The sequence below is a fragment of the Onychostruthus taczanowskii genome, unplaced genomic scaffold (genome assembly GCF_017590055.1).
Source record: "Onychostruthus taczanowskii isolate IOZ18803 unplaced genomic scaffold, ASM1759005v1 scaffold8, whole genome shotgun sequence".
Lineage (NCBI taxonomy): Eukaryota > Metazoa > Chordata > Aves > Passeriformes > Passeridae > Onychostruthus > Onychostruthus taczanowskii.
Genome location: NW_024505892.1, coordinates 7,892,747 through 8,035,926, shown reverse-complemented (window position 1 = coordinate 8,035,926; position 143,180 = coordinate 7,892,747). Strand labels below are relative to the sequence as shown.

Below are 143,180 nucleotides of genomic sequence, written 5' to 3'. Positions count from 1 at the left end.
AAAATCAGTCTTTCCTATGTTGCTCCACCGTCAGGTTGAAAGAAGATATTAATTTCTTTAGTTTTGTCTCAGAAGCACAAATTCCATCACTGTGGTATACATCACTACATTTTCCAAAATGTAAGGTAATTAGAATACAAATAATATAACGGAATATCTCTAGTAGTTCATATTTTGTAATGTGAGTAGATAGGTTTCTGTTTGCTAAATATTTATATACATGCAAACAAATCTATAAAATAGAAAATAACTCTAAGTGATTTTGATTACCACAATCTTGTTTTTCTATTCTTCACAAATATAATGAGGATTTAAGCAAAAAGTTGCCTGTCCTGGAGATCGTTAAGTGTGCCAGTCTGCAGGGTGAAGACAACATTCAGTTTGATAGGAGACCTTCACACACCTGCATTATGACAGACTGTACACTGAAATGAAAGCAGATTTCACTTTACTAAGCCCACTTCACTTTTTTTAGCTTTAAAGTTAGAGCTAAACCTAAAGTTAGGTTTGAACTGGAATGTCCAGTCTCCTGGAGCTGTTCTTTTTTCCTGACTGAAAAAGAGGTTTGAAAAAAAACATGTGCAGGAGAAAAGTGGATGGAAAGTGTTTAATTAACAGAAGGCACTGCCTGCAATTAAAAAATTTAAGTGAATATGGTCAACCAGATGTGGAAGTCGTGCAGCTCAGACACTAACATTCCTTGAGCAAAAGACACTTTACTAGGAGTCTTAAGCAAATAAAGAATGCAGTTTTGAATCCAGAATTCATATTATTCCAGATGTGGGTGGGGGAAATACATATTTACTTACTAAACTGAAAAATCTTGATTCTACTCTGCCAGTCTGTTCTGTTTCTTGCTCTCCTCTCTGCTCTTGTTCTTCTGTATGTCTCTCCCTTCAGCCACAAGCTTATTTTTTAGCTCTGGCTTCCTACCTTCTCAAGCTTCAAGTATTGCACAAACACACTGTATTTGTGACCACTATGCCGGCTTTGAGTGTGGCCTTGTATCTATTTCCTTCTCTTATCCGTGGATTTTCTGTCAAGTGAGGATGTCTGTGGAATAAAAGCAGTGTCTTTCCTGCTGTTTGCACAGCTCATTGTCCAATTAAGAAAAAACAAATCTATGTTCCTTATTGCCAGAACATATTAGAATTCTTCCTGACGTTCAGCTCATCATTCTCTCTTCATGCATTTCTGGTGTGTACCTGCTGTTTTTCCTAAGAGGAGCGCAGACATTAGTTCACAAGCACTACCAGAGCTTCTGACAGTTGCTCATTTAGCCTAAGGTGTGAACATACGTGCTTTGGGACTCTTCACCAGTCCATAAAGACAGAGGCTTATGTGAATTGTAATTTGTGCAATAAGTAAGTAGCTGTTCTAGAGATGCTTTACTCCCTCCATGAACAACCAGGATTGTGTCTTGCTTAGACACAACCTCTAACCTGCATGTTAGAAGGCTGATATTGGGTGAAATGGATCAACATTGTCCGTTGATCCATTTGTGATAACAAATTTTGTTATCACCTGGTTTAGAATTAGGAAAATAACTTAATGTTTTTTAATACTTGCTCTGGCAAAGCCTTTTGAAGTCCAGACAATTAAATTCAACATCTGCTCTCTAACTCAAAACACTTGAGTCAAAACAGCCTTTCTTGATAGTTACACTAACCCTCATCACGACGGAAGAACCTGCTACGGCTGTGGCTAATGCTGCAAAGCTCGAGAGCTCAGAAAACTTCATGCAGTGTAGGTTTTGTGATCCTGCCAAGTTAGAGCCTACCTAGGAAGAAATAATTAAGCGGTGTTGTTTTATGTTTCACATGAATTTTGAAATTTATTTGCTCCTGGTATTGCTGGGTGTAACCATGGAAAAAATCCCACCCACTTCTCATATCAGCAGTCTCTTAAGATGTCTGTTTATGTTTAACCTAAAGTCTAAACCAAAAAACCAGTGATGCTCAAAATACCTTTCCTACGAGATATTCAGGGAAACAGTAACTTATTGTTTGTAGAAGAAAAGTGCCCCTGACCTTAACAGAAATGAAAGATCTGAATTCTAACATTGGTTTAGCTACACTCACACTTGGAGCAATGTGATGTGACATCCAGTTTCTGTCACTGAAATCTCTTAGATGTTATTGAATCCATCTGTATGTATGGATCTGAGGCTATTTGCCACCTCTTTGCTGATGATGGAGTTTCCTGATCCTCTTCTTGAGGCTCAAGGTTTTAATTTATAAAATCAAAAGGATGAACTAATTCAAATCTCCCTTATTTACAATCATGATTTTAACCTAGATCAAAGACATTAACTCATGTCCTCATTCTAGTATGACAAAGCATGAAAAAACAACCAAATACAATTAAAGAAACACAGATTCTGACTAATGGGGAAAGAGACACGTTTTAATTCTCCAGATTAGCACACTGCTATGACTTTAATACATTATATCATACAGTTCTTATTCAAAACTCCAGACTTCTGTTGAGCCACTTTCAATTCACATTCACTCTGGCACTAGATGAACTGCAGTAACTGAAAGGGAGGAAAACATTTGCATTTCCTGTAGTACATCTAACTTTAAGTCCAGGCTAGAACAATGTTTTAAAAAGCCCTATTGAAAGAACCATGTTTGGGTCCTTTTGTCAGGCATCCAGTCTGTCTCCATAAGCCAACATGTGACTATTATAACTATTAACTTGTACTCATGCAGGGAAGAAAAGAAAGGCCGTTATTTGGTGTTATTTACTTTCTATATGGTTTTCATTTTAAGAGAGAACCGGATTTGCTTATATGTAAGAGAATCAGTCTACAGCTTAAAAGTCATGAAAGCTTACACATGCTTTGAAACACTGAAAGGAAGGAGCTCAGGCACACATTAAAATGTACTCTATCAAAAACTCTATTTTTGGTGGGCATCCAGAGAATCAATGAATTTTTTTGACACATGACTCATACTCAGTTCAAAATATTCAGTGTGATATATACTTGCATTGCGTTTTGGCCAAATGCTGTAACTCCCCATGTAGCTTAGCATGACAGGGTGACAAAACTGCTCTCTTTCTTTCTAATTTGCACTGATTCCTAAAAACATCATCAAGATTTTGAGCAAACATATAAGCATCAATATTGAAAATAACAGGCAAATTGAAAATAACAGGCAAATTGAAAATAGTAGACAAATAATACTATAGGACTTGTAGGTGTCTTTCTGCTGTGTCTTGGCAAAATGGTATCTACAATCCTAAGAGCTGCCTTCCTCACAGCACAGCTCTGGAAGACAGGTAAGGTGCATGGAGACTTTCAAAAAGGGTGAAATCATACCCAGAAAAAGTTGCTTTATACTCTTGCAACAGTTGGGAAGGCAATAGTAGGATCCCTCACTTAAGGTACGTTCAGTGAAAGAACTAATGCTTTCCTGAAGTGATGTAGTATAGCAAGGATCTGTTCCCTGAACTGGCGAGGAGAAGGACCTGCAGAAAAACAAGGGGGAAAAAAGCAAACTGAATTGCTGAGGATGCGTTGAGCTGCACTTGTATCAAATCTATGTGTGGGTCTACAGCAGGCTTTTCCTATTACATATTATATTTGCAGGACTCCAGAGACTCATGGGCAGTACCACTAATGACAGTTGATTTGTCATATCCATGTAATTAGAATGATAATTAGGGAGATTTTAGAGACGGGAATGTGATTAGGTGGAGCTCACTGAATTCTCATGGGATCTGGCAACCTAAGGGGCCTTTGTGCCTTTAAAAATAACTCTGTATGTACTTGCTTTTGTAAATGTTATGTCTTACCCATTCATCTCCAGCCTCATTCAATATTCTGTGTACATTTGCTGTCTAAGTTCTTCTGAAGCTGCATGTTCTACAGTCCATTGTCTGCCTTACAGTTGAATGTCTTTTCACTAAAGTTTCAAATGACCCAAGGCCTATAATTGTTCTTTGTGGTTAATTGACATCTTTCAAATCAGGGTTAAACTTCTGCCATTGAAACCTTGTCTCACTTGATTTTGATGATAACACTGACTCATTATTATCCCATGTTTATGCATTGCCTTTGGAGGATTTGTTTTATTCCTTGACCCCTTTGTGTGTACCTTTAGTTTCTTACCGTCTTCCATCAAATGAACAAGTTAACATCTTTATCAAATTCACTTTGAGGTTTTTCTGTCCTTCATATTTTTCAAGTTAAGATCTCAGCCTGACTTTGACCATCTGCTTGTGGATGTCTGCCTTTCAGCCTATGTGCAACATCATTAGATGTGGTTTGTCCTCATCCTCACTCTCCATATTCCTTCAGTCACCAGGAGGCACAGCTCCTGCCAGTCAGTTAGTTCTTATCGCATAAGCTTTATGTTTGTCTCAAACCTCTCAAAGCTCTTCTCTCAATCTTTCATGTGTTAGGCAGAAGTTAACTTTTTTACCTAAGATAGAGTCTTGTCAATATAAACTGTAATGCTTACTATGGAAATTCTTGTCCAGATCTTTACCTTATGTCTCAAGTACTAGAACTGTTTTTTTTTTTCCTTTGGCCTTGAAAAATGTAATTTAATTCCCCTGTACAGTAATTTAGAATGTCTTTGGAAAGGTAATTTTTTCTACAATTTCAGCTTGTGCAATATAACCTATCTTAAATTCCTCTTCAGCTTCTGTATTTTAGCACAAAATTTAGATGTGTTTGACTTTTATTCTTTATGGTTAATGCCTGCCTTAATTATCTTGTGCTTAATACTGAGAAGATTGATTTCTTTCTCTGAAAGGTTTGCAACTTAAACAGGAGCTATTACTTGTGCCTGCATAGCTCAAGAGAAGCAGAGTCCAGATCTTAACTGGCCTTGGGTACTGGGACCTGGATGGCCATGCTTCCTGTGGCTGTACATCTGGATGAATATACTGGGCTTCTTAGCCAAGCAAACAGCCCAAAGAGAATACTGCACTAATTAATTTGTTCTGCTCCCAGTGTGAATTTAAGTCGTTCAGAAGCAGCTGTGGACAATGCTATGTTAGTACTGTGCAGACATGGAATCTATGATTTTTCCTGCACTTCTTCTTCTGTTTGGAAAAATATCGCTTTTGGCACCAGCAAAACTACTTTGTTGTTCTCCTTTAAACTGTTGTATACTATGATATTGCCAGAAAAAAAAAATCCCAAACAACAACAGCAATAATCCTTACAACTGCTGAACTAATAATGCACTAAGACAATCTTCTAAGCCGTTTAATGCTTGTCATATGGCTCCCTGGTGTATACGCCAGTCTGTCTGTCTCCGATGGAGCTTCTCTGCTTTACAGCTAAGGAAATGGCCACCACAAAAATCTGTCTAATGAAAACTGGACAAGGTAACTTCCTGTTTGTGTGATAAGTATCAAGCCTTGACAAAAGAACTGGTATCCTTCATAAACCTTCATTTTAAAATCTCATTTTAAACTACTAGTAGATAATTTCAGAAAAAACACATAAGAATTCCAGTAAGTCATATGTTGTAAAAGACATGTCTTCTTGTAAATACCTATTCCTGAATCTTTTAAAGTATTATTACTTGAAAAGTTTACTGTCCCCCAGGTATATTTATAAAGATTTCTAAGTGATTCAGTGCATCCAACACTGTTAAAAATGGTCCAGTTTAATTGCAAGAGATGACATCTATGTTGGTAGAAATCCAGGATGTAAAGCCTTAATAAAAACTGTACTAGAAGGAATAGTCTAGAGAATTATAAAGTGGTTTATATTTTATTTTAATCTGCTTTTTTGAAAGTGGCATTTTCATATTCTTTCTCTAATTTACACCATAAAAAAGGGAATGTGTATATTGCCTCTCTACAATGAGGACAATAGAATATTTAATAAGTCCTTTGCAGACAAAAGAGGATATATGCTTACTGTGATTATGCTGTATAGAGATTTTAGTTACTACAAGACCACTAGCACACTGGAAGGAGACAATAGCTTTTGGAATACCAAGGCAATTTTTGCCAAAAATACTGTCTTCTTAGGATCAGAAAAAAAAAAAAAACACTGTTGCGGTTGTGTTCCTCCTTTCACCCATAGACTGTACATGCCTAACAATGAGTTAAAGTTGAGAATAAATAGATTTAACTGAGTTCGCTTATTACAGTGTCTTGACTACATTGATACTTCCAGGTGTAAACTGAAAACAAAGTATCTAAGTTGTTTGGAAAATACATATTTCCATACCAAAAACTATCTTGTGCTAATTTTCATAGGCCTTGTTATGGAGTGTTCACTGTGTGGGTTGCTCTATGCTCCTTACTCAGGGGAAAGGAATCTTTGTCAGAATTAGGACTTCATGAAAAGGTCCTGTACATTGCAAACCAGACATGGAAGGTTATTAGGAACTGGCTGAACCCTGCACAGAGGCTGACAATTCTTCTCTCTACTTATATATTCTACCAGCACCTGATTATTTTTAGGTATGTGAAACTTGTGTCTTTAGTACTGCCAAACTGTGTGTCCCTGTCTGCCTTGTTAGTGCCAATTTTATGGAAAATGTGTCACAGTCTGTACTAATTGACACTTGCTTTTAAAAAAAAAAAGTACCAGAAAATTTTAAATCCTCTCTTTAAATATTTGCCTAAACTATGGATGCAAACGTAGGCACAGTAGAATTGAAATTTATTTGTATCCTAAATAATTTCTTAAAAGATTGGGGCAGTTAAGTATGGAGCAATTTTAATTTTATCTTTTGGTCCTTTAATAATTCTTTTTCCATAGTTATGATTGTAATTTGTAATGGCAGGGGAGATTCGACTGACAGATAACGTTTCACAGATTTTACAGCTCTCCTAGAACAGAGTTGCAACTATTGGAGTTTATTCAGTGCCACAATGTTGAATTCATGGGATATTTTACTTCTGATGTCAGTAGGGCCTGGATTATTGCCTTGGTGCTGTGGCTGCCCAGGATGGAATTCTATCCACCCTGCAGTAAAAGACAAACTTGCTGTATCTTCAGTCAGAACAGAATTTCACACTTCAGGAATAACTCAAAATTATTCCACTTTGGTAGCAGATCTGCTTTAAGACTCACCTCCCAGCTCCTTTCCCCATGCTAGCAGTGCACATTTGACCCTGCACTACTGAAACAGAAGAAATGAGAATAAGAACATTGAAAAAAATTTGGATTAAAAATACCTTAAAAAATGTAATTCTGTGGAGTTTTTAATGTGTGTCTTTTTAACGATCCACTTTATCCTAGAGTCCAGAGACAGCTCTGTCCACACAACATTTTGTGGATGCAAAGTACAATGTAGATTTTATCAGACTGGGAACAGTAAACAGAGTTCATCAACTTGACTTGAGCTGCCTTTGCTGCCAAAAGTAGTGCTACACAGTTCCACAGACTTCATGTGTATAATAAGTAGCTTGTACACAAAGGGAAAAGGTGCTGTGCTCTTTCCATGATACATGACGAAGAAAGAGAAGTGAAATTTTGGACAAGATGGTGTTTTTTGGGTTTTGTTACTTACTATGCTCCTTGGATATCATGAAGAACATAGCCTAAGGTCAGAGAACTGTGGTCAAAAGTACTGAGAATATCAAATATAAACCCACATATTAGAAGTGATTTGATAGCCTAGTTTCCTTAGGCCCATGTGACTGCTGTGAGCCATTGCCCTTTATCATTTGAAGTCAGTGACCAATTTCAGCCATATGTGCAAGAGGATAGTCGTCTTAATGAATGCCTTACAAGCTTTGTAAAAAAACCCTACAGTTAGCAAGAAGAGAAAGGAAAATTATTCTTTAGCAGAGGGAAAGGTTTTCAGCTCTGCTACTGTGCTTCGTCCCAGTTAGCTGCAGTTCATCCTGTCTTTTGTCTGAGGCAGGTGCCACAGAGAAGGACCTGAGATCACTGCAGTGGAGAAGGAGATTTCAGGACCAAAAGACATAAATCTTTACCAAACCAGACTCTAATAGTTGTGCTGCTCAGCCAAACATGTTGTTTCCTCATAAGCAGCTACAGCACTTTTGAGACATGAGTAGAAAGCCCACTAGCTCAGGATTCTCTGGCAAGGCAAAGAAGCTAATTTTCATTGTGAGATAAAAATAAAACTGCTTAAAAAGAAGTAAAGAAATAACTTCCTAAACAGCTTGAAGGAAACAGGAGAAAAGGCCTCCCTTTTTTTCTTCTTTCCTCTTTGCCGGATACAGGGCTTACAATTCCCTGGAGCATAACACCTACAATTAGTGGAATTTGATAACTCATTTTTAATTACCGCCTTTATCTGCACTTGTATAAAACAAACAAATTAAAAAGCCTAAATCTGGGCTTGCACTCGGAAAACCTAGGTGTTCATAGGACTAAATTCACCACACTTCTCTCTGCACTGTTTCTCTTTTCTTCATTCTGACTTTTGAATCTGCCCTGATGCCCTCATCTGACACAGCAACTACATCAGGGAGAGAAAACAGGATAGGCTTTCACTTTTGTCTGGCAGCACAAGCTTGCATTCTGTGCTTCAGAGGTTTTCAGAGGCTCTTTATTCCATGTAATGTTCCTGGAGTGGAGAAGCGTATCTTTTGTTCTTCCTTATAAAGGGATATTTTTATACACAAAGATATACAGTACACTGAATTACAAGAGTTTTTATGTATTGGATTGTGAGGCTTTAGCACAGAAATTTCTGATGATTCTTTAATTCTGCCTTAACCAAAGCATTTAACTTCAAAACCTTTAAAGCATAGATGAATCAAAGCCTCAGAAACATATCAACTAATTGTAGTGACATCAAAACCAAAAGGAGACTTAAACAGGTTCCACTCCTAGCATGCTAAACATGTAGCCTGCCTATATGTGCTAAGCTGCATTATCTCAGTATACATATGTATGGCTTTATATACTTACAAGTAATTAAAATGAGGGAAGACAGACGTACATTTTCCCTGCAAATAGAAACAATTCTTTTATGTTTAAGCATAGCACTTGTTGTTTTAAATGTAGCTTCCACATTTTTGCTATGACATTGTGTACATCCAAAGTGACGAAGCCTGTATAGGTCTTCTGATTCCTTTAATATCGTTTCCATATTAGATAGCCAGATGGTGGAGAGCGATAATACTCTGTACTAATCACTTAGGAAGTCTACAGAGTGGTGCTTTGAGATTTAGACCCACAGCCACTGCCATCACTCCTTTGATGGAAAGCCGCAGATACTATTCCAACCAATTGAATGTTTTCAAATATATCAACACTGAACAAATTATCTAAACAGGAAAAAGACTGACAAATACCATTCAGTGCTAATGAAGAGAGGGTTTTGTCCAAAGGAAATAATTGCGTTCACAAGGATCAGAGACCAACATGGCATTATGCAATAGTATTTATACACATCTAAAGAAGTATTTTTGCGTTGTTTTATAGCTATCACAAATAGAAGAGATTTACATTGCTAAGTTACTTCCCCCCCAAAAAAGAAAAAAGCCTAGGAGCAGAAATCATTATCTCAATGAGTTCCTCAGTGTTTGATTTTTAATTCCACACTGAATTTAATTCCACACTGAATCTGTTCTGCCAATTGTAGGGTTTTGTAATTCCAACAGATCAATCAGCAGAAACCTTTTTTCCTACAGTAATATTCATTTATGTATAGGAATACCTTTTTGCTTATGTTTCTACCTTGAAAATACTTGGTTTCTCTTCTGAATGATGCATTGTTAGTCTGTGAGTGCATTTTACAAGAATGAAATGTCAGATGTGCCCATTCCTAATGTCATAGACTTTTTTATATGCTTGCTTAGATTTCTACATTATAAAGGGAAAATATTTCTCTGTGAAATTTACTTCTATTGTTAAGCATTTCATAAAAAACCCACACTACAGGCTCTACTCCAGACTGGCAACCAGAGGCTCTGGAACAAGAGACTGAGGCAGCACTGATCAGCACTCAAATATGATAAGCAAGCAGACTAAACATGTAAACAAGTCCTGTGCTGAGTGCTTTGTTTTGGAAGCACCAATTGTCATTTCAGTAGAGGAACAAACAACCCACTTCAGGCTATCTGGTTTATTAATTGTAGAACACTTTAAATAGTAAAAAGAAAACACAAAATAATGTTAAACTAAAAGGTCTGTAAGATACTTCTCAGAACTGGACTGCTCTAGTCACAATTTTCAAACGGCAGCAATGTTTTACTCCAGCCCTAGAGTAAAATAAGCATCTTCACCATCCTGATATTTGTACAGCATTGTATTAATATTGCAAAAATGGTGGGCTTTATAGAAGTTCCCTCTCACCTATCCAGCATTATTTTTTTAGTGCACTGAACAAATATTTACTCAGCATTTCTGAAAATCAGACTTTTTAATACCTGAGAACAGAAGAACGAAGATGTCATTATTTAAAAAACATTTATGTTTCTTCTTAATTCAGTGTGCATTTTTCCTCTTATTATGCTTAGTAAAAGGATGTATTAATGTTTTGGATGACACTATTAAATTGCTAACTTTAATTAGATTTTTCTCTCCTATCCTAAATCCCCTTCTCTGTATTACAGTATGTATCACTGTAGAATCATTAGTTACATTACCATGCAATGTGGCATTTTGCGATGTTGCCCAGTCAGCCTGAAGCCAGAAAGCTTGATTTTAACCTTGGATGACTTCATGGAGTTATTCTTCATGCACACTAATACATTAAAAAACAAACACTGGATCATAAATTATATAAAACCAGCACTCAACACATACTACTGTTACAGCATGCAGTTGTGAAATGTACATGGGAAATAAACAAAGCATTAAGGAATGTCTTTAAAATGAGGATAGAGCAGGCACACAGAGGAAGAACATGTAAACAAGTGGTGGAAAAGAACAGATGTGTGCTGTTTAGACACACAGGCAAATTGCCCGAGGGAAGTTTGGATTATTGAGCTAACATGGCAAAGATACATAGTCTGTTCACATTTAAATAATAAGAGGGTTTGTGCATGTTGTGTGAAGAGTGTTCTGACTACTTCTCTAAAGTAGGTGGTTTCTTAGCACATAAAGCAAATTTGCAGTTCAGTTTACCTAGAAATTTCCTCAGAACTGCTGGTAAATTCTGCATCTAGTATAAAATTCAACAGAGATGCAAGTTACAGAAGCCTCTCCAAGACTGCTGCCTAGAGTACCTAGAAAAGGAATCTATTCTATAGAAAAAGCAGCAATTTGTTCATGGTGAAATTAGTGTTAGAACTAAAGACTACAGCAATAGTCAGTTGTTTGTTGCCACAAAAATTAATTGTCCATGCGACTCAGGCTTGCACATCTTACCAGTGTCAGAATCTCCCCTACGCTTGTTCTTGCCATATTTTATAACTTTGCTGAAGCTTTAGCAGAGTAGGGACAGAATACAGGGTCTTGCAGCAGTCAGACAGGAAAAGGAAGAGAAGGAGGAGGTTGCAGAGAAGAGAGGTGACGTCAAGTGAGGTGTAAGTTTTAAAAGGAAAAGGGGTGCCCCAACTGGGCCCTGAAGGAATGGACAGACATGACTTTCCCAGAAAATCCAGGTATAGTATTTTCTCTTCTTAAAGAAGGACAACTTAGGGAATTTGTAGTGTAAGTGTTTTTGAGCTGCAGAGATGCAGAGCTGTTTGTGTGTGGGAGCTATGCACAGAGAGACAGTGGACTGATGGGGTGGAACGTGGAGGAGAGGGCCTGCCACAACCTTAGGTGCCAGACACCTGGCACAGGAAGACCAGAAGTTGTTTGAAATGCCTAGCAAAGAACTCTTTCAATTTTCCTGATCTTGCTACAGTAACTCATCTGCTGGCTTGCCACAGAAAAGTGAAGGAAAAGAGACAATATAATGGTGATGTGTAGCGAAAAGAGCAAACAAATGGTGAGATTAAAGGAACTCAGTGCATCCTTTAAATTGCTTCTCCTTTTGAATTAGTCACAACTACTTTTGAACTGAGCCATGCTTGGCAGAAGACTACTAGTAGACCTTAAAAACCAGGGTGATTGGAGCCTTCAGGAGCAGGGAGTCTAAGGCTGTCAGACTTCCTGCAGGATAGAGGCTTACAGATTTTATTTGAGAGAGGAAGAATAAGTAACACTGCTAGGCTGGAAGCCAAGCCACTAGAAAAGAGTTGTGGAGTAAAGGGGAATCCAGGCAAAGTCCCTGAACACCACTGCCTCCTGACAGATTTGTGAGAGGCTGCTGTTGTGCAAAGGAATGGCTGAATGTGTCGAGTGATACTCAACCTCCCTTTCCAAGAATGCAAAGGGCTGGCTATAAAGTATACATGCAGTATGTTGTATAAAACTCTCCTGTGAAGTAAGCACAACACTATTTATATCTATATTTTTATACAGGTACTAAACAAGGTTGACAGCACATGAGATTACAGACCTACGCTTGTCATGGGTTAAACTGCACAGGGTTTGTAAACAGTGCGTAAATATGCTATATGATACAGCAGCACGTCACTAATCCACGGTAATGCAGGGAAGCCCCGGTGCAGATTAGTGGGGTTTGTTGGATTACGGGCTGAGAGGGCATTTGAGGGGAAGTCAGTCATGTCTCAGGGCAAACTCCCCACTCCGCTCAGCAGCGCAGTGGAACTCTTGTCACTGGAAGGAGCTGCCAGGGGCACCTCCGCTCTGCTCGGCTCTAAAGGACATTAAGAGTAATGCTGATGCTGTTATTGCTTCTTTTTCAAATGCTGTAGTAAGCCTGCTCCAAACAGAGAATTGCACTCCTAGTCTCCTTTGAATCACTTTAAACACTTAGCACTCACCTGCTGTGCAGACACTTCAAATCAAATTAAAGTGAAAATTATGTAGTGGATCTGGATTTTGTAAGGAATTCTAACCTGCTCTGTGCACATCTTGGATGGGCAGATGTTATTCTGTATGTACAGTGCAAAAGTTAGTTTCTGAGAGTTTCCAGGCTAAACAGTAGTGATGTCAACAAATACATTGTTTCTGATTTTATACATATGATGGCTGTTCCACTCACCCAAAAGAAAATAACACTCCCTAATTAACAATAATTTAGAATTGCATACAGTAAAATAATTTTCCTTTCTAACAATACTACCAGTATACACATACACTTTTAACTGTTAAAGATGCTTTTACTCATATAAAACTGAAATACTGCTAAATGTCATATGGATAATAGCCAAAGTTACTGTCGTGATAAAATATCAGTAAAGCAAACATGCTGATTAAAGATTTTATATTTAATAAAGCAATCATGCAGTATCAAAAAAAAAATTTGAAATTGGATATTTGGGCCTAATATTGATATTCATTGTAATTTCTTCCTTTCAAGAAACAAAATGAATAATCCATATTTTAAAAAAAAAGAATAGTGTGAAGTGTTTGGCTGTGTGTCAGGCAAATTTTATATTATCTGAAAATCAGGATGTTCATTATTTTTTTTATATAGGACATCACAGATGTCTTGGCAATGTCATGGCTATATGTGGTATGCTTTTGTAATGCTAAAAAGTTACCTGAGGCAAAGACTTGAGATAGATGATTTTAAGGAGATCAGCTCTTTGTGAAGCACATTTTCCCCTCAGCAGTCTATAGGCTCAGACAATGAGTTTGTCCACTTTAAGTTTATTGACCTTTGTGAATACAGTATTTGAAACTGCTAACAGATTTCTTTGAAAATCAATGCTAGTTGTGAAGCTGTTTGTTATCTATCCAATGTTTTTTCTTGAGTGTGATTAATAAAAAAGAAAATTACATCAGTGAAATTGAAAAGTCAGATTAATTAAAAAGGAAATATTCATTCCATTCTCCTTTGGAAAAGCAAAACTAAGAAGAGATGGATATTTTATCTGGATCTACATATCTGAACTACATATATAATAATGTAGTTCACCACAGACCAATTAAATTTCTAATAGTTAATCCAGAGAAAAGATTGTGTGGATTCTATGCCCATATTATAGTAGAAAAAAAAATCAAGTTAATTTGCTTCTTTAACTTATTTTGGCCTAAGCTTGCAAAAGTAAAGCAGTTGATTCACAGTGTTGGCCATATTACAATGTAAAACATGCAGGATAAAATAGAGGCCCCCTGTGCTGTCAAGAGAGGTTGATTTATAGTGAGAGGGTGAAGCCAGGATTTGACCTTGCTTTCTTTTGTCACCATTAAGAGTCTTACATGGAATACTGAGAATTAGAAAAATCAACATAAGTACCAGTTTTTCTGTAAAACACGTTTTTCTGACACATTTTCTGACAGCAGCACATAAAGCCTTTTCTCAAGCAGTTTGCTGTAAAGGTAGCTAAGCCTAACCGGCTGCATGGGAAATCTCTTGAGAGCAAAACTAGTTTCCACTTCTGCAAACAGACATAAATATGAACTAGGTACCAAACTGTCTGCAGGACCAATCAATATAAATGTTAACACCCAGTATAGGGTAACTTGTCTGTAGCCAGGTTCCCCGAATCAACTGTGTTTGTAACATAGATGGGGCCCCACAAGCTATTCAAAGAAACCATTGCAAAAGCTGCTTGCCATTTAATGATTGCATTAACACCATTATCTACTATCTAATCGATGCTGTGATTGACAACTTTGCAAATCAGATTAGCTTTCAGTCTGCCTATGAATATAGCATGGCTAGGAATGGAAAATTGTGTGGGCATCAATTTGTGGAAAATGAACAACATTCAAAGGTATGAAACAGAAAATCACTGATATTGAAGATTAGTTGCAACAACTATACCCCAAGATATACTAAAATCGCTCCTGTGATTTTATTCACATCTTGCATCGCATCACTCCAATGTTGCTCACATACAGCGAGGGGAAGTTCCCACCCAATGACATCATAGTTTGTCTTTGGCTACAGCCAGCTACATATTTTTACAGAGGTCCTGTTTGTTCCATAACTGAACTCTTCACCTTTTGATTATATGTTTTGATGGGGGGGTTAAAAGGAAAAAGCCTGCTAGTAAATTTACTTGAACTTGGCATTCACAGTCTCAGACTTGGGTGGGCTGCATTCCCTCCTCCGGTTACACCCTACCTGAAATCCTTGTATGTTAAATCACTTGACTAGTTCAGCCTTAATGATTGGGTCATACCCTGGGAAGCAAGTTCAGAGATACTGGAAATGTGTGCTTACAAAACCACACATAATTGTAGAAAAATATGTGGACAAACTAAGAGAGAAACACTAAGGCTGTGGAAAAAAACCCCTCACAGTTATTTGGAAGAAAAAAAATTATCTCTTAGTTGTGATGAAGTGTCACAAAAACACACATTATTGTTACCCTTCCAGTGACACATTTTTTTGAAGAGAAACGCCTCCCCCTCCCTCCCTCCCTTCCTCCCAATCAGGAAACTTTAAACTATTTTTACATATTAACACCACAAATGTTAATATTCCTATCTTCTTCAGCTGCTACAAATGCATTCCCTATTAAAAATACGTATGAGAAAAAGGTATTTCTGTAAATATCTGGATCTTCATGTCAGTGGAGCGAGCTATTGATAAGCATGAACTATTGGAGAAGTTTTATGTCACAGTCCACTGAAGTGGATTTATTATTACATTTACAGACCCACAACTTTTGTGTTTTCCCTAGCAGCCATCTCAAAGATGGAGTCAGCAGGCAATTTTCTAATGGTCTGTAGATAATTGATAGGCTGCATAGTGCTGCTTTCTTGCTTCCACATATTTGGAGGAGTAGCCAGGAAAAATCAGGAATCTTATTTAAGCACTTGGAATGGGACAGATATAAGTATCTTAACTGCCTCTTGTGTGAACTGTCCTCACAGAGAAAGTGAAGGCCAGAACCTCAGCTGGAACAGTTAGCTGGAACTAAATACTTCTTAACATTAGTTTTCCACTGGAGCAGTTTCTGTGGTTGGCCCTGTTCCACAAATGAAGCCGGAGGTGATCCATGCCACCAGTACACTGGCCTGGGAAAGCCTGCTTTAGAACATCCTCAGCACATATCCTAAAGAAGAGAAGCAGAGTGGATGCTGGATGTTTTTTATTTTGAAAAAATTACTGTTTCAGAAAACAGGTAAATGGTTGGTCATGATATCAAGCATGTGGGTTTCCTCCTTTTCTAGAATTGTGAGAAGAAAGGGCTAAGTAACATTGCTACTGGGGATTTTTGGTGTGGGTTTTTTTTGGGGGGGGGGGGGGGGGGTTGCTGATTTCGTTTTGTACCTATGTTGTGAATTCCTATGTTTTTGCCATTGGAAAGTTCCAAAACTTAGCAACAGTCAGGGAGTGGTAGAAACTTAGAATTTTTGGAAAGTAAAGAAATATTCTGTTCAAAACTCTTGTACAAAATTGACTTTACCCCTTTACAAGTATTCTGATCTATATTCTGATTTGTCTTCATTGAAGTAGTGGTGCCAAGGCTCCCACTCAGTCATGAGGTTAGCATGGAACTCATCTAATTAACCAATGTCCTCTTTTCTCGTTGTGTGGTCTGTCACACTGTGATATGCACTTTCCAAAGCGTTCTTAGTGAATGGTTTGGCTTCCTACCACAGGACAGTGTAATACAAAAACTTTTTTAAATAATCCTGGTGAATCTGTTCCTACAAGGTGTTTAGTGATTAATACTGAGTTACAGTCATGCCCAGTTTCCTCAATCTTTGCTAAGTGGCAAGGTTTCCCACATCTTGATCTCAGGATCTTAAGATGGATGATTCTAGGAATATGTACAATGGACACTATGATGGTGATGTAAATATCCATTTTACCATTGTGGACAATGGGACCAGGGTGGGACCTGAACCTATTTGGCAGAGCTGTCATGAGACTCCAATAAAAATAAAAAACATCCCACCCAGCTTACATTTTCACAATTCTATTTAAAAGCCCCATGAAAATGCCTTTCAAATGTGATAGTTATCTACAGCTTTTTTCAGCTAAGTAAGATCCCTCTCTCACAAAACTTGATGATGACACAAGCTCTCTCCAACTGGAGTCCAGCAGCTTTCACCACTGCTTAGTATATTAGAATCAGAAATATTTTAGACATGTTAACTAAGATTGTATGCAAATTGAGAAGGTACACCTCCTTTGCTTACTGAAGATGCCTCTGGAATGTCTGTTGGTCGGTTTGGTGCAGCTATGAAATAACTAACTCATTTTCTTTCTTAATGGCTTTCATCCTGTACTTTATTACCACACAATCATGTTCCAACTACATTTCTTTAGGCATAACTGATTTTGAGCCCTACTTGGCCTGCCAGGTTGGATCTTTCCATCTGTTGTGGATGTTTGCTCTACAAACAAAATCTAGGTCTTCAGCAACACTTGCCACTTACCCATGCCAATATTTGTTATCCGCTTCACTACCCAGCCGGTAGTGATGCCAAGCAGCAACATCAAGGGAACACAGGCTTCTCACATCAGCAGTCACTTTGAACTGCTAGTTGTTTTTTGCTGTTCAGTGGAATTTATGTCGTGGCTTTGATTTTGACACTTAACAATACTACAGAATCAAACAAATGGGCAATCTAAAGACAAAAGAAAAGTATAACCTATGGGTATTCATTTCCTGACCAACGTGGCATATTTCCTATGTGATTCTCTCCTCCCTTTCCCCTCTTCCCCCAGCCTCTCCCCGACACCCCTTCACTCTAGTTGAATGAAAAGTTTAAATTCACTGTGTTTATCTTACATACTACTCATATTCAGGACTTTTTGTTATTTTATGGTTTTCCTTTAACACTCCAGACTCCACAACTTCTATTGCTTTAAGAGGTGCAAAGCCCTTAAGGTGTGCCTTTTCTTCAGAGATGAAAACAGGCTTCTTTTCTTTAATGGGATGGTCCAACAATGCACATCTACAGAAACATGTCCAAACTTGAGGCCAGCCCTTTAGCCAGTATAGCACTAACCAAGAAGAATCGTAGCAATTCAGAAGATGCAGTCATAGGAATGATTCCTTCAACCAGTAGTGTCTGCAAGATCAGAATCTTACTAATTCCAAACCCCCACAATTACATTTATCAGCTTATAATTACCATACAAGAGCTGTCAGAGTGGGATTGCTGCATTTGTCCTCCCTGTCAGTACCACAGCTGGGGTGTGAGCAAACTCATGCCTTCACACTGCAGCAATACAACTTGTCTCTTGTTTTGGGCTGTATCTTATGTGTCAAATCTGGGGTGAGAGAGAATGCACTGCACTGTTCTACTGCCAGAAGCACAAAGCAGAATCACACATTAAAAAGTACCCAGTCTGGAGGGATATTCCTTGACCAGCAATCAAATGCAGTGGCAGCATCCACTCCTGGGATGCCAAAGGGTACCTTTCACATCACTCATGTGCATAAACTGTGTAACTTTGAGCTCCAGATGCTGCATACAAATGATATTACTGGGCACATGAAGTCTCCTGTGCCAACAGGTTGAAAATATTGTCCATGATAAGTGTCTTCATCAGTTATGCAATTTTATCACACTAAAATTGCAGGTAAAATTATCTTCTTCTCCTACTGTGCATTTTTATGCTGTAGTATACTTTATTCCATAATGAATACATTATGGAAGATATTTTCAGCCATTAATCTAATCCCTTGGAACCTTGCTGAATGCCAGTGGACTTGCCCGCAAACTAACCTCTGAGCAAAAAATACATTTCCTTTCCAGAAAGCAGCCTCCTAGAAGCTTGTTCCCATCTATAAGAAACATTTATGGAAGAAGGAGAGACAATTTTCAGGACCAGCTTCCAGACCACTCATGAATCTACTCATCTTAGGAACCACTCAGGAATCTACTTAGAAACCACAATGATGTTGCTGAGTAACTGAAGTTAGTCACTAAATATAACTAACTAAGTGTAACTAAAGCAGTTATATTATTTTACCAGGAATAGATTAGGCAATTTTCTTGTGTTTACTTCAGCCATTTCTGGAATTCATTTTTCCTTCAAAATCTGTGAAAAGGAGACATCTTTACATAACAGACGGCAGTATTTTTCCTAATGTCTTGTTTTCTGTTAATACAGTTTATAATTAGAAATGGATATTTTCCCCTTATTTTCTTTTGTAACAGACACTGCTCATGGTTGTGCCAACAGATTAATGTGGAGAGTACAGAATGAATATTATAAAAGTGTCATTTAGGTAAAGCCAAGAAGCAAAGTGGCTCAAGAGTTGTGCAAACAGCCATTTTGACTACAGATTTATAATCCATAGGCAGCAGCTCCTACACTGCAGCCTTTCTATCTCTTGAACAGTGTGTAGGTTGTATCAGCACTTTAAAGAAATTTTGCATATTGAGTGCAACAACAGATTGGTAACAGTTCTTATCACTGTGGCACCTACACAAAATTTAGATATAAACTTAGAGAAGTGGAAAGGGGATCAAGGAAAATATCAGAAACTACATTAATGGCTGTTCTCTAGTGCTAGTACAGCAGAGTACATGTCCCAAAAATGTTGCATGTTCCACTTGAATATGAGGAAAAAGTTCTTTACTGTGAGGGTGGTTGTGGAATCTCCTTCAATAGATATTCAAGAAATATCCTGTGCAATGTGCTCTAGGTTTACCCTGCTTGACCAGGGAAGTTGGATCAGACACTGTGTTGAACTTCACCCATTCTGTGAAAATCAGAGCACTATGAAAATCACCACCTGCCATGCTGCATAGAGAATGACACAGACTTTATTTGGACACCCAGATGTTCCATTACTCTGCCTAAGAAATTCTCTACACCCTTCTCCTCTTCAGGACATGCTTGTAACGCAATAAAAATTCAGGAAAACTACACACCAAAACATGTATCACATTTTATGTTGTTTAAAAAAAAGCAACGTAGATTTTTAATTTAATGAAACTGCCAGGCTATTTACTCTTCCAAAACTGTAGATCAGAGAAGCAAAGTTTGTCATAAGACAGTAGACTTCTCCAGAGACAAATGGTCTAAATTCAGTGTGAGAAGAAATAGGAGTGTAAATAAAGCTCTGGGAGGTACCTCAAACTGGGATTCTGAGCAGAAGTCCAAGTCTTGCTGAGGAAAGAGGAAAAAAGAAGCAGTTCCTTTAAAGTCTTCCTGAATTTTCTAATCTAGGGAAAATTCATTGCCAGCATTTCCACCAGTTTTAGCAACATTGGAAACCTTAATGAAAACAAAATTGTAGCAGGGGCAGTTGGTTTTAGTAATGTGTCAATTACATTTGCTCAGGCCAATGGTATTATAAGACTGGCAGCCACACAAGTACTGGAGCAGCTGGGATGGAGCAAACTTAGGAAGCCTCTGAAAGCAGCAGAGACCAAATTTCTCCTGTTGCACCCGTAAGTCTTTTACAGTAGTAGTTACTGGTTTTAGGCATGCATGGGAATCTGCTGTATTATTTTCTTGAGAAACTGGCACATATTCTATCATTTTTCATGCTTAGTGTTATTACAGCATCTGAGGAATGAACCAGAAAAGATTTGAGTTTTAGAGTCTGTTCTGCATATAGAAAGCATCTAGAGGTAAAACCATAACCCAGCAGTGCTGTGGTAATTGTAGCATCTGCTGTATCAAATTAAAAAATGCAGTGACTGGTTTTCATGAAGAAGAAAAATGATACTCCATCTCCTCTTTGAAAGAGTCAAAAGGCTTTTTTAATGCTGTTTTTGAATATGGAGCAAGAGATACTAAAAATAATTCATCAGATTTATTTAAATTATGCAGTGTAATACATAAAACATGAAGATTACAACATCAAGCAATATAGCTGGAACAAATTAAAACTGCTTGTGCATATACATTATAATTCCTTCTTTAATTACTCATCCCTAACCTCTTTCAGTGGATGCAGAATGAACATGTGGAATTAAGCACAGATACGTAATAGTGCCTGCTCTCTATTCATTGCCAACTCATTGCTTCTCTCTGCTTACATTAATTTCCTTTAAGAGATCTCCTATGAGCTGCATGGTTGCTTTTACTTCTGAAGCACTAAGATTAAAGAAAAAATATTAAACAATGTCAAATAGGACTTGATTTCTTGACGCTGCACATAATGAAATATGTAGAATATATAGTGTATTGCCTGTTGACTTAATTTTCATGAGTAGGCTACCCTAAATGAAACCCCAGCATCTTAAGATTGGCATTGTGAAAACACATCCCTCAACCTCTTCATAAAAAATCACATTAAAGCTATGTGTTACATGGCATCACACAGAGATTTTTGAGAAAGAAAATTTGGTGTCTTACAATTTTTTTCAGAATTCTGTAAAGAACAGTCAGCAACCTCAGTCACGATCTTGTTCCCTGCCTTCTAATTTTCCTAGAAATTACACAGGGATTACATATAAAATGCCTCATTTTACTACACAGCTCTGCTCCAAAGTAGAAAAATCTGTTCTGTGTACTACAGAAAAAGGCACGGCCTGGTACGCGTGAAGGCTAGGCAAGAAATTTGTAGTTAACTTTAGGTTATAATGCACAAAAGAGATGAACTTGTACAGACAACATATATTATGTGCTGGATTTTGCAAAATCAGTATGACTGCACACAATGTAAATAATTTTCTGTTTCCATAGCACTCCCGGGGCCTGCAGCCTGTGCAGCACAGCGGTTGCCATGAGTTTTTCATATCCAGGCCTTTTAGCAGTCAGAATCCACACACACATTCAAACACCTCAGGCAAGTGAAAGTCAACCCCCATTAGCAAATGCAGCTTGTAAGAAGGCCTCTCACTTAACCTCCAGCTCAACACAAGGCCGGCTGCGTGGTCAGTCCAGGTTGCTCAGGACTGCATCTGCTTGGGAGTGGAAATCCCTGAGGAACCCACTCCCACGGCCCAGCTGTCTGCAGTATGAGGAACTTTTTCCTTACACCCTGCTTGACGCTCTCCCGTCACCTCACTCCCTTTGTCCCTCAGCAGGACACCGAAGCCCCTGGCTGCCTCTTCTCGACCAGGTCCCCACCAGTGCTGATCCTATCCGCAGGCCGCGGCAGTCCCGACCCTCCACTTCTCCGGCCCCGCCACCGCGGGGATCCCGCCGGGCTCCCGGTGGCGTGTCCCCCCACCGCGTGCGGGGGCCCGGCTGGAGGCGGCACCTGTCGAGGGCTGCGGAGAGCCGGGAGGTGTCACCGCCTCCCCTCCGCGCCCGCGCAGCCCGCGGTGCCGCAGGAGCTCTTTCCATTTGGAGACACCGCGGGACAGCGGCACCGCGCCGCGCGCACGGCCGGCGCCCTGCCCGGACTCGCCCGGGGCCATGTCTCGCCAGCGGCGCTGCCGGACCGTATCTCTCCGGTGCGATGCCCACGCTGCGGCAAGGCTAGCGAAGTCCGTCCCGGCCCTAGGTTAGAAGCGCACCCCCGATGGGCAGCGGCCGCTGAAAACGGCCCAGGAAGAGCGGGCGGGGGCGAAGCGCTGCCCGCGAAGATTGACGACTGCGCCAACCAATGGCGGCGCGGAAAGCGTGGGGGCGTGGCCAAAGCGGCCCGGCAGGGACGGGACGGGGGCGGGGCGCGGATTGGCCGGGGGGCGGGGCCGGCGGGGTTTTCTCCCGGGCTGGGCTGACGGCCGCGGCCGGGAACTTCGGGAGTGTGCAGGCGCCAGCGGCCGTTCGAGCGGCAGGTACCGGCGGGAGCGGTCCCGAGGGAGCGCGACTTACACCGGCAGTGGGGAGCGGGGGATGGCGGCGAGGAGGGGGTCGGGCAACCATAGCGCTGCGGGCGGTGCGCTGGGGGCCGCTTTGCCGCGTATCCGTCGCCGTTTTCAGTGGTCCGCTGCGCTTGCCGCGGGATGCGGAGGCTGCGGGCGGGGCCGGCCCGGCTGATCGGGTAGAGCTGCCCCCTCCCTTCTTCCTTCCCTCCTTCTGTGCCGGCCCCGAGCGGCGGCGGCGGGGCGGGCGGAGGGGGGCTGTCAGCGGCGCGGCCGGCAGGGGGCGGCAGCGGCCCCGAGGACGCGCGTCCGGGGGCGGCGGGGGCGAGCGGCTCCGAGCCGCAGCCCCTCCGCCCCGGGCGGGCAGCGGAGCGGCTGGCGGGGCTGGCTCCTCCCTCCCTCCCTGCTTTTCCCGCAGCCTTGGGCGCTGGTCCCGGCGAGGCGAACCGTGCGGGGCTGCTTCTCGCCGCTCGGTTCCAAGCCTCCCTCGCCGGGCTGCTGGTGCGAGCAGTGCCGCGCCCGCCGCCTCCGGCCGCGGCTCGGGGCACGCCGGCCGGCGCTGCGCGGGCTCCCGCGGTCGCTGCCGTGCCCGCATCTACCGCGCTCTTGGCTCGTCTGCCTCTAGTCTGGGGCCAGAAGAAAAGGGGTGTTTTTCCCCGAAAAAATCCATCCGGATGGCTGTTGGTGCTTTTCCCGCACCCGTCGCGTGAATGCTGTCTGAAGAGAAGCGGTTGGTTTCCTAATTGCCTTCCTCCCGGAGCACCACTCCTCTCCTCCTGATAACTTCATCTATTTGCATCTTGGGCTGTTCTTTTCTTTCGTCTGTAAGTTAGCAACTGCTGAAAAATGAGGTAAATAGGCCCCCGCACTGAGGCTGTTTGCCAAGAATCAGATAGGGGGTGAAATCGAGGAAGACTTTGCATCATTAATTTCTCTTCCCTTCAGGATTAGGGTAAAAATCAGTGTAGAATCCTCTTATATGGTTTGTGTCTCCTGTTTTAAAATAAGGCCCCCTTTCAAGATGTGATGACCTAGCCTCTGAGCATTACGCACTGAGATTTAAAAAAAAAAATATTATTTATAAATTTAGGTCCACAGTTCCTTTCCTATTATTGTTCTTTTGTAAGGCTTTGATTACAGTACTCTGAAGTCTGAATACACTCAAAAGCGCTATTAACACTGTGGTAACATTTCTTCAGTGTGCAGCATTCTTCCACAGGTAAAGATCCCACTGAGTTGAACTTAATCCCTTTTGATGTTAATAGTGTTGTCCACACATGTGTATGGCTGGAAGGATTGATGTGAAGGGAGTTGTTTTGAGGGTTTGTCAGCTTAATGATTATGATTTCCACCTTCCAAAAAAAATCACTGCCAGAGAGCAAGTAATAGCCAGCTAAAGTAAACTTAAGGTGCTTTGATACCAGTAATAACTGGCAAGCAGTTGATCTGGTGTGCTTTTGCTTCTTGTGAAGCTCCACAAGACCAGTTTTTAATTAAAATTATATATTCTATATTTGTTTCAAAGCACATGTATTCATTTTCTTAGCTTTATGGCCTTCTTTTCTGTCCGCTGTCATGGGCGCTTCCAGAGCGTTAGTGGAATGCAACAAGATGGTTCTACAGAACTTCGCCTTCAGCATATTCTCATCAGCTTGTGTGTATCCAGTCCTGCAGAGGTTGAAATGAGAAAATGCCTCTTTGAGAGACTGTCTAGAAGAAAAACTGTGTCCTTTAGCATCATGTTTTGAACAGCAGAAAAACTGAGTCCCTAAGCTACAGCGCCAACCAGTTACAGAACAGAAGCACTTTCGCGGCACTCTGGGTGACGCAGCAGTGGCCTTGGAAGGGCAATCCGCAGAAGCACTCTGCTTCAGCTGCTGCCCTCCTCCCTTACAAGTTTCCAGTTCTGCTGGCCATGCTGCTTTCTGTCTGCTGTTGACCTCTTGGTGGGAAGTTGAGCTGCTCTCTTTTGCCTAAGTTGCAACATTCTGCTGAGTTTCATTACCTTTGGGCTTAGAAAATGACCTTCCCTTCAGTGTTTTCTGAGGTTATTGGTCTCAAAAATTTCTATCAACGGTTTGTACCTGTGGCAGATGAGCTTGCATTATAAAAATATAATTTAAATGGTCTAGACAAGACTTCAAAAAATATGCACATTGGTTGATAGCGGAGAAGAGGGGGAGTTCAAACTTCTTAACATCCGGGGCTTTGTGGAATAAACTTCCAGGTTTTATTCCTGTGGAAATAGACCTTTTGTTCCACTTCTGCTTGGATAGTTTTCCAGTAATTGCAGTTAATTAATGAGGTTTTTTTAGATTCAAGGGCCAACACAGGTAACACTCTGAAGCTGGTTTGGCTTCCTGATGTCTTACTGGGGATTCAGTGACAGCACTGAAGAGCTCTCATTTAGAGAAGGTAACCTGAAGAATAACTGCATTGCTTCTAGTAGCCAATATGATCAGAATCAGTTTGTGACTGTGGATATAGGCAGAACATTCATTTTTCATGGGAGCAGCTCCCAAGTCATGCCTTTAAGGATGAAGAATGTGGGTCATAGGTGGAGAATGGGAAAGTGTTCTGGGAAGCGCAGTCATGTAAAGAAGGCATTGTGGGCTGTGATAAATAATTTGGACATATGTTCTCTTGAAGCTTATGTCAAAAAATCAAACTAGGTTTATAAGTAATGTTTAAAATAGCTGACAAAGTAAAAAAAATTCTGTCATTGGTGGTTGGTTGTGGGGTTCCTTTTTGAACTGGCATTTCCTTTTGGCATGAATCTGGGAAGCATGTTTTAGTGCAAAAGATTGATCTATTTTAGGATTAAAAAGGGAGGGAACAAAATAAAATGATGGTATACCTGTTACATGGATGACAGCTATGAAAGTATTCACTGACAGAAAAAGGATTTAAATGGTTTACATTTTTAATAGTTGTGTCTGTAATGTGTAGCTCTATTCTAATTTTTGAAAGAGGAAGTTTTCTACGTTTTAGTTTACTGTGTGTAAGTTTCAGTAGGTTAAAAGTTGTTTTACTAAAGATTGTAGTGTGTAACATATTTGCCACTAGATATTTCTAAAGCAAGGCTGAATGCTTTCTTGGGGTGGATGTACTAAGTCAAACTGTGGTTTCATTCTGGAATTGGTCTTAAGTAGGTGGGAGTGAGAAGAGGGAAGGTGGGTTGTCTTCCTCATTGCAAGCAAAATTAACCCAAGAAAAGCAGTGTTGGAAAACTGTTCATTGTGTACTCACACAATAACACAGAGCAAGAAAAGGGGATGTGGAAGCATCTGATTGTTGTAATCTGGGCTATACAAGAAGTCAAACTGCATTGTAAGGGGTTATTTCTGGCCTTCTGTTTTGAAAGCAGACTACTTTAAACTTTAAGGGTGCTAGACTTTAAAATAAACTGCCACACTTCTACTTTGTTAAGAGACAGAAATCAAAGTGCAAGTTAAATGATTGTGTGTGCAGTTTCTTTCTCTTCCTCTTTATCAGGGTGTTCACATTTTCAAAATGTTTATCATTTCAGCACTGTTCAATTTCACTTATCTGGTTTTCTGATTTATTTGGTGGGTAATTTTTAGGTTTAATGTGACTCTGAATTATTCCCTTATAGGCAAGCAAGATATTGTGCTGTTATCCAGTTGTCATAGTTGATTTCACTCTACAAATCTTCAAGATTCCTACTGGAGTGAAAGGTAAGTTGTGGTTTATTTTTTTTTAGATCCGAAGATTCATTGTATGAATTTACTAAATAGGCAACCTTTTGTGTTCTGTTTCAACTTCTCATTTATGTTAGCTATTGATGTGATAAATTTACATGGCTTGAGTTGTCAGTTTCGTGGTATTATATAGAAAAGAACTTCTAGATGATACAGCAAATATTTTGACTTCTACTTAAGAACTTTGTGGTGTGCACTCTTCTGTGAAGGTAATTTTACTGATAACTTATTTTCTCCATAGACTTCACCTTGTCTTTGAGAACTTTGTAAAGATTTACAGACTAACTGAAGGTCATATCGGCAGAATATTGATTAATTACTATTGGATAATCCAGAAAGAACTGTTCTGTTTGGCTAGTGAAATGAGGAAAGTATGTTCCATGTATAGTGTGAGATTATAGACTTGCGTGTACTGCAGGTGGGACAGCTCAGCAAGAATGCAGGTTTATTTATTTTAATAGACTTAGGGGGAAAAGGGTGTTTTTTTTCTTTTTGCTGTGTCTGATGTCTTAGAGGCACTACACAAACACTGCATTACAACAACTCTGAGTTGGTGTTGTAAAAGAGAATGTTGGATGCCAACCCTTCGCTGTGCACATCACAGCTGCCTTTGATGGCATAATGTTTCATGACTGCACTAAAGTATGGGGTGCTTTCAAGGCTTGACTTCAGTGAAGTTGGCCTCTTGAGTAAAAAATAATTGTCTCTGCATATTCTCAGAAACAGGTAGTAGTATTTTGCTTATGTGTTTCTTTGATTGGATTTTTTTTTCTAAATGAGATAAGGTACTACTGCAGTTCTTCTCTGTAGTGCTTTTATTAATAGTAGCATGGCTCATCAGAGAGTTCTTGTGAAGAATTGCAGGAAGAGCCTCTTAAAACTGGTGACTTGTCAGTGTCTAGGGGGTTAACTGGGTGTTTTACTTGATATTGTTATCTACCACGGGGCTCATATTTGTCTGTATCTTTGTTTCTCCTCCCTGTATTCTTTCTGAAGGGTGTGATAAAGCCTGTCTTTTATCTTACCTTGCTGTTACTCAGTCATGCAGCCTGCGTGCTCTGTAAGGTCATTGTTGTGCTCTGTAAGGTCATTGTTAGAAGATCTTGCCACTGAGTAGTAAAATAGGGTTAGCTAAGGACAGTTTAAAGAGAACTGTGGATTGCCATGCTCCTCTAGGCTTAAATCTTCCTTTTTACTTCTAACATTGTCTATGTGGTTTTCTGTTTGCTAAGCAGTAGTTCTGGAAAACTGTTTCATAGGAAAAGATGCTCAGTAACCAGAAAATAAAAATAGACTCAAAACCCCCACAGGCTCTCTGAAAGATCAGTTTCATCTTAAATTGCTTGCACTGATGACAAAGCAGAGTTTAACCAAATATTTATTGTTGAAATTACTCTCTAAATAGTAGTGTTGTACAGCTAAATGTAACACCAGATTTTACTGTAATTTGCTGCTATCACCTTACTGTGGGTAGAGAAGTATAGACTATAACTGTGGTATTCTTTATAGTGGCCTGGATAAGAATTTGACTACAACATTTCAAGAACACAGAATGTTATTAAGAGTATGAAAAGCTTCAGTATGTATTTAAAATGCATGATGTGCTCTCCTACCACACTGGAAAATTAGAACAGCTTTTTCTAATTTGAAATACTCAGTTATCCTGTATATGGGATTTAAAATATATATTCTTAATTCAAGTTTTTTAATTCATACTAGGCAGATCTTTGAATTCTATTGGTTCAGCATGTATCCTCCTACTTTTGAAAATCAAACCAAAATTAAAATCTGGTGATAAAAATGTGCTTGGGTTTCACATTTGTTGAAACACTTTTATTGCTTCCAGTTAATCACAAAAGCAGGGATTCATCAATTAAAGTATGTCAGAATATACAAGGTCTGTCCTGCAAACTTCTTTGAACATTTCAGTTTTGGATCTGAAACTTTCAATTTCTAAACACAGTGTTTTGTACTTTGTAGACATTACTTGTAAACAATCTGTTTGCTGTTTCCTCAGCTGAAAGAAGCTGTTTTATCCCATTTGGCATCTCCTTTTGAAGTTGTACTTAAAAGTTGTGTTTAAATAATACTGTAACTGCTGCTGTTTCATCATCAAGCAATTAAAGAAGTATGCCCTGCATATCATTGATCTCCTCATAGAGGACTGAATCCTTTTTCCCTGTATGGCTTTTTTGGTACTTTTCCTGGTAGGGCATTTCATTATGTGACCATGAGTCTGAAATAAACTCAGTGTCTGGGAGGGAAGGAGGTGGAGGGAGGGTGGACAGAGTGGGGAACCCACAACCAGAACCAGAGAAGGCTGTAGCATTAATTTTTAAGTCCATGTGTCATCTTATGGCTGCCTTTTCCCTTCTGTAGACGACATTTGTGAAAGATTATCATATATTGTCGTTAGAGGCAGCTGCTTGAAACAAGGCTGGCTACATATCAGTGTTACTGCTCCTTCTTTACAAATCCCAATTTCAAGTGATTTTAGTATTAAACCTGTTTTGGACCTCTAATTATCTCATTAGTTAACTTAAGCTGTTGGGTATTTGGCCTCACACACTTTCCTAGTGTGCTTTCTTGACTCTGTGTGTGTGCTTGAGAATATATTACAGAGAGCAATTAATGCTTAATGAAATTTATGCACTCAGTTGTTTTTTTTTTTGTTCCCCACCACTCCCTGCTACCTTTGTATTTGCTCACACCAAGACCATTGTATTTCCAAGCATGTTGAGTTTTTTTTTCATTCTGAAAGGTAAGACATGTTTCTGAAGGCTGAATAGTCTCCAGATTTGGTAAGGTGAAACATATAGCATATTAAAACATTATAGGTTTTTGCCACTTCTGGATTTAGTCCCAGAGACATTTCAGAAAGTAAAGATGCTATTTAAGTGTCATGGCATAACTGCAGAATAATGACTTAGTCTTGAGGCTGAATAGTTGAGTGTTTTTTGGGGAAAAGTTTACACTGTTACCATCACATTATTCTTGTACTGTAGAAGAAATTAAACTCTGTAGAAGTGAAGTTAGGAATACTGCAGCCCTATGTTGTAGGTGAGAAAATTCTTGGAGGAAAGGTGCCTTTTCCATAGAAATGCTCAGTTGCAGGAATTCTAGGTTTGAAAACTTAACCCAGATTCAAAATGAAATTGTGCTACAGAACAGTGTTCTGACCTGGGGAGAGTAGGAGGGTGATGTGGTCAGTCTAGTGAATCTAGTAAAAAAAACCACATATAACATTGCTGTCCCCTTCATATTCCCTCCTACGCCCACTGGTTATAGCAAATTTAGTAAAAGGTAAAAGACTTTACATTCTGCTTTCATCCTTAGACCATTACAAAGTCTGTACTGTCTAAAGACCAGTACCATCCAAAGACCATTGCAAAATCCAAACAGATTATTTGCAGTCTTGACTAGAGACCAGGTATTAAATGTGAGACAGTTACCACTGAAGGAGGAATTTGTACAATTTTAGCCCTGTTATGAAAAGATGACTAGAAGCTGCTTTAGTCGTTGTTTCTTCTGTATTCTGGACTTTGTTCCTTTTGTTTCAAAAAGCATAATGAAGCTCTATAAAAACACCCACACATTAGCACATATTTTGCCTGAGCTGGTTTGTTTGAAAAATCTAAGAAATCTAACTCTGTATCTTAAGAAATTGTAAGACTTGATATACTGGGCTAAGAATTAAGAGTTTTATTTACTGCTTGCAATTGGATTTTTAAAGGCTAATGTGAGAAAGGCAAAATATGTTCCCAGTATATTGGGAGCAAGTTTGTTTCAACCATTTTTTCACCTTGATAAAAGTGTGGCTTCTTTGCATTTTTCAGATCTTCTGCTCAGTTTCCCTGATTTTTGATTTTAAAAAAAAATTCTTTTAGTTGTATTCCAAGGCAACACCCAGTATGAAGCTGGTTGGCTTACCATAAAATTACTCAGTGGTGGTACTTGGTGCCTTGGATAAAGGGCAAAGCATGTGCTGTATGTAGCACATTAACACTTTGAAATGGGACCAGATGAAAACAGTGTTCATTGGGTGAACTGTTTAGTCACTGTCATGAGCCCTGATTTTCTGTCTTAAAACATCTTGTCTCCATAAACTGTTGAATGATGTGGGAAGATTAATTTGCCTGGTGGAGTCACTTGCAAAAAAGGAGAGGCAAAAGGGCTAGTGTGTTGTGGTCCATTTTAAGCCTGTTGAAGTCAAAATCAACCTGCTTCATTCTTTTACTGCTGAATGACCTTTGCTTGCTCCTAAATGATGCTCATTTAGAAAAGAGTCTGTGGATCCTTCCTGTTCAGAAGCTCACAGGGGTCTTGTTTTACTCATATTTAAAGTCAGATTTTCTTTAAGGATTTTGGTTAAATGTTTTAAGACTTGAAGTAGTAATGCTACAGAGATTTTTCTGCAAGTGTTATTTTTAAAATTCTGAGTGGGTTTTCATGTTGTATTATTCCCAAGGTTAACATGGTATGTGACTCTTGCTAGAAGACTCTGTATGTAAGCAGTTAAACTAACAGCTCAAGACTCAACAAGTGATTTTATGTTCTGTGTCTATTTTTAGATCTTTGGTTATATCAAGAAGGTGAAAGCATAAGTGCTTATTTTGGGAAAAATGTGTTTTTTCTCTGCTAGTTCATTTTGGGTGTTTGGTGATTTTTTTTTTCTTTTTTTTGCCTGCCTGTCTAATGCTTTGTTTCAGGTAACTCAGGCAATATGTTTATGTGCCCTGGTAAACTGATCATGAAGGTAGCAACTCAAATTAAAGGAAAACAAAGTTAATATTATCAGAGTTCTCATTTAATGTAACTCTATTAATTGATTAATTAAAATTAATTAAAAGTGGTTTCTGTAGCTTGTCAAATCTTACTTGTTCTTTTATCATACCCCAGTTCTTCAGTAAAAAAATGGAATAAAGATGATCCCTCTGTTTTTGAGAAACAAAGTTGTGTGGGTTTTTTTTATGGGTATGGAATTTTTAATTTCTTTCAGAGAAGAGCAGCTTCTGCTGAGTGGTTTCAGGTTATGCCTCCCACCAGTTTGTTGTAACCAGTCACTTAGCTCCAGTTACTGGTGCTATATGTGATTGTGGGCAGACTCTGGTATAGCAGTGAGGCATCCTAAAGGAGGTCTAGGGAGGAAATTCCCCAGTTTAGTGTTCCCATTAGAAAACTCCAAACCATGTGCTGCTCACTTACTTCCCCCCTGCCCGCCCCTTTTCCCCTTTGGTTGGATAGAGAGGGGAATTAGAAGTACAAAAGGTAGAGATTGTGGGTTGAGGTAAGAGCAATTTACTGGAAATAGCAATGAAATAAGAAAAGGAGCAGTAAGAGCAAGAATATTAATAACAGTGTAGGAGGGAGGTGAATTCACATGTGAGTGCTCCCCACGCAGGGCCTGGTGAATACCTAACTGCACTACCACACTGCACAATGCAGAAGGGACTCCTTCCCCTGTCCCCAGAAAATGATGTGAGGTGATGTAGAGTAATCTTTGACTCCTGGCCAGGCCTCCTCTTGGCTACTGTAAAAATGAACCGTGTCTTTGCTTGAACTCTGAACCATTATCCTCCCCGTAGTCTATATCATTCATATCATGCACAAATCCTAGATCTACATGTACATATATATGTACATGTAGATATACATGTACATATATACACACATGTAAGCATAGGTATAATTTCAATAGTCAATGGCTATCCCTCCAAAATGTCCAGTGAGTTAATTTGGCCCATGACTTTGCGCTCTGTACATCCTAGATGTTTTCCAGGGAAGGGAGTGCTGCCACGTGGTTGTGAGCTACATCAGGAGCCTCATGTATCTGGAGCAGACCATATTCATTGCCCATGGTAGTTATGGCATACAGTGGCAGTGCCATTCAGCAGCCAATGTTATGAAATCCACATTACAGAGTGTTCTCACCCAAAAATCAAATCCCTTTGTGGTACTCATTGTGTTTCCCCATCCCTCTGCATTACTCAGCAACTGCTGGAACAAAAACAGTCACATAGACAGGTTTGCCTTTGCTTTAGGCAGGACCAGTCCAAACTGATATTCCTCAAATGCACCACGGAGACTTCATCCCCTTCTACGGTAGGTGAGGGTTTTGATTGGGCAGGACCAGCTTGGTTGCTGGAGCCTCTGGAGTTAACTAAACCAGGCAGCCTTTGCTAAGTGTAAATTCCGGTGTTCGAAGGCCCCATCACCCACTGTTTTCAATGTGGTTTCCAACAGTCCATTGTTCTGTTTAATTTTCCCAGAGGCTGGCACATGATTGGGAATAGGGTACACCCACTCAGTCCTGTGCTCTCTGGCCCAGGTGTCTGTGAGAGCAGCTCTGAAATGAGTCCTGTTGTTGGACTCAGTTCTCTCAGGGGTGCCATGTTGCCACAGGACAAGGCCCAAGATGGTGTTTTGGGCAGTAGGATCAGACACAGGGTGTGTATCCAGCCATCCAGGGGTTGTTTCCACTATTGTAAGCATGTAGTACTTGCCCTGGTGGGTTTTCAGCAGTGTGATGCAGTCCATGTGCAGGGCTTGCCCATATTTCTATTTCAGCCATAGTCTACCACACTACAGAGGCCTTTCCTGCTTGGCCTGCTTGATCACAGCCCATGTTTCACAGTTATGGATAACTTGGGACATAGTGTCTGTGGTCAAGTCCACCCCTCAGTCACAAGCCCCTCTGTGTGTTGCATTGCTTCCCTGATGATGTGAGGCATAATGAGCCCCCCAAGCCAGCAATTACTAACCTTTATGTTGCCAGTCCATATCCACTTGAGACACTTTAATCTTGGCAGCTTCATCTACCTGTCCATTGTCGCAGTGCTGTTTGGTAGCCCAGCTCTTGGGTATGTGTGCATCTATGTGGCATACTTTTATGGCCAACTTCTTCACCTAGGCAGTGATGTCTTGCCACATTTCAGCAGCTCAGATGGGTTTCCCTCTGTGCTGCCAGTTGACCTTTTTCCATCATTTGCTGCCATCCATGAGTCAGTGTAGAGGTACAGCACTGGCCATTTCTCTTTCAGCAGTATCTAAAGCCTGCTGGGTGGCTTTCAGCTCTGCTCTATGGCTTGATCCACCTTGTACCTCAATAGCTTCTACCAGCTCATTGTGTAGGATTTCATATGGCAGCTTTCCATTTTCAGAGTGTGTGGCAGGGACTGTCAGTAAAAAGGGTATTGCTTTTCATTTTGTGGTGGTTGATTATATGATAGGGCCTCTTCAACATGTGGTACCTTCTCCTTTGATGATGGTAGTCTGAAAGTTTTACCTTCATGCCAGTTCTTGCTGACTTCCAAGATCCCTGGGTGATTGGGGTTTCCTTTTTGAGCTTGCTGTGTCTCAACACCTGTTCCCTTTGAACATCCAGCCCAGTATTGGCAGTTGGGGCGCCAGAAGAAGATGTGCTTCAGTGCCAGCCCCTTCTGAGACAGCTCAAGCTCCTTCATAAGCTGCTGGTATAGCAGTTGAGGTGTAACAGGCCTGGGATCCTTTGCATCCCTGACTGCAGAAATCACAGGCTTATCTTTGAGTCTCCCTGGATGCTTTTTGCCAGAGACTTCAGAAAGGACCTTTCTTTCTGGCTGCAGTGTAAAGCACATTTTTCACATCTTGTCCTTTCCTGACTGACCCAAAGGCTACTGCATGAACAGTCTCCTGTTTAATTTGTTCAAAAGCTTCTTGTTATTCAGAGCCCCACTTGAAATCATTCTTTTTCTGAGTCACTTAATTGAGAGGATTTACGATCTGACTGTAATCTGGAATGTGCATCCTCCAAAAACCCACAGTGCCTAGGAAAGCTTGTGTTTCCTTCTTGCTGCTTGGTGGGGACATGGCTGCTATTTTGTTGACCACATCCACTGGAATCTGACAATGCCCATCTATCTCTTTTACTCTTAAAAACTACTTTCTCAGATGCTTCAGGTATAATATTATTTTAGGTAAAGTATTAGTTCAAGTACCTAACAGGTACTTGAAAAGTTGTGTGGAAATTCTCTTACTGAGGTTTTTGGGTGTTGTCAAGGCTTTCTTTCATGACAGGACAGTTAGCTTGGTTTTAATCCAGAAACAAAATTGGAAAGTTTTTGCAGTGTGTATGTCTTTAATAAAACTAGAGAGAAACAAAATCATGGAATAGCGAGTTTGTCATCTGTCAAAGCAAAGCTTCATGAATTTTAAATATTCTTATTAGAACAACAAGATTCTGCTATAATGGGAATTCCACCTGTACCATTTTCCTAGTTGTTTGCTGTTACTGGGGTATTAGCACTTTTTTATAGAAGATAATTCTGCCATTAGATTTTTTACAAGCCTAAAGTTACAATTATTTCCATTTTTCAGTAACATAAAGTAAAATTACAGGATCTTTTCTTTAACATATGTTTGCAGAGCATGATTAGCCTGAAATAATATGTAAATTATGATAGCATAGAGGGAAAATGTACCACTGTGTAGGAGTGAATTGGAATTGGGGATACTTGGGATGTTTCTGACTATGATTCATTATGTCTTTGTCTGGTTTGGAGAGCTTTGAGTGTGGCTTTTGTACCTTTGATCATGTCTATCTTATATGTGCAAACATTTGAACAGCAAATTCAGTCACTAACTAGATAGTAATTCTTTTTTCTTCAGTACTAATTTTGAGCTAATTGAAGTAGTGATGTCAGTGGGCAGCTCTGTGTCCATGGATCATGCTTTTGAACTATTTGCTCCTATTGTGGAACTTATAAAAAGAGGAATGCACTTAGCAGGTTGAGTATCTCTAGTCTGTATGGAGGTTATGTTAAGCGACAAAAGTTGGGTTTTCATTTTCAGCAGTAGATGTACTGTTGCATGTTTATTTCCTGTCTCCTCCAGTTTACGCTCTAAAGGTCTGTTTCACTGTATTCTTTTCCCTTCATTCTTTCAGCTCCAAACAAGCCCTTTGTAACCTCTTTTCCCCACTTGATTTTCTTCTGTTCTTTTTTGCTTTCCCCTTGAATTAAAGTAAACACTGCTGTTTTTTACAAAGTTCTGTGCTGCTGAAGAACTGAAGATGGCTTTCGCTCTGCTAGTCATCACTAAAGAAACATTTTTAGTGAGTTGAGAGTGGTCTGATGGTTACATGCTGTGAAGTTATGCAAAACTTTTTGTCTCTGATATGAGCAGTAAAATGTTACATGATCCACAGCCTGTATTTTTAAAATGCAACACTATTTTAGTATGGAAGGCTTCTTGTTGGTTTATGTGAAAGTGATCACATTCAGGGCTTTAGCTGGAATTGAAACAGTCACCTCAGAATTCTTTCATTAAAAATAGGCAACATAACTATTGCTACAACGAGATAATTTAATACAGGCCTTACATCAACATGATTATGATATAAAGACTCTTAATGTGGAATCAAGCTAAGTCTAATGTGCTCCCATATTCAGCCAGTGCTTCTGACCTTTTCTTCTGAAAACAGCTGTTGATTCTTTCACCCCCCTAGACTAAAGGAGATGCCTGGTAGGCTATTAAGGTGTATCTTCCTTTGCATGGAAAACCTTTCAGTTTTCTGACCTGTCTTTGTACTTGAAAAACTCTGCCATAGGCTACACTTACTTATCAATAGTATGCATCAATTCACATGACAGAACTGTCTTTGCTGATACCCTAAGGCTGGTCATTCTGCAAAGGGCTTGAATAGTCTGCAGGAGTTTTACGAATAACTCAGTGCTTTTCAGCTAGGGGAGTGTACTACTGTATTCAGTTTTGAAGTTTTTTCCACTGATTTGTTTGTTTGGAATTATTTTTACATTTTTACATTTTGTTGTATTGCTGCTCTTCTTCAAAACACACTTGCAAATTTTAGCATGGAAGTTTTGAAGAACTGAACAGAAAGATCAAATTCTTCAAACTTAGCTTGCTGTTACACAGGGAGAAGTGGTAACAAGGGAAAAGTCACTGCATGTAGAGTGCATAGTTACAGGGATCCTGGGCTTTGACTTCTACAAACTTTCCATTTCTGATTGTTGAAGAGGTGGTGAGAACTATGAGAAAAGGAGGAATCTAAAGTAGCCTTTTTTTTTTCCCTTGGGTCACCTACGGTTTTTGTTCTGCAGTCTTTTGTACCCTGGTAGGATAAGTTGTACTTATTTCACTTAATGGGTTAATGCCTGTAGTCTTTTTCTCTCAGAGCTGGTGGGGCTTTGTGGCTGTTTTTCGAGCTTCCTAGTGCAAGTGGTGATACTGAAAGCTCTGACTTGGAGCTACGTACTGAATGGCATCAAGTAGAGAAAGTGAGAAGTAATCAGACTTGCAATCTGAAGTAAAGCAGCATTGCTGCAGTTTTGTGCTCGCAAGACATTTGAGGCAGTGTAGCAATGTGTGATCAGTAAAATATTGATTTGTTTCCTGTAAATAGTTATTTCCTCTTAATATTGTGACATTTTGACTTAAATGTTTAACTTGGTGTATAAAGCCAAAATATTTCTAAAACATATTCACTGATTGTTGTTGATGTTGACTTAGTACTCCTGTTTTTCTTAGACAGTATTTAATTAGAGGAATTAATCTCTTCTGATTTTGATACTGTCATTGCCTACAGTAATACCGTATTTTTAAACTGACTTCTCAGTTGAATAAGTTCTTGCATCAAAATGGTTAGTTATAGTGATTTTCCAGAGTCATTACTAGCAGTTCACACAGGGGAGGATGCTGAAATAAAGCAGTAGGTAGGCATCTGGAAAATAACTTTTTGAGAGGAATTTAATGTGAAGAAAATTATGATTCTTTTATCCTCAAAATGTAGAGAGGGATGCATTAAGAGATTTCTGAATGTTTTATAATTGTTTTCTTTTTGGTGGTCTTATGACTGCATTACCTCTGTTTGCTCTGTAGCTTACATAAGCTCAGGAGACCAGAGTGTTGTTAAGTGTAAGGTATCTCCTTACCTTTCAGAAGAGTTTGAGATTCCACTGAAAGTTCTAAATCAGATCTGGCAAATTCCCATAATAAGATGTTAAAGACCCTTGACTTCTTTCTGTTCCACACAGAGTCTGAAAAATACCATAACTTGATTTATATTTTTATTAAGCCGGCAACCAAACTTGTTTGATGTATTTTGTGTTAGATACTTCTAACATAGCTTACTGAACTTGTTATGTTCTTCAAAAGAATATATATGGAATTTGCTATAGTCAGTTCCCTGGGTGACACCAAAGTGCTTTATATGTTGTTTACATCTGAAGGTATTTCTGTCTAAGCCATCATTGCATTTTGAAACTGTCCATTAGTGTGCAGATTGGAAGTAGATGGACTACCCAGCTGTAAGTAAAGGTTATCATTTAATTTAGGGCATGATACTTCTGTTTCCATGTACAACTGATGTGTTCTTTGCTTCCAGGCTGGAGAGGTGACTATGCCCAGTAAACTGCCACAAATTCTCTGTCTCTGTGACAGGACTATAAAGATGTAGTCCTGTAACTACAGGATGTTATGAGTTATTTGTAATCTGAGGAATTGTTGCTGCCAAAATTTCAGGCTGACTCTCTGAAGTTTTGTGTTAGGGTACATTCATAACTAGTGTAAGCAGACTCAGTTTGAATACTTGCAAAACCAGCATGAATATTTGACCAAAATTGTCAAACTAGCAATTCAGGAGACAGAGTTGGGTTTTTTCAATCTACATCATCTTCTTTGCATTATACACCTGCAGCAGCACAGCTTTGCAGCTCTATCTCTGCTTTTATGGTCACCTAAATATTGATATGTTTGAGTTGCAGATTCTTTGGGTTAAAAGCACAAATTAGTTTGCTTTCTGAACATGTAATGGTGGTGGATGGGGAGGAGATGGAAGAAACCCAGGATGCAAACTCATAAGTCCTGCAAGATGAATAAACTGGATTTAGAGATCCCACCTATCTAATATCCACTGAAATTATCTTACCTTGCTAGATTTTCTTCTGCTAACTTATTTCAAAAGATTTTTAATAATGATAATACTGTGGTAAAAGCAAGAGATGAGCAGTAGAATTTTTAGGTAACAATAAATTTTCATGTATTTGAAATATTGTTCCACTCATGTTCTTTCTCAGTTTTCCTCTTTTCATGCTCTTATGCTCCACTATACAATATTCAGTAATAGTTAGAAGTAGTAATATGGGAATAATGGCTTTAAATTGAAAGAGGACAGGCATAGCTTAGATGTTAGGAAGAAGGTTTTATTGTGGGTATGATGAGGCACTGGAACTGGTGGCTGTTGCGCAAGTATGTTATGCATGTCCCATCCCTAGAAATGTTCAGGGCCAGGCTGGACTGAGGCCCTGAGTGGCCTGGTCTAGTGGGAGGTATCCCTGCCCATGGCAGGGGTTTGAAACTAGCTTTTAGGTCCCTTCCAACCCAAATCTGTGAATACTGGAATACTAGCCTCTCAAAGCTAGTGATAACAAATATGTTATTGACCTTCTTGTAATCATCCTCAGCATTCATTTCAGGTTTACCTGAAACCATCAGATCTTTCAATATTTAAAACTGAGCAGTGGAAGAACTTATGAGGCACGGTCTTCCATGACTTTTTCATGCTCTCCCTTATAACAAAATAACAGCTTTTTTCCCCTGTCACTTATAAATGTTTGTTCTGTCAGTACCTCTTTTCTTTGTTTTCTTATATTATTCCCTGAGTATTCTTGATGCAGAACCATCCAGATTATCACTAGATAAGTATTTATTTTGTGTGGTTGGTAGGTGCTGACAGTAAAGCTAGTAAGGCAAATAAAATAGGTTTACTTATAGATTTATACTAGACACTCTTCACTAATTGGGATTTCTTTCCTACCAAACTGGCTTTACATGTTCTGTATAAATTAAGTATTTTTGAGACCTCTGGACCATTGCTAAATTTAGTTCAAATTGACCATTGAACTTAAACATTACTAAAGAAGAATAACAAACAGATGAACAGGCAGTATGATTGCATAGATCTTATTTCTGTAGGATACCAGGCCAACAACTATAGTGTTTCAAACAGCATTCTTGTTGGACTTCAATATAATCTTTTCCAACCTGTTCCTAACACGTGGTGATGGTTGATATTTCTTGTTCTCAGTTTGATTAAGTTAGTAGCTGGTTTTCTGAAATCTTTAGTCCTTTTGCCTGCTTTTTTACTTTAAAGAATGCTTAATACTTCTGGTAAAAGCGAATGTTTGTAGACTGCCTTTTGCTATCAGGCAAAGTTTTGCTGCTATATAAGCTCTGTTGTTCATTGGGTCTTATAATTGTTCGGGTTGGAAAAGACCTTTCAGATTATTAAATCCAACTGCTAGGTTAACACTGCCAAATCCACCAGTAAATCATGTCCTCAAGCACCACATCTCCAGGTCTTTTAAATACTTCCAGAGATGTTGACAACCACGTCCCTGGGCAGCCTGTTTCAGTGTCTGGCCATCCTTTCAGCGAAGAGATTATCCCTTCTAGCCAATCTAAACCTCCCCTGATGCAACCTGTTTTATTTGTTATTACTTGGGAAGCAGGCACTCATCTTGCTTGCAACCTCTGTTCCAAAAACCATGTCAACTGTTTTCCTATATCCTCTCTAAGTTTTATGTTCTTGCTGTTGAATATAATTTAGCAACTGAAGTCTCTGACAGCTTGTTATGAGTGAAAGGTCTTATTTCCTCCTTTTTTGCAAATAGGAAAAGATGTTAACTAGCAGACGGATGTTGCAAGTTAGGGAAAATACAGTTGTGATTGTTATCTTATTAACACTTAAGTAATTTGCTGGGTATCTTTCGTTACTTGGAAACTCAACTTTGTTAGACCTAAATGACAACTTGTTTCTTCTTTGAAATCCTTATTATGAAAGTAAGAATTTTCTTAAGTGTATTAAGATTATTTTTGACACAGTGTTTTAATGTTTTATCACTATTATCAGTATCTTCTTCACATTGTTTTTGCAACAGATCTATTGAATATATTGTTAGCTACCTTTACTTTTTCCTTAATGAGGAGTCTTTTGAAATTCTAGCCTTGGTTTGTCTAGTATTTTACAAGTATCATTCGTAGTAGTATACTAAATAAATTATTGAACTTTGCCGTGCTACAGTAATGAAGGAAGCTTGAGAGTCTCAGCCCTGTACTGTTGTCTGTTATTTGATTCCCTGATCCATAAATTTCCTTTTCTACTACTTTGGTCTTTTTAAGCAGCAGAAGCTATCCCTTAACTTATATATATCCAGGTTTCTAATTAAACTTTCTGGCTGAAAAGTTGTAGCAAACTTCCCTACTCCTCATTTTAAGCGAGGGCATGCCATGATTCAAGTGTAAAACCTGTAATCCTTCGCAGGTGTTCCCTTGATGTTTCTGCCCAGGAGAGAAGCTACTAGCACAGCACACTGTGGAGTGAGCCCAGCAAGAACTGGGACCATGTCCACCAACAAATCCAGCCTTACAACATGCTTTGAAGTGTCTCATGGGTAACATGAGGCAGAGACTCTCTTAGATTCCAAAACTTGTCCTGGTGATTGTCATCTGAGTTATTAAGAAGGTACAGAATATGCTCAATCAAATGAACTTGAGTATTCCAGTCAGAGAATTAAATGAGCTTCTTTTAAATGTGAAAGGCGTGCTGTTTCTTCTTCTCTGGCCTTAAGCATGTGGGAAAGAAGATCATTTCTAAGCAGAGGGAAAAGGAAATTATCTCATATTTATTAAATCCTTTTCCTATCAGGAAGTATGCATCAGGATTATATGCTTGGCAAGCAAGAGTACATATTTTGGCACATTTTTCTCTTTGTAACTTTAACAGCCTGCCAGCATTGCAGGCAGCACTAGCAGCAGTCTGTGTCCCAGACAGTTTTGATTATAAATCCCAGTCTCTGCAGCGGGGCAGAGAGCTCTGTGGGGATGGGTGCTGTTTGGTCTCCTTGGCTCCTTTTCCTTCCCAAGTGCACTGGGAAAAGAGAGGGTAGGGGATAGGTGGAGAAGGCAAGATGATGGTCATGCTTCTGGTAACTCCCTCTGCATCCTAGTTAAGTATCCTGTGAATAAATACCCTGTGTAAATTTGAGGAGAGTCCAGGCTTGTTGTGATGGAGCCAATGGTCTGCAATCTAATTGTATCTGAAAGATCTCCAGTAAACCCTTGTTTGAGTGCAACAACCCCCAGAATTACAAATGGCATTGCCCACACAGGCATTCCAGAAATTGTGGACACAGTCTTTTCTTGGTTATCGAATGAAAAGTTAAAGGGTAAATATCTTTTAAAGTTCTGTTGGGGCCAAACATAATGTTGTGAACTTTAATCCTCCATCAGTGTTCAGACCTGTATTGCTAATTTTGCCATTTGAGGTGGCAGTGGCTTCCCCATTTACACAAGAATGAAGAAAAAAATAGCTGAGCATCATTATGCTTGCTGTGAAGATTTTCTGTGAGAGTGATGGCCATGCTGCTGAAATAACTTACATTTTTAAAATAAATAAAATAAAATAAATAAAACTGAATTGTGAAGGGAGGCAAATGAGGAAGAGTAGATGTCCTTGTATGGGAAAGATTCTGAGGAAAAGGGTGAATGTCCAACTATCCTTTTGTTCTGAAGAAGAATTTAGTACCTTTAGTGCTTGTTTCTTTCAGAAACTCAAAGTGATTACATAAGCATGCTTAATAAGGTAGCTAAAGTGTTATGATAATACAGTTTGAGTGTTATGTCAACTTCTTGTTCTTCCAAGTCATTTGAGTACAATGCAGTTCTGAAATTTTATGGGAACGTTCCATCTGCAAATCTGTTTTATCATCATTCTGTGGAATGAATATGGAGAGTAGCAAATAATGGAATTTCATATGTCTTTCCAACTTATGCCTTCAAGCAACTTCTATTGCATTTAAAACTTGTTTTAAAATGAGTGAAGCTTACATATTAAAATCTAGGATATTCCCTTTAATATTGAAATGAATGTTTTTAGCAGATGGGAGAGAAATGTATAAGGAATATTTTGATGAATTTTTGGATTGTAAACTGATTTTATGAAGCAATTAAATTACATATTTGGGTTTTGGTTAAGATGGGGTTTTTTCTGGAAATATTTTTTTTAAAGTCAACCAGTTTCTTCTAACACTAAGGAGATTTAAAGTTAGTATTTCAACAAAAAATGGAAGCTTATCTACTGACATTCTTTTTAACCTCCTGTAAGCTATATATTGGGGTCTGTTTTTATGGCATGTAAATTTCCTGTCTATGTATTTGATTGATTAAAATGCCTGACACAAATTGTTGGTGCTCTTAGCTTAGTTTTATTATATCTGTTGGTCTGTGGTTTGATCTCCGATGTAACTTTTTAGGTCTGGAACAAGGAAAGCTGAAGTTACAAAGAGTGAAAGCTTTGGTTACCATGCATATAGAAGCTACTCTTTCTAATGCAAAGGAATTGGTTTAACAAAACAAATTATTTCTTTTTCCTCAATGGCAAACTGAAGTGCTCCCAGTAAAAGGACTTTTGAAATAACTGCAGTCTTCCACAGTTTCCTTGTATCTCCACATGTGAAGTGTTTTGTATCTTTTTAGAATCAAGGTATTGAAGGAGACTTTGTCATGAAGATAAAGAAGGATTGGTTTTTTTTTAATCTAGCATGGAATCTGAAATTGAGTTAATAACATCGCAAACATGTCAAAGCTGTTTCCTGAAGATACTTTACAAGACTAGATTTCTCTGTACAGAGATTCAAGAAGTGGATTCCCAAAGGCTGTACCACAACTTGTCGAGATTGGTCTTTACCTCTAGGTATCTATCTTGAGTCAAGGATCTTGAATCTCATTTCTGAGGACTTGGTATTTCACTAGAGAGTGTAACCTTAGGCAAGGAAAGAAAATTATTTAAATTGTTACTGTTTCCCTTAATTGTATCATATAGATCATTCCAGGAGTTGGTGTTAATTAGCAGAAAAGTGTTATTGTGATTTCTAAGACTAAGTCTTTACTGTGTGTATAGCATGAAAACAAACAGGTTTGTTTGATTACTTGTTATAATTCCTTTGGCAGCAGTTCTTCATTTAGGAAGCTTCCGCCACTGTACCCAGTTCTGTATTCAGTTCTGTATTCTGCTGCTTCAACTTTCTTCACACATCCTACAGAAAGATTGTCTATTGTTGATTTTCATTTGCTGTTTAGGTGGCTTCTCCTTAAACAACATATTTGAAATAGTTCATTTTAGACATCAGCTGGGGAGTCACATATTAAACCAAAATTGTAATGAGCAGTTGTAGCCTTACTACGTGGTACCTAGTAGAAGAGGGAGCATCCTTCTTCCAGGTAGAGAATTGCTGTTCATGCATGCTGTTAGTCAAAAATTAGCTTGGTTAGGAATGGGCACGCTTGATGTGCACTGCAATGAAAAATTTAATGAAAGAGCATTGCAGATGATTTTTTTTTTGGGGGGGGGGCGCACCAAATGGTGCTAGATTTAACCTTATGGATACCATAATTTAAAAAATGATGCTATCCTTTCTACCAATTAAATCATGCACTTGTTTGGTATTCCTGAATGAAAGTAACAATACTTACCACTATAATAATGCACAGAAATAACTCTTTGAAATTATTACTGAAAATACTTTATGCCTATGACATAATTCTGGCTGAGCTGCAAAGCTCTTAATGACTGACAGATTGTGGAGAATAGTGGAGTACAATTTTTAAACATTTTAAGAATGAGCCTATGGCTGAGAAGTACTGGCAAGTTGTAGATACTGCAGATATCAAGAAGAGTGTTGAAGGGAAATGCAGATGTTATTACAATTGTTTTTATAATATATATGTATGCCCTGAGTCTCTGTAAAATGCAGGTAGCTGATGGCAACAGTTCAGTTAAGTATAGCTGTAAGCAGAGGGACAGCTGTAAAGGGATGAAGAATTTATAGTGTAGCTTTGTAGAGTAATTGCAAGCTTAATGCAAAAGAATGTTTCCTGAGGCACTTCAAGAGGTTCAAGTGAAATAATTCACAGTGAATTTAGCAGTAGCTGGAAAAAAACTAACTTCTTGTTTTGTTTCAGTAGTAGTAGTAGCAGCCTGCTTTCCTTCTATACCCACCCTCACCCCCCTAAATAATGAAGTTTAACTGAAATGCTTCTTTGAAACCCCTGTGAGGGCTCATAGGAATGATTACACAAAAGTTTGCCAAACAGCTGGGGTTTTATAACCAAAAGTTAATGTTGAGGGCAAAGTCATAGTTTTAATGTTTTTGGAAGGAGGAGGTATAAACAAAATTTGCCTTTGTTATATGCTTTGCTTAGCAGCTTTTGTCACTGAATTATCTGTAGGTGGGGCTGATAAGGGCCGCAAAACCTCAGTCTAAAACTAAAGGATAAGATTCTCTGGGTGGAGTCTCTGTTTTGTCTGCTTTGGCACAAAGGCTGCAGGAATGGCTGAGGGTGCTAATGCTGAGTGTGGTCTGCAGCCCACTCTGCCTCTGCATCCTGCCCCGTCCTGTCCCTGCATTTATGATGGTGAGGGAGGTTAGACAACGTGTTGTTGCAATAGCTATCTGTTGCGAAAGGCAGAAGCAAGCTAGAGCAAAGCTTAATTCCTGCAGTATCCTTAGCTCTGTTTCTTTTCTGTTTGAAGGTAGTGAGGTTCCTGGGAAGCTGTCAAAGATTGGTCATTTGGATAGAGAGAAGTCAGGAGTGCAGTAACAGCAGTGAGGGTGGGGTTGTCACTAAACTGTGGAGGAAAGGATGGAAGTTGGAGCTGGTACTGGTACTGCAGTAAATGAATTTAGCTGGAAAAAGCTAGTTTTATTACTACTCCTGGGAAGCCTTTAATTTGTGCTGCCTTGTTCCCAAACTTTGCAATGAATGGTGTTACTCAGTCACGTGACTGGTGGCTCTTAACAGAATAGACTAAAACTAAATATCAGGTATGCTTAAAAGTATCTTTGTGATTTGCTTTTGAAAATGCATTCATAATAAGTGATATCATGCATCTCTCTGACAGCGTTTCTTAAAATAAGCTTCCTTTTTATTCTTTGGCTTATCAGGATGGTAGGATAAAGGGTTGAAGGAACGTTGAAAAGCTTTAGTGTTTCAATAATGTGTACAAAACTTAAAGCTAAGGTAATTTGAGAAATGTGGTGCTTGACCTATGATACTGTTCTAGTTTGCTGTTAGAATTGGAGGAACTAGCCAAACCAGTAAATCCACTGTGTAGAAAACAGTATTCCAGAAAAAACCTTCAACAAATCCTTTATAAATCAAATGTGTTACCTACTCTGAAAGTCTTCAGTTTCTCAAAAAAGGGTCAGTGCAGAGTAACCAGTCTTATACTGGAATAAAGATGGTTGCATCATGGCAATAGAAAACCTTTTACTACTAAAGATTTCACTTCTCAAATTTGCTTCTTTCTAATATTTCTGGAGGTATAAAATGTTCACCTTGAAGGCAGTTTTCTACTTACAGTACAACCATTTGAAGAGAATTTATCATTAATATTTATTGTACCTGACATATTACTTGCTTGCTAGTCTTGGAGTTGCCCTGACAATGAGTTACGAGATGATCAAATATATCTCCTGTAACTTTTAACGCATGTAGTGCCATAGAAGGATATTTCTCAGTTTCTGCAATACACTATGCTTCAAAATGGAACTGATTATGTATTTATATTGTATTTCAAAGGCAGCCACAGTTTAGAGATATTGACAAGTCAGTCATTTCAAAGTAATGTGCTGTGTGTCCTCGAATGAAACAAGTTTTCCTTGAAAACTTTATTTCTGTGGTGTAACTCTCTCACTGTTATGTGTAGTCAGATGCAAACCATTGTATTATGTCAGTCTGTGCAAATTTTGGAAAGGAGATTAGGAGAATCTCTCTTGAGTACAGATTTAGTCACTTCATTTTTTTTTTTCCTTATAGCAAGTATTCTTTCAATTTTATTGAAATTTTCAGAAATTTTAAATTGACATTCAGAAATTTTAAATGGACATTGAAACGGACCTGGTTTAACAGTCAGTAGGAAACTAAATAGTTGTTCGTATTGGTTAATGCCATCCTAAAGCAGCACTACTGTTAAAGTGTCAGTAAACTTCATTGCCTCATGATTTCCCGCTAAGATTTTTGTTTGCTGGGAATCCAGGAGTTGCAGACTCTTCCTAGAGAGGGAAGCATTGGCAGTAATTAATGAGTGGGACTACTGAGTGCAGTGTGTCCACATGGATTCACTGTTACCTCAGGATGATCCTGAGATGTCCCTATGGCTAGCGGTGATTTAGGTGACCCTGTCTGCCATTGTGATAGCCTGATATTGATAATTAATTTGGAAGGGGACCCTCTTCTAGGCTGCCAGGAGATAGATTTACTGTAGTTGTGGGCTGTCTGAGACCACACTGTTGCTCAAGGGTAAAAGTTGGCGTCTGTGTAGAAATACATTTGTCTTATGCTTAAGTCCATAGAGAATATTTGAAAAACACATTAACAGCTCAGACTTAATTCTGAAACTGAAGACTTCTATGAAAGTGACAACTGGAAGTTTCTGGGAGATTATAAATAGCCTGTACTAAGTATCTGTATAAGGGTATATGTGAGAGACATTGCTATCTGTGCTTTCTGATAGGAAACAGCTTTTAGATTGGGGAGGTAGCAGTGGCACAAAGTTAAACAGTTAACAAACCAATGATCAAACCACCTTTTTTTTTGAAGAGAAGGCTGATAGCCTAATTTTGTGGATGAGATTGCTGGAGTGGACTTTTGTCTCGCTTTGTTTTGTTTAGAATTTACACTATTAATTGACAAGTGTCAGAATTACATTTTCAGTGCGTGAGTCCCAAATGTGAACATTGCTGAGTTAGAGGTTCTAACCATGGCAGGCTTGGTGTATTTGCTTATTTTGCTGCACTGGTGTGTCTGACCTAATTGGGTCATAAATTCCAGCTTTTGTTCTCAGCCTTTTTTTTGAGGGCTCATCAGACTTTAATACTGATTGCTGCATGAAAAATTGCTTCTCACTGAGTACTCTGGAAAATTCAACAATGGTAACCTTTGGTGCTTGAAAAGGTTTTGAAAGGTATCGGCTTGAGTTGCTCCAATTTTTTTTTGGGTAGTTGTAGTGCTGCTCTATTGCTTTACTGTTTTGACACCTACAAGTTGAATGGTATAGTGATTTGTAGCTTAGTGGGACAGTAACCATAAGTTTTGCAATACTAATATTTTTGTGCTTATAAAGAAATAGCTCAAAATTTCAAATTTTCATTTAACTGGAAAAAGTCATATTTCATGATACAAAATATTTCTAGAAGCTAAATTAAATTTAAAAATTTAACTAAATTTTAAATTAAATGGGGGAATAGGCATGATGCTCTTCATACTAGTTTTTATGTTTATATTTACTTTCTTAGACAACTCTATATACTGTGGGTTTCTTATGGAAGTCACTTACTAATTTCAGTTGTAAAAACAGTTGCATTCAAATCAGATTTGCTTCTGGCAGCCAAAAATTCACTTCAAGACAAGGAATACTTTAGTAACTGCCTAATACATTGCCTCTGTTAATTAACTGGAGTGCCTTGTATTACATGATTGAGTGTCCGCGTGGAGAATTAAATATACTGTGAATCATAAGCAAATCTTGCTGTAATAAGAAAAAAATTATCTATTATTTGTCTGGAAATCTTTTCTGTCAGAGTTAAAGTAGTACCTCATTTCTGTATGTTGTGAGAATTGTAGGGCTGGCTTGGTCAGGTGAATTGCAAAACAAAAACGTAATGCAAATCAGAGCATTCCAAATTGTCAGCATATGCAGTACTTCCACAATTTTTCTCTAGATAAATGTGTGAGGCTTTGGCAGACTGTACAGTGATGTCTGCCATGTCTCCCACATAGGTTGCCCTGTAGCATCCTACTGCTGCCAAAAGGATGGGTGGGTGAGGCTTCTGTACCTTGCCAAGGAACTTAATGGCTGATTGCTGCAAGCGAGGCTTCTTTAGTTTGGTCTCTTTTTAAACTTAGTTGTAGATAATTTCTAGGTTTATCTGCATATCCTGACTGAAAATGTTTGCACTGGAAATCTGGGCTTTTTTAACCACTACATTTTTAATTATATCCTGCTTTTAAAATTAAAGAGATGAGAAAACTGTAAGGCTGGATATTGTGCAAGTGTTCTACACATGGCACACAAATAGGCAGGATTCAATGAGTTTCTCTGATTGAAAAAAAAATAAATTACATACTCAGTTTCAGCAATTACCAGTTGAAATTCTTAAAAGGCTTTAGCATTTATGATAATCTGAATTATTTTCTGACCAATCTTTATTATAACAGAAATTTAAATGATGCCACATGTAGGAGAGTTTTTCCTGAGGAATCCTTGGCTGGATGGCAGATTAGACTTTAGTACACAGAATTACAGAATGGCTGGGGTTGAAAGGGACCCCTGGTGATTGCATAGTCCTACACCCCTGCTAAAGCAGGTTCACCTACAGCAGGTTATACAGGATCATGGACAGACAGGTTTTGAATATCTCCAGATCAGGAGACTTCACAACCTTTCTGGGTAGCCTGTTCCAGTGCTCTGTCACCCTCACAGTAAAGTTTTTCCTCATACTCGGGTGGAACTTCCTGTGTTTGAGTTTGTGTCCCTTGTTGTATCACTGGGAACCACTGAAGAGTCTGGCCCCATCTTCTTGACACCTTTCCTCAAGATGTTTGTGCACATTGGTAAGATCACTTAGGTTGTCTCTAGGCCAAACAGTCACAGCTCTGAGAGAGATGCTTCTGTCCCCCAATCACTTTCATTGCCCTCACTTTAACTCTCTCCAGTAGTTCCTTGTCTTTTTTGGACTGGGAAGCTCAGAACTGGACACAGAACTCCAGGTGCAGCCTCATTAAGGATGAGTAGGGGGCAGGATCACCTCCCTCCACATTCTGGCAGTGCTCTTTCTAATGCATCCCAGGGTAGCATTGGCCTTGTTGGCCGCAAGGGCACACTGCTGGTTCATGGACAGCTTGCTGTCCACCAGGATCCTCAGGTCCTTGTCTGCAGACCTGCTGCAGGTCAGCTCCTAACTTTTACTGGTGCTGGTCTTTGTTGGACTTTATTGGGCTCCCCTCTCCCCAGCTCTCAAGCTTGTCCAGGTCTTGCTGAGTGGCATGCATACATTTGTGTGCAAGCGTTTAAAAAAACGTGTGTACTCAGGTCTAACTCCTCCATGGTGTTGTAACTGCTAATGCATAGTGACAATTCTTGGAATGGCAATGTCTGGGTCTCTCAGAGCTCATGGACGTTACTTGCATGACTTCATTAACCTGGCACTGTGAGCAGGGCTTGTTAAATGCATGCAGGTATATTGGTGTGACTGCTATTTGGCAATTCCTGATTGCCCTACAGCCCGGTAGCTCCCAAGCCTTTTAGCATTCCTTCTACAGCTCCTGCACTTTTGTTGGCAGCTGTGCTTTTGGTCTTTCAGCACAAAGAGCTGCTTCTGTCAGATATCCAGTGAGCTACTATGATGGGTTTAAAATGACATTTCTTCCATAAGCACCTGATTTGGATGAGATATTATTAGTGTAATTTAATATTAAAATTTCAAGTTTTAATTAGCCTGCTGTGTGAGCATGTTTTGAGGTAAATACTAGCACTATTACTTGAACACTTTCTTTTGTTTCTCCTGTGAGACTAGGATGATGAAAGACTGTGAGGCTTCTAGATTTAGCCTATGGATAATCAGAGGAAAGCAATTTGTTTGTTCACAAGCTTTCCAGCAGGTCTGTAATGGATCTCTCGTGGCTGATGCATGTGACTATGTTGCTCATAAATTGACCATGCTTGAGTGCACTGATGATAAAATAAATGAGTGGATTATTTTTCTCAATAGGCTGTTATGACTGACAGTGATTAAATTATGAGAGAGTGCAGAACACATTCCTTGAGTGGCTAAAAAGAGTTGTCTCTTCAAAGCAGCAGAGAAAGGACATTGGGTTTCTGTGTTCGTATTCTGGAAAACTAAAGTGGTGCATAAAAGAGATGCTGAGTGCTGTGATAGCAATGTAAATTGACAAAGTCGTACTTTCAGTTTTGGTATGTGTTAGGAGGTTTGAATTGTTTGGTACTAAAGCTCAGAATAGGTCTCCTGCGACATCAAGAATTGAAAATAAACACCAATTTCAAGACCTTGCAAGTACCATTTGGTTTGTTAATCCTGTTGCCTTTTAGGTAAACTGGTCCCAAAATCTCATTTGTTTGTTGTATGAAGAAAACCCAAACCACTTAACTTGTATTTAATATAGTTAGTCCAGAAATTTATAATCATTCATTTTTAGATCAGATTTTCTCAATTAAATTGTTTGCAATTCCTTTCCACTGTAGTGTTACTATATAGTTCAGATTTCCTCATCCAGTGGTAGGGAAACTCTGAAAGCTGTTGTAGCTTTTGCATTACAACAAATAAATGAGCATAATATGTGTGTGCTTACAACATGCTTTCCTTACTCTTACATAATATCAATTTTATTCATAAGTAATGTGATACAGAATATTTGGTAAGTCAGGCGTATTTAGAGAGTTAACTAAGAATTGCTATTAATCACCCTAAACTTCTTGAGCTCTTTTGATCTGTACTGCCTAGCATCTTGCCTTTCTTATGTTCCTGAGAAGTGGGGGTTTTGTGGCACTCCAGCAAAGTGCTTGGAGCAGAGAGGGTGCCAGCCTTGTGTAGGGCTGTGTTGGAGTCAGTATCGTACAGTGCTGAGGTGTCATGAATGGAGGAAGGGATTTCAGCAAGGAGCGGAACACTGACCTAACTCTTTTTGTCTAAAATGTTTAATGTAATGTTTAATGATAGATCTGATGGTTTAAAAATCTAGATTGATAGTAATGTTGGGAAAAATTCAAATTGTACTGCACATTGCCAGTAAAGACGGATTAATCTGGGTGGTCCCTCTGCACTGTGCAGAGCATTAAGCCAGCTAGATTGTTGATTCATTTAGCTGTAGCTATTTCATTTGCAAAAAAACACCAAAAATTTTAACAGACAGTGAGAAGTCAAGAAAATAAAAGCTTAAAATAAAGTGTTGCTAGTGTTCAGTCTTAAATTCATCAAATAGTTATACAGCTCCAATACAAAGGGAGTAATTTGTTTGAAGTGTTTTGGCAAGGGGGAACTACCATATATGGTTGTGGACAAAGTTGTTCATTTTGGTTTTATGCTATTCAGCTGCAGAGTTTGTATGAAAAGTTTCCTTGGAGGGCTCCTGATCCTGAAGTAGCAAAATACATTGGATATTCATGTGGCACTTGCATGAAGGGCCCTAACTGGGAAATCAGTGTATGGTTCTTTTGAAACTCAACCCCGTTTATTGAGACGCTTTAAGAATGGAAAGTTCAGTTTTATAATAGTTTAGCAATTATTTTTTCTTTAATGTTTCATTCACCAAGAGTATATGCATGATTTCAAGCATGAGAAGAAATCCATGTGTTTAGGGAAAAATTATGCTACTGTTCAATTTATTAAACTTACCTAAGATGTGAATAGAATAATGAATATTAGAGTCTTGTTCTATTAAATTTTGGGTTAGAGCAATATAGAGATTTGGTAATATATCCTCTGGGGATCAGAACTTGCTGTATCTTTTGGCACTGGTGATATCTAGGTTAAAGCTAGGGAGGGTGTGTTATTTATATAGTAGACATGCTTCTTAGTCATACTGGAAATAAATCTGTTGGCTCACTAAGACCACCTTTGAGTCAAGATTTCAGTCAAAATACTCTTACTTCTGCCTAGAGTAGTTTCTTTGCCTGCTTGCTGATTACATATTTTTAGCTTCACAAGGTAAGGAATGGAGTTTAATAAGGGAAATGAAATTTGACAGACTTTCTTTCCAATGGCTTTGTTTATACTCTTTTTTATATGTTCTCAGAATGCGTTTATTCTATGGTCAGAAATGGGACTGCAGCTACTCATAATGTAGTTAAGTATGAAGTACCAAAAATGCTGCAGCTTGGGGTCCCAGCCCCAAAATATACCGAATATGTGCCAAACCAATACACCGAGTATTGCAGTTACTCCTTTTCAGCTGCTGTTAGTTGCTGAAGTAGTTTGGGTGGATACAGACACATACTTGCTGCTTTGAGATACTGGAGAAAAGCAGCCATGAGAACATACATTTTCCAGAGATTTGTGATTTTAAAAAGGGAAATGTTGGATAAGAAGTCCATGTTTTTCAGCACTACCATATTTTGTGATACAGTTAGATAAGAAGTATGTCAAGTACCAATTCTCTTTAGTAGTTACCAATCTAACAAATTTACGTGCTGGTGGATGTGACAAGAATAGCACTGTGAATTGTGATAGAGCATCTTGTGTCTTAAGCTGTATGTAGTATTGTTTGGGAATTAAATGTTGCCTGTTAAGAATTGATGTAAATATAGATATTTGGACTCCAAACTTAAATTCAAAAGAGGGATACTTCAAACATCAGTTGGATACATTTGTACTATTAAAGTAACCCATTGCAAGCTTCTACCACACCTGGAAGAACTTACGATACATCTTCTTTCTCTTCAAAATATAGTGACAGACTGTTAGCACCATGGCAGAGCTGTAAAGGATCACTGGAATTTGCTGATAGGTGTACAAGAGATTAGGGAGTGGGACTGGGGTAAAGACCTTGCTGCCGTGTGTTCTGTAGGTGACCTTATGACCATGTGTGTAATTGAGTATCATGACATCAATGCCAAATGTACGATTACGTTACTGCTGAAAAAAATTTCCATTTTAAAAACTATCGAACAAAAAGAAATAGAGGCTTTTTGAGAAAAATCCTGAAAACACCTATGTGCAGGCATATGCACATAGTTTGACAGAACAGTAAGTACTGCCAACCAGTTGAAATCAGAGGATGTATTCTTTAAGATATTTTTTTCATCAAATCAGTACAACCTGCATGTTTAGAAATTCTCAGAAATAATACCCTTCTGCAGACTGTGCTGACTTTTTGACGTAAAAGGTTTTTCACCCCCTTATTGATGGACTTGGTCAATGAATATGGGCTACAGGGCAACTGATATAAAAGTAGGATATGAAACACAGTGGGATACCTCTTCTAGTTGTTTAAGCAATACAGCTTCTCTATTTCAGTACGTGATCAGTTCTAGCTCTATTTAGAACGTACCTAAAAGTTAGTATCTAACCTTGAGGGCTTTTGTTGCTTTGAACTTAGGATTCCTTGTTATTCTTTTTAGTAAAAAAGAACTCTATTAAGATTAAACTGAATACTTTAGAAGGGCTTCACTGATGTCTCAAGTAAAAACTTGAAACTCTTTAGAAAGTGGCTTTATGGAGTATTGCAGTTACTTCATTAATGAACTTGAAGATTTAAACATTTTCAAACTAGTTGTCAGATCTGTTTGACCATCTATAGTAGAAGCAGCCTAAAAGAGTTTGTAAAACACATGAATACAAATTTCTATACAAAACAGCCTCTTTTTTTTCTCTAAAAATCTTTTATAAATGTTAGCTTTTTAAAATGAACTTAGTTTCTAAATGTTAAAAACTTCTCTTGGATCATTCTCAAACTGCTCAGAACTAGAAGAAGAAAAACTTGCTGTAACAGAGCTTGTTAAAATTTGTTTGCATTCCTTTTATTCTTGCTGTGTTTCCTGAAGGGATTAAACACTAAGTAGAAGAAATATTGCACAGCTTCCAAGAAACTTCAGTATTCTTTATTTTTCGGCAGGACCGTAATGCTAGGAATTAATGAAAAGACAAATGGCATCTTTCCCTCTTACAGTTTTTCTTTTGATAATTGATTTTTGTTCCTGCTGGGTTTATTTTCATTTATTCAAGGATGTATTTATTTTCATATACCAAAGGATTACTACAGATTAGTTAGAGCCAATTCTCAAAGTAGTGTCATGGTCAAAATTGAGAGAAGAAAAAGACTGTGATGTTTCTACCACCTCTGCAGGAGGTTTGCAAGCAGTAAAACCCACTCCAAGTTGAGTAATGAAGAATATATATTTTTGCTGAAACTTTATTCTTTGAACTGGAAAATTTACTCCTCAAATAAACAAGTCCTCCTTTAGAGCAAAGATGAGGGCTATTCTTTGTCTGCCGGGCAGATTGCAGCTCTCCGTGTATCTTAACGTGTACTGAGATTAACGTAGGCTGTGCAGCACAGTATGGGCTTAAACCCTGGCTCAGATTGAGCAGTCACAAAATGGATTGGTGACTTAGGCTATTCATCCCAGCCATGACAGTTTAAAGGAGGTCGCTGACAACGTCAACAGAGCATGCAGTCCTTTTCTTGTACACGGGCTCTGCCTTGTGGTTTTTGTCAGGCAGAATCAGAGCTACTTAGGTCTGCCACTTTCATCTCCCTTACTCAGGGGCTGTTCTGGAAGAGATTCCATATGAAAGGAAATTTGGTGTTCATTTTTGATACCTGTAATCCCTTCTGTCAGGGAACATGAAGGTTTTCCTAGGCTATGGATCAAGAACATAATCAATCCATGCTTTTCAAAACAAGATACTTTAGGAGATGTGAGCAGAAAAAACTGGTTATTTATAACGTTCTCAGATGTTATTATCACTTCGTTTAAAGAGTATTTCTGTCACTTCCCCAATTATTTGGGATGTTGAAAATGCTCACAGGAACATATGTTGTGTTGTCCAGAAGAAGAAAAACTGAATCTTTTCAGCTTCCAAGGACATCTCTGCGATATTTTTGCTGAACTGGTTTCCAGTTACTTCAGACAGAAAGAAAATCCCAATACTAGATTGTAGTATAGCTGTTATTAAAAAATTAGCTGCAGAAAGCATTCTTTATTTCTGAAGCTGTTTCATTCACATTATGTATTTGCCTGTGGCTTAATTTGTCATTACTTGAATGGCTTTTAAGTACTAAATTTTTTTTGTTTTGATCAGTTGGCAAATGAGGAGATTCACATAATTTTGTGAACAGCTTATTTTATTTGTTCTTCTGTGGATAAGATTTGAAAGAAAAATTCAGCTTGCATATTCACTTGTTTATATTATTTTTGTTCAGGTGAGACACTAAACTGTCTGGATGTAAGCCAGGCTCTTGACACAGTTTGGCACCCTGGCTTTCTAGCAATGATGATGGAATTAAGAGTGGAAGACATAGTACTTAACTGATAATCAGGAAGATTCTAAAAAAAGCAAGTAAGATTAAGTGAAGGTACTAGAGGGGAGGGAGAAGAAAAGAGGATGAAAAGAGATGCTTATACATGAAACTAATATGAAGTAAGAAGGGTTTCAGCATGTTACAAATGGTGAAGCCCACACATCATATCTGAAAACAGCCTAGTTTCTGTCTTGGAAATTTTAGGAGATCTGTTTCCCCTTAGAGGATTATGGAACCGTGTGCTCCAACATAATTCTTTTACTGTTTTCGTCAAAATGTCTCCTGATCATATGAATATAAATATATTTAAAAGTCTTAAATATTCATTTTAGTACTGAGTAACACAAGTTGGTAATACATTTTTAGAATAAGAATTATATGAATAACTTTGTTGAAATTTTTTTTTATTTCAATTTTTCATTTTATGTGAAGATTTGTACAAGATTTTGTATATTTCACATAATCTTTGTGGGACAAAAATATTTTTTTTTCTTTAAAAATTTGAAACTCTTACTTGGAAGTCGCACCAAACGTGCTGTATTACTTATCTGTATATCTTAAAAGAAATGCCTTCAGTTTCATTCTCTGTTTCCCTTTTCCAGTAAGTTTAATATTTTAAATTTTTATTTCAAGTGTTTCAGTGTATTCTGTAGACATGTGCAGTGTAAAATTCATTCTCCTTTGTTAAAGAAGACAATGAAACACTGTTTTAATTGGCATGAGAAATGCTGCAGTTACTCTGTGCGGAAAGAAGACTGCATATTCATTTTGCTCCAAGTATTGAATTGTTTCTTTGCAAATGTGGTCATGGTGATTAATGAAGTTGCCAGGAATCATGTGATGACAGCAGTGCTCCTCGTAGGAGGAATCCGCCGACACAGAATTCTTTACCTGATGAATATTTGGTTCATTTTGTACATAAATATGGTGAAATTTAATTCTGTTGAATTGGAATGTATAGTTAATATTGTCTGTTTCCTCCAGACTTGAACTGCACTTCAGATTTTCAGTGATGTCATACAGCATGAATTAGCTTGGAATGTTCAGCATGAAAATGTTGTCTCTCTTGATGTGCACTAACTTTTGGATTGTGTGATAGTTTTCAGTAGAAATTAAGCTGGGAATACTTTTGTCCTTGTTTATAATTTTAAAAGTAAAAATGCTAATTTCATAAATTTTGTAGCTTTCATAACTCCCATGTAAACCGTTCTGACACTCTGTACACGTAATGCAATTTTTGAGCATGTTTAGATGACCTCATGATGCAAACAGGTCAAAAAGACATGTCTCCACTTTTTCTCTTCTATGTGAAGTTAGGAAGATTGCTTTTGTCTAAAGAAAACTAAGCTTCCCCTGTGGACTATCACCCTTATATTTTAGGAGAGAAGTGACCTCTGAGTTTCAACTGAAAATAAGTGAAAGGCTATGATTTTGTCTTCTTAAATGGAACAATTAGAAGTACTTGATGTCAGTGTTTGAGAACAGAGGCCTTGAGAACTATTTTTGTTTTGGTTTTACTACTATCCTAGTTGAGCATGCCTTGTGTATCACTTTCTCCTCTAGTCTAGCTCTAAACTTTTTTTTTTTTCTAAAATCAGAAAGGTTTCTTTAGATGGGTCAATTTTATAACTGCTGCAATGCACTTAGCTCATCTTCAGATTGATATTTTACAGAGGTGTTTGGACTTGGAGGCCCTCAACAGAAAGGAAATGAGATATAATTCATGATCTGTTTTTAAACTAGAGCAAAGCTTACTCTGTAGGAACTGGTGAGCCAAAGATGCAGTTGCATTGTTGAGGTAGCGTGCCTCTAATCTTGATGTTGAATGGAACTTAAGGACGTGTAGATAGGCCAGAAAAACACAAGTGAACTAATCAGGATTCTGTCATTTTATGGATTTGGAGATACAGTAAAACAGTTTTACCAGGAAATACAGCTTTTCATTTAGTTCATTAGGCAATCTAAAGCGGGCATTTCCTGCTTAAAAATAAGTACATGAAATAATTACAAGAGCAAAGGAAGGAGTATTCTTGTTTAAATCTTGCAACAGAGGAGCAAGTCTTGAGACTTGTCACAAAATTGATGTAAAAAAGTGAAGAAGCTACTCTGGAAGAGCCTTAAAAGTGAGGTGTATATAGATGCTGGATCTCCTACAGCCTAGCACTTGAAGGACCACAGCTTGGAGATCTTGTGAGCTGACCAGTAGCATCTGTGATATAACATAGCCTGTACTGGAATTCTGGTGTCTTCCCACCCTGCCCCCTCTCTGGCCTCACTGCAGCTTTTTGGCTATTAGACAAATCATGACCTTCTTTCCTGTTTTGTCTTCAGCGTCTGTTTCCTGTTTTTTCCTTCCCTTCCTCACCCCATTTTTTTTTTACTCCTGACTTTTTGTCCAGTGGTGTCTACTTTATTTCATTGCTAGCTTGCTTTTTCCAAGTTCTGTCTTTATAAGAGAGCAAGAAAGACTGAAGAGTTCTAGTCAGTCCTTCCCATTTAGACAGTTTTTGTATCCACTTTTTAGTGAATTTATTAAATGTTCATTTGCATGGTATTCATACTGTCTTCCAAAGCTCAAGTCTGTCACATGGATGTATTTCTCCTAGCCAGACAGACACATTTTCTAAGTCCTAGAAGTTTTCACACAGTTTTGTTGAGGTTCTTATGTTTTGGCAGAATTCTGAGAGTAGGATGCCTCAGACTTCATCCAGCCCAGAGCTGCAGTTCTTCATCTCTGAGATCTCACTTTGAGAAGTAATCAAGTACTCCTGATTTGTGAAAGAGCATGATGTCATTTTGTAGAGTCACAGGACTGTGACTCTTGTCTTTTCGGTCGACGCATGCTGTCTATTGCTTCCACACACAGGAGTATGGTCTTGCAAAAAAACCCAGTTATTAACCAGTATACCATGGTAAAAAAAAAAAAAAAAAAAAAAAAAGAATTAAATTTTGTCTGTACATGTCATCAATTTTAATTTTCTCATTGCTTCATATTTCAAAGTACTTCAGATTTTAAAAATGTAGATAGGACATGGGAAATCTATGACAGTGAGCTCAAATATGATTTTGGATTTAACATTAAATGCATAAGAATCATACCCATAGAGAACAGCTGGGTAAATATGCTTTCAAGCATTTCTTCAGTCAGCACGTAAAATGATGAGCTCAAAAGGAAGCAAGAAACCCCTCAGCCAATGCACACTGGGAGTGTCACTCAAAGTCCTTTCAGTGCAGAGTTCATAGTATCGCACTGTGTTTGTGATAGTAAAATTGTAATATGATAAATTACTGTCATCTTGAAGCTGTGTTTGCTTAGGACTGTTTCAAAGCTTTGAAACTTTTTTGCATGTACAGAATGAGAACTGAAAGTACAGCCTATGAAGGCAGAATAAAGCCTCTACTTGGCCTGGAAGCTTACTGTGACAACACACCATCCCCATTTGTATGTGGTCATTAAAGGGTTTTTCTGCAATGGGTGAGGCTGCTTTGGTAAACTGCAGTTTGTGATGTGTATTCTTGTATTTATATGGGAGCGTAATTAAATTTGTGGTTTGGCAGGACAACATTCTTTTTTCCTTGTCTATAGGGCAGTTCTAAATACTCCTCCCCACCTTGTTCTTGGGGTTCACAAATGAATTATTCCTTTAAATCTTTATTATCTATTGTCATTCCCTAACTCTCCAAAGAAAACTTTGTTTAAATAGTTACTCCCTTGGGACTTTCATGCATATCCTGTTATCTGTTTTATATTACAATCTTTCATGCTGGGAATGTCCTTCCAAAAAGCACAGAACAGCTAAAGCACTTAGATGACTAATAAACATGTTAAGTGCTGAAGTCTAGGCACAAAACCAGCATTATTAGCATTGCTTTTTGCCTTTTTTCTCCATTAAACTTGTTTCTGATCTCTAGATTCAGACATGAACTAGGCTCCTTTCACTTTGTCTTGCCCAGCGATGTTGCAGTGGTTGCAGTGTTGTTAGTTGGGAAGCCACTGCTGTGAAAAGTAGGAAACTTTTAGAAAGTTGCTCATGTTTTCACTCTTCTAATCAAATACCAGCATTCAGAAGAGCCCATGGGAGTGATGAAGTTTTGGCTGCCAGTTTTATTTGCTCAGCGAAGAAGCATCTCCACTGCTTTTGTTGCTTGGGATTGGCAGAGCTAGCTCCCACAGGAGCAATAGATGCATACTTTGTAGAAGAGCAGTGTTATCTCTAGATTCAGTGCTTCTTATATATTCAGTAAACATAAGTATGTAGAAAATAGTTTGCAGTGTTGTGCTTTATATATATAATTTAATGTGCATTTTAATTATTTAGAGTAGATGGGAAACACTCAGCAAATTGGTTCTGCTTTTTCAAGGGACTACTTCTGTTCCAGTAGCACATAAAAGACCCAATTAGCTTGTGCTAGCTGCAAACATAAAAACTAAAATACCAAAACATGACCTGTCAGGTGGCTAACCTCTGAGGTTTGGGGAATGTGGGAGAACAGTCAGGGAATACTGGATAGCTTTTATTTATTGCAGCAGGAGGTGAGAATTATCCTGGTTTTAACTATTGTACTTTTAATTTGTGGTAGTTGTTTTTTGTTTGGTTTGGGATTCCTTTTTGTAAATTATATTATACAGTGAATAACCTGGCTGTGCTTACTTGCATGTGCATTAAGCTCTCCACAGGTTCTTCAACAGATGATTCACATACTGGTAACAACCTACCCAGAAAAGACACAGCTGCAAGTTTCCAGCAGAAGTCCAGAAATACTTAACCATATACCATGAAACATTGCACTTACTTGGAATTTGGACTAAGCTTGTTTCAGATTAATTGCCAAGGATGTCAATTAATCAAGTATTTAAAACTGAATTTATTATTGGTGGAAAGTGGGCAGTGTCAATTTCTGTATTGTGACTTGAATCTTGATTCAGGAAAACAGACACTAAAAATACTTGTGGCAGGAGATGATTTTCCTGTCATTTGCATTAAAAGCTTTATAATTTTAATGTCACATTTTTCAACTCTGTTTTCCTTAGGAATGGCAAACATCTACCAGTATTGTTCAAGTGTCTTGCCCAAGAGAGCCATGCCCTCTGTGGTGCTTATATTTGGCAATAGCAAAAATGAAATGCCCTTTAAAGTGGAAATATAGAACTGATGTTGCTGCCAAAGAAGTCACTTTTGTGGTTATGTTTAGACCCTAAAGCTTTGTAAACATTTGTCGATTGAACTCTAGTCTTGCACATGCCAGAGCAAACTGTCTCAATGCATTTGTCAGTTGTGTTTTGGCTATGGTTCCTAAGTTGGATGAGCTGAAATAAAAAGCTAGCAGGCATTTTGAATGTGATCTCAGTAGCATCCACATCTGTATGACATTCAGCCTCGATGTGCTTGTGAAAAAAAGTTAATGGTTGCATCTGCTTCTGGAAGTTAATTTTAAATGTGTATGTACTGGTCTCTCTCTCTATTGAAAGCGCAGACTAGTTGCTTCTCTTTTTTCCCTGACATTGAATCCTGGTTTTGCAGAGGTTTCTCTTTTTGCATGCTGTTGTACACTTCCTAAACATGTGAGAGAGTAATATGTCTCTATATGACTTCCACTGAAGAGGAAATGGATACTTGTCAAAACAATGATGTGCATCTGGAATTCCACCATTCAGGAACTTTATTACAGTGGGGCCTTCCAGTTTGCAGTACAAAAAATTCTCAGGTACTAGTACATTATTTTTCACCAAGTTGGCGAGTGTTTTGATTAACTACGTAAGTGCCTTGTAAGCATACTGCATGCAAGAGTGAACATAATGTTGTCAGTACAAAAAGAACCTGGTTTTAATCTTGCCAATACATTATAAATAGAAAGAATGATAGTTGGAAATGGAATTTTTTATTGTGGCATCTAAAAATCAATCACCTCCAAATCAACCAAATGGGGCTGTCATTGTCCGCCCACTCCACAGCTTCTTTATTAAGAATTGGAAAAATGTAAATGTTTGCTTTCAGTGAAACTTTCTGACTGTCAAAGAACCAGCCATTTGGCAAGGTGGGATAGACTGGAAGGATAGGAATGGAGATTGGAGGGACAGCATTGCTCGGAACAAACGAATACTCACTGCTGGTTTTAATCTCTAAAATTGTGGTTATCACCAGGGTTTAATGTGAACAGCCAAAACCCACTGTGAACTTGCAGAGTTGATTTTAAAAACAGAGCAGAGTTTTTTCTCAAAATCTGTGTTGATCTTAGTTTGTTGGACAGATAACAGGAAAACAGAGCTGTCTCTTGACCCATGTTCATTTTCTGTCTGCTGGAACGAATTTGGAACTAAATCCCATTTTTCCACTTGAGCATGTCCTTCTCTAGCAGTGTCAGGGCCTGGGTGGGGTCACTTTTTCAATACAGCTTTTCAAAATGACTGTTGGATTCTCATCAGATTACAGCATTCTTTTCAGTGCTGGGGAAGAGCACAAAGCTATCTTGAAAAACAGATTACATTTGTGCATAGGTACTCTGGCAAAGACAAATTTCTTGATTTAAATTAATTTGCTGTTTAAGACTTATTCTTTGCCTTGATATAGCAGTGTATTTGTAGATTGAAAATACAGAAGGAACAGATTTCTGTTATCTCTTGGAATGGCAGAGACAGGACAAAAAGAGTTGAGGGTTGTATATTTGCTCTAAATGTGATCTCAGTTTCCAATGTGGTCATTGCAACTTGGCTACATGTAGTATTTCTGTTCTGATTTTCTTGAAGGCCTTGGGTTTGAGTTTTACATGTTCTATAGGTGCTGTTACAAACATGATGCAGTTTTCACTGAATTTCATTTGGTTTGGAAAACAGCACTTTCCAACATTATTAGTTTTATTAGACATTTTTAGACTGCTGCACAGTGTCAGGAGATAAATTTTAACAAAAATAGCTTTTAAAGAATCCTCACTGGTTTTCATGTCTTGTAGTATATCTTTCCTTTCTGGAGTTTTTGTTCAACTGACTTATCCATTAAAACTAAACCTTTAAAGTTGTATATGGATTTCATTAACCAAGTTATTCACCAGGCAAAATGGAGATGGCCTGTGGCGGATGTTCTATGAAAAGTTGAGGCACTTGGGTGATAAGTAATAGGTATGTGTTGTGCTGCTTTAACAGGAAAAAGGATTTTGAGAAATAGCAATGTTCCAGGATGTAATTTGAGTTTACAGAGAGTAGAGGTGACTTCCCCAGAGTTGCTTTACAGAAATTTGTCAGCATAATAGTTTTGTTGTGAAAATATTCTATCTAAACTATAGGTACTCACTTTGCAGTTTTAGACAGAAGTAGTTTTTTCTGTCACATTCAATTTGCTGTCTATATCCTTGATTTTTTTCTTCATCTTCACAGCAATCTTCAGAATTACACTAGTATTTGTCTTTCATTGTTGTTTCAGAACAATTTTATAAATTCTCTCCATCATAGGCGGGAACTTGCCAGTGTTTTAATGATGTGTTTTCTGTGTTCTGTGCATTTCAAGGAATGGTTACACAACTATGATAATTTTATCACAGTATAAAAATGAGTTCTAGAAACTTCACTATTTAAATAAGGACAAGAATATGTTTGGGAGGGAAATATTACATGTTTGGAAGTTATCAAGTGTATGATGGCATGGATATAAACATGAAGGATAATAAAATACCTGTTATTTTGAATAGTGACTACATTGTCTAGATAAAAGGATGCTTATGAGTATAGCTTCTATTAGCTTAAGGGCTGCTAGCCACTGTGACATGCCTGTAATTCCCTGGAAATTAGATTTGATAGGCATAGGATTCTTTGGGAGGACACCACTGTGTGGCATTTCAACTCTTGGAGATAAGCATAGATGTTATGTGAATATGTGAATGTATTTAGACACACACATGTTCATGTACACGTGTAACTAATTTATATTGTTATGGAGTCATGATTCACCGTCTGGCTCTGAAGTTATGTTTATTAAAATATGTTATGCTAATACTTCTATGAAAACATTCCACCACTTGTCATAATCTGGGAATTGCACTTGAAATTGAAGTATTGTTGCTGTTTAAAGTTTGGCCTTTGAAATGTGCTGCTGACTTTCAGAAACTATTATGGCACCATCTGCTGACCAATACACAGACTGGCACTGTCAGTTTGCTCACCTGGTTACCTCCCTGAGAATGAGCTCCCAGTTCAGGAGGAAGCCAAAGCAGAATCATGAGGAGAAAGGGCAATTTTTTCATGGGCTTACATTTAGGAAAAACTTTCATTAGGAGATATTATTACAAAGGCAAAGTCTGAATCAATACAGATGTGGTTGTCTACTCACCTGAATTGTTGCTTGAGCTTCCTCCATGAACTGTGAAGCTTTAAAAGAAGGAATCTGGGGTTTTTTTGGCTATATATGGCACAGGAATGTTCTTGGTAGTCAGTTTTTCAATGTGTTACCTTCTGAGCCTGCAGTGAAGACAGCAAGAGATCTGTCCAGGGACTAGCTCTGGTGGCCTTGTCACAGCCTGGGAAGCCAATGGACTGTGACAGGCTTCTGCCCTGTGGCTCCTGCAGAGACTCACGAAGAAGCCGAGTCTGCAGTCTGTCTCTTCAGCCTCTGCAGTTAACCTTGATTTTTGTGCACAGTGATCATCAGGGAAGGAGCAGACTGGAGCAGTGCTTGTCACGTTCAGTGTGTGTAAATACCTCGGTTTGGGTTCAATTGCTAGATATCGTCATTGATTAATTATTTAATAACAGGTGGTTGGATTTTATATGTATAAAGCATGTACCCATTTCCTCTGCTTTTTCTGTTGTAACTTTTTTATCATATTCACTAGATTGCTGAACTTGATCTTTGATTTTTGTATGATCTATTTTGTTTTAGGAATGTGCTTAAAAATTAATGTTATCCAAATTATTAGATTCAGGTTTCAAAGCATGTTTGTAGGTATAAACACTTCCATGTATTTATACATGTAGAGAAGGATGCAAGTTCCTGTGGGAGAACTGGAGTGGTTTTGGGTTGATATTTGACTGCAGGATAGTATTTAATTGGGAACTGTATGGTTGTGAATGTTGCAAATTGATCTAAGCCAACTTTAGAGATGTTTTTGCTTTCTTAAGGATCTCAAAATTGAACACTTCATTCTTTAATAGAATTTATTCCTTGGTGTTCAGAGCGCTCCGTGTCTTTTCAATTGTAGTAATACATTTAAATAATGACTAAAAGGAGAAATTTGATTTACTTTTTTCTTTGTCTGCTAATAGAATGTGTGCAGGTTATATTGGCACCTTCAGCAAAACAATGCTACACAGAATCATGTTATACCACGAGTTTTGTTGTTTATATACCAATGATAAAATACAAGTTTTAAAATTAGCAGAAATCTAAAATAAAGTTATTTAGTTACTACTTTCAGCCAAATTTGAAATATAAATTATTGTGCTCTGCAGAAGAGAACTGATTTATGTTTTTGAAAAAATATAGTTGTAGTACCAAGTTCCTCAGATATTACCTGCTGTTTAAACCAAATTCTTCTACACTCTAAAATATGAATAACTGTTCCCGCTGGGATTTTACTTCTTTATAGCTTTTATATCAACAAATCTTACATGTTGAAAGCAGCAAGCGTGAATGATGTGTCTCAACCAACTGTGAAATGCAGATCAGGCTTCTGCTGAGCTTCAGATCAATAATATGACAAGAAATAAACAACTTTATTTGGGAGCACTTTTGCTTTGTTTTAGGCAGTTGAAATGCACATGACCTTGTTTCAGGTTTTTGTGTATATTTTTTCAGATGTTAGAAATTTTCTTTGATATATTTTTGGATTTTTTTGTGTGTACCCCATGTGAGATAAATATTTGGAATATTTATGAAGGTAGTGATTTAAAAAATAAATTATTAATACTGTGGTGATCCAGAAAATTACCTGACTTGCACAGACACACATTGGCTTTTAGTGCACTGAGCTGTAATTTATTTCTGTAGAAGTAGGTTGATTTTTTTCCCTTTTGTTTCTATGACATGACGATTTCTCTGTGAATCCTAGTAGACTGATGGAGATAAAACTATCAAAGCAATTTTTATTTCTTGAGTTTGCTATGAACTTCAGTAACAAACTGAAAAAGGAAGAAACAAGTTTAGGGCTGTATTTTCCACTTTTATGTACTCAGAAAATAAGTAACATGAGATCCAGAAATGTATGGAAAAAGGACCTGGATTTGTTCGTCTGTGCTGATGAATAAGAAATACTGTAACAGAAGCAGTGAATTAAAGCATGCATCATTAAAAAAACCTTAATTTTATTGCAGTTGGTTTTAATATTGTCTGTGATATTTGAGCTACGCTACTTTTTTCTTTCCTTCTCTTTTTCCCTTTTTTTTTTTCCTTAAACTTCATGATATATTTGATACATCTTCTGTTTCTAGTTTATCTAGGGTGCCAGGAATCCTTTTGGTCAGAAAATTACATTTCAAGAATTTATGTTAGAAACTGGAAGAAAGGTATCAACCAGCTGACAATCTATACACCTGAGAGCAAAGAGTGTTAGGAAAGAATGTAACATCTTTTCTGCTTTCAGCTGTGAACTTGGGCCAGCATTAAATTTCTTCTCAGTGCAATAAAAAGAGAGAGGAAGGGATGAATGGAGAGGAGTGAGAATATCTGTTGTCTTCAGTTGCTTCCTCGTCAGCACCCTTGCTTGGAGAAGTTGGTAGAGTTAGAAATGGGGCAGATCATCTGCTTCCTGTAAAAGTGGGATCAGTTTTAACAAACTCACTTTCTCTTCAGAAAGTGCAAAGTGTTTTGCAGTACTTTTTGCCATCCCACCCCCACCTTCATCCTTGCAGTTTAGGTAGTCATTCAGTTGGCATGAGCCACGTTTTCGGGAGGATTACAAAATATACAGTCATTATCACTTGTGGTTTAATATGCATGGGCTTAATGTCAATTGCAGAATCTACAAAGATTATTCTTTTCCCTGTTCAGACATTGGTAATCCTTTGTTTGATCATCACCCTAAGGTTCCTTCTCTTTAGTCTACTCATGTTGCAAGATTGTTATTCTCCTTTCTCAATTCCAATGAAACACAGATTTAATGTTACCTTGCAATACAAGAAATGTGAGATAAGGAGAGCCCTATCCTGCTGCAGTTGTTACAGGGCTTACAAAAGATTATAGGGGCAAAAATACTTATTGAGCTCATGCTACATAGTAAGAATAAATGAGAGTTTACTTGAAGACAGGAAAGCAAGAAAACATGCAGTCGAAGTTGAGAATTCTAAATTTGCAACCTGATTTGATTTATTTCTTCCCTATATCACTTCTGAGACAAATGCTGTCTGCTGCTTGTTTCCATTCGCTGTCTGGCACACTGTTCGCTGTTACACCAGAGCTGTGTGAGATCAGCTCACATCTTCCCTATCAGGGCAGGAGGGAATCAGGAAAAAGCTACTTTCAGAAATCCTGATTTCCTCCCTATCTCTGTTTTTTCGGTGAACTACAAAACTGGAGGATCTGACAGAGCATTGAGATAGGGAATGTGAGACCCAGTTTTGTGTTTCTCAAGGGATAGCTAGTTCTTGTACTAACTTGCAGCTCTGGGAAAAAGAAATGTATCAAGCTAATGTGGTAGAGAAGGTAGGTGTTTTGGGAAGATGATAACTTACACTCTTGGTCAGTGCCCTTGTGTAATTAACTCATCCACCTCTTCACAGTTAATTCAGAGACTACTGGGAGTATAAAGAAATATACAGGCTCAGCAGAGAGGTGTGCTTCCTTTTGTAGGGTTCTCCTGTCTATTCCTCTTCTCCCCCTCTCCCCTCCCGCCCTGAAAAGCACTGTAGTTACAAGCGTGTAGGAACTTGAGCTCATGAAAGAAATGCCTCCTGCTGTGGGCATCAAATAAAGGCATTTAGTGAACATGGACAGACCTCTTCAGACAGGGGCTGTAACATGTTTCCCTTGCTGCTGCAGTATAAAGCCAAGTTCTCCTTATAACTTTGATTATGAAAACCTGGATACTTGAGACGCAAAATCTTCCTTGTTTTCCACTGAGCAAGTTTGTACCACCCACTGCTATTCTGTCTAAATTTAATCAGTTAAGATGTGTGACTTGATATCCTCAGTTTCTTTTATTGTTAGAACAATATCATGGGGATGTTTTTACAGGGTGACTGATTTTGCTTAGTTCTAAGGCATTTTCTGGAGATGTCTCCTTTTTGGCTGTATAATCAAATTGTAATATTAATTTTGGCAATGGTATATAATGATTTTTAATTAGTTTGCTCATGTATTTCATGTTTTTCTGCATATTTTGAAAAGTAAATCAAAAAGTGCAGGAAATATAGTGGCTGCTCTATAACTTTTTTGAAGATTTGTATATCAAGTATTATAAAATTGTTTTAGCTACTTTCTGAGAAGAAATTGGTTCTTTCTTAGAGATGTATGAAAAAAAAATCACCACCATCTCTGTTATTTATGAAACCTCCCTTATGAATTAATTAAGCAGTGTGGATTGTTATTCTCTGATCAGCAGCAGTTTCAATTTTTCTCAGGGAAAGTTGAGTTTGGTTTTCTAGATATTGTTCATTTTTCATTTTGATAATAAAGTTTTACATTGTTATGTTAATAAGATACCTACCACTTGGAAAAAACAGGAGCATTTCTGTGTGAGATGCAAAGGTGATAGAAAAATGTAATTTGATCAGTAGCAGCTTGAGAACTAGCATACTAATATATGGATTTAAATAGCAAATTCTTTAATTTCAACAGTAAAATAGAAATTTGCCCTTCAGAGGCCTTTTACCTCTGAGATAAATAGTACTTACATAATGTGTAACACTCCATCACAAACTTTAATAGTAGTATTGAGACTTGAAGGGTTTTATAAAAAATGGTAGAAATGGCTACATAACTGTCGTATTTAAGCTTGAAATGTATTCAGAAGTCTCTAGTGTAGCATAAAGGTACTAACTTTTAATTTAATTCCCGATTTGGGAATGCTTTAATTTTAGATAGTGAAGTGTTAAGTGATGAACAAAAAACCCCCACACACCATTGTAGCTGCTCTGGTCTCAAGATGCTTAATGTGAATTTGCCTTTAGATAGTTCAAGGCTCCTATGACTAGGCTTCTTAGTAAGAGTCCTGTGAAGATGGTGTTTCCTTTGGCTCAGTATTGCTCATCTCTTTGGCCAGAATGTCTTCTCTTGTATATTTAGGTCTCTATTAGCTTCCTTTTTTATTTCTTTCATATTAGGGATTGGTTTAGCTTAACTATTTCTGATTGCCCGTGTATGTGCTTTGGAAACCTGGAGGGCAAAGTGTTGCTGCTGCCCTGTGCTGGAAACTAGTTCTCAGTCGGTTTCAAATGCAGTTTGAAGTGCTGTGCAGATTAATTGCATCAAGTCTGAGCTAAATAACCTTGACTCTTTTTGGGCACGGGTGGGAGCAGTGGAGTTCAGCAAGTGTTCTGAACCTAAGAGCTTCCTGCCTCTGATGGCATGAGGTGAAGTTAATCATGACAGAGAGGGTTCCCATGTTATAAAGATATAAATGTGATTGCAACTAACTGCTAAACTTTAGGCCAGAAAAACAGACCATCAATTTTAAATTAATTGTTTTCAGAAGAATAATGAAATCTAACCATTATAAACTTTTTTCTGGCCCTTGTATGCTTTTTTTTGTTGGCTCACTTCAATAAATTGGAAAAAAGTAGTTATATTACACTTTTAAAGCAATGCAGCACAGTACAGTGCCACACAAATAACAACATTTGTTTATTCTAGGTTTTTTTTTCCCAATAAATACCAATAATGTTAAGTTGAAAGGTTATTATTGCATATCCTGTTGTTACATTATTGTGATTTATCTTTAATTTCACTGAAGAAAGAGTAAGCAGAAGTGATGAGAGTATAAGAGTTATGTATGATTTTATGTTGATTGGTATGAACTTCTTATTAAGAACCCAATCTTACCTTAATTAAAAATGTATGCGCCCCAGCATTATTAGTAATTTCAACAATATCACTGACTTATAATTTCCCAATTTTTTGTACTCACTATCATGCTCACCTTCGTTTTGTCCTCTTCTTTGCCAATCTTGCTCTTTCACTTCCAGTGATGTATTTTAAGTTTGTAAGTGTTGCCAAATAGTAGGGGGGTTGTACTTACCAGTTTTACTAGAGAACGTGGTTGCCCTTCTGAAAATTAATTTTCTGGGTCTGCTAAGGAGCTCAGTAGAAGGAGAACTGAAATTACTTCTGAAATAATCTTGGCCAATAGCATTAGGAGTACCTTACAATAAAACAAATGCCTTTCAGTGAGCACACTTGAAATTTTATCAAGGAGAAGGAAACCATAGATTTTTTTATCTGCAGAGCACTAAATTTTAGCTTATTGGTCTTGTGAACTCAAAATTTGGAAAGAAGTATTTCTTTAACCGTAATAAATTTAGTAATCTACAAGAGTTTATGAATTACTACAAATTACTGCAAATAATTAGTCAGTAAAAGTAGTGATGCTACATACTAAAACTGTTTTTATTGTTGCTTCTTTTAGTGTCAGTTGTGATAATGACAACTGAAGTTGGTTCAGAGACCGAAGTAAAGAAGGATTCTGAGCAACTGGGACCAGACAAAGCTAAGGACAAGCCTGAGGAAGCATCAGAGACTCCAGGAGATCAAAAGTCCAGGGAAACATCCTCTGGAGAGGCTCAAGATTCTTCTGTCCCAGCACCAACTAGCAAAAGTAGTCCAAGTAGCCAGAAGAAGGAAAAATCTTCACCTGAAAGCAAGGGTATTTCTCGTTTCCTCCCCCCTTGGCTTAAGAAACAAAAGTCATACACCTTGGCAGAGCCCAAAGATGAGCCCAAGAAGAGGGCCACGGGGGAAGAGCAAGTAGTTGAAGAAAGTGAAAGCCAGGCACTAGAGGGGGTGGCTCAGCCAAGAAAGAGCTTGGAAGAAGCAACTGAAAACCGGCAGAATGCTAAAGCAGATGACAAAGAAAAACACTCAGTTAGCAGTGCTGAAATACAGGTACGTGTGGGAAGGCTCATAGGTACTTTGGTGTAATTTCAATGAAATCTGATTAATGAATTATATAATTCATGTAAATCTTTGTTAGGATCATATTGGGGAAAAAAATGACAGCTATTCCAGTTGCTAGGTTCCCGTCCTGCTTTTTGTGAAGTTGCATGTCAGCTCTTAACATTCATATTCTAGGGTGGCGAAGGCACACAGAGAATGCTTTGTATGAGGAGGGGCTGGGACAGTTGACACTGGTCACTGAGGAAGAGAAGGAGGAAGGGGAATCTTATCAGTATGTATTAATACCTGAAAGGATGGAATGCAGAGTAGCCAGACCCTTCTCAGTGGTATGCAGTTAGATGACAAAAGGCAAGGGACCCAAATTAAACCCATGAAATTACATCTCAAAACACAAGAAAATATTTTTTACTCTGATGGTGGTAGGACCTTTCCTTGGCAAGGCACGTGGCCAGGTGATGGTAGTGCAGATGATAGGCCTCCTGGGGTGGTAAAGGGCTGTGTCAGACATTCAAACAGATCAACCAGAGATATTGTGGAGTGTTCCCTGTGAAAATATCCAAAACCCAACTGGATATGGTCCTGGGCAAATTGCCCTCTGTGACCCTAGGGGCATTGGACTAGATCTCAAGAGATCCCTTCCAGCCTCAACCATTCTATGATTCTGTATCACTTGACTTTCATAAACACTGGGGTTTAGTTTAGTATAATTCCTGGAGATTCTTAATAAATTTGTTTCTCTTTGGAAGAAAACCAGTATTAAAAAAAAGCAAACCTCATTTCAAGGGAAGTGAAAAAGAGGCACCTTTTCTGGTTTGAGAGCAAGAATATCTGGTCCCTAAAATAAGACCCTAATGCTTATGCTGGTTATTGTGATTACAGTATGTGCATAACTTTAATGAATGGTTACTGTCTTATTTATTAGTAGCTTATAAAAAGAATGAACAAGTTTAAAATATACTCCTTTCTGAGTTTGTTTAACTGTATTTTATATAGCCTTCCAAAGAAGATGGTAAAGAAACAGAGGAAGTTGCAGAGAAAAAGGAAGAAAGACAAGAAGAAAAAAGGGAGACAAAAGAAGTGCAGACAGCTGAAATTAAAATAGATAGCATTCCTCAGAAGTCTCCAAAGAAAATCAAAACTGTGCAGTGTAAGGTAGTGCTTCTGGATGGCACGGAATACAGCTGTGACCTAGAGGTAAGGCATCAAGTTGTTACTTAAAAAGCATTTTCTGTAGGGAAAAGAAAACTCACTTTCATTGTACTGAGTGTTTAACATTATCACTAGGACTAAGTTAACGTTCCAGCTTAAAATTCCATCTTTAAAACTGTATCAGTTTATTCTTAAAAATTCCCTCTGCAGTACACTAGCTGTTATTTCACAGCTCAAACTTGATTATTTTTCTAAAGCATTAAGGTTTTCCTGAAGGCAGTGGGACATGTGCTAATAAAGTTTCCTTGAGTTCATTAATTTTTTTAAAGTTATCTCAGCTGGAGATAAATTTAAACTTTTTAAACTTTAAAATAAATTTTCTTCAGAAAGAAAAATTCCATTACAGCTATAAAACACATATTTATATTCAAAGTTCTGTTCTAGTTCCACATTTTCACAAAAATTGACTGCAGGGTAGTAACCCTGGAGTAGTTGTTGGTTTGGGATTTTTTTTCCACATAAATCAGGATGTTTAAATCTGAATGGCATCTCTGTTTTAATTAAAGGCTACACAAGTTTTATCTTCCTGAGCTTTTTCCCCATCCTAAAATGAGACTTAAATTAAGTGGTGGCTTACCACAGATCTTAGAATATACCATTTTGTATTTATAACTGCAGTATTTTAAGTCTGTCATGATCCAGTTAAGTCATTTGCCAAGAAACAAGTTTTCTCATTATTTGCAGTAAGAGTTTCCTGTAAGAACAATAGTAAAAGTAATTTAAGAGGGGAAAAAAGTCATGAAGAAACAAGTTGTTTTATATGTTCATTTGAATTATTTATAGGACATGAGCAGTGCTGACTGCAATTTTCTGGATGAATTCGTGTTCTTAAACACATGTAGAGTTTTTTATGCTCTACTACCATATCAAAATACTTAAAGTCTCAGAAAGCTTTATCAACTGATAACTGAAATTTCAGTTTGTGCTTTCTGCAAAACATCCTAGTAGATTTCCGATACTCCTTTTTAGTCTTTGTTCAATATTTAGTGTTTGGGTAAATGTTGGTTTATTTCTGCTTTTACAAAGTTACTGAAATGATACAAGAGTTATTAAAAAGCAAAGAAACAAAATTTTTGCAGTCAAAGTCCAGTTTATCTTGCTTGACTTTCAAGTAAATCAGGTTTTAGTTTTGGGCAATTGTCATGATTTTCACATTCCTGATGCATCTTCCCGTTTACTATGGATTGTAGACCAGCTTCTTTATATTTAAAATGTATATACTTGCTAATGGCAAAGTAAAACTGAAAAACACCTTGTTTTCATTACTGTTATTTGATGGCTTTTGGTAAAACCCTGTCTTTTTCTAACAGCCATTCTAAACCTTCATGGTAATCAGTAATAAAATCTAAGCTAATATACTACTGGGGATTTTTCTGTTTGACTTGCAATCCTATTCCTTTTTTCTTTTAGAACTGCATCAATTTGTATTCACATAAACTAAAAGGAGTGTGAAAGAAAATAAAATATGAAAATCAAACCTCATTAATTTAGTCTCTGTTAAATTTTGCCAGTTGTTCATTCCTACTGTATGTGTCTTTATATAATGCAGTAGCTGGGAACAGGCATAAGAGGAAGGAAAGCCATGATACAGTAGCTTCAGTGTCAGCACACAGATCAAGGCTGATCAGGATTTGCAGCAGTAACTAAATATGGAGCATTTTATATATATATATATGGAGTAGATATAATATTATACAATTAATTAGTCACAGTGGTGACTCATAATATGAGAACTTAATACTTGAGTTCAGCTATTGTGTACCTTAGATTCATTAAAATCTAAATAGAAAATCTTGAATTAATAGTAATGCTTTGTTTTTTAAAAAATAAGTGTTGATGCCTTATTCTTAGAACATAAGCTGTTTCAGTCAGAAAAACTTTACTCTTTCAGCTTAAGTATGTTCTAATTAGTAAATGGTTGATAGCAAAAGCTTGGAGATGTGATTTGGGAACTAATGGAAAAAGGGACGGTTATGGTTACATGTGGAAACCTTTGAGATGGAGAGACAAGTCCCATGGGACTTTATAGAATACACCCACCAGTACTCAGTGAGCTGGCTGATGTTCCTTCAAGGCCAAACTTGACCATATTGGAAATGTCCCAGCAATTAGGGGAACTTCCTGGGATTTTCTTTTTTGGGGGAGGGGAAGCAAATGTCATTCCTATTTTCAAGAAACTTTTTTTAAATGCCATCTTAGGTTCTTAAAATTCATCGTTTTTTGTATGTCCCTTTTAGCCAATATGGTTAGATCTCACTTATTTTTGCTTGTAGGAAAAAGCAGTTGCATAAAATCTCACTGTTTGTCATGGTTGTCCAAGTACCTGTTTTACCCTGTTGTGGGTTATTGGTTTGGGGTTTTTTTTGTTTGTTTCTTTTTTTGGGGTTTTTTTGGGGATTTTTTTTTTGTTTGTTTGGTTTTGGTTTGGTTTTTTAGGCTTTTTTTTTTTTTTTTTAAGATAACTCCCTAAGAAATTGAGATCTCTTAGGCTTGTTCTGCACTTGTACAATTACAAGCCTGCACTTTAAGACTTCATACTGTCTGGAAGGGCAGATGAGTTCAGGTATAATATCCCTAGTATTTCCTATTAACAGATTCTAAAATAGCAGCTCTTTTGTTACTGCTCATTGAATTCCATGATATATGCCAGTTTTTTAGTCTGACACCTCTTTCTTCATTTCCTCCTGTTTTCTTTTAAAAAGCAGCATCTAGATTGAGATGCTAGATGAAGAATTCTGACAGGTTTTTTTTCTTTATTTCCATTCTGTTTTCTGTCCAATCTGTTCATAATTTTTCCTGAGAGAACAGAATATCCACTGACAATAGTCTGTGTGCTTAGGAAGAAATGCCATTTCAGTAGACCAGAAACTGCTCTCTAAACTCCTGTCCACGTGATAGTTAGATTTCTATCCTGCTCATATTCCCTTTTGCTTTGTGAGCTTAATTTAGTTTTAGACATATTTGTGGTTATGTTTCTTCAGCTCCAGTGATTTAAAACATTTCAACATACTTAATTTTTCATAACATGATTTTGAATAGGGAAAGAAGGAAACCTTGTTTCATATAATGTCTTGTACAAAACCCAGTTTTTGCATATACATAACCACTCCCTCCCCCACTTTCCATTCCCCTCCAACACTGAAGCTGATTTTGTTTCTTATTTTGCAAAGTAACATTTGGTACATATTAAATTAGAATAATTTCTCAAAGATGGCTGAAATATGTTTTTATTCAAGCTTAAAAAATTGATATTTCAATTCAGGAAAATATTGGTGAGCTTTTACAGAATATGTAAAACATTTGTATTAGAAAAGAGGAGGCTACAGTTTTTGCTGAAGGTTGGTGTTTAATGACAGTTCGTCTGGAATTAGCTTTTTTAAAAATGTATCATCTCTGAGACTTAGACTAGGCAGCAAAAGCTCTGTAGAGATTTTTCTGAACCAAGCTCTCCATGCTCCACTAAACATTTCTAGAAATTTAATGTTTACCAAGTGGCAAGTGGATATCCTAACTTGCTGTAAATCGAGTTCAGATATATTCTGAAACATTTCAGTTCCATAGTATGAAGCTGAGACAGAGGGATTCGTTTAAGGGAATTGGTGAAGTCCTGTAATTGTAATGTGGCTGAAGCAAATTTGTGTCTGTTGACATTCTTGTTTTCTGTCCTGGCTACCACAGATTGGGTTTTGTAATAATAATCTTTATATTCTGAAAGATCTTCTTCTCTTGGTATGGCAAGATCCCCTGTAAGCAAGAGGTTAATGCTGCATTATTGTCATCTGAAAAAGACACAGGGTTTTTTTTGGTTTTTTTTTTTTTTTTTGGTACTCTGGAATCTTCAGATGGGAGTTTTTCGAGCAAATATATGCAAGAAATGGAATATATATGTACTGTTTAAAAAAAAAATTACAAACCAGCAAAAATTTCTATCCAGTTTAGTGCTTAATTATAGCACTAAAAATTTGCATTAGGTGCATTTTGTTCTAACTTGAACTAGATCAGTTTATTTTGAATGAATTAGGTACATGTGCAAACTTAGCATCTATTATGTTAATAAAAAAGGGATTTACTACAATTTAAAGTCTAGTTAATATGAAATTGCTGCAATTTCTGCCTAATGAGACATTTCTGTACTGAGTTAAAGCACCTTTTGGAAAAAACAAGTATATGTGACATACATGTTGCATTGAGAAATATATCAGAGTGAACAAAAACTGGTTTCTGTGACAAAATATTCTGAAAGGAATTCCTGTGGTGAGTGGTACAGAATAGAAACAGGTGGGAGATGCTCAGTTGGGAAGAATATAGCTTTAATATGTTGAAATAGTATACTTATATATGAAATTGTGGGGAAAAAAGAAAAGTTCACTCCTGGTGAATTAGCATGTTTTTAATGGGATATTAAAACATCTTTTCAAATTACTGTAATTTGATGCTGTTCTTCCATATTGTTATTAAATATTGCTGTAGGAGTACAGGTACCTTTGAACCTTTCTTTGTTTCTTTGCCACTTGGGTTTTACGTATTGGTAATTTAAGTTCTTTTTTGCAGCCACCTAGTATTATTTGACAGTGGAGTTATTTCTTCTGGCTTGTTTTTGCATGTCTTTCCCATTGCCCCAGGCATGCCTGACATGGTTGATCTTTAGATTTCAGTATAAAGAAAATCTCAGATGTTTGTCTTTTTTGATGTTACTTTGTAAATTGATTTATCATCTCTGAGTGTCATCTATTCGTTTCCCTGAGAACTCTTTATTTTGCCTTAGTAGATCTTCTGAGTGATGTGAACTTGACAGTTTGAACTTAAAGTGAATAATTCTTTATCTGTGGAACTGTTTGAACAGATACTTCAGTTTCTTTTGTGATTATTTCTTTTTATTTCTCACCTGTCTTTGTACTTTCATTACTTTTGAAGATGCAAATTTGAAGGACCTGGTTTGTAATGTTTCTGGAGTATAGCTTCTCCAAATATCCTTGTCTGAATGTCAGTGTAGATGCAACACCTGAGGTAATCCACTGTTGCCTAGAGAAGTCCACGACTTGAGAGCTAAACCTTGTTCATCAGTTCTTTGTAATTTGAAATTCTCACTGTAGTGTTTTGTGGTTTTCTGTCTTTCCCAGAAATGAACTGCATTCAGTTCACCAATGCAGAGATGCTGATTTTAATCTTTCACGGTTGATAGAATGTGGTCTGTAAATAATTACTCTGCATCTTGGCTACTTGCTCTGGGGAATTAAAATTTGAGTGGGAGTAGTGTTACGAACATTTATACCAGCCACTCTTCAAACTTGCTTTATATTGTTATTTTGGAACCTGTAAAGTTTTATAAGGCAGCAAAATATCCTCCATTACAACGTTATATTAAATTCCTTTAACTCTTTAACTTTAGTATTTTAGTTCCTGAAGTCCATTGGTTCCATATTAATATAATAGATTGATTTTCTCTGCTCTGTTGCTTTAAAGGAATCTTCTGAAATAAATCGCAAAATAATATTGCACGCAAGTACTTTACTAAACAACAGGAGTTACATGTACACAAATGTGCATTCATAGAGCGTGAGCAATTAATTTAATTATTTTAAGCTTAAAACTATTGTAACTCTCAAAGATAACACCTACTTAGCCTCAGAATCTTCGGAGTAATATGTGAATACCTGGAGAGATGGAAAGAGGAAGAAGCTATTGTTGAATAGTTCTGGAAGAGCATGACTTAAAACAACTTTCACAGGCTGTGAATTGTTAAAAAACTTGCAGTTTTCTTTCATTACTTTAAAGAGAGTTAAAGGAATAACAGCCTGTAAGTTTATCACAGACAGTTCTCAAGGTACTGAGGATGAAAGTTAATGAGTGGTATTTGCCAAAGACTGTGACTGAGCATTTGTGTTTGCTTGAAATGACAAAACCATATTAAAGTATAAAATGACCTTTGTTCATGATTCAATAATGTAATATTTGAGATGTAATGGCAGCTGAGTTTTAATAGCTTGAATGTGCAGACTATTGGCATATTTAAGACTTAATTTTTAGGAGCAATTTTAATTTTTTTAACACAGTGCAAATGATGTAATTTTGACCTACTCATTTCCTGATAATTGATCCCTGTGGGAGGTATAAATTACTAATATGTTACTGTGAACTATGTGTATCTCTTGCTTTTGTGGAGGAAATAAACTTGCTTTTTTTCGTCTCACTCTGTGGTTTTGTAGAGAGTTGTGAAGAAATGCTGTCACTGAATTTGGGATCTGCAGTAAAGACTAGTTTAGATTTTCTGTTTGAAATATAAACTGTGTTTTAATAGAGAATAACACAGTTCAAAGAAACAAAAAGAAGTGCTAAGTGCATAGTGATTGCTAGTTAGAAGCAAATGAAGATGCTATTGGGTTTGTTTACTGCATTCAGTCAGTGGTCTAATTAAACATTTATGACAAAAGGCATTTAAAGGATGCCAGCACTGACCGTATTTTATGCACGTATGAACAAGTGAAATATATCAGAGTTGACACAGACTCTATGGTTACTTACAGTTTGCTAATACAAAGTAAAAATATGTTTGCTCAATGTACAATTAAGATCAGTCTTTAACCCTGAATTAAGAAAACTCTGAATGAAGCTGATATGGAACAGATGTTTAATTGTAGCTGAGTTTTGATTTGCAAATCTTTTTCTGACTGCTCAGATGTCTAGTCTAGGTTTATTCAAGCACTAAGTGGTCTGTTTAAAGTATGACATCTTTTATTTAGAAAAAGGAAAATAGGGATGATGTTAAATTTGACACATTCTTAAAATAGTTGTCTAGGTTCAACAGACACCATTGAAAGTAGTGTTTATGAGTGAAGTCATCTCAGTCCCTGGGGATTTTTGCCTTCCTCTGCACCATTGAGCATGGCTCCTTGCCAAGGGCTCCTGTGGGCCATTCTGCCTGTGTTCTCTGCTGCTGCTTTTGTGCCTCCAAGGCACCACTCGTGCCCTTCCTCTCTGCCTTTCTTTGCCACTCCAACTTTGTAGCAGGAGTGAACTCCTGTATTCCCTTGGTTTGGTTTTCCCCAGGGTTCTTGTTTGTACAAGGCACTCTGCTTTGCTGCAGCATCAGCAGCTGGCACTTTTCAGCTCTCCCTGCATGAAATACAAGTGCAGGCCAGTCATGAGAGCACTTTTCATGCATCACTGGCCAAGAAGCACAGCAAAGCAAAGCAATTTTTTGCAGCCAAAAAACATGCTTGTCAATGATATGCATCATACTTTTGAAAACAACCCAGGCTGTTGCACATCTCCTCCTCTTTTGTGTGTGACCAGTACCAATCTTTATTTTTCAAGTCTCAGGCAACAGGGACTGCCTGGTTCATATTCCGGCTTCTCCTTTCTGTGGTCTTGCCTTTGCTAGACTGCAAAGGATGTTTTGATTTTTTAAACAAAACTGAGGAATGCTTTAGCCTGGGTCTGGCTACAGAATTGCATTGTGTTAATGCCTGTAAGCATTGGCTCTTAAACTGATTCAGAAAAATAAAATTAATTTGAATCTTTTTTCCTCCTGTAAATATGTGTCTTTGAAAATGTTTTTGGAGCTGAAAAATCCTGGCATTTCAGGCAAATACCAGTCTCATAGTTAGTCAGCTTCTGGGTACTGCTCCTGTGCTTGCCTGTAGACTCTGATGGGGTACTGTTGTTCTCAGATGTAATAAAATGTTTTATTACATTTCTCTTTATCTACATTTCTCGCCAAGGGAAATGGCTCAATCATTTCTAAAAATCAGTACAAGAAGAAAAAAAATCTCTTGGGAAATAATAGGTATTGAACACTTCAAAAAGTCACTCATTTTGGAAGCATGCCCTCAGTCAGCTAAGGGTTTGATCTCTGAAGAGGTAGGTGGAATTCTGCCATTCTGTGGGAACCCAGATTAACTGAATGAACACAGGAAACTTAAAAACAGTTCTTGTTTTTGTTTGCTTTTTTCCCCCCCAAATTTCTTCAAATGGTTAAATTAGTTTGAGATAATCCACATCTCTCACACCCATCAGACGGTAAATGCCTCCTTCCCACACAGAGACATTCAATGCCTAGGCTGGGACATGATTGTCCATTCAATCCTTTCTGCTAGTGCAAGGCTGGGAAGAAGTGTTGAGATTTCCCTCTGCTTGTACTGCTACAGAAATGAGAAGGAAGGAATAAGAATAAGATAGATTGTTCCAGGTGGAAAGGACCTCTAATGGCCTTCAAGTTCAGCTGCCTGATGACCAACCCTTTAAGGGTAAGGAAGCATGCATGCCACAAGGGCTGACCTAAAGATCATCTCCAAATTACTTTTAAACACTGAAATGCTTGGGGCATCAGCCACCTCCTAGGAAGCTATTACACTCGTTGATCACCCTTGTGGTAAGGAAATGCTTCCTAATGTCACATCTAAACCTTCCCTGGTGCAGTTTTGACCTGTTTCCACATGTCCTATCACTGATCCCAGGGAGAAGAGCTCAGCACCTGCTTCTTCACCTTCTTCAGGAAGCTGTAGGGAGCAATGAGGCCACCCCTCAGCCTCCTTTTCTCTAACACAGACAAGCCCAAAGTCCTAAGGCAGTCCTCATAGGACATTCCTTCCAGCCCTTTCCCCAGCTTTGTTATTGCCTTCTGGACATATTCAGGGCCCTTCACATCCTTCTTAATTTGTGGGCCCCAGAACTGCTCACAGTACTCGAGGTGTGGCTGTACTAAAGCTTAGTGCAGCAGGATGATCACCTCTTTTGTCTGAATGGTTGAACACGGGGTTTGAGGCATCCCAGGATGGGATTTGCCCTCCTGGCTGCCCGTGCTCTCCCTGCTGGCTCACACTGACCAGTGCTCCCAGATCCACTTCTGCAGGGCTGATCTCCAGCCACTCCTCTCCCAGTTTATACTTGTGCCCAGCATTACTCTGTCCCAGGTGCAGAATCTGGCATTTGCTAAATTTTAGGCCACTGACTGCCCTATGCTCTGATCGATCCCCATTGTTCTGTAGGGTTTCTCATCCCTTAAGGGAGTGAGCAGCACCTCCCACTTGAATATCACCAGCAAACTTGCTAATGGTGCATTCGACTCCTGCATCCCTATCACAGATAAATGTATTGAACAGAACTGGTAGCTCTGAATGTTTATATTGCATCAGTAGTTGGCAGCTCTTATATAGCCAAACAGATCCATGATATCCTAATTCCCAGTTGCATAGAAATTTCCGTTGTGTATGTCAGCTGCAATTGCTTTGCTTTGGTTTGCGCTTTTTTTGAGAAGAACATAAAGGACAGAAAAATGCTACCTCTAGTTTTATGAGGTGGTTGCATTATGAGGTGGCATCTGCAGAGTCTAAATACAGGCTTGAAATTGGTACTAGAATAACCTTGGTTACATGTGTTCTTTTTATGTTCTCACTTAAAAGAAAGCATAACTTGGCAGTAATACAGAATACTGCTGATCTGCATTTTAAACTGCTGGCTCTGTGAGCATCTCCTAACTTCTCAGCTTCTTGGTATAGCTAGGATGAGTGTGCTCCCCTTCTTGTGGAAGCAAGGATGGACTTACACTTTTACTGATATTTCTGCATTATAATTTGGAACAGGAATATTTGTTGTGCTGTAAAAACGTATATGTGTATATACAGATGCGTAAATGTGTACGTACATATGCATAGGTATGATAAGAATAGTGATTATAATTTACACGTTGGTTGTGACTATCAGTTGACATCTGAAACACGTGATAGGAAATTAAACTGAATCAATTTTATAAAGTAACAAACTGTGCAAACCATGATTCTGCCTTCTTAAGAGTGCCCTGCTCTATTAAAATATTTCTAGCTTCTGAACTAACTGGATCCACAACAATTATCTTCAGTTCATGTTTAGAGACATTCTACTGGGAACATGAGTTTTTCCAGAAAAGTTATGTTACTACACAGTTTATATCATTTAAACTGTGTAGTAATGCCTGTCCCCAAATGGCTTATAAAGAAATTACACTTGAAAATTTTGTTTTAGCAAATTATATATTCTTTTAGATTTTTAAAACTATATGCTATATCACTCGTTCTCTATACACACGCACACACATATATATATTTATATGAAATAACTCGAGTCTTTCAGTTCTGCAAGTAGGATCTTATAATGAAGACCGTTGCTGGTACTGAGAGGATTCTTATGCTTTTGAATCCATAACAGAGCTCTATAAATACTGGTTGCTGATGGTATAATGTCTTTTCATTTTGCTGCTGTCTAGAATGTAGACTCACAAACTTGGGCTTTGTGACATGATAGTGTTTTTCATTATGTGGAAGAACCATGAACTGACAGAAAGATGTTTAAAGATACAGTGGGCACTGCTTAGTGTATCCAAGTTCTTTGTTTATTATGACTTCCTAATAAGAAGCTGTTTAATATATTTTCAGTTATACTTGCAATATATTTCCTGTAGATTTGTCTGCTTTATGTTTCTAGATGTCAAAGACTTGATATTAACTGTGGGTTTTAGTATATAAACTTTATAAAAAAGCATCTGATTCCAGAGGTGGGCTTGATATGATAGCATATATTATTTTGCGCTAATCTATTGATTTCCTTTACTGAAATGTGTATAACTCCAACTTGCATTTGCAAGATATGATCACTGACCTGTACGTCAACTTTGGAAAAAAATTGCTATCTATTACATGAATCTAAGATTCTTTGAACTCTCTCTTGCTTATATTTTTTCTGCTTTCAATTTACCGCTTTTCTATATTGGTGATTTTTCTTATTAATCTGAAGGTGAAGCTGTCAAGAAAATTAAGTGGTTACTTCAGATGCCTAGAGGAAGTAGTCATCTTTCTTGAGGAGTAAGATTTTTTGAAAGTACCAAACAGACTCAAAATTCCCTGCTCCCCATTTCAGAAGTCACTCTGACTTCTACTTTCTTGATTTAGCCTTGCTACTTGGGCTACTAAATGTGGTCGTTTTAGAATTTTGCTTCTGTGAAAGCTTTCTGATCTTCCCGAGTAGAACGGCTGCTGGACAATGCGATTTTGAATAAATCTCTGAATTCTGGGGGAATAAAGCAACAATGCCTTCACTCTTTGCTCAGTGCATACCTTCTTTTCTCCCCTCTCCCTCTGGCCTTTGCCGAGCTGCGGGAGTGCCAGAATGGGGCCCGTGGAGTGCTCTGCCACTGTCTGCGGGGACAATGGCCACAGTGTCACCCAGGCCTACACAGGGGCTGCTGATGGCGTTTCTGTGGAATGGCAGTGGTGTGTGGCATCTACTGAAATCTGTAGGATAAGCAAATGCAAAAATTCCTATAAGCTAGCAGGCCTTTGGAAAGGCCATGTTGTGGCCTCTACGATAAATGCCACAAATAGCAGAGCTGTCATGAAGGAGTTGGTTCAAACTGGAGGCTGCGTGCCAGTCATGGTCAGATTTGAACTGTGGAAAGAACTTCTCATCTTCCCACCCCTGAGCATGTGGTGTGAGCCATCTGCTCTAAATCTTTGTCTCCTGTCAGCAGGAGACAAAGATTTTCCTTAAAACCTGGCACACAGAAGAAGAGCCTGTTTTCATTACCGGCACTACAGACATATGGAATGTTTACATTCCCAGTTTCAGGTACAAGAATCACAGAATGATGGAATGGATTGGGTTGGGAGGTACCTTAAAGAACTTCTAGTTTTTAAACCCCCAGCTTAGGCCAGGACACCTTTCACCTGACCAGGTTGCTCAGAGCCCCATCCAAACTGGCTTTGAACATTTCCAGGGATGGGACATCCACAGCTTCACTGAGCAAACTGTTCCAGTGCCTCACCTCCCTCACAAGAAAGGATTTCTTCCTAATACCTAATCTGCACCTACTCTCTTTAAAGCCCTTACCTCTTGTCCTGTCACTACATAGCCTTTCCTTCCCTTCTCTCTTAAGCCCCCTTTAGATACTGGAAGTTTGCTGGAAGGGTCACAAGAAGAACAGATCAGACTTCAGTACTGACTGCCATTTGCTTCAGCTCTAGTAATACTGAGCTCACCAAGTGAGCTTGAAAGTGGCCATTTTAAAATGCTTTTTAGAAATATGGTAAAATGATGATCAGTCTTCAATTACTATATTTATAAAGCAGCAGACTATGATACGTAAACTAATCTCAAATAAAACCTTCAGGTTTTTTTCCTTTGTTACTGACTTCCAAAAATAATATTTTTAGGAAAAATAAACTCTTGAAGATTTCTTATTATTTATCTAATGCAATTTTGGGTACTGAGATTGCAGAAATACATGGATAGAGAGCAGCCATCTTATTTTCTGCCCCTTGAAACAAGCCACTGTAGGATATAGACAACTATACATGTTGCATTATGTTCATCTTCTGCTTGCATGCTGCTTCTGCTGATCTGAGCATCAGCTCTTAGTGGTCTGCTTGTTCTTTTTGTCTTTTGAAGATAACACACTTTATTTTTCACTGCATTCATATAATGGGATTCATAAGTCACTGAGATGTATACCAAAATGATAAAAATGCTAAAGTTAGCATTGTAGAAACCATATTAATTTTTAGAAGATAATAGAGAAAAAGTTAGCTCAGAAAAAGAAGCCTTCTGCTGTTTAAAAAATAAAGATACAGAAAAACCAAGACTATTTAGTGACACTTAATAGTGCAGAATAATTAAATTTTTCAGGTACTGAATTTTCCTTGTGTTGTTGTAGTTTTGGGGTTTTTTGATGTATTGAAAAAAACATTGAAATTTCTCTATTTTTTTTTTCAAGGATATGTATAGATTTGAAATATGGTAAACAGTGTTTGTTATAGTTTTATAATCTGCTGTGTGTATTTTTAAAGTTTTCCTGAATAATATCTTAATTAATAATAATACCTTAATTACAGGTACTTAATAACAGTACCTGTAATTAAGGACCTTACTGATTTACTTATCTTAATTTTCTCTTTTTTTCTTTTTTCTTCTTTTCCTACCCTCCCACCCCTCAGAAAAGAGCAAGAGGACAAGTGCTGTTTGATAAAGTATGTGAACACCTCAATTTACTGGAAAAGGACTATTTTGGGCTGTTGTTTTATGAGAATTCAGAGCAGAAGGTAAGCCTGTATGTTTTTCATCACTGTCACTCACTTTAATAGTTCAGTGAGGTATATTCTAGTAAATGTTTACCATTTCAAACACTTGAGTACATTTTGCTGCCTTTTCCCATAGATGTGTAAGAATGCTTTGTTTGTGAACATGAAAGGAATCTAGCCCTTAAGTCTGTTACGACTAGGCCTTTGACTTCCTTTATTATTAATTTAAAGTTTAAAGAAAATTTTTGGCCTTTGTAAAGAGGCTGAAGCTGGTCCATCACTGGTATTGGAAGCCAGTTTTACAAATGAATGGCACTTGAGATGACTGCATTTGAAAGGATTTCTTAAGTACCATTTGGTAACTTCCATCTTCTGTTGCACTTGCTTTTTTGTTGGGTGGTTGAGCATATCTAGATTGCTCAGCTGAGGAAAATCTTAAATTAGTCAGTGGCAAGTGCTCCATTAATTACCAAAACCCAATTTATCTTTTTAACATCATAACATTTACAGTTTTGGGCTGGACTGCTTGTTGCTTCCTCCATGAACTAAAGATTTATGTGTTGTTATGTGTTGTCATTTTTTCTTCAGAAAAAATCAGATTAATAATTACAACGTGAAGCTGGAAAAATTGTATTTCTTTTTAATCTCTTTTTGTAGTAAAAGCGTCATTACATCATACTGCAGCTAAAAGTTATTGCTTTTTTTCTGTCATCTTCCTCTTAACACTATTTAAAAAAAATCAGTGTAATTTCATGATCTGAATAAATCTGAATTTCTGACAACTTCCATTCTGATAAAGCTCTTTTCTAGAGTTAGTTGCTTTGGTGCAACGCTTTCTGTGCAGTATTGAGCAAAATACTCAATTCCTCTATATTAAAAATCCCCATATCCAGAATGAGCTTGTTATATAATTACTTAGATATTTAATTTTTGTTCTTGATTTCAAAATCATTTCCAAATGTAAGAACTTCTTTGGTGTAACAATGAAGAACATCTCTGTTGATCTTCTAATTAATATAATAATCTTATCTGTTATTTTCACTTGTTGCTTTATTTGTGCTTCTCACTATTGAAAAATTATACTCTATACACACAACAAAATAATATCAAACAGCAGTCTGATCTCTAGCAAGAGAGAAAAGGTCTAATACTAGACCTGAGATCCTTGACCTGTACCAGAAAATAGCCCACTGAGTAGATTCTAGGAGATAAAATAGGGAGCTTCAGGTTTTTGAAAGTTGAGCAAAAAAGTCTGGATTGGTGTTGGGTTATGTCTTTTTTTTTTTTCCCTCCTCTTTTTTTTTTTCCTTTCCTCTAGTTAGACTAAGACTTTCTTGGTATTCTTCAGTCATTGGAATAGAGAAACTGAGGTCCACTCTTTAGAAAGACCCCATCTTTTTTTCATATGTCTTTTTCCTTGGAGATACTAAAAACTTGGCTGGATATGAACCCGGGCAACCTGACCTAATTAAAAACTGGCTCTTGAATCACACTTGGGCCAGTTATGTCCAGACGTGTCTTTCAGTGTGAATGAGTCCTTGAATTCCTTATCCATTGACTGTGAAGGTGGTACTCTAGCAACACTTACAAATATTTACATAAATTAAGATGCATTTACATAAATTGAGAAATATCTGATAATGGGGTCCTTATTCAGAAGTAGCATAGATCACTTCTCACCTGCGTTATGGACAGCACCAGGCTTGTACTTAAAAACTTCTAGAGAAATGTCGTTCTTTTTGTTATGAACACTAAACAACCTGAGTTGATGGATTTTGTCTTCTTCATACCAATACATTCCTAGTGTTATTTGGAGAAACTTAAAAAAACCTCTTTCCTAGCAAGTTTATGTTTCACATCTCTACTTTCTCAGAACTTTTGCTGGCTTTAGGGCCCTCTATTTTGTTCACCTCTATATTGAGTTACTTTTTAATTTTGGTACCAGATCTTTTTTTTTTCTGTTATGACTGTTCCCTTTTTAGATTAAAATGCCACAAATCCCTGCCCTCCAGGCCAGTCAGTACTAAACGCTGAATGATGTCTTTTTCCCATTCTTGTGCACTCATCACAGCCACCCATTTATGATCCAGCTGTTGAATGCGACGGCAGCTGTGGCACGTGGCAACTGAATGCCAGGCACTCTGTTGAATTAGAGCTGCTCCCCAATGCACCATCGGGGTACCATTGGAGGAGGAGTCCCATTAACTCTTCTCCATGGGCGTTCTGTGCAGCTGGGAGAGAAGTGATGGCTTCCAATCAGACTGATTTTTGTTAGCTTTAATACACATTTTAAAACTATTTAGGACAAATTAATGATTTCTTTCATTTTTTGCAAATGTTAAATTTATTAGCCTGAAGTTTAGTTAGAGATTTCGTTGCATCGCACCCTCAGAAGTTCATGAATGCTCCATTCACACTGTAATTGGTCTGTAGAAGTGTTAGAAAGCTTCTGCTCTTATGTTTTGGGCACCAGCTGGAAATGCTGCTTTTCTGGATTTGTACAAAATACTTTTGTACTGGTAGAGAACATTTTGTTCTTCGACAATACATTACTTTGTCTCATCTATAACCTTACCATTCACAAATTTAACAAATAGATTTCTGCCTACTGGAGCGAAGTAGTGTGTATACACTTTGTCTTTTGTTTTGAAAGACAAACCTGCCTATTTTGCATTAAGAGCTCTAATTTAGGGTAGATTCTTTTGTGGTGTTTGTTGTTATCCATGACAAAATGCACAGATGCAAAAAAAACCCCCACCCCTGTAATTGTGCCTATAAATGGAATATAAGCATCTGATTTTATTTGACAGAGTAATGAAAGTTGGTGGCTAAGTCTGCTTCCAATAAGCTTATTTCAGGCATGGAAAAATCAGAAAATGAACTGTGTAACTTGTGTAAAGAAGGGATTATTATTATCATCTTGCAGCATAGTTTGTATTGTATGTTCTTTTCTCTTGCTTTGTAGTGATAAAAGATGAAGCACTGGAAGTATTATGTACTCAGAAATCCTACTTTTCTGTTGTAGTTTTTCCATGCTATAGTCTCTATTTACTTGATGCTGTGTCTAAAATGTAAGGATTTAAGATACTTCTTATTGGAGTTGCGAGAATATGGCTATGGGTAATTTCAGAATGGAATCCTTGCCAAAACTGAAAACCTTGGATGATAGCTGTAGCTGAAGTGAGTCTCAGTTAAAATTATTTGAAGACTTACATTGTCTTCCAGGGCCTTTCCATGTCAAGGTTCTTCTAACAGAAAGCAATTTTTCTGATTTAAGCGGTCTAAATGGTATCCAGGATTTTGGAGAAGTGCTTTCTAACTCTTCCTTTGTAAAAATGCTATGGACTTTGTCTTCTCTGGAAAAACTGTCATAGCTATGGAAAAGTAGAGATCACAGATAAAGCAAGAAATGTGAAATTACTGTCTTTTTAAAACATTACAATTGTAATAAATTTTAAAAATGGGGTTTTAATTTTAATTTGTAAATAATATTCATCTAATATACACATGGTGCACTGGTGATGAAATCTACTTGGACCAAGCTCATTTACAACAGGCACCTTGGTGTGTTGGTCCATATTCATAGGAGACACATTCTCTGTCAGCAGGGGTAATCTATGATAAAGATTTGCACTGCTGCAGAAACGTAGTTCCACATCCTCCTAATTCACACAGATCTGTGAAACTAGACTAGCATTTTTGTCTTCTTGAAAGAAGATGGACTTTGGGTGCAAAAGCCCCTAATAGAGACTGAGGGATATGGTATTGGGAAACAATGTTACATCTGGAATTTGTTTGCTACCATAGACTGAAAAAGGTGGGTCTCATTATACCCAGGATGTTCTGCTTTGCTAAGTTGGGTGAGAAACATTGGCAGAAATAACTTTTTGGCAACATTTGTGCTGGCACTGAGGTATTCCCTCAGACTTTAAAACTGCAGGTACCTGCAGTGGCCTGTGAAAAAGCAGATATTTTCCTTGGCCTCACAAGGCAGTATCTAACTCTTCCCTGCATGTCATATCTGTCTTTGAAACATTGCAAGACCTGCTGTTAGGCTGGCTTTATGCGTGTTTCTTCTATGAAAGTGCTTGTGTGTGTGTGGCCATGAGAAGTAAAGGTTCAAACACAATGAAGGAAAGTCTCAGTAATTGTAGTTAAAAGCTTTATGTTCCTAGTCTCTTAACCTGTTTTTTTAAACATGTATAGGTAAAACTAGTAAACAGGATTGTCTGAGTTAGCACTGAATATATGTTACAGATTCCTTAGTTTCACTTCCAAAAGTTAATTTTTGGATGATCTATCACAAAACAGTCTCTTTGCACACATCAGTAGTAACTGAAATGTGAAAACTAATTAATATGTTGCACAGATTATACCAAAGTATTTTTGGTATTGAGGATTTTAAATGCTGGCTGTGGTTTGCTTGTTCTTTTTTTTTTTCCCAGAACTGGCTAGATCCTTCGAAGGAAATTAAGAGACAAATTCGAAGTAAGTACTTCTGTATTCAGATGTTATGCTCTTTTTTTTTCTCACAGAAATATTCTTCATAAATTTAGTAGCCTGAATGTCAATTGCTTACAGCTTTAAAATAATTTCTATCTGATAGTGATGTATTCACCTTAAAACAGGAAGCAAATCTTCTATTTCCATGTCTTGTCCAAGTAGGGAGAAGAAGAAGGAAGTAGAACTTAATGATTATACTTTATTATATGTTATTATTATATCACTATATTATGATGATTAATCATTATATTGTATTAGGAACTAATCACATATATTAATGCCCCAAAAATTTCCCTTGTTTTGTGAGTAATAGCCGATATTTTTGCATCCTGAAACTGTAGATGTTTTTCAATTTTGTGCTGATAGTTGGTTATTGGATGGAGAATGCGATCACACAAAGATGGTGATGATTGTCATAGAACTTTCTTACTTTAAAGAATCACCAGAAGAATATGAACCTACAAAAGGAGAATTAATATGTTTTACAGAAAATGAATATTCTTCAGTACTGATCAGTCCACCATTGATTTTTTGGTAATGTCCATCATTTTCAGAATGGAGATGGAATAGAGAGCATAATCTTGGAATGTCTCACTACAGTACTTTTCAGACTGAATCTGCTTGAAATGCCTTTCTACTTCCTATACTTAGTACATGATGAGTAATTTATTTTGCTCTGTTTGCATAAAGCTCTGTCAGAGCTCTTTACTAGCTAGGGAGCGTATGGAGAGTAAATCTAGGTGATACTCTGCTTGAGTCGACATATCACAAAATAAGTGGCCACTAAAACATGCTAGACAGCCCCCGTCCTTACTGAACTTATTGTCGTTGCCTTACTCACTTGTGGCCAAACTAGGGTTTTTGTTGTTGTTTTGTTTTTAATGGAAACCTTCTGGTAGTACCTGATAGGAAAGTGGGGAGAAGAGGCTTATGATAATATTTAAAAGCCTAGACTTACAACATGAGAATTTAAGCTAAGAATTTGACTGTACTTGTAATTAAGAACAGCAATGTGTTATTTATAATGACAAACAGATGGTTTCTTTATTGCTGTTAACTCCACATTTTAAGGCAATACTTGTTTTTTCCAGAAGTCATAATGGTGTTAATTCCTTTTTCTTCACATCTTTGCCCATTCATTAAATCCATTAATAGGAAGGTGTGGTTTATATCTCATTATAGAAATGAAAGTTACAGAAACATCTTTGGAAGCTGGTTTTTTGATCCAACATGCTTTTGTGTAAGCAAACTAGACCTATTAAAACAGTGAATGTACTAATATGCAAGTAGCACCCACACTTTTAATTGAGGAAAAGTTACTGGTATTGGAACTTCTGCAGGTCTTCAGTGAAAATTTATTAGCTGTCCAAATATGCAGGCTAAAGGCTGTTTGGTTTTAATAAATGAAAAAATATGGAGGATGTTGATACTTTTTGTATCAACTTTGCTGATACAAATGTTGATATCTTTTTGTATTCTGTAGCACTCTGCATGCTATCTAATAGCCTACCAGTTAGTGTCACAAATTTGAACTGTAAGAACCTACCTGAACATTTTTTGGATGCACTACACGAAGTTCTTTTTAATACTGTATCATCTGCACTACAGAAATATAGGTTAAGGTGGTTTGATTTTCCATACAGCATGAAGACCTACATTTTACACTGGAGAACAAGTCTATTGAAAGTTATTGTATAAAGAATCATGATGGGATGTTTTTTTCTCCTCTGGTCTGTAGTATTTCAAAGTTGATAGGCATAATAAAATAAACAGTGAAGTAAGAACATGATTTAAAGGATTTTAAAATGATGCTTGCTTACACCTATGTGCAAGTAATTAGGATAGTGTTAGCTGTGTTCCTCAGCATTAGTCTATTAAAGTTTCCAGAAACTGGAATCTTACTGTAGGCACATTTAATCCTCCAGCTACATAAGTATCAAATAATGAGACTTTTTTCTTTTCAGACTTACTTAATTCTAAATATATTTGTCTTTAATCAAGAATGGAAATCCTGTGTGCAAAAGTACTCATTAAATTTAAGATACCTGTAAAACCTATTAGTCCATTTGAAAGTTGAAAATGAACATTGATCAAATGAACTTTTCAACCTGAGATTAGCTCAGTTGGATAGAACCTGGTGCTAAGAAACAAAAAACAAGCCAAGGTTGTGAGTTCAATTCCCTCTATGGGCCATTCACTTAAGAGCTGGGCTTTCTGATCTTTGTGGGTCCCTTCCAACTCTGAAATTTGGTGATTTCTTTTTCTCTTGTATGGCACAAACTGAAGCACTAGCATGCTAGATAAGTGTATTTGGACAAATACATTGATCTGAATGCATAAAGGTGACACTTTCAGAAATGTAGTTCAACACATCAGTTTGCAACATAATACTTAAAATAATCTCTGTCTCTCTTAACTGTGAGCAACACCAATACTCTGCACATTGGGGATGTATGTTCCACCTGTGCCTGGAAAAGATGAAATAAGAATCCCGTGGTCTCCCCCAAGTCATGTTCTGCAGGCTGTCTCTTGCTGTGACACAGTCCTCAGCCCCTCTGTGAGATCTCTTACTTGTACAGGTTGGCCTTTGGCTGGGCAGTTATGTTGGATCTCAGCAATTACTGATGTTACTTCAGCTAATGAACATGATCCACAAATTACTGTCTCTGTTCTCAGGGCTACAAAGGTGACAAAAATCTTGTTTGCTTTCAGCCAGCCTGATCTCTTCAGGAAAGTGAATTCTTGACTTTTTTTAACTCATGTACTTGGCTATCCACTGGCATGTGTTAAAACCTCTAATTACTTCTTTCAGGGACAGGTAGGTAATTACATTTCTGTCACTATCTTTTTGAAAATTGGTACATCTCAAGTGGATTCAGGCTTTTGCAGAGCTGAGAAACAGCTAGAATATTATGATGGTACAGGCAATAGCAAATGACATTCAAATAGTCAAATCTCAGATTACACAGAGGGTGTGTTGGGTCACCCTTACATAAAATGCAATTTGAGAGTTTATCGGTTTAAACCAAAGGTAATATTATGTCATTTAATATATTTCTAGCCTGCAGCATGGTTAGTATTTTTACTGCAAAAAATACTCCCACATCACATATTTTGTGTTCTGTATGTTGTAAGAAATGGAGAGGGTTCAGATGTTCTGAGGACAGAATAGGCTGGAGAAGTAAGAGAAGTTTTAATTAATTAGGAAAGAGCTTGCATTTCAGCTGCACAGCTCTGGCTGTCTGATTTTAGTGCTAACAAATGTATGGGTATGCTCAGGCATCAAAATATGGTGGTCACTTTATGCAGGTTCACATGATTTTATGTCCTTCTATTTTATATATATTTAGCTATATATCTGTAAGAGTTGTAGCTACTTTTCATCTAAGCTGATTACACTAGAGTCTAGATTGTCATTGTTGAAGAGAACTAAGTACCTGTGCCAAGAGAAGGGTTTCCTTGCAAAAGCTGACATACAAGAGATCATGAGTAAAAGCCAGAAAAAGCCTTTACTGGAAAAAAAACCCCTCACTGATTTTTCCCAGTTTAAATGGGATGAATCATGGTAATTGTATGCTGCTACTGGTTGGTTATATTGCATTCTTTTCTCTAAGAATGGGCATAAAGTTGCCACAAAAGCATTCTTGATGTAACAAGCTGGCTAGAAAAATTTTTGACATTTCTGTAGCCCATACAACTGAAAATCAAAACAGAGAGCCTTATCAGGGACAGAATGCTAAATACAATTTTAAATCAGCTTTGGGGTTGGTTTTTTTTGTTTTGACTACCACCTCTATGAAGAGCCAGCAATGATGTGCATTGTTATGTGAGGACAACTATGATTATATGCCTCGTTTGTGCAGTTATAAAAAGTCTTCTTTAATGTGAAGTAGAAGTGTAGACTGTGCACATTGTAATAAACTTGCTACTCTGTATTTAGGGGATAAATGTGTTTTCACTAATCAGGTAAAATACATGGTCACCAGCTGTCCAGAAAATATTTAGTACAAAATCAATCTCAATATTTTTTCCACAAATTAGCAATTTAATCAGTGTAAGTAGAGATACGATTTTTTTTTTTTACAAAGCCTGCTCACTCAGAGGATTTATGCACTTTTTTATAGAGAATATAGTTTTTTCAGGTTTTTTTTTTTCTTCAAACCACACCTAAGTCTCCTGGCTGCATTACTTTCTGAAAGTTAGCTGTAGAAATGCTGACCAGAAAGAGCAATAGTTAAACAGGAATTCATATGTGACTAGTTTAACTGCAACTTCAGACCAGGAAAAACTTGAAGACTGGTTTAGTACCAGTGTGGAAGGACACATCCTTCATCCATTTCTCCAGCTCTGTTAACATGACAGCTCTCCTTGAATGCTTTTTGCGCAGAGATTTTGGCCCTACTGCTCATACTCATCACTTTGGTTTACCCAGTATCAGTGTCTTTCCATTAAATTATGCTGATTCCCTGGGAGAGGATGGAAGTAGGTTAATCTAATCCATCTTTAACTGTGTTTGTTATGCTGTATGTGTTCATTATTGTTAGACTTTTTTTCCAAGATATTTTTGTCTTAATTCTGTTTTGCACTGCTTCACAGTAGAAAATGCAATGATAAATGAGACCTCATTTAAGGGTCCTGCCTTATTTTGTAAACAAAATTGTAAAAAATCTTGATAACTGGGAATGTTAAGATACACAAAAACCCAGAGCTCTCAAAGAGAAATAGTGGCTTAGCAGCCAGGTGTAGAATGAGGTTCACACTTAAATAAAAATTGAAGTGCTTCAGTGAATAGCCATGTCTGAAAAACCAAAATAATTTCTGAACCGTTGGAAGACATTAGAAATTCTAACATAACTCTTTACCTTTAGTATATACGGAATTTCAGAACAGTTTTTTTTTAAGAAAGTAACCTTAAATAATGTCAGCACTTTTTTCTAGCATTGTGTTGAAAGTGGGATTTCAGTCTTTTTGTGTTGCTGTAGAAAGACATATTTTTCAAAGCATGATTTATCTGTGTAATGCAGAGTTCTAAAATAATTTACTGTCCAAAATACTAACATTCTGAAAATGTATTTTAATTATAGATGTGTGATTTAGCTTTCAAATCTTAAAAATTTATTTTAAAACAGAGCTATGACTAAAGGCAACATTTTATTCTTTTTCAAATTATTAATCTAGTTTTAGTCATGTTTTGCATTAAAAAATGCATGTATTATTAACAAGTCTAACATAAGAATTGAAATATCACTGTTATTGTAGTTGTTTAATGTGGTGTTTACCAGAAAAATATTTTAAAGTAGGAATGGCTAATATTTTGTCTTCCACACATTCTCAATGAACAATTTATTATATTTCTGTTACATACAACAACAAAGAGCTCATTTTGATGTCTCATGTTGGCAGTTACTGTACAGTCTCTCAAACTAAGTTTAGACAGGAGGAGACTGTTAGCCTTGGAGGAGTTGGAAATAAAAACAAGTTCAATGCAAGTGCCTTTGAATACATAATATCTTAGAAGTGTTAATATATTATGGTCTTTTTCAAGTTAAAAATGTCTTCTGATATTTGTGTAACTTACTGTAAAACATTATTTAAAAATAATTTTAACATGTTAATCTTTCATTATATCTGTGGGGCTCTACCTGCTAGTGAAAATAATCTATGGTTCCGAATGATGTACAGTGAAAAACTGATGTACAGTGAAAAACAGAAAAAAACTTCCTTCGTGATTTCAGTGATTAGGATTTATTCTACTTTCTAACATTTTTCAATAAAGTTTTTTCTTTGCTTACTTGGACTTAATTGAGATTAACAATCAGATATTTCCCATATTTAGGTCTACCTTGGATATTCACCTTTAATGTGAAGTTTTATCCCCCTGATCCGTCACAGTTGACTGAAGACATCACTAGGTATGCACAGGTCCTAATTTTAAATTTTAAATTACTGTTAGTCTAATTTAATAGCCAATAGAATTTCTTCTTCAGTTTCTGGGTACTGTACACTATAGATATTCTTACTTACATCAGCTGCTTTTTGGAACAAGTTTGAAAAGTTACAATGAAGACTTCTGGAAAAAAACTGAGCAAGAAGAATTTAATGTTAAGTGGGGATATGATTTGGGCAGCAGGTAAGGTGTGAGTGATAGTATATGAAAGAAGCTGGTGGTTTATTGCCAGACTGCTGCTTTGTTATGAAACAAATGAAGGCATGTGGGTCTTGAAGAAAGCTCTAGGGATCCAAGATACTTCAGTAATAATCCAGACTAGGTAGATGAAAATGTGGATTTACACACGTGCTTTAAATAAAGCCACAAAACATAATAAAACCTGAAAATAATTATCTTCCCAACTTAGACAGAAAATACTTGGAATGCAGTGGATACTAAGCACCTAAAAGTAGCACTGCAAGGCTGTTAACTGGAGATAGATTACAGGGAACTGATTTTTCTCACAAGTTGCAGGAAACCTAAATACTTTGGTTTGGAGTTAGCTGACTCTGCTGAGGCAGGATATATGTTACTACTACATGTTGCATTTCATCAGTCTTCTGCACACAATAAGATAGCTATGCAAGTGTGCAGCTAATATATTGCTACAAATAGGGATTTGTAGCATCATCAAAGGCATTTAGTACAAAGTGCATTTACAAGAAGTTGTATGTATTTTCTTTGAAAATTTTCAGTGAGTTGGTTTTTCTGTTTCTTGTTCAACTCATAAAAACATGTTTTGGTTATATCTTCAATCTAAGTTTCACTAGTAAGAATTTATTTCACTTGTATTTTTAAAAAAATCTCTGCTAAGGTGGGCATGTCTGCTGATGTTTAACTTGGTAAATTTGGTGGAAGGCTGTATACAGTACCTGAAAGATTGAATTCTAATACATACCTAGTTTAAGAAATGTAATTGTGATTTCAGTACTACAGAAACTGGATTTTTCTTGTATTACATGACATGATTAGCATGTGAACTGCAAGGGATATAAAAGTTGGAGTTTCAAAGCCAAAGGGAAATATCAAAGAAATGCATAGCTTATATTTTTAAACCACAGATACCTACAGGCTACAATGTGAACTAAATGAGTTCCTAAGTCATCTTTTGTTTGAAACTAGATAGCTTTTTATTCATTTGTACTGGAAATCAGAATTCTTTCTGCTTTTCAAATTTTTAATGAAAGTTATATTGACCCTTAAAAATCAAGTGAAATTTACTGTGTGGTAATAACGCTCAAATAATATAATGTCATTATTAATGTATTCGCTTACTTTAAAACATGCTTACCCAGTTACATGCATCTTGATGAATTCTGCCATATTTCTCATTATCTGTCATAGGTAACCCTTTCTTTGTTCTTCTTTCTCTCTGGTTGTTTTTTTCTCATTTGTCTTGCAGGTATTTCTTGTGCCTACAGCTTCGCCAGGATATTGTATCTGGCCGACTGCCATGTTCTTTTGTGACTCACGCCCTCCTTGGTTCATATACCCTGCAGGCTGAGCTGGGTGATCATGACCCAGAGGAGCACAGCAGTGATTATATCAGTGAATTCCAGTTTGCACCCAATCAGACCCAAGAAATGGAAGAGAAAGTGGCTGAGCTACACAAAACACACAGGTATGTCAGATACAGTGGGATTAAAAGAAGTCATCATGCTTTGTCACATTTATGTCAATTCTCCCTTAGGAGTATGTGTAAATCTGCTGAGGTAAACTTATTGTTACTTTGGAAATCATTTCTTATGTAACTAAAAGCTCTTACTTTGGTGTGTTTAAAAAGTTGAGTTTGAAAACAGTAGTTGCACTAAAGTCTTGTTAGAGAACTTTTGGAAAAAAGTATTTTTATATGAATTAGTTTCATATAAAACTAATTCATGCATGCATGCATCTGTTTGAATGAGTGAAGGTGGAAATCTGTACTCAAGTAAAATAATATGCTGTGAAAGAACACGTTTCCTGTAGAGCAAAAATGTTCTTGATACCTTGTAAACTGAGGTTTTTCTATCAGTCTGAATTCCAGGATTCCGCTCAGTTTTGACACTCGGTTTTTTTGCCAATAAACTCAGAGCTTGTTCAATGATTTTAGGGGCTTGACTCCAGCACAGGCGGATTCCCAGTTCCTAGAAAATGCTAAGAGACTCTCCATGTATGGAGTGGATTTACATCATGCCAAGGTATTGGGGATTGGGTTTGTTTGGTTTTGTTTTAGGATAGACATGCTAAGTACTAAAGAAAATACTATCTATATAGATTATTTTTTAAAAGGCCCTATGCTTAATTTTTCGCTGTAGGCTGTTATCTCTTGGTTATAATAATTACTCAATTTACAACTCTAACATCAGTAGAATTTATATATTTATTTTATTTAGTGCATAGACATGTGCAACTTGGAAATAACATTTCACTCCTAAGAGCAAATAAAAACATTTAAAATGTCATATTTTCTATGCTGAGGAGATGCAAGGCCAATAAAGTAAAGCATAAAAGAAAATGTAATTGTTTTCAAAGTACCGTGAGAATTAAAAACAATATGAGGGGGAGGTCGTGGGGGAGGATTTTGGTGCTTTTTCCACTTCCTGGGGTAGATCAAATAAAATTTTAATTTCAGATGGGAATTTTTTAAATTTTTTTGTTTTTGTTAAGACCTCAGAAGACAAACTAATAACCTCCTCCCACTCCCTCTCATAAATCCAGAATCTCAAAATCATTAGGAAATTTAAAGTATTGCAAGCATATCAGTCTTGCGTTTAAAAAAAAAAAGAAAACAAAGACTTTTAAGTACTGGAGAAATATGGTTAAATTTTGTTTTGTTAATTTTGCCAGTGAAGCAACTCCATAATGACTGTGTTGGCATTTGATGTAGTTGATCAGTTGTTGGGGAGGACATGAGATTCTGCTGTATTGTGTAGTGTATCAGTAAGTGACTCGTTTTGTAGCCTGTAAAACTTGCATCAAATGCTGTCAGTCAAAGAGAATGCTCAGAAACCTGTCCATTACCTCCTCTGTCTTTGCTGGAATAGTACATGACTGTACTGGTCACCTTGATCACCAGCTTGTTCAGACTTCCACTGACTGCTTTAAGTGGGACAGGCTTGGTTTTCATTTTTCTGCTTTTAATATTTGTTGAAATTATTGCTAGCACACACACTGGCCATACCTTTCCTGCTTTTAAGTTGTTAACTTAGTCCCTATTACCAGAATATTGAAGAATTTCCCAGAACTGTGGCATATGAATGCCAAAACCATTACTTGGAGTCCAAAGTCTTTCCTATAAAATGAATATACTTGGCTATTTCTGATTTAAGAATCTCATTGTCAGAGTCAGGTTTGAATATGAAACATGTCCCAGTTACACTATTCCGTCAAGGTATGTCAGCACTAATTACTTGTTTGGAATGTTATTGAAGTGATTTTTATGAAATTGTCTCACACCTGGTAGGATTCTGAAGGTGTGGATATCATGCTGGGTGTCTGTGCTAATGGCCTGCTGATTTACAAAGACAGACTCCGGATCAACCGCTTCGCTTGGCCAAAAATTCTGAAGATTTCCTACAAGCGAAGTAATTTCTACATCAAAGTCAGGCCAGCAGAAGTAAGTAGGACCTTTCAGTCTTGTTTCTTTTGTGAGATCATTTCTGTCCAGCAATAAGAAAACATCCTCATTTTTTCCACATCTGTCCTTATAAGCTTATGATATATTCAAACAGAACTTATGATTGTTTTTCCTCTTCAGATTCTAATGTATTAAACACCTTTCTTGATTAGTAAAGGCAAACCAAGAAAAAGATCTATTTTATTTAAGTAAAATTCTTTTAAAAGGCTGGAAATCCTGATATTTTTCAAAAAGTTTTAAAAAGTCTTATGAAATCTTATGGCAGGAATATTACAGCTTGGTGCAGTAATGGAACTATCTGAACTCTACCTCTTAATTAATAGCCAGCTTAAGCAAATGGATTAATTTATTTATGGATTCTTTCCAGCTGGAACAGTTTGAGAGCACTATTGGGTTCAAACTGCCAAACCATCGTGCTGCTAAAAGGTTATGGAAGGTTTGTGTGGAGCACCATACTTTCTTCAGGTAAATGATAATTCTCTCCTTCCCCCACTTTGCAAGGTGTACTCCTATGTTTCTTTTAAAGGATAGAGGAAAGTAAAGATTTCCCCCTTCTTTGCCCCTTGCAGTATCACCTCTTAGATAGAAGATACCCTGACAATAATTGACCCCAAATTACCAATTCCTAAAGTCTCAAATACAATTAACTGCTTTATCAAAACTTTCAGAGTGCTAAGAGGATGGAACTAAACAAGTGGTCATGGAGCACTGGAGGTGTGCAAGAACTGTCAGGCCTCAATCCTGTGCCATGTGCTCTGGAATGACCCTGCTTGAGCAGGGAGGTTGGACCAGATGACCCACAGTGGTCCCTTCCAACCTGATACATTCTGTGATTTGTGGTAAGATTTCATGACAGACTGACTTTTCAGAATGACCATCTAAAAAGCCTTTATACATCATCACAGAAGCTCTTAGAGCTTTACAGTAAAATCTTCATTCAATTAATTTCAACATTCTGCTGAGTGTAAATGCTTCTAGCTGAATTTTTCTTTATTTATGAACTAGGTTGAGTTCACAGTCATTCTTCAAAAAGAACAGAATTACTTTAAACAGATTATTTGTTTACGTAATAATCTATAACATCCTCTGCATTTTTTTCTCCAGCAATGAGGAACACAGAATTCTGAACTGGTCATTGAAACTATGATCTATTTGTAAATGAGCACCTTAACAAGTGGCCAAGAGTTGTTCCTCTGTCTATTTCCTTCACTGAAAAGGATTTTGACATTATTTGATTTTTATGACACACATTCCATGAAGGTGTACCTATGCCCCCTGCAGCCTAGGAGTCACAGATTTAGGTTGAGTGTCCTATGAATTGGATAGGCATTGAATCTTAGTTTTTTTCTTCAAAGCACAGTACCTAGGGTGTGTAATGGTAAGCTTTCTCCTTCAGTAGCCTGTTTGTTTTAAAAAAAAAAAAAAAGGTATTTTAAAGTAGATGCAATCCTGTTGCTGAATATATTTTCTAGACAGAACTTCAGAGAACTAGGGGACCAGGAGGCCTAAGCAGATGATTACTGAAACTGGATGGTTTTCAGTATTCAGATTTTCACTGATTGTAGCATGTTCTTGAATGCAAAGAACTGATGCTGAAATTGCCAAATCTCAGCATAAATCAGTCTCCAAATGCTTAATTTAGAAGCACTTATTTTTTAAATGCTGATCAGAGATTTTTTTTTTCATGTTGATAGAATTCATTTATTAACACAGTCCAGCATTCTATTCTTATTGAAAATTTGAAGTCTGCTTTGGCTGGTGGTGTCTATTACCACAAATAGCATGCAGTTCTGTCTATAGTGAAAAGTTTATTAATACTCTTCAAATAACTCATGCAGTAATTTGCTTTGATGGTAAGATGTATTTCCTAGTTTTATAATAATAAAATAGACCTCAATAAGGAAAAAGCAAATCTTACGAAAGTCAAAAATCCTAAACTGACAACTACCATTTGCAAGTCTGAAAGCTTTCAGAAGCTTTAATAGCTATGAAATAACGTTTCTACAGAAATACTGACATAATAAAAATAATTGGATTTTATTCCAATCAGAAGTGGCTTTTCCTAACCAGGAATGACATTATAACAAGAATTATGTAACAAATACTTGAACCATTTTGTAAATCTATATACTCCACTGATGTCATCAGGGAGAAAATCCTCAGAACCTCTCATCCTGATTTAAAAACAGTAAAATAAAGCCAGCTCTATCTCCCTTCAAAGATAAACAGCAGAAAGCAATTGCAGTTCAAGAGACTGTAGCTCATCCAGAGCATGTGTAAAGCTCGTGTATGATGCCACAGTAAATTGTATACAGTTTAGATGCATATTTTTAGTTTCCAAATCTCTTAGCATGCCCTATATAACATGGTAGGATTCCTTGTGTTGTCTTATGTAATATTTCAGTTTATCTCAAATAATCACATTAAGATCTGTTTTCTTATAATGTATAGGAAATTCACTAGTATATGAAGTTATTTATAAAAATTGTAATGAACTGTATTGAAAATGACTACCAAAGGGCATTGTATTCACTTGTTATCAGCTCAGACTTAGAGGATTCCAGTAGCATTTTCAAAGAGCAGCAATCTACATAAAAAATGCAGTCAAACCATATATCTGCATAAAAATTTTGAGGTAAGCTTAGTTGGCAACTCTGGATCTTCACCAGTGTCTGCAGAAATGTGCTTTTATTTCTGCTTTATGATATTTTATTTGATATTTTCATGATTTTTTCAGTGTCTCCTCAGAATGTCTTAAAATGCACAGTTTTCAGTTATTTATGTAATTAAACATGTAATACAAAAATCCATTCAAATGCTCTTAATCAGGAAATAATTAGTTCTCTTGTTTTTTCCACATTAAGAGATTAAAAGTTTATCTCAGCAGGGTGGAAGATAAAAATGGCAGTTAATACTGCAACCTTGCCAATAATGGAAAATCAAGAATTGAAGGAACCTTGGAAAAACCCTTTTAGCCTTCTTCATCTTTCCCTTTTGGAAATAATGGGGAAAAGGAATGTCTTGAATTCTTTTCTTTATAAATGTTGAAACAAATTAAGATTTAGTGTCCCAGTAAACATCCCCTCTTAGGGAAAAAGGGGGAAGGTGTTTTTAAGATTTAGGTTTACTTCTCATTTCCTACTCTGATTTGACTGATAAAAAATTAAATTAATTTTTTCCCAAGTCTCATCTGTTTTGCTCATGAGGGCAATTGGTGAATGATGTCTCCCTGTCCTTATCTCACCCATAAGCTGCTTGTTACATTTATCTCTCTTTTGTCCAGCTGGGAAAGGAGAGTGTCTTTGGGGAGGCCCAGTTAATCAGCCGGGGTCAGCTCACTGTTCTGTTTGCTAGGTATCTGAAAATTCCCCAGTTTTGCTGAAACACATTTAGAATGATTGTTGCAGTCTTCAGAACCCAGTACTGGCTACTGCCTTAACATATATTGGATTGGATTCCGCTGACACAGATATTTCTGTGCAAGTGTTCAGAAGAGGAGAACAAAGTCAGCAAGTTTGAACTCTTGTGTGCCCATCTGTGCCATTCTCAGTACAAAGAGCATGTGAATTGCTGGTTCTGCTTGAAAGAAGTTGATGTTCAGTGAGCTGCTCATTCTTTGCAAATTCTCAAATCAAGAAGCTTTGTCTGCAATAATCTGATAGTTTTAGACAGAGAGAAAGTAGGCCATGATGGGTGAGCATGTATTTGCAGCATTACATTGATCCAGGAAACAACTTCAAAGACCTTTCCAGAGAAGTGGGGACTGGGAAGAGTTCTTGCACTGATGACTGTTTGCCTTATCAGCAAGAATGGCAGTGGACCCTCAGTGTTGCAGTTGATGGTCAGATTGCAGAAACAAAGCACAAGCAATAGGGTTAGATGAAGTCCTCATACTGAAGGAAATTCAGGGATGTAGAAAGGACCTGTCTTCAAACTCATGTGATGGTGGTACAGAATCACAGAATCAACCAGGTCTTGGAAAAGACCTTGGAGATCATCAAGTCAAACCTGTGACCTAACATCATCTTATCAACTAAACCATGGCACTAAGTGCCACATCCAGTCTTTCTTTAAACACGTCCAGGGACAGTGACTCCACCAGCTCCCTAGGTAGCCCATTCTGAACTTTCTGACAAGGACTCCAACATTTATGGTACAAACATACATAGCCAGCATTAACAGTACATGTAACCCTCTTTCTCACCCTTTTCACAATATGCTTCTTCACCCCACTCCTTATATCCAGCAAACATCAACCTATATAATTTTACCAATGGCATTGTAAAGAAACTAGAGTCTGAATGTAAACTGTCAAACATGTTGCTGTTGGGTACAACTCTCCAGTCTTCTCAATCTCTTTTCACTTGATACTCCCTTTTATACAGCTTTGAGATACCATTCCCTAATGTGGAAGAAGAGCAGCTGCTGTATTGGTACCTCAGAATATAGGAAAGGCAGTGGAAGTGGAATGTATAGCTTTTACTATAAGTAGCATTCTAAGGAGAGATCTGAGAGGTTACATGACCTATAATAGCTTCTGCTTTCTACAAAAAATTAAAATTTCACTAAGATAGCACCAAAACACAGGAGTCCCAGATGCTTCGTCATACCGTGGAAAAAATGTGATGGTTATCAGCATCACTCCAACTGCAAACAATAAATAACATGCATTGTTTGAAAGGTCTTTGAAGAGCTTACAGTAGAATCCTTTCTTGGAGAGCACAAGCTGAAGTACAATAAGTAGGTTCAAATTGCCTCATTAAATACTTAAAATAAAGCCTTTTAAACTGACTTTTCTCATATTTCCCTTTCAGACTTCTATCACCAGAACAGCCTCCAAAAGCAAAGTTTCTGACCTTGGGTTCCAAGTTCCGCTACAGCGGCCGTACGCAGGCACAGACACGACAGGCCAGCAACCTCATAGACAGACCAGCTCCGTACTTCGAACGCACCTCCAGCAAACGTGTTTCCAGAAGCCTTGATGGAGGTATGAAATTTCACTTATTTTTTCAGTGTTGTGATTACATTATGTGTTTCCACTCTGACCTGACCAACATTCGGAAATGTTAACGTTAAGGATGGCCAGAAGGTCATTTGATAGATTATGAATTTCAATTTCTAAAGCCAGTTTAGGTACTTGTCAGTGTTAGGTGACCTAAACATTAAGTTCAGTCACTGCCTAAATGGCATAGCACTGCTGTGGATATATGGAGTTCACTATAATGGGTATGTAGCATCTATACACACTACTCATGCCTTTTTGAAGGCATAGGCACACACTACAGTCTTAATAAAATTGTTGGGTCTGTGGCATCTTTTGAGATCTGGGCTGGCCTGAGCTTCTCTAAACAGAAAAGGCTGAACTAATTGTTTCTTAGAGTTTTCCATGATTTTGTTCAGTATATTGCTATCCTAGTATATTTATTCAGTACTTCAGTGTTTAGTTATACGTTTTTATGTTCACTTTGAATAGCTAAAGGTTTTTTTTTGTCATTACTGGTATTTGGTCTTTTTGAGCAGAAATATCTTCTAGTTTCCTTTATTGGAAACAGGCACCCTTTCCAAAGGCAGGTATAGCAGCACTGTGTGTGACAAATGTAATAGCACATGTCTTACTCAAAATCACTTCTGCAATAATATATAATAGAAAAACACTCAGCAAAATAACATGAAGCTTGACTCAGATTCAGGCATGCACAACCTCACCGGAATAAAAGTGAACCGAGACAGATGTGAGTTTAGCTACAATTGAGCTGTCAACTTTATCTTTTTTTTTAAAAAAAAAAAAGAATCTTTTACTTAGAAGAGTTTTACTTCTGCAAATATTCATTCTCTGTACTACGACAAATGAATGAACTGTGACACTTGCTTGGGAAACCTACCAAGTCTTACATTCTGAGAACTAAAGTAAAAATATGAGACAAAAGTCCTTTCACCATTATAGCATAGCATGTGATGACTTCTTGTGGCAACCAAAAAACCCATCACCACATCAGTGTTACTGAGCCTGGTTTTGTTCCCCTTCTTCTTTTGGCTAGAAACAATTTGAATTCTTCACAACTCTCAACTGTTTTATAATGAAGCCTCTCTGGCATCCCTTGTGGATTATCTACAGAATACAGGCACGCAGGCATGGGTATTCAGGCCCTAACTTTCACTCTTACAGAAGCATCAGGGTCAAAATTTTGAGCATGATAAAACATTGTTCTGAAAGCAGCTTTGCACAAAAGGATCTGGAGACTCCTGTGGAACACATTGAACATGAGTCAACAGGAGAATGCCGACGGTATCCTGGGCTATATTAGCAAAAGCGTAGCCGGCACATCAGAAGAAATTCTTGTTCCTCTCTATTCGGTACTTTCTGAGACTGTGCCTGAAATACTGTGTTCTTCTTTGGGCTCCACAGTACTAGATGGGCAGTGACATACTGCAAAGAGCCCAGTAAGGAGCAGCAAGCTGGCCAGAGGCCTGCGGGCCTGTGATATATCAGAAGAAGCTGAGGGGACTGTGGTCCTTCAGCTTTAAAAGGAGAAGGCTGCAATGAGGTATTGCTGTCCACAGCTACTGACAGGGAACCTATAGAAGAAACAGAGCCATGTGTTTCTCAGAGGCGCCTGGTGATAAGGCAGTGGGGTGTGCCTGCAAGTTGAGACACAGCAGATTTCAGTTACAAGTAACAAATTTTTGCTTATTTAAAAGGACCATGGAGGTACTTAAAACTCAACTAGACAAGCCCTTAAGCAACCTGGTCTACTTTGACTTTCTCTGAGCAGGGGTTTGGACTAGCTGACCTCCGGATGTTCCTTCCAACCTAAGTTACTCTGAAACTGACTTGGGGAACCTGAGCGATGTATACCCAAGAAATGCTCTATTTGCCACCCATGAAGGGATCAGAAGATTAAGTTACAGAACTTACAGAGGCTCCCCAAAAGCCCTACATCCCAAATGCCACATTTCCCATTAGCTGGGCTTGGCTTCATAGCATCTTAAGGGAGTCTCTGGTGTGAAGCTTACACTTTTTAAAAGAGGTTATCCCTCAAAGGTACTCCAAGAAACACCTTCCTCTCAACTTTCTGCACCTCAGCTTTGTAAAGCCAAGGCATGTGGAGATATTACAGAATGTTACTAAATGAATTAAGTTAGTATAAAAGTATTATTTATTAAAACTCCTTCATTTAATGAATTCTCTTGTATTTCATTACTATTATTTTGATTAAGCCAGTCATCATGATTTAAAAAAAGAGCCATCCTGCTCATTAGTCCTGTTAGGCTGAGTCAAATAAGAGGAAGATAATTTAAGTCCTTTCACTCTCTTGTGCTTTGACTATATTCAAGTATACTTCCTTAGTATTTCCCCCTTCTATTTTTTGCAAGCATATAGGGAGGAAAGTTCTTACTTTCACTGAGCTGTTCGGGCAGTTTTGCTAAGATTCCAGTGAAGAATACTGTGACAGTTATTGCATAGCTATTTCTAGATTGCATTGAAGTAGTCCTCTCAAACAGTGAATTTCCACAAAATACTCTTTCATATTTCTCTCTCTTTTTTTAATGGTGATTTATACACCCAAAAGAGCAATACCTTCAATTTATCTTCCGAGACTAATCAAGAAGTTGATAAATACTTGTCTGATACTATGAGGGTCTTTTCCATACATAATAAGTGCAAGTTTTATGATGGAGTGGTTTGCTGTTCATACGAGTGCAATGAGAACCACAGACTTTTTGTAAAGCCAAGAAACTGAAAAATACTGTATCACTCACAATGGATCAATACTAGCCTGTACTGATCATTGCTGATATAACCATAAAGTGTATTTCCTAAGAAGATTTAAAACCAAAATGTTTCAGCTTATCCAAATTAGCCAAAATTATTTTGTTCTATAATAGCTCCCATGGGTATTTCAGACCAAAGTCTTGTAAGAGACTTCTCTGCTACTGGAGGGCAGGCTGCTGGAGATAAAATCATTGATCTTGAAGCTGCTGGTCAGGCCAAGTTAAAAGAAGGTGGCAGAGAAGAAGATGAAAGTCCACTCAAAACTCCACAATTAGAATTGAATCAGGATGGAAAGGTATGTCTGACTTTCACACGAAAATTATTTATTCATATGAATGTGTGCATCCATGTGAGGTTATTTAATGTCAGTTCTGAGTATCATATAGAACACTATATTAAAATATTAAAGGAAAATTGTCAAGTGCTTTCTGTGTGTTTAACTTAATGTAAGCATATGTAAGCAAAAGACAATACAAACTTCTAAATGGCACTGACCTAGAGTTTCTTTTATTGCTGTAAATCTAATTTAAATGTTCAATAAGCTTGCATGAGTTCTTGAAAGAATGTTTCAAAGGGTAAATAATGCTTTATTCACTTCCTTAGTTTGTTTAGACTTGAATAAAAATGTTAATATATCATGGTTGTGTACAGTCTGCAAAGTTGGGTATATTATGATGGAGTTTAATTACCATAGGTAACAATTTTGTTTCAGTAGCCATTGCTGAATTATTTCATCCTTTAAAAACTTGTATGTTGACTAAGGTATAGATTTCTGTGAAAAGTTAAGTACTGTGATCTGTTCCTGTTGCAAATGTTTGCTTGTCTTGTTTGTTTGAGCAACTGGGGGAATAGGTAAAAAAATTTTATTAATATTCTGTATGATTTGATGTCAAAGTTCCCTCCCAAAGTGCCATGTAAAATCTGCTGCTCTTTCTCCCTTGGAGATCATTTCTATTTCAGCAATTCTCTACAACTTAGTTTAATATTTAAAGAGTAATTTTGTCCCCAAACAAGTTAGCTACCCATTTTATTCTTGGTGAGACTGCTGAGTTTCTCTGTGCAGTTCATATGTTCCCTCTGCATTCAAGTGTAGGAAGAAAACAAATACCACAGCTGCATTTTTTTTTTATTTGCTGGCAAGTTGAAATAATTTTGAAATAGATGAGAAAAAAGGCACACACTGTTTCTTTATGGGAGAAAAATGGTAAAATAAATTACGATGTTTTGCCTTTGGGCTTGGTAAAATGGTGATTCTCCCTTGTTTTCAAAGTCATGTAACTTTAAATATTTTAACCAAAACAGTGGTGGAGGGGAAGGCAGTATTTTGGGAGGTTGTTCCAGGAAGCTGTTCAGTACAGTTTTGTTACACATGCTCATTCTGTGAACAGCTTTTCCTCTTTCCCCTAGTGCAAATGCTTCTTTTCCTTTCTAGTTCTCTTTAAGTCTTAGAGAAAACAGTTATAAACCCAAAAAGTGCCAGCTTGTCTTTCGTATCCTGCACTGTCCTCTGAACTTTCTGCCGAAGCTCTGAATGTCTGTCTGCTTCCATCTGTTTTAGGCAACTATTACAGTTCAAAAGTGCACAGTTCTTTACAGCCTGAGAACAAAACATTTGTAATGGGTTCCTTTCATAATCCACAGAAGTAAACAAGTTGGCTGCTTGTAAAACACAGCAGGATTTTTATTTTTTATTTCTATTGCGTTAGTAAAGCTATCCCTTCTTAAAGTAAAAGTTTTCACTAACTAATAATTTCTCTTTTTTCCCCTCTTCATGTGCCTTCAAACTTGCATTTTTGTTGTGCTTTCATTTTCCACTGTGCACAGAATTTTTTACTTCAGCTCACTCACATACACCCGTCATCACTGCCCATCCATTCTTTGTCATCCCATCTCACAAACTTGTCACTTGTCCCCGAGATCGACATGCTTTCAGATATTTCAGAGGAAGATCCATTTGAAGAACCCCTTCTTACCATTCCAGACATTTCAGAGTGCAATTCCATGGAACAAACATCAGATCATGATAAAACCAGAACAGCTTCACCAATTAATACGTTTGATACCTCTATGAGACCCCTAGCTAGTCGAGGCTCCCCTGCTGTTGAGGGAAGAATCCATGCAAATGACTACAAAAGCACTGAGTTGCGCGTCTCATTCAGCTTCTTCAGATGCCTTTCTTTTAGTTTCCGTTCACTGCTTGATGAGGATGGCTATATTACTTTACCTAGCCTTCCTGATGTTTGCATTTCTTTCCTCCCACCTGGCCTTCAGCACTATATTCCTATTACCTCTCCTTCTTTCATCCCCTCTTTTCTCCTTGTCTTTGTCCTGCTTCTGTCTGCTTTCCAGTCTATTCCTTTTTCACTCACATTTTCCCTTCCTCTCGCTCTGTCCCTCTGCTACCTGGAGCCTAAGGTGACTTCCTTTAGCTCTAATGGCAATGACCTGAATGACAAAGCAGAGGAAGAGGAGGTGTGTAATTTTGCTGCTTAAATGTTGACACTTGCACATTGCATTTATGCTTGTTCTCAAAAGGCTTGCTCAGTTTTGCACACTTCCTAGTTTAGAGGTGTGCCTATGTACGTGCCTGTAAATACATATATAATACACAAATGCACGTGTGTATATCTGTATCTTTTTAGCATTTCTCATTTGTGAAAAATTGCCATGGTGGGGTCAATAGATAGCTTATGGTTTTTCTGCCTAATTTCCTAAAGCATGCATAGTCTCATGGAATTCCACGGATACTAAGCTGCAGGTGGACTTGCATTGTAGTTCAAAATGTTAAAGAGCACATAAAACTGAATACTGAAAGTGCTCTGTGTAACAATAGAGATGTTATTTGATACTATTTGCAAGTTCTATTTGCACTGTCTATTGGTTTTAAAATGCCTGTCTCCTGCATGCATTGACTGGAATGCACATCTCTGAAGTTCTGTTTAGATCTGAAAAATGAAGTTCCTAAAAGCTGAATTCAGAAAACCACAGATACTTTAAAATCAGTGTTTTGATTTCAGATGTTTCAGCTCTACAAGGATGTGTGCAAAGCTGAGTCTGTCCAAGGCACTTTTTCTTTTTTACATGCTTTGATTAATCTCTAGCGGCAGTTGAGACGGATTTCATTCATTAGCTGGGATTGCAGGTTATGTCAGACTGTATCACTGAAATCTGAGCATTCTTTGGAATACACTGCTGAAATGTACAGAAGCCTCAGTCACACCAGCATGTTGCTCTGATCATCTGGAGTGGCTGACAAATTGCCTCCTTTCCTTATGTCTGCTGCACATGTTACAGCAATACCACTAGAAAAAGGTCTTCTATTTTGATCCTCAAAGAAAATATTAAACCAATTATTATAGAATCAAAGTGGAAGAGGATCTGTTTAATGTTTCATTTAGCAAAGTCTTCTAAACCAATGTACATATTAAAGACTTGCTAAATATGACACGATGCCATTATAATACCAGTCTAAGTATAAAATAATGAAAAACATATGATTTTAAGGTTTTCTCCATTTTTACGTAGTCTAATCCAATCAATAATTTTTACTGTAGTTACAGAAAATGCAACCCCAGATAAGTCAGAAAATAATATAAATGTTATATGTACCACATCATTCACACGGAATCCAAAATGCAACAGTATGAGCAGTAAATCCATCTTCAAATTTATGGATTTTGCACAGTGTTGACTTGTAAATGCATCTTTTCCTAAGATTACCAGTTGATATTTGTACTTGTAGAAAGATAACTGGGAAGTGGTTCACTTTTTAAAGAATGCTGTTCCTTAAGGCATTCAGAATATTTGGAGATGAGACATGAAGATTAGCTACAGAAAATTACCAACACAATGAATTGCAGTTTGAGAATAAATATATTCACTTAACAAGGGGTATATGTGTGTGTGTGCAAATAATTCATCCCAAGACAACAATGTTCCTAAAATTTAAGACAGTTTGTAAATACAGTGTTTAAGTGTTTGACTTGAACCCTAAACTTTTTTCCCAAAAGAACTCCTGGGTTAGATTCCATTTTCCCATCAATTTGTTAGACAATTTGAGTCACCTACCATAGAATTTATGCATATCATTTTTGTTTGTTACTCATTCTTAAATTTTCACCTGGGAAACAATAAAAAATACAGCAAGAAAGGGACACAGTGTGAAACTTCCATTTTTCATGCCACTTATGCCAAAAATTACTTCAGCCATTCTACAACAATGTAGGTGCAAGAAGACCCAAGTCGCTTAATTTCAGCATCTGGGGCCGAAAAAGTAAAGGTCTGTAAAATCCAGCACGCTTTGCAGCATTTACAAAGAGATGAAGCCTCTGTGTTAGTCTGTAAGCCAGTGTTAACACTTCCCTTTCTTGATAATTTGTCATGCGCTCACACAGGTGGAATGCGAAGAGGAGGAAGCACAGCAGAAGGTGCTTGGTTGTTCTTTTACAATTGAACCTGGCTGTGGCTGCCTGACTTGTTAGCACCCTAAATTTGCTGTGGGTTTTGTCTGAATAGTGCCTTTTCACCTCACCATTTTATTTCCTTTATTTAACTGTCTGATTGTAAGGGTCCTTTTTTATTTACTTGCTGCTGGTCCATTTTATGTTCTTTATGTTTTGTTTTGTTTTTGTTTCCTTTTTGTTTATGTGGCTCAATTTCACAGATCAGTTCCTTGAGAGTAGACGGGGAAAATATTTATGTCAGACATAGCAATTTAATGTTGGAGGTTTGTATGTAATACAAAAAGTACTGTCCATTCTCACGGGCTGCCAGGCTGCATGGGATGGGAGGTCACCTGCAGGCTGTTACGGTCACACTGCATGAAGTGCATGGGGAAAACCGGCTTGGAAATGCTGCATGTTACCATTCGAGTTTCTGAGTTTAAGCAAAAACCAAACGAATGCAAAATACCCACAACCAACCCTCAGCTTGAACACTGAGTGTAAATCAGTGTATTTTTGCTAAATGTTTCCAAGGTGGCAACTGGGAATAATAGCCCTATTTAGATACAGCAGACACATGGGTGCATTTCATAATTCTAAATAGATTTTTTTTTGTAGATTGCACCTCAATGTTTGCATCTTCTGTTGAGTAGTTTCCAGCTTTTGCCAGTTTAATCAGCCTTCCTCAAATACATTAGCTGAAGAAAGAGAGTTCGTAAGGGGCAAGCAGTAGAAGTATAGAAAACTAATTCTGGTTGTGAGACTGGTTTTAGGAACATTAAAAAATGATGCAAGGATCAGATATTCAAAGGGAATGTTTGGATATCTTTGGAAATATTTTCTGGGTTTTCTTCCTTTTCAAATGGAAGTAAATTTTGCTTCTTGAATGTTGGTTTTCATTGCAGATGAGCAAGAGCAAAGAGCTTTGAACAGTATGTTCATGTGTAGTGCATTGTCACTGAAGTAGAGATTTTTATTACAAGAATTTTTGTATAGATTGTTGATCTCAATTATTTTATCGGTCACTGTAGTTATTATTAGTATCATTTAAGTTGTGGTTAATAACCTAAGCTAGTAACTGAAGATACTGTAAATATCTCACTGCTGTCTTTATTTCATTCATCCAGATGGGGCTATAAATAATTCCCTTTGTCACAAAAACAGTTTTTTAAAAAATGATTGGTTTTGTTCAGTAATAAGGAGATGTATGGATCGCAGTAACCCAACTAATGTTTTATGGCTTTTTGCAGCTTTTTGATCACTATTGAAACTTTGCTTGTGTATAACTTACTGAAGCACTGAAAGTGTGCATTGCATAACTGTGCTTTGATCAAATCCAAGAAATGTGCCTTATGTCAAGCCAAGACAGGTCTTAAAATAATGATGGGATTGTTACAAGCTTCAGTGGTATGATAGAATGCCTTTGGCATAAGATTTTACTTACTCAGAAAACTTTAGGGGGACATATGTAATATCTCATTTGTTAGGCCAGGATGAAAAGTGGTCCTATGACAATACAAACATACAGAGTTGCCAGAAGGGGAGAGGTTCAAATGTTCAAAATGCATGAGGGTTTATCCACAAGGTTAGGAAATAGATGTGCAGCACCAAACCCTTACTGGCGCTGAACATGCAAGTGAAAAGAAATTAGAAACTATGGAGTTTGGGGTGTGGGTTTTTCATGACTTAATGTGAAGAATCTGTGCATTGCAATCACTGACAATAAAAATCCTAACCTCAATGGTAGATTTCAGAATATTCTGGTAAAAAGTGTTTAAAATCCTTGTAAAAAATCCAGATTCTATACCTACAGAATTATTTCTGATTAAATTATTTTGACAAAACTTCCTTAATGATTATGTCTGCATTGATAATATTTCACTTCAGTCTTCAGTCTTTTAGTTCTTTACTAAAAATGGATCCCAGGCTTAAACTTGAATATAACTATAGAATACTACTGAAAAAATATTCTTATGTTAGAGTGAGCATAAGCAACATGAGACTTCCTTGAGACCTGGAATGCTGGAAGGAGGACAAATTGTGAAAGCAGGGTGAAATCTGCTTCTCTCACCAAATCCAAGCCATTGTATTTAGAAGACAATTCATAAGAAAGCTAAGCATATATATTTTTGTCTGGCTACTAGAGCAGTTACATTTTGGCATAGCTCCTGAACCTTACTTCTGTCCTGTAGCTCGTACAAAGTGAAAGAATACCTTGTAGTTATTTGATTCAAGGTGCTGCAGTTTGGCCTCAATAGTCATGAGAAAATCCAGTTCCCCCTGTGGTGTCCCCTTTGGCACTGATCTATGGAGCTGCAATTTTGAAGATTTTCTTGGTACTGGCATGCACAAAAACTATTCCTACTTGCCTGTCTACTGTCAGGTTCTTAAAAGTAGAATTGGCAGGTAATAGGTTTTAAGTCTTTAAATCTGATTCTTCCAGTAAGTTTAAGCCCGCATGAGAGACACGATGATGTTGTCTCTCTGAAGCTAAGCAGGAGTTAGCTGCTTGGATATTTGGCCTTGTAGTAGTGTGTTCACAGATGTAAATATTTTTCATGAAGCTTGTAATAGCAAAAAAGATGCATTTTTATGCTCCTTGGGTTAAACTATTCTTTCTTATAGCTACCTTCAGTTAAGTTAGCTGCACAGTATCCTGAAATATTTGCACCTGGTTTTACAACTTTGAGGCGAAAACAAACAGCTCCTGGAAATTGTTGTTTCAAAGGACTAGTAGTGTCATGTTTTTGATGAAAGTAGCTCTTTGCTAAAACCATGTACAGCATTATTTTCCTTTGCTTTAAAATATGGAAGAAACAGTGCATGACTAAGACCTTCACTACAAAAACAAAACCAGAATGGTCCCTTATAGTCTTAAACATTTTTATTTTGAGGCACTACAAAGAAAGTCACCATTTCAGACACAAGGCACTTTTCTTGGCTTGGCTGCTTCTATTTCTTTTTTTTTTTCCAGTTAAGTTTGCTTTTGTTGTCGTGTTTTGTCCTACTTTGTTTTATGTTGCGGGTTGCTAGGACCTGGATAAGACCCAGGACGACTTACTGAAACACCAGGCTAGCATTAGTGAGCTCAAGCGCAATTTCATGGAATCCACACCCGAACCACGCCCAAATGAGTGGGAAAAGCGGCGTATCACACCTCTGTCCCTACAGACACAAGGGGTATGTCACTGCACACATCTGTCTGCATGCCTTCCCATACAACCCTCCGTGTAATACAGCAAATGCAGTTTGTCCTTCAAGTTAACACTTTATTTGTCTGATATAATATTTGTTTATACTAAGTATACATTAACTTTTTTACCATTACTGTTGGACCTGACTTTAAAGAGTGGGTGGAATTTTATTCTTCTCCATGAACAACTGAATTAGAAGAAAACAGAAGTGATGGCAGCATTTTCCTGTATGTTAAGAATATTTTAAATTTCACGCTGATTTACACAGATTGATAGAAATAATTTTTCAGTGACAGTAGAAGTTTTCCTTCCTTTTCTGTATCTTTATCTCTTCATAGATAGCTTGTGCATAAATACACACACAGTGTGTGTTTTGTTTCAGAAGGACTTTATGTGATCAGTTAATCTACAGTGTTGACTTCAGGACACATTTAATGCAGTTGTTAAAATGTACCTGTTTTAGTCTTTAAAAGTCTGTAAAATGAATTTATCTACTTCTCTCTACCTCTCCTTTCTGACTGAACCTTGAAACAGCAGAATACAGTTTTCTACAAATATCACCCACAATGCCTGTAGCAAGAAACCTACCCAAATTTCTCATGCTGTTGTGAAACTTTTAGTTCTGTTGGGTTATTAACTGTTTCTTTCATACAGTAGATGAGTACATTGGTCTTCCAAAGAAATCAGTTTGTTGTGTTGTTGTCCTTGTCTATCACTATGGTTCCCACCTTTCCTTCCTTAAATGTATTGTTGTCCTATCCCCTTAAATTCTCCAGCTTTCTTTTAGTCCACAGAAAGGTGAACTTTCAGTTAAGCAGGCTTGATGCTACAAAATTATTTTTGATAATAGGACTCATTATTTCAGTAAGATCTGTAAGCGATCTGAACTGTGAATATTTGCATACACAGAACACAGCAACTAACTAGGCATCACTTCTTTATTTTGTTAATTTGTGGTTACTGACAAGAAATTCCTCAAATTTCTGAGTAGTACCGTAATATTTCTACCTACAGTTGTATATGCCCAAGTACAAATGTTCATCATATTTTAAAACATTCATGACACAGTGATTCATTTAGTAACTATAAATGTATTTTTGGTTGAAACAGACATTTATGTAAAAGTGTAAGTTAATTTTTATTATGTGGTTGTGTGTATTTTCTGTGTTGATTTCTTTCTCTTGAAGTTGAGACCCCTGCAAGTTACTTTATATCTGGTGGTTCAGTTTGGTTTTTTTTTTGCTCATCTAGTATGTTCTGTCACTTCCAGATTATTTGGTTTTATGTTTAAGTATAGTGTATGTCTGTCTCATTTCCTGTTGATTTACACGGGCTTTATAAAATGAAAACCAAATAGAAAAAAGGCGACCACATTTTCCAAGTGAAAACACTGCCTGGGAAGGAGAAACAATGGAGTGCAATGCCATGGATTGCTGGAGCAAAACCAGAGGAACCCGATAAGGTGGCTGCCCTGAAACCTGCTGCTTTTTTGCTGTATCTGCTGTGGGCTAGCTTGGTGGCTTGAGCGCTTCTTTCTTTTTCTTTTTTTTTTCCCTTGAAGGAAATAACTTTTTAAAGTCAATACTGAAAGGAGAATGTTGAGTTGTAAACCAGGATTTCTGTATGTATATGTGTATAGATATACATATATGTGAATGCCAGCAATGTTTTACTTAAACATCAAACTAACCATGAAGTTCTGAATGGCCACTGCAAAGAAACCCAGTGTTTCATTACTGTTCAGTACTGGAAAATTACTCTATTTGATGTGTCTAGGATGATGGCAAGTCATGTATTTTCATTCTATACAGAAATAATTGCTTGCAGTTATTTGACACTTCACACAAGAACTTTTGCTTTGTATGTTCACTATGTAATGATTATTCAAATCAGTTATGCTGTGTAAGCAACTTCATTTGAAAAAGCAACCAGTTCTGAAAACGTCTGCACTCCTGTACCTCTCTTTTCATTAAGGAAAAGAGGGAGGTTTTGTCCTGGTAACATCTATGCAATGACAAGCACTCTAACCAGTGGGACTAGTAGAGTGTGATAGTGATGAGGAGTAGCAATTGTGATGTTGGTTTTTTACATCACTTTTGGTCTATTAGGTTAATGTGAAGCTGGCAGTACTATTTCACTAACATATATAAATATGAATTTGGGGAACTGTGTTTCCAGCCTGAATTATTTGTTGATGGATGCCTGTTAATCCTTGCCTGTTCTTTAGGACAAATGAGACTATAGCAGGGATACCACCGCTAATATTCTTTTTCTTCTTTTGCTTCAGCGAAAATGCTTACAAGTAATTTTCTGTGTCCTAGAAATGTTATTTTGGGTACATCTCATTTGAGTCACTATACTTCTAGATCCACCATACTCCTGCAAGTGCACAGCATCTGTGACTTAATTAAACAAAAACTGACACATTGATATATATTGCAAATAGGAGAAATATTTCTATTTTATGGATACTCACAATATTTTTTTTTCTTTAATCCATCCCCCACAGCTTGTAAAGAGTATTTAATGTTAGAGTCTATGACTGTTTACCAGAAGAATTTGTCAAGAATTTAAACACAGGTTGATACAAAATTGATGAATTTTACTATACATTTAATCCTTTTTACATAATGTTCCAGGGAACAGGGGTTACATTAGCAAACAAATTGTGTGACTGGGGTTTTCATTTTAAAAGACTGGAAGACCCAAAAAGTTGAAGGTGGGAAAATGCTAAAAGATGGGTGATATGTGCCTGTCTTTAAATATATATATACGTCTAAGGAGGAGCAGGGATAGAGAGAGATGCACACAGTCAGACCACCTACCACATAAAGATTTTGTTTTTCCCCTGTGGTTTTTTTTTTGGGTTTGGGATTTTTTTACCGCTTTGAGAGAGAAGAAAACAAGGTACCAGAGTACAATGAAAAAAGGATTATGAACATTTTTGCTTTTTGGTATAATCTGTTAAGAGATGAATGTTTCTTGGGTGGAGTAATCTAGGGAAAGAAAGTAGGAGTAAGGAACATATTCCCCTATTACATATTCAATGTTGCATGAAGGCAGATTTAAAAACTTGCATTCCTGTTAACTCTTCTTAGCCACCATTGAAATAAACTTTGAATTTTAGTGTAGGAAAAGAAAAAACCGAGTTAGGGGTTCTTTTTCTTTTCCTTTCTCTGTTCTTCTGCATGCCATACGCGTTGTAGTGTCCGTGCCGTAGCATGGTGTCACCTCTGTCAGTTCGTACTCTCCATCACCAGGGCTGCACTTGTGTGCATGGCACCTCGGCTTTCCTCTGGCACCTGCTTCTGGCATGATTCTCTGTAGTGCCCTCCGGGAAGGCTGAAATGTATCTCATGAAATGTTGTCAACATGTGTGTTATGTCCGTGTTATGTATTTGTATGTTGTTGGCTTTTTATTTTAACCACTTTTACTTCTTACTAGAGCTTGTGGGATGAAATCTGGAATAAAGAATTGTAGCCTTTTCAGAGGCATGTACCCACGTGAACTTTCAAAGTCTGCTTGTTATACAGATTTTTAGCCCTTCAGAAAATAGACCAGATTATGAACATATGCTTTAAAGCAATGTGTCACCTTTCATGTATGTTTGAAAAATACAAGTTTTCCCACTGAAATAGGAAAGGCTTTTTGAAAACAATTCTTTAATCAACATTAATTTGCTTAGGATATTTAAGTATTAAAAAAAAATATATATATATATATATTTTATTATAAAGAAGTAAGAAATATTTTAACATTTCAGCTCTGATCCAGCTGGGCTTTAGAAGGTATCAGAAATGGATTTTAAAAGGGAAAAAAATCCCAGTAGTAAATACGGAGTTAGCAGCTAAGTAAACTGTGCTGTTTGGGAAGTCCGTGTAAATGTCGATGTGTGAATGTCGATGTGCGAGTGTCGATGTGTGAATGTCGATGTGCTCCGTTCGCACGGTGTGCTGTCCCCCTGTCCGCGCCCCCTGCTCCTGCCGAGCCGCTGCCTTTGTCACGTTTCTCTCTTGCCCAACCTCTCCACTGTAGGTGGCTGCCGCTCCGTCCGCTGCTGTCTAATTCTTTCCTTTCCCTTCTCTGACCCGTCTAGAGCCTGGAAGAGGAGATAACCTCCATTTTGTTTAGTAAGGAGCGCTTCGGCGCCGGCACCAGCGGGCCCTTCGCCGCCGCCAGCCCGGGGCCAGCAGAGGGCGCTGCGGGGGAGCAGACGGGCGCCGCCGCGCCGGGGCCCCAGGTGCTGCTCGGGCGCGGGCCGGGCCCGCCGGGGACGGGACGGATCCCACAGGGACACGGACAGGGACAAGGACAGGGACGGGTCCGGGCTGCTCCCGTACGTCCCGGCCTGCCTTAGAGCGGCGTGCCTGCCTCAGAGCGTAACTCTGCATCTGCAGCACGCCAGAAGCAGGGAGGAATCAGTGCTTGGCTAGGATTAAGCTCCGTAGGTGCTGCGCTAGGTAAACAGCAATAAAAGCTAGGATTAAGTCACAGATGGTGTGTTGATTTTTGTATTCTTTTCATTTGGGCTCTTAATTTTGATGCAGACTGTTCGCTAAATGTATGTTCGATTAAAAAAATCTGACACCTTAATACGTCATTTACTGCGGGCTTTCAGATAGCTGTCATTGCTTTGTTATGGAAAAAATACTAGTAAAGCTGGTTTAATAGCATCCTTTTGGCTCCAAACTGAATTCCTATAGGACCTTCTTTTGTAATCATTTATTGCTCTTCTGACAACACACTACCCTAAGCAGTCTTCCTCTCATTGAGTTGCATAAAGTAACAGACCAAAGACAAAAAACTAATAAAACCCTGCAATAACACTTTTTAACTTTTTTTTTAATTATGGCAAACTGGTAGTAGAGCATTTCTTTTTCTGTTTAATTTTGTTTAATATTATTTATTCTTAATTCTTGATTTAACTGAGAGAAATAACTGCCTCGATAGCATCACTGGCTAGTACATTCATGCTTTTTATTTTCAGGCTTTCATAATTCAATTCTTACACCAATAATAAATTCCATAATTCTTACCTACTTTTGATTGAATCTTTAGATGAAGAGCAAGGCAACTAGCATCTTGCAGTGAATATGTAGCATCTCTCTAGTATCTTGTGTATACATTCTTAAAAGCTTGCTTGGAGGATGTTGCACTGTTGAAAAGGATTATGCATTGATTTTTGTCCTCTGATTGCTTTTTGTTTCACAGAGACATGCTTCCAGAGCAGAAGGGCCTTGTACTGGAGTCAGCGATGCTGATAAGGTTCTGCAGATTTTTTCCGTGACTAAATTTGGCTCTAACTCTTCCGATCCATCTTCATTCTTTCCTTCCTTCTTTTTTCAGTTAACCATCACAATCATCTTTTGTCTTCCACATGACATGAACCAGCTATCGGCTAATTTTATTTTCATCATTTTAATTTATTCATATGCTCTTTTTTTGTTTATCCTCATCCATGTTTTTTGTGCAGAGTTCACATGAGACTCTGGACATAGTGGAGGAGAAGAAGCAGGCAGAGTTTGGGATAGAAGAAACACTAGTCGTAGACGAAACCAACAAAGGGAAAATGCAAGTTGCCACTGATGCTGGGGAGACATGTAAGGTGGAGCACGTGTCAAAAAAGGACTCTTCATCATTGCCATCAGATAGTAGCAGCAGCAGCAGTAGTAGTGAGAGTGAGGATGAAGAGGTGGGAGAATACCATCCACATCATAGGGCAATTGAGGAAGTCATCAGGGAAGAACAGGAAGAAGAGGAAGACATGAAAAGGAAAGAACATGAAGAAAATACTCAGCATGTGGAAGCCATACCAGAAGGCAGTAAACTAAATGTACCAGTTGAGCACACACAAGTTACAGCTGAAGATTTGGTCCAGGAAAATACAATTACTGTAGCTACAGAAGAGAAGAATTTGTCAGAGCAAATTAAGCAAGATGTAGGTGAAGAAAAAGAGGAGGAACAGCTGAAACTCAATGGAGATGTGTCTCATGTTGACATTGATGTTGCACCACAATTAATTTGTTGTTCTGAGGTAAATGGTAGAACAGTATGACAACTAGATTAAGCAGAGATATTTCTTGGGCTGAAAATATACCTGCCTTTCTTCTTCTCCTATTCCTCCACGTCTTCTGGCATCCAACAAGATTCAGATCATTTGGAAGGGGAAACCATTGATGAGCAGTGAAATTCTGTCTCCCTCAGTTATGGTTTCTGACTTTTTGCTAGAACTGAGTGAAAATCACCAGTAAAGGCAAACCTTCCGAAGACTGAGATCTCTTTTTTTTTTATCTCCTCCATATTTTATATGCACATACGTAATGTGTATTTATTATTTACATGTTTCCAGTGTTTTAAGTCTTGTCTTGTCTATTTGTCAACTGTTTTTGACAAGTCCATGACATGTAATTGTGATTGGAAAACTATTGCAAATTGAAATTAGAAGGCACCTATCAGAATTTTTTTTCCTTTTTTCCCCGTACTCACTCACTACTTTTCTTGTCTTTTTGCCCTCCTTCAATAAAACATTATGGATTTGTAGGTTAGAATATGTATGGCTAGAAATTGCAGAGGTGAGAGCACTGCACTGTTAAGTGGTGAGGCTCGTATCACTATGGTTCCATGAAGTCTTCTAGTGCAGTAGATGCTTAGGGAGCATGCATGGGTTCCTGTCACAACCACTTCTTTTAAGCCACACAAAGCTGGAGAGTTCATTACTGGGCAAGTGGTAAAGAAGCAGAAAGGGAAAAAATGAAAGGCAGGCATGTATGTCTCAGTAAATTTGTCATGATCTTCTGCTGAGTTTTTCACCAGTTCGGTGAGTTTTTGTAGTTCTCTACCTGCTTGTTCTTGTAATGGTGGCAAATTTTTTTTCTTCACTTTTTTAATTGAAACAACTCATATTCTTTCTTTTGTTGTCTTTTGCATACACAGCTGTTCTGATTAATGATGTGAAAGAATTAGTTTATTAGACTTTTAAAATTTGCAAGTTCCCACACTTCCTAAAAGCATAGATAGTCTGGAGAAAGGGGAAGAAGTGCTGCTGTGTGTGCAAGCCTGAAAGGGTGTTTGGGGTTTTTTCCTGGGATTTTACCTTGTGTGTATTCAAAATCAAGATAGAAGCTAAGAAAATATATAAGAAATTTTCTTAATATATAAGGAAATATCAAAAGGCTTTAGTTCTTAAATCTAATGAAAATCTGCTCCAGTAAGATAAGTAATGAGTTCACTACCTTACAGACCCCAAGTTAATTGCTTTATTTGTGATGTTGATGAGAACATCACTAGTTTACTCTAAATTGTTGAAGTAGCTTTTTAGAATGTTTGCCAAAAGAGGTCATTGATTTAGAGAAAAATTTAGACTGCTTAAGATCCAGTTTGCAAAAGCTTTTCTTTTCCAGAAGTAATACATATTAGAAAGTTAATGGAATTTTTAGTCCTGATTTGCAGACTGACGAGTGATAGGTATTTTCCCAGATTAGTTCTAATACAAAGTTTATCTGTCTGATCTAGCTGTCAATTTCTTTATGCAAACGAAGATTTTTCTTTTTTTCATAGTCATGCTTTTACACATTTTCAGTACATGTTGCAGCTTTGTTTTAGCAATTGCTCTTTGGTATGTGCTGTTAGCTGAAACACTGAACTTTGACAATGTTATTAGGAGATTAAATTTTCTTACAGTGTTATGGATATCCTAGAGGGCTGATGTATTAATCTTCGTTTCATTTTGCTTATTTATTGCATGCTTTTTGTATGGGAAGTCAGTCAAATACTTGATCTTACTGTTACGCTTTCCTTGAGCTTTTGGTTGTGTTTTCTTGGTCCATTTTACAAAACTTCTTCTGTCTTTTGAATTGATTGTTTATTTCTCGCATCACAGCCTCCAGTAGTGAAAACAGAGATGGTAACCATTTCAGATGCCACACAGAGAACTGAAATCTCCACTAAAGAAATTCCAATTGTTCAAACAGAAACTAAAACTATCACATATGAATCTTCGCAGGTATGCTGATGGGTTTGTTTGCAATCTTATTTTTATTACAGTTATGTAGATCAACATAGATAATGTTCAAAAATGCTTTCCAAAAGCATTTTTCCTAGCAGATAAGATTATACTTTGGCTATGAATTAGGTAAGTGAAGTGTTACAAAACCATATTACTTAAGAAGTTTTAATGTTCTTTTGTTATATAAAGACTTAGTTACTGACTGCAAAAGTATAACTCACTTTAATCCGGTTTTGAAACTTGATTAAAATATCTCATTTCTCCTGAAAGGAACACATAACTGTGAGCATGAATTCTCCACAGGAATGGGCCATAATAATAGCCATACCTGACTCTGTAAACTTGCCTGGCTTCTATTTAGATTTCAGTCCTAGCTGAATTAAAGAATGTGTTTAGCAAGAAAACTAGGCTTTTCTCCTGTGAAAACAAATTTTTTAAATGCCAATATACAATAATACCTTTTTTTTTTCTTATAGCTTGATGGCAATGCTGTTGGTGATACTGGTGTGCTGGTGAGTGCACAGACAATTACATCAGAGTCCATTTCTACTACCACAACTACACACATCACAAAGGTAAATTATATTTCATGTCTTTCTTGATTAAAAAGACACCAGACCCTCAAAACACAATTTTACATGAAGTTTCTTGTACATCTGCTAATTTATTGAGGAAAACTAACTTGAAATGGAAGGGATTCATTCCAGGCATGTGTGAGAATTAAATCTTTCTGCACAGATTTTGAAGGCAGAAGTACTAATAAATAAGCAGGAATATCTGGGAATAGGACATGGAAAGGGGGAAAAATATGACAAGTGTTTTTTCATATAGGCCTTATTTCAGTATTTCACAAATGAGTATGTAACTAAATTTTTACAGATTCGGTCCTGTCCTCACCCACTGATATCCTACAGAATCTTTGCTAGTGTAACTAACTTGTCTGAGGTCCACTGGAGACCTGTTAATGACACCATGATAAACTGAAACAATGTTTCCCAGACTTCCCATGTGTTCATCATCCTCGTGCTTATGGGTTTAGGGTGTATTTAAAAACAGATTGTTCTGTTAGACAGCTTTGCAAGCGTGTTTGGATGCTGAATTATTTCCTCTGCATTCCATGCTTTAAAAGGAAAGGAAAACTCAGGGTTAACAGGACATCACATCTGTTTCATGGAAAACATGAAATGTGATGTTTCATGCCAGAGTGTGTTAAAACTACCAAAGCATGATGATGATTGTTGTTATTGCTAATTTATGTAAATATTTCTCAGATTTTCGGCATGTCTAAACAACACAGTTTTCAACTCCTCTTTGAACTCTTAGCATCTTTTTCTAAGAAAATTATAGAAAGCATTGTTTAGGGTAAAGAAAAATGGAAGAGGGAAACAAACATTTTTATTTACAACAAGACAGAATTGAATAATAATTCACTGCTCACTGGATCTATTTTCTAAAGATTTAAATATTCTGAAGATTGAAAGTCATATGCACAAAATGATAGTGGAAGAATAATATTGGAAAGTGAGTCACATGAAATAAAGTAAGCTCAGAATTAAAAATACATATGTTAAAAATGTTATAAAGACTAGTCAACAGATCCTTTTCAGACTCCTGCTCCTTTTTGGAATCATTAAGGCACCATCATTTTAGGAAAAAATCTTTATTCAATTAATTGAATCACAGTTTTGACTGGAAGTGTACATTTTCTTGTCAAGTCCAGATGTCAAATAGTCTTGCTTCTTGGAAGCAATTAAAGAAAATGGTTTCAGTCTTGTCTTCTACTGAAAAATTACTGGAATTACCATGATGCAGCAGAACCTTATATCTTTTGAATTGATGATAAACAGTTAGTAACAAAATTATTTGAATTATCTAAGCTGACTTTTTATTTTGCATTGCAAACTGTTCATTACTGATGAAGGGACCTTCCAAAATAGTTTTAATATTCTAATGATGTTCCTAATGGAGTCATCTTGGCTCTTCCCTTTTCAGTGTATCTTAAGTAGTAGTTTATTCTTTTCTCATACTCAGGCTGATTTAAAAGGCAAATAATGTTATTTTGTGAGAATATTTTATCAGCTGAGGTGTTTTAATCATTAGAATAAGAAGTGAAGAAAAAAAGCACAAAACTGTTCAGCAGCGTGAAATTTGTTGAAAATATCTGATAAAGGTCCTTGAATGACAGAACTGAAAACCACATTATCTTTGTATTTAATGGAGACTATAATAAGACTTTGGAGAGGCCCATGATAGATGGGTTGAAATAAAAGACTCTTGGAATTTCCATGTTGCCAGACTTATATGGCGAAAAAAACTGAAATTACAGTTTACCAAAGATGGGCTCTAGCCCATCTTAATTATGGAGTAATAACAGGAGTAATTCTCTATTGCTTGATTTATATCAAGTTTAACAGTTGCTAGAAGGTGACCAACTGCATTGCTGAAAAAGGAGAGAATGATTTAGCACTGAACACATTTACTACTGATGCAACTCAGATGCAGAAATGTGTTTGCTTCAGTGCAACAGAAGGCTGTGCTTTGTAGAAATATGGAATAATTACAGGGATGTTATTCTGTTTTTTTTAATTTTTCTGACATCTGTAGATGGTAAAAGGTGGAGTATCAGAAACAAGAATTGAGAAGCGCATTGTCATTACTGGAGATGCAGATATTGACCATGACGAGGTGAGTATGCAAACTTAACACTTCAAATGTGGGGTTTGTACTCTGGTGAGATCTAGATGATGTTTCAGAAATCTGAAGTAAGGAAAAGGTAGAAAAAATGGAATAAAACAATATAGAAAGAACCTGAGACTATTTATTGTGGCATAGTTATTAAGCAATTGTGTTTTGCTATTAAGAAGCCTTTTGAATATATGTGAAAGAAAAACAGCATTTGTAAGTTTGCATCATAGATCGTGTGAATGGTTTTTTGCTATTTTTAGAGGGATTACTCTTTTTGGAAGAGACCCAGTTTATTTAGTGCAGCTTTTGTACTGGGAGGAAAAGCATTACTGAAATAATCTTATTTTGATACGCTGATCTGGATAGATGGGAGTCTCTACTGCATTGTTTCAACAACATCTGAATGCAGTGCTCATTTTGATTGAAAGCTTTGAAATACATTAGAACATTAACTGCTTGAATTTAAAAATTAGGTTTTGGCCAGTATTTGTAGAATTATGTGTAAAAAATGTAATTGTTGATGTGCTGTAATTGTATGATGTGTTTTTATCTCCATCAGTACTAAATCAGTATTTTACAATATCTTAGTAACTAAGGCTAAGATCACTTCTACGTGCCAAATTAATAAGGCTGAATTTGAGCACTACACAGGAAAATAATTGAGAAAAGTCAATTATCTAGTCTTTGTAGTGATGATTACACAGGTTTTTTTTTCATCTAAGAAACTAGAGTAACAAAGGCAATCAACAGTCATTGGTTAACACAAATGGAAGAGCCTACCTTGCAGTGAACACATTTCTAATTTTGTGAAGGCTTCGCAAATCAGCATAATAGGGTTCAGTTTAACTTATGAATTGTAATATAGCAAGAGTTTTCAAGGAATTTATTTTCATGTTTTGATTTGTGTCCAGGAAGTGTCTTTTGGCAAGTTGAATCTCTTCTTGAAATCCATAATTAAATGACATGGCTGCTTAGCATCAGGCATGGATGGATCTTGTTTGCCTTGACACACAGTGCACTTCAAATGTCTGGAAAGGTCACAAAGTAGCTTTAGTATACCAGACAATTCTCAAAGCCCTTCTTTAAGTTGGGATAAGTGAATAATGAAGCAAAAAGTGAAATTATAAAAAAGGAAATACAAAATACAATTTTAATCACTGTTTAAAACAGCAGTGAGCAGCTTTTAAGAGATTTAAGAAAGATCTACCACATTTTCGTAAGTGAATATGGAGTTTTCTTAAATGCCCAAACTAGATGCTGGATGTTTTTTATTTTGTCTGTTAGCTCCGTATATATTAATACAGTTTTCAACAGGAAAACAACATTTCAGTGTGGATTTTCAGAATAGGAATGTTTTTATTACTTGCTGTAATTTACCAGATAGAGTCTTAGGGTTTTTTCATTGTTTATGGGTTTATGGTTTGATTGCTAACAAACATCAAATGTCAATATTGTACCAATGCATATCATGTGTCCTGTACATATTCCCTTAATAGGATTTCAAATTCAGTGTCACATAATAGTTAGGGTGCTGGTGTTTTCAATCTCTCTTCAGAGTTAGTTATATCTTCTCTCACTTAATACCTGTAGGTAGCTCAGGAAATAGTCACTTTTCTAAATTATGATAAACCTTTTTGTTGCATTATATTTTTATTGCTCCTTCTAGTATTTTGGGCGGGGGGAGGTTTAGTTGCATTTAGTTGCTTCTGAATACCTTCCCATGTTTTCTGGTTTGTTTTTTTTTTTCTTGTGTTAGGTTCCAGCAGTAATACAGCTCACTGAAATAAGATGTGTACTAAGATGTGGGCAAGAAAGAGAAGGCCCCAGGTGCTATTTCACCTGTGATGATTCAGAGTGTGCTCTTATGTGGTTGACTATGATGCAGAATAAAGTATTACATTTCAGTTGGAAGGGACTTATGATGGTCTTCTGATCCAACTGGCTATATTGGTACATCTCTTAAATGATAAAATTTCTTAAAATGGGGAGGGATTATAAGCAACTGAATGATACTTGCATTTACACTTCCTTGAATTAAGCTAGAAAAATTTTTCTTAAACTAGTACAAGGAGAAAAATGTGCTGAGAAATTTATTATGATCTTAATCCAGAGTTTCAGTACCACATTTAGTCTGCATTCCAAAGTATCTTTCTGTTTTGTTCAGGAGACTGAAGGGCACTCTTGTTTTTCTGTACTATCTTAAACTCTTCTTAAGGCATATTTGTTAGATCCTTCACAAAAGTTCACAAAGTTCTGTGATGTAGAAATACTTTTTTTTTTTTTTTTTTTTACCTGAGATGAGCTAGAAAGTTATCTTAAAACTTTACGTTTACATGTTACTTTCTGGAAATTTTGGTAAAATTTTAACATAGTGGGGGGGTGGGTTGGTTGGGGTTTTTTTCTTTCTTTCTTTTGGGTTTTGGGAATTGGTTTGGTTTAGGGTTTGGTTGATTTTTTTATCTTTGATCTCAAGTTCAAGTTTTTTACCTTTTTGATCTCAAGTTCCTCAAGGAGTTTACGATTCTGAAAAGTTATAACCAAATTCTCCAAAGATACTCTCCCATTCTCTGGCCCCACATGAATGCCCTCTTGGTTAAGTTCCATATTTCAAATATGTTTGCAGGCCCTGGCACAGGCAATCAAAGAAGCCAAAGAACAGCACCCTGACATGTCTGTGACAAGAGTGGTGGTGCACAAAGAAACTGAGCTTGCTGAGGAAGATGAAGACTAAAATAAAAAATGCCCTCAAGCAAATACTTCAGGTAAGCTTATGTAGGTAATTAACACAGGAAAACATGGCATCAGTTTGCTGTTGCATTCATGTTTTTTCAGCTGAAAAATATCGGTTGTCTTTAAGATAGGAATTCCCAGAAGGGTGATTTGAAACAGGTGCTAATGGAAGACTATTAGTATAGGAATTTTTATCTTAGGTCTAATCTGACATTAATTTCAGTTGCAAATGTTCCTATATATGTCTCCCAATTTTGTCACAGTACTCACACAGCATTTTCTGCAATGGCTGATCAAGTTGTTATAGTTTATATTGAAGTGGGTTTGAGCTATTTCTGCAAAATATGGGGGATGTGTCACACATCTCTGTTTACCTGCACAATTATAGTTCTTGCCTAATATCTTGCTTGTTTAGTGGGAAGACTGTGTAGTTTTCAGTAGTGAAGGGGCACACTTGATGTTTCAGTTTAGTCAGCTAATCCTTAATCCTAAACACACTGAAATTTTTAGCCTTTTATCATTTCCCAGTCAAGAAGGTACGTGTATTGGAAGCTCAAATTTTAAAGCCCTTTATCAGTTGAAAAAGCTGTTTGAAGTCATGTTAATTTATTAGGCTCTCCTTTCTAGGTTGAGGAAAAAGAAGGAAAGGAACACAGTACGGTTCTCCTTCATGTATTCAATAGAAGGAGCAGGATGAACACTGAATAAATCTGCCCTTGCACTCATTATAGATTAATGTCTTAAAGCTCTGTAACCATTTGGGGGTGTAAAGCTTCAGATTTCCTGTGCTTGTCATGCTCTTGATATGAGACTCAAGCTTCAGGTTTTTTCAAAATTGATGTTTTTGTTCATGGTAGCTTCAGATCCAAGAAAAAGGTTTTGTTAATGGATAAATGGGTATATCAGTGGGAGAGATTTATAAAGAAATGTAAAACCCAGTGGTTTAAATCTTCATTAGGAGACCTCTGATTTTTTACTGACCAGCCTCTGTATCTAGCTAGAAGAGCAGCGATGTTATTGGAAAATCTCAAGAAGGAAAATTGTTTTAGTACAACTTTGAGCTTTTAATATGCACTTTGATCAATGTTGATGTAGGTTCAGACAAGGGAAAAGAAATACATTTTATAAGTTTTAAAGAAATGGGAGTAGTCATGATTCTTATTTCCCTGGTTCCGTATTTTATACAACGGTGGTTGTGGCCCATGGACAGGAGACTTCCATGTCCTGTGGAGGCAAGCATTCCCCTAGTATGGAACAAAATTCTTTACCCAAGGAAACTAGCCATTATACATTTCAACCTGCAGCTTTAGCAGACTTGAGCACAGCCCTGAAGTGCCAGGATATATGAAAAATGAGATACTGACTTGATTCCAAATTTGGTGCAAGCTACTACAGGGGAGGATGTTTTTCACATAAGCCTAATAATCTGTCATGTTAAAAAGATCAATTTTATTGCTGTGCCTGAATTTCCTAAAAGCTGAAGATTTAACTGTTGAGTATCACTTCTGGGATCCAGAAGAGAAAAAATTCAAGTATCAGTTGAGAGGATATGAAGTGCATCTATTGAATGCTGTTCCATGGAGCATGACCGTTATCAAGGAATTGGATTCTTCCTGAGCTAGTCTGATCACAGGTGCATATTTTCAGCTGAAAGACATAGACTAAAGCTTTAGTTTATTTAATCTACCTACAAGTGTCTCTTTTCTTACCAGCTGAGTAGTAGTGAGGGTGCCTGTGTGTGGCTGAGGAAGGGGAGGACTAAAATCCATTGCCAGATGTTGACATGGGTATGGTCAGTTAAGAGACTGCCCATGGTGGGATGTTGGGGCAAGAGTTTTTCACATCTCCTGGCAGAGTTGTTGGGTCTCATCACTATACACATAACCCTCCTGAGAATTTGTCCTGAACTCCTGCTGTGTGCAGTATTGTAAATGTACAAACCAGGAGAAAACATGAATCACATTTGGAAGTGCTAGATGAGCACTCACCTGAATATCCATGTTGTAGCATTAATACTGTTAAAAATTATTTTCACATTAGATAATGCTGGAAACCAAAAATAACACTAGAGGTGGGGTTGCTTATGAGGGACAGTTGGGGAAAAGCACCAAAAATAAGAAACACTGCACAGATGTCTGGTTTTTCATTGTACCTTTATTTCAGCATTCACTTGGGTTTGTTTCATGGCTTTGTTGCTTAGTGACACTGAAAATGGGTGTAACATGTATGTACCAGTTTTGGTTTAAAAGCACTGGGGAGGACAGAGAACTGTACTGAACTGTGAGATAGGGGGATGTTGATGAGTCTCCACATCACATAAATGTTCTGGAAGGCTTGGAAAAATGCACATCAGTTTTGTGAGAGCTGTTTGCAGTAAGGAGAATGCCTGTACTTTGTGTGGTTTCACTGGTCCCTTGGTACACAGCAACATTAAACATGCACTCTCAAACCACCCCTTGCATATTTTCAGCACTTCCATCATAGGATCTAAGGTATAAAGAGACAGCAGAACAGATGGTTTGGATTTGCAGGATTTTACTATTCTATGTGCTACCATCACATTTTGAATTCATTATTAATCAGTGTGAATTTAAAGGTCTTGGAAGCAGGGATTGCCTCTTCTCTTACATGTGTGTAGAATGTGCCAGGTCCTTCATGCTATCTTAATCCTGAATCAGTGTTCAACACAATATATCCCATAGAAGTAATGACATCTTTTTAGAGGGAACTGGTCCATGGGAGGAAAAAAATATTTTGGCAGGTTTGTACCACGTTTCTACATTGGTGACCAGCTGCAGAGTTGATTCTATTCCTTCATCAAAAATTAACTGCTTTGTAAAAATTTTATTCAGGGAAAAAAAAAAACATTTAAAGAATTCCTTCCATTGTCTGAGGGTTTTTTGGGGTTTTTTTTGCATTTTTGAGAAACATACACATTGTGGAATGCTTGTTTGCAAAGGACTGGAGTGTGTCAGTTGTTCTTGTGTGAGTTTGTCAGTTGTTTTACAGGTTCCTGGTCTTCAATGCTTGTGAGAGAATAAAAGAGGACATTTCTCCATGCTACTTTTGTGTCAGACCTGGAGACTTGTTTGACTGATGATGCCTTTCAGTTAAACTTTGGGGAAAAAATTTAGTCCTCTAAACCAAAGAAAGCCACCTGAAGTGCCTTGAGTATCTGTCAAGAGCCTTTTTCTCCTGTGCTAAGGCAATGGAGTTATGCAATGAATTTTGCATACTTGCTTCTGAGGCGATGAAAGCTTTGATAACTACAGCAGTATTCTTGGTGTAGACTTGTTTTCTCTAATAAAAGATACTGCATTCTGATTCTGAAGGATTACTGAATTGGACAAGTACCTTCCTTTTTTATTTATGTTCTAGGTTGTGGATTAAAATTTTCAGTAAACTGTGCAAGGGGCTGCAATTAAAATAACATGAGGATTTTGGGAAGGGAAAAAATATTCTAAAGCAAGATAAGTACTTTGAAATAGTGTAGTAGTGTATGCCTAATTGACTGAAGGGGGTTTTAGTCAATGCAACATTTTTTTTAATGAAATAACCTTCCTTTGTAAAAAAACCTAAGGAACCCTGCATAGAGAAAGTTACTTTCTGACTCTGATGTGACACTGACATAGTATCCGTTACAAATGCTTATGTAACCTTCCATATAATTTTTTTTTTCTTTCAGAAATAAAAATGTCACTGACCACGAAGAACTGTAGTCATTCCAAGTCATCATGACTCCACTGAATCCACCAAGACTAGCAACAATGACCAGATGTTCACAACTCAAATGCCAATACCAAACTCCATTTTAACATTTTTGGTCTATGTATCCTTACAGTCTTTCTTGTTTATTTTTATAACCACTTCTTAACAATCTTAGAGTTTTGGGTTTTTTTTAAATGAAGTTCTAGAGGGTATGATCTTCTTTTGCACAAATACTTGTATTTTTGAAACTAATTCTTAATTATATGAAAGTGAACAAAAAAAGTCTGGAAATCATTGTTCACTGGAGCAGGTGGTAATTGTGCAGGAAGGAGGATCTTTACTAATTTAGATATAGTTTTTTCAGATATTTCATGTGAAATCTCTTACTGGAGTAATTTACAGAATTTTTTTCAGATTATTCAGGTAAATATATGATATCACATAATGAAGTTTTTTATAAAAATAAAACATTTGCTAAAATTTGAAAAAATATATTTCTTTGGATAAATTTTATACTGGTATCTCTGTAACTCTTTCTTTTCCAAGGTTCTCCTCTCTGCGGAGCAGAGATGGTGTGGCAGTCTGTAGAGGAGAAGGAGTTGCAGACAGATTTCTTCTGACTGAGCACTGTGTTGTTTTTGCACTTTGGTGCCAATGCTCAACTTTTTGCAGACTTTTTGCTGTCTGCAGCATTCCAGATAAGGAAAGAAGGAAGAACAAAATATCTTTCTCTTTTTCCAACAAGAGATGATCTAGGCAGCTTAAAACCGTAGTGCTTTTTTTTCTTACTGTGTCCCAATTTCAGTACTTCCATTATTTGGATACATGTGTAGAATGCTCGCTTGCTATTAAAACTCACTGTGTCTCCATGTTAGAACTGACATTTCTGTTACAGAGAAGGTATATATTTCACATGCTTCCTCTAATGGTTAATGCAGGTTTTTAGGCTACTGAATAAAAGATGTAAAATGAGCTCCACTCATAAAGTAGTACAAGAGTACCATCAGTTGAGACTGCCATGGGAAAAACCTGTTAATTATATTGGGGTTTATTTTTAATTTGTTCTTGCTGGGGGGTTGTTCGTTTGGGGTTTTTTTTTGCTGTTGACTCTGTGTATAGTTAAAATGCCAAATTAGATTTATAGTAGCTTAAAGTTGTATTAAGTGATATTTTGCTTTCTGTAATTCTGTTATAAAATAAAGTTGTTTATTCTCTGTATGACTTTTGGCACTCAGACATGAGCTTGGAGGATATTTTAAGTGAGCAGATTACTTCTGAGAACCGCAATTGTAGAGGTTACATAGAACCTTAAAAAAAAGGGATTAGTGCAAGTGGTCTGCAGGGCTACCAGAAGGGTGGCACAATTGCCTGGTACTTAAGTACCAGTGTTTTTTAAACATCTTCCAATAAACTCCTGATTTCTGTAGTTAAAAGAAGAAATCTTCAGCTGCCAGAACAGAGGAGATTTGAACATCACACTGGAAGTTGAAATGCCCCTCAGTCCACAAGTGGTTCTACTGAATTCTTTGAAAGAGGGTCTGCTGTGGTTTTCAGATAACAAAACAAATCATAAAACTTCTCACCACATTCTCCTTCACGTCTGAGCAGTGTATTTTTGGTGCTATTCTCAGTTTAGACGGCTGCCATCTGTCAGCACACTTGTGTAACAGAAGTTCTCGTTGGCTTTGGCTCTGCATGGTTTGGATAACGTATGACAACAGTAACAGAAATGTTAATTTCTATATGTATGTAGTCATTCTCAACTGCATCCACATTACCTGGAGAATTAGCAGGTAACATCTTACCTGCTTTCCTTCAAAACCAGAGGTATTCTGCTTTTCAAAAAGGTGAAGAAAACCCCATCCGGCTTGATAACCCTGCCACAACACTGCACGAGTAGGGAGGTTGTCAAAGTGGCAAGTCTGGGATATGTAAATGTAGGTCAAAATGGACACACATACATTTAGAAGAATGTCTCAGTGGATTTTTCCTACAAAAGTGTATAGAAAAAGCTATATAAAAATCTTTAATGTATTTTTATATGGTGTAGTATTAGTTGCAGATCTTGTTTGGTGGGTAGACAGCATGTTGTTTGAATTCATTGATTTTGGATTGGTGTGATTAGTTAGACAGTTGATCAATATTGGTTTAATTGCACTTGTATTTAATCCTTAAAACTGCAAATATGATATTCTTGAAACAATACTATTTTGATTGAGATATGTCTTTCTTCAAATACTAATAGAACCTTTTGTCAATGAAAAATTAATAGTATTTTCCGGTCAGCATAGCTTGTGCATAGCTGCCACTTGCATTGATTAAATATGTACTAATTAAACAGCCATTGTCGTGCAGAAAAACCTAAGCCCTAACTGTGATCAGTCATAAAAATAGTCAGGTTGGTTTTAATTATTCAAATTATCTGGAATATTGTGCAATTCTGAAGTCTCATTGTTACCTTTTTGTATATATCTACAGCAAAAACTATAACGTGCAAAAAAAAAAAGAAATTGTTCTCAATGCACTTCACAAACCGGCTTTTTAATACATGGGCAATTTCAAATACAATTACAGTAATTAATTCTGCTTAAATACTTAGACTAGTGAGTCATGTGGGTCTTACAAAAAACACTTAATACATCTTCCTTTTTAATAATGATAACCTCAGGGTTCATAATGAATGTTGGACTCGTTCTACAGATTATTTCCCAGATAAAGCTTTTGTAAATGGCAGGTATGCAACTCCGATGAAAAACTTTAAACAAAAGATTTATTGTCAAAGCAATGAGGAACTATAGTACAAAGTGTTTCTTGAAGTGTTCTTCTATTTGACAGTCCAGCTGAATAGCAACTTTTAATTGGGCCACAGAAGACTTCAAACAGATGGAATAAAATACTGACTACACCTCTGGAAGATTTGAAACTTTTGATTTTCAGGCTGCTCAGTTGTTTGGGGCTTGCATACTGCACTTGAAAAAAAGATAGAGCCGTAATATTAATACAAATTACAAGCATTGGAAATGCTGTGATAATTCCTGTAGGGTTAATATATTCTGTTTGGTTTGAGGCAAATGCTACCAGAGTTTTTGGAGGTAAGTCTGTATGAATGTCTCTGCTGGGCCAGGCTAAGTGACTAACTCTCCCAGATCTCTGTCTCTGAGGCTACTTGTATTTGCCTTGGGGTGTGTGTAACTGTGATTACAATATTAGAAAGTAATACTTTCCCAAATATTCTTCTAGCCTTGAGCGATTTTCAAATACTTGCTGGTGTATCAGTCTTTATAAGTATTTCTCTGCCTCAGGATTTTTAGCTAATTGCTTTTTAAAAATTCCTTTGACAGGTATTTTAACCCTTCTGTGTGTCTTAAGGAAAAAAAGAACCAAAAGCACGTTTTGTGTCTTTTGAACCTGCTCCTGCTCTAGCATCCTTGGACAGCATCACTGCAGACTTTGGGATTGACACCTGTCAATCATTCTCTTCAGTCATTCCCCAGCCAAAAGTGCTTTCTCAGTTCTTTATCACTTTACCATCTCTCTCAGTGCCTTTCCAACTTAAATGTTAAGACTTGATATTCTGTTCTGGGAAGCAAAGGGGAAACAGTCCCAGGCAGGAAGGTTTTAAATGTGCTTCCTGGTATTGCTAGAGACAAGAAGAGAGAGGACTCTTCAGTGACAGCAGTAATTGAAGATATATGTGTAGAATGCTCACTTGCAAGTACTCTCCACATATATGTAGATAATGCTTGTACAATTTATCTAGACAAAGGTTTTGTTATATGGTGTTATTTAAATACGTATTTTCCCTTTTTGAAGGAGTTGTATGGGATACTATGGTATGTTTCATGCTGGTAGCATGAAAATGTATTTCTTGATACTGTTCAGTAACAGAACTGAAGACAACAAGGAAGAATTAGAATTTTCATTGCATGTTACTACGTCTTGAGTGTCAGATCCCCCTACATGTTAGCAGTTACAGTTCAATAAGCAGTTCTGACAAAGGCACAGAGCGTATGTATATAGTATTATTTTTGGTATGCATTACTACTATTTTACAATTAAGTGCTCTTTAAGAGTTGTTACCACTTGACATTTCAGATTTCCCCATTCTCAGACACACTGTGGAATTAACAAAATCAATTTTCTTTCTGTATTTTTTACATGTGGTCCTGGCCAGTCTTTTCTTGGGCAGTAAGAGAGTGAGTGTTTGGAATGCTGTATGTTAGAATTCCTTTAGCGTCTGATCAATATCCCAGATCACTGCTTTAAGAAGGCAGCATCCTTCTTAAATGTAGAAAGTAAATTCTTTGCAGCAGCTGTCTCAACTTCCTTGCAAAAGATTGTGTTTCCATTTCCAAACAATTGCCTCTTCACCTGTGCAATGTATTGTGTTATTTGCACAGATGTAAGCAGTGTGATGAATTATGTCTTTTTTAGTTTGGATGGTATTAAAATGGGGGAGAGGGTGTAAGGGTACTTGCTGTTTAAATTCTTTTTTTCTCCACAGACTTTGATAAATTACAGTGTTTTTTTTTTTAAACCTGTGGTCATGGCCCTATTAGTATTTCTATAAAATGATTGCAAGGAGTTCTTAAAAGTCTGTGAGAACTGAAACTGGGCAAACCACACATTCTCAGAAAAGGCATTATCCACTCTCGCAGGATGAGTAATGACAAACAGCTTTAATGAAAGGTAATTGCAGGCAGCAATCATTAGCAGACAGAAACAGTAAACACTGAGGACAGTAATGGTAGTCACTTCTCATTCCTTGCCAATTTGGGTTTAAACTTGAGAGTCACAATCAGAGAAGCTAACAGCCAGTAGTACTCACAGACAATTTGAGTTGCGTTGTTGCGGGCCATCTGCCACAGGCAATCCGAGATGCACTAAAAACTGTACAGCTACAGCTGCAGGGGAGCAGGGAGGAAGATTTTTAAAAAAAAAAATGTGTGTCAATTGACACACAAAAAAGATAACTCCATGCTTCTGCAGTTTTTTATTTGCAAAAGTCATCCATTTCTCATTAAAGTAGAGTAATAGTTGTTCTACAGAATACTGAGTAAATCTTTCCATGGTTTCAAAATTTCAGTCAACAGAGAGAAATCCTTTTGTTTCCTGCTACTGCTACATTTTGCTTCCAAATTCTGTGGAAAGGATACTTTACAAAACCCACAATCTTTCCCAAAGTGTACAAGCTAATAAATGTCAGTTCCCCTTCAAAACCCTTTTCAATTTCCCAGATGTCAGTGCTTGATATCAGCTTGTTACTTATGCATCTGGATTTCATAAGGCTGCCTGCCTTGGATGTGCCAGCTCAGCTCTCTCAGGAGCTCATTACGTCCTTTCTCCTTGCTAGGCCAGGGACAGGCTGGTGAGCAGGACGCTGTCCCTTCCCCCAAATCTCGGGTCACACAAGGGAACCAACTCAGTTCATTGCAGGAGGTCACTTGCAAGAACTCTGGATGGCAGCAGCTGTTTCATTAGGACAGCACAGCACTGCCTTCCCCTCTCCAGTTTGTTTTCGTGTGTGGTATTTATTTACAGCTGGTTGTTGTTAAACCTGCAGGGCTGAGTGCTGGGTTTAAGCTTGCTTCCTGAGACGTGAAGCTCCCTTGTATGTCCTCGAGTTCCTGTATCTGTTCTCTTTTTGTCCGGATCTCCTGGGTTTCTTCCACTGGCCACGGTGATTCATGAAGGCGTTCCTAGAGTCTTGTGCCGTGGCTATTTCCTCCTCAACTGAAAAATAATCCAAACAATACAAATATTCCATAAGAATATGCTGATTTCTTATGGTGAGTTTTTACAAAGAAAAAGAGCTAGCTTATATTAATAAGAACTAATCTTGCTAAGGTGAAGGTGTCTGAAGAGCACACTGTTACTAGTTGGCCCATGATCCTAGAGGAAAATTTTCTGAGTGTGAGCCTGGGGCTGTTGCTATGCCCAGTGAAGCCCTAAAACGGACTATTGACATCAGCAGAAATGCTCTGTTTTCATTTGCCTCTGCAGCTTTCCATCAGAGTAAAACCCTTAAAACACCAGCAGAGAGCATAGTTAGTTTATACTGGCAATCCATGTTCTGCTTTACAGAACTGTGGCTGGTCTGTGAGAACCTTGATCTGGCCTGATTGTCCCGATGCTGCCTGTGGTACAGACAGACCAGAAAAATGCTTGCTGCCCACATAACTGGACATCTTCAGGGCACAATTGTGCTGTTGGAGGTTTGGAGATTATTTGAAGAAGTATGGAGAAGCAGAGAAAAATAAAAAGAAAATTTAAAACCCTATAAAATACTTGTCATTGCTAATAGTTGAGAAGAAATGTGGACTGTTTTTGTTACATGATTTCATTTTATTGATAAGGTATTTATGTATTGATATATTTATGCAAAGCTTCTCTCTCGTTGCACAGAGAAAAATTAAATGCTTATTTAACAATGAAGCAAGGCAGCCTTGGATTTAGTAATAAAAAATTCTCTTTTTTTTTTTTTTTTTTTTTTCAGTAAAAGAGATCTAGGAAAATAGGCAGCTGAAACCTGCAGAATTTCTGTTGTTTTGTAGGAGAGATAGCATTTGAAGGAGTCTGTTCTCAGGCTTATCTATTTCTCTCACCTGATGGTCTTAAGCTAAAGCTGACTCCACTTGCTTGTACAGGGAGAGCTGCTCAAGATGTTTTGTGTAAGTTGGCTGGAGGCCAAAACAGTAGGTTGGTCTCTGACAGTCTCAGCTCAAGAAAAAGATCTTGGAGACAGAGCTGGGAATGCAATGCCTGAAGTATTACATAGGCAGGAATTCATCTCGCATCCTCTTGAGAATCCCAGCCAGAACACCTGTGATCTGCAAACTAAAGTGTCTCCTTTCCTGAGGCATTGAAAAGCCAGATGATTCCCTTCAAGCATCCTTCTTGGTTTTGAAAGAGAGAAGCACAGCAGCAGTATTCCTTTGGCAAATTAGTCTGCCAACTACCTCATTCACCTCTCTCTTACACCCTTGATTACTAATCTCAGAAAATTTATGAAACCATTGCTTGCTTAAACTCATTACAAATCCAAGGCTAAATTTTCTGTGCTGTAAGAGAAGCAGAATTTAACATCTGGTGCTGTAGATTATTTACAGACCTGCAGAAAGTGTGTCTAAGGAGGATATGAGTGCTGAGAAAAAAGGCAGGACAGTCTGTTTCAGCAGCTGATCATGCATCACGAATGCAAATGTCTGTGGGGTTTTTTCAGATGGGTTCATCTGGCTTAGTGAAAGTACTGTCTGAGCCCCAGCAAAATACCTGAACTGATGGGATCAATAGCCCACCTGTTTTTCCTGGCTTGCTTCATCCTAGCTGGAATAGAAAAGTGAGAGCATCACCAGGTAACAGGGAGTTCAGTAGCAGCTCAGTATTACTTCATAATAACTAATGTCTGACTTTATATTATATGAGAACAGAGCTCATATAATTTACTGATAATTTACTGAAAGGGAAAATCCCTGCTTTTATCTGATGTCAAATGCAATAATGCCACTAGCTTTCATTTCAACCACTTTCAAGTAAGAAAACTACTCTCCTATTACTTAGCCTTCCTATTTCCTCACAGATACTGAATTGCAGAATGTTTTGGCATTGCACTGTTTTTTGTTGTTGTTTTATTAGCGTGTGAAAAACCATCAGCACCTTGCTCTAAGAATAATCTATAACCCAAGGCAGGGCTGGGTTGGGCATGTGGAGCAGGCTTCCCTTGCAGATTAATTCAGCACCAGAAAGCACATCTTGAAGAGGAAATGTTCAGGTTTTAGCAGCCTGAAGGTAACTTGATGTCTGTGCCCATATGCAATCACCTTTCCTCTGTTAAACCTTAGATCTAAATGCCTGGAGATGTTACACAAAACAGGAAGTTTGTTCATTTTACATTTCTGGCTGCATATGACCTTTCTTATGTTAAGTGGCCAAATTTTCATGATAGAGTAAAATGTGAGTGCACAAATTACAGTGTTTGGCTTATGAGATTTCTAAGTGAGATTTCTTTCCTGGCCTTGTACTGGTGGGTAAATCCTCCTCCTGTTGGGCTGATGCTGATCTGCAGAGCTCTGTGGACAGGACTGGCCTGTCTGCCCCAGCCAGAGCTGAAACCTGCAGTGGGAGAAACATGGTGAAACATTGTGCCAGGCTGGGTTCTCACCAAGCTGTATCAAGAAGTATCTGCAGCTTACAGAGAAAAACTGGGATGTCCTCTTAGCTCTCCTGACACTCCATATGGAGAAAATGTTCAAAAGACAGATAATCTGAGGAACAAGCTTAGCCCAGTGTCAGCGAGAGTGCTTTCAAAGAGCTGCAGGAAAGAGTGGTCAAGGCCTCGGATTTGAATGTGCCCCAAGGCTGGCTTTGGCAGCTGGAACCCCAAAGAGCATGTGGGCATCTGCTGCTGCAGCTGGGACCCGAATCTGGAGGGCATGAAGAGCATCCCATTGAGACTGGATGGTCTGAGGTACAGGGTGCTCCTGCCTAAAAGAAACTCCCTGCCTGCTACAAGGGTAGCCCAGTTGGGCCAGGTGATTCTCAGTACACAGATGTGTTAGAATCACTGCATATTTGCATTGGGATCAGAGTTTGGTTTTGTTTTACTCAGAAGATGGATTTTTGAAGTGAGTTTAAGCTGATTTTAAAATAGAAAAAGTAACATGGCAAATGTGCACTTAGGTACAAAGTAAGAGCAGATATGTACTTTTGAAAGGACACAGACATACTCAAAGCCCAACTACTTATAGGGTGTAACTGCTGCTACCTGTCTCACTGAAGACTTGCACAGTGTAAGCACAGAAGAAAATTATCTGTACTTCAACTGCCTCTTTTTGTATTCTGGTTGCCCCTTCTGTAGTGTAAAACAGTAGAATCTCCTATAGTATAGTACATAAAACTATGGCATTTTAAATGAGGGTCAATTCAAGTCCTAAACAAATACCTGTAGTGTTTTCCAAACAGAAAATGGTCTAAAACACAGTACAATTTTATAAAATTGTTTCTGATCATAGTTGTCTTCGGTTTAGTTAATGGTACAAGCCCAAGTTCCCTGTGGAATGAGAAGGTTTGTCTCCCTCCCCAGTCTTTGTCCCCAAGTCCTGACTCACCTTCTCTTAGTTTGATCCTGAAGTAGACAATTAGCAGCAGCAGGAGTAAAGTCACGGGCATAAAGATCCCAGCAAAGAGAACAGAAGCAGGCAGCTCCCTCACAAACACTGACAATATGTAACCTGCGCTCATTTTCCTCTCTGGAAACCGTGCCAAGAGAGATCCTTAAGGTCTCCAAGTCTGGACCTTATTTATTCTGCTTTCTTCCTTTTTCCCTGATGGGCATTCTGCCCTTTGCTCAGGCCATTATCTCTTTTTGGACTTTGGTTTGTTTGTGTAGGTCTGTGATCCCACTAGTGCTGGAGTTCACTCACAAAGTTACTCAACAACAAAGTTTAAAAGTGTGTGTTGAAGTAACGTAGGGCTTTGAAACCTTTGGATGTTGGGCTAGGCAGGGCTCAATATGTGAGGCTGCTGCTGCCTTTTGAGCAGTGTGGGTTCTGTCATCTGCTAACACTGTGCAGGCCATTCTGAATAATAAGTACCTTCTTCCTAGACAGACACACGTGTGGTCTCAGCTCTGAAGTTTGCAGACCAAACCAGTGAGGCAAGGAGCTGCAGTGATGTGGTGCCAACAGCATTCTTTCCAAAGAGCAGCTGCAGAACAGTGAAACTCAGGAAGATTTCTTTCTTAGTGAAGTTGACAATGTATGATTTTTGGGGGGGGGGCAGATGTGCCAGAGAGTTCAAGAACCTTTTAAATGTTCAAGTAATTCCATTTTTCCCATCTGGTCACCAACCTTTGGCAAAACAGTGCCTTGCATACATTGATCTTCTTAATGAAATTTTAAAGATGATCAGTCATTTTATAGTCCTCTACACCTTCAGATTTGTAACCATATTTTAAGCAGTTCTGTCCAAGCATCCAGAAAGACTGTACAAGGTTTGCTTCACTAATTGGGTAGGTGGGTAAGCTGGAATCAAGGGGAAATGCAGTAGATTTTTAGACTTTCAAGAGAAAGAGGTTCTGTGTTCACCTTGTTTTCTTCACCTATTGTTTTCAAGAGGCAAACAACCTCACCTAAAAACTATTTGAAGTTTTCTGAACTGTAAGATATTTGATATCTTTTTAACAAGTGATGGACAATATAATGTTTACAGGAGAATTCCTTGTTTTGTTAATTACCTGCTGTTGTAACTGATAAAAGAGCAAATGGAATGTGTCTTATTTCTTGCTTATCCTTGTTCAGCTTCAGCTTTGTTGTATCTTATTCTGCCTTTTTCTACAAGATGTTTGACCTCATTCGTGAAGTGCTTTATGATCTACTGATGAAAAGCATGGATTAAAAGCCAGATGGTGAAGATATTAATATTATTATAGGCCCATCTGTTGCCAGATAATTCCTTCCTTGAATAGATACCTGTCAGCTGTCATCAATAAATTCCTTAGATTTTTTTCTTTGTGGATGAAAAGTTAATTTGTTTTTTTTTTTTTTAGACTATCATGATTGTTATTGCTCAGTTTTGCAAAACAGTTGCAGTAATTGATGAACATGCTTCTGGCACATTTTTTAAATTCCTCCTGGTCTGATGTTCTTATATAAAAATATCATGAGTAGTCAGAGAGCTCAGTCTTTGAGAGTGAATTCTGTGACTGAATTCTGAGCACTGTGACATTACAAAATGATCTGGGGGATATTTCTCTTTGATACACCTGGTATGGACCATAGTGATGTTTATGGGCACTAAATACCTGCATACAAGGGCAAAATACTTGGATTTTTAAAATTGGGTTAATTTCTTTCTGCCAAATGCGAGTCAGGTGAGGTGAAGTTAGTAGCTTGACTCGCTTGTCACATCTGCCTCTGGTGGTTTCAGGCGCTTGATGGATTGAAAGTGGTTAATTTTTGCTGAGGAAGAATAAGGAAATTCTCAACTCTGCACATTTGTACAACCTCCTTGTGAAATGGCAGCTGCCAGCTCTGGTCTCAGCAGTGAGGAACAAAACTTGGCTCGTGGCCGCTCAGTGTGGCAGACGTGTGATGCAAGTTTCCATACTGAAGCAAGACAAATGCCATGGAAACAAGGTCAAACACGTTTTTGCCATGAAGGCAGTTGATTTCCTACCTGGGTTGGCTGGGATGGTTTGTGTAAAGCCAAGGGGAGCTCTGCTGCTGGGCAGGCAGTGGTGCTTGCAGCAGCGATGCCTTGTGTGTCGTCTGCCACAGCCAGAGAAAACTGGGAAATGTGGGCCAGGCGTGGATTACTAACACAGGAACATATGGTTTCCTGGCTGCTCTGTGGAGCTTGGGTGTGTTTGGGAAAATAGATGGATTCACAGGCTTTATGAACTTGTCACTGACTGTTCACCCACTGGAAAAACAGAACTGATTGCTTATTATCCCTACGACACTGCAGGGTGGACCTGCCCAAAATTTTCTTTATGGTTAACAGGGATTGCAGCTATTTCAAAGTTTTTCTTTTGGCATGAATCAGAAACCTAATTTCCTGTGAGAAGGAATTTAAGGAACATTAATTTTACAGCCAATAAAACTCTTATTTCAGCTGAGTCCTTTTGATTATTTGCAAGAAATGTGAACACAAATGAATTAATTCAAACTTCAAATGACTTTCTATTTTCCAAGCTTGCCAACTAATACCAGAAATTACAAACATCACACCTACCTTGTTGGAAGGAATTACTTTTACTTCTTATCTTTGTGTGTGTGTGTGTGTGTGTGTGTGTGTGTGTGTGTTAAGGACACATATTTTCACACACATTCTTGTTGAATATTTTATTTCAATCACAGTTTCCAAAGGAAAA

The 143,180-nt window shown here is 37.5% G+C and overlaps 1 protein-coding gene across 9 annotated transcripts; it reads left to right on the top strand.

Annotated features, from left to right (window-relative positions):
* Nucleotides 1-22,421: 22,421 nt before the first annotated feature.
* EPB41L2 (erythrocyte membrane protein band 4.1 like 2) lies at nucleotides 22,422-127,632 on the top strand. 9 transcript variants are annotated; one of them, XM_041423974.1, is made up of 23 exons: nucleotides 22,422-22,531; nucleotides 26,175-26,256; nucleotides 69,919-70,394; nucleotides 71,400-71,600; nucleotides 84,578-84,682; nucleotides 89,107-89,149; nucleotides 95,001-95,076; nucleotides 96,556-96,774; nucleotides 97,243-97,330; nucleotides 98,596-98,748; nucleotides 99,137-99,234; nucleotides 103,584-103,756; nucleotides 106,675-106,838; nucleotides 111,207-111,269; nucleotides 114,019-114,165; nucleotides 115,537-115,641; nucleotides 118,277-118,420; nucleotides 119,392-119,445; nucleotides 119,654-120,214; nucleotides 122,060-122,182; nucleotides 122,662-122,760; nucleotides 124,790-124,870; nucleotides 127,494-127,632. In XM_041423974.1, the coding sequence occupies exons 3-23, from the start codon at nucleotides 69,933-69,935 to the stop codon at nucleotides 127,599-127,601; spliced, it is 3,267 nt and encodes a 1,088-aa protein (XP_041279908.1). In that variant the 5' UTR covers nucleotides 22,422-22,531; nucleotides 26,175-26,256; nucleotides 69,919-69,932; the 3' UTR covers nucleotides 127,602-127,632. The 9 variants fall into 9 exon arrangements, with proteins under 9 accessions (XP_041279908.1, XP_041279907.1, XP_041279909.1 ...); XM_041423973.1 differs by having other exon boundaries at nucleotides 106,657-106,838; XM_041423975.1 differs by lacking the exon at nucleotides 118,277-118,420 and having other exon boundaries at nucleotides 106,657-106,838.
* The last annotated feature ends 15,548 nt before the right edge of the window (nucleotides 127,633-143,180 follow it).

Coding starts and splice junctions, on each gene's coding strand:
- EPB41L2 (XM_041423973.1), top strand. CDS start 69,933: ATGACAACTGAAGTTGGTTCAGAGACCGAAGTAAAGAAGGATTCTGAG. Junction 111,270..114,018: donor ATAGCAATTTAATGTTGGAG/GTTTGTATGTAA, acceptor GCGGGTTGCTAG/GACCTGGATAAGACCCAGGA. Junction 122,761..124,789: donor CAACTACACACATCACAAAG/GTAAATTATATT, acceptor TGACATCTGTAG/ATGGTAAAAGGTGGAGTATC.